At 40.8% G+C, this 144,064-nt stretch overlaps 1 protein-coding gene across 1 annotated transcript; it reads right to left on the bottom strand.

Annotated features, from left to right (window-relative positions):
* Window positions 1-43,456: 43,456 nt before the first annotated feature.
* Window positions 43,457-131,239, bottom strand: PTCHD4 (patched domain containing 4). The gene is made up of 3 exons (XM_013955614.2): window positions 130,640-131,239; window positions 105,492-105,972; window positions 43,457-45,090 (listed from the first exon to the last, which is right to left on the bottom strand). Exons 1-3 carry the CDS (start codon window positions 131,237-131,239, stop codon window positions 43,457-43,459), a joined length of 2,715 nt encoding a protein of 904 aa, XP_013811068.2.
* Window positions 131,240-144,064: the final 12,825 nt, after the last annotated feature.

Below are 144,064 nucleotides of genomic sequence, written 5' to 3'. Positions count from 1 at the left end.
CAGGAGAGCCCAAAACCACGCCTGGACTCTGTCCTCCTGCAGCTGGGTTGTCTTGACTCTTTGCAGTGTCCCTGTACCCTGCAGAGCCTGGCTAAGTGGGGACTGCCTCCATGTGGAGGGACAGTATGAGGAGGGATGGGGAGAGTCTGTGCCACGGGCTAATCAGCCAAAGCTCAGAAACTGCAAGAGCGTACACCGGTGCAAAGCTGGATGCAGGGCGGTATTGGCTGGATATGGCAGGGTTTCAATCTCGTTTTGCTCTGCCTCTGCCACAGGCAAAAACACAGCGTGAGGAACTACAACTGAAGGAACTGAGCTAGAAAACGGTGTTATGCTGCTGCCTGCCCCCCACAGTCCATGTGCGGGTCTAGGCACACGGAGGAAATAGTGGAAAAGGAGAAGATCAGATGAAAGGCCCCCCCCCAAAAAAGAACTGTTACGAGGCCTGGAACAGCTTCCATATAATGAGAGCTTAAGTAGATTTGACTTGGAAAAGGGAGAACTGATGGGATGTGGTACAGATCACGTATGGCAAGGAAAGGGTGAAAGGAACTAATTTACAATTTTTCACAGCACAGCAGTTGCAAGGCACCAACTAAAAAGTTCTGGCATAAAACAGCAGGCTTAAAGCAAATGAAAGGAAGCACTTTGTCCACGCAGCACATCATTAAATCGCAGCGGGCTCTCATCCCGCAGCAGAACCGGGGCCACCGGCCGATTGCGCATATTCGTTCAGGGATAATACAAAGGGCAAGGCACAAAGTGACTTTTCTGCAGCAGCCACAGGTGCTCTGCCTGGCGAGCCTGGTCCCGCAGAGGTGACGTGAAGCGTTTGTGCCCAGCAAAGCCTTCAAGGCTGCTTGAGCGGACTTGTGCTAACGGCCTAGGGAGGGTGCTCCTCCCCGCGTCGCACGGGTTCGCCAAAACTGAGAGCGCCGTGTTTCCGTTTCATTGATATGGGTTTAGACCCAGAGACAGGTATTTCAAGGCACTGAAGAAGGTGTTTTGTCTTTCTTTGAAGGCCATGCTTAAAAATGGCCTAAAAATATTTCTCTGAGTGAATCAGGGGCTGTTTCCATTAGATCTCTTTAAAGCCAGAATAAAAGAACAGGATTTTTCTTCCCCCTTTAATTCATAGCTGTTACTCTGATATACTGAAATAGAAACAATGTGCTTTGTAGAAAAAGTTATGAGTAAAAAGACCAAAAACTGTAAGATCAGTAAGAAAGCTACAAGATCAGAGAGAGCACCATAGCAGATGCACTCCCCATGGAGATTTGGAGATTATTGAGGAGCTTTCTGCTTATGGTAAGCTTTTTCTTTAGTAGAAGATGAAAATAGAAGAAGAATTAAATCAGGATTTAAAAGAAAAAGAAGAAGTTCTGATGCATGTAGGAGTGATGTGTGGATGTTAAAACAACCAGGGTTTGCAGCAAACTAAATTAAATAAGGATTTGAATCTCAGTATAAAATATTGGTTTCACTGGTGTTTTTAAAACAAGGCCCTTTCTTTAACTGAGTTGGATTTTTCAGGAATAAAATAATGATGTGAACCACGAGTGCTTCTGCAAGGTAAATGTAAAGCCATTGGGTAACAGGAAAACAAGTTCACATAAACACATCAGTAGTTTTGCTGGCATGTTCCCAAGAGTTTGCTAGATAGAAAGCAATGTGGGGTGTTAAAAGCAAGGCAGCTTTTAGGTGCCTAATGTTCAAAAAAGATGGACATTCATCTCCTGGAAGGCAGTCCCCTTTTAAGATATTTCAGGTTCGTCAGGACAATTTTAGTTTTGCTTTTTAATGTTTTTCCTCATTTTTTTTCTTTGCTTTTGACCTTTAAGCAGAACAACAATGACAACAACAAATATCAGAGAGGGAGATGATTCAACAGGACAAAATGTGAAGTGGGTCACTCACTGATTTAGTTATTCTGGAATATTATTTTTTAATTTGACCCTTTTCTAAATTTGATTTTGTACTGATGGATGGGAAAAACTACAGCTTTTGATTCTAGTTATCCTGGCTATAAATATTTTATCAGAATTCTTTTCTTCTTAATATATTGGAAGATAGGCTGCTGTGTTTCCATTTATCTTGATATTTTGTGGAAAATGGCATGCATAATTTTTCCACTCAGAATGTTGCATGCTTGATTTGCAAAAGAGTATCTTAAAACCGTGTAAAGCAAATGGCATATATTTGCCTATTTGAAGGAAAGCAGTAATGGAGTCAAAGGCTACATATATCCAGTGGGTGTTAAAAGATAGGTTTTAGCAAAATTTGGCTCTTTGCCGAAATTCTTCTCCTATATAAAACTGTAATAATGATATTTTTCCCATTTTCTGTTAAGACCTTTGAAAGATTTTCCTCAGACCCAGAAGAACAAGCAGAGCATAGGGTGTGCACAGAGTATGTGGAAGATGAAGGCTGGAGTGTCTCTTCCCTTTCATTAGGAATAGGGACTTTAGTCAGGGTCTGCTCTATTTCAAAGGCTCTTGACAACATGCCTGTACAGTTGGTTTCTCTCTTTTCTCACAAATTTTCGTGCTTTTTTTGAACGACTTTTCCAGCTGACTCCTTCTTTTCTCAAAAGTGTCTCAGTAATCCTCTGGCTACTGTTGAATCTAGCTGATGGTGGTTTTAAGCAAACTTCATCACTGATAGTTTCCCTGTAGTGTTATCAGTTTGGGCAAACGTTGTCTCAGAACAGTTTTGGTTATTCTGTTCACATGCATGCTTTAGACTCACATTCCTGTCATATCATCTGCTGTTTCCAGGTCATCTTACCAAGAGGAGGCTGTGCAGACTTCCCTGCAGACCTCCTCTGCAGGCAACGGAGAGGAAAAGGCATTTCTGGAGTGAAAAATCATCTCATCTTAGGTAAATTTCTAAAACCATATGACTTGTGCTGTAGAAGCCAGTGGTCCATACATCCATCATAGTCAGCAGAACTCAAGTGAGCTGAATCCTACCTCTTACTCCTTTGAAATTAGAAATAAATAGGATCATCTCTATGTAAAAGTGGGTAGTGCAAACCTTTTAATACCTTTGCTTTTAATTCACTGGATGTATTGGACAGTGGTAGCAAGACTCCAGAAATATGTGTAAAATTCTAAACTCTGTTTTACAGAAATTTTTTGTTCCACTGATTTCACTCTTGGTGACCAGTATCTTAAACTAAGAAATCAGTTCTTGCTAAAAATAATTCCCAGGATAATGGCTTCATTACCATGGTAATAGAAAAGCCTTATAGCAAGGGATTCATTCATTTATATGGAAATACATCTTACATGACTTTTAGAATTTATCCTGGCATAAACCTGTGGGTTTTGACATCACCTAGTGGAAAGTCTGGAAAGGTGTTTAGGGTTTTGAATGAACGAATAGCCACAGGATTTTGGTTTTGTGCTTATCTCAGGAAACAACATGGATTAATCTCTTAGGAAGAACAAAATGAGTTTCCTACTCTAGCTGCATGCAGTGTGATGCTCTGTGCCACAGTTGCTGTAGGGTAGATCTGGGGATAATGGAAAACAAAAGTTTTCTTTTTGAAGCTTCAATGTTGTTTATGTAAAGGAATTGTGATAAAAGATAAAGGCATCAGGAATGACAGAGATAAAACTGATGGCATTAAATAAAATAGGATTTGAAGTTGAAGCTTTGAAGTTTTATACTCCTGTTCCTTTCTTATCTGATGTACAGTCTTCCAGAAGGTATGAAACATGCACTGGATTTCAGTCATATGGAGTCATATGAAAATAGGTCAACATTAATGCTCTAATGCATCACTGTATTCTTTAGCAGACAGTGGGACATGTAGCATCTTGGAAAGAGGATGAGAAAATTATGATCGTCAGCTTCTGTGGTGTAGTGGCCTGAATTTCATGGTGCAAGGAGTGAAACACAGTTGCTTATCCACTGTTCACGCCAAGCTTTTCCCCTTAATAGCCAATACCAGGGCATCTGCAGGCCCTGAGTACTCACTGCTCACCTCCTTTCCTTCCATGTACCACTTTGGTGGCACCATGTGAACAGAGAAGGTCTCAAAGTACAGAACATATGATTAAAGATATTGGATATTAGATATTGGATGTCATCTGAACTTTGCTGAGCAGAAACAAAGGTCCACCCAGACAGCTATACCTCTCTTTTGTGTTTTTCTTGTGCCCAACTTGCAAGGTGGAGCAGCATCACGACTTCGCTAACTCTTCCAGGGTCACCATGGCTCTCCAAGGCAGCTCAGACAAACAAAAACACCTGCAGAACAGTCATATTCTGGCCACACTCCAACACACTCTTTTTTTGTTGGCTGCTATTGTCTCCATCTCATGAGGGAACACTATTATTCCAGGTTTTTCTCAGTCTCAGTGTCAGTTTGGCTCCTTTTTACTGCTAGTATGGGCAATAGCCCATTTTAGAACTCTGACGTCCAACACATCGGGCAACTGTGAAGCTTCTTATAGCTCATTCCTCCTCCATCTGTACCAAGGGATTGGGTTACAGAAGACTAACTTTCCTGGGATGCCATGGGGATTAATCCTGGCAAGGACTGTATGGTGCTAAGGCAAGGTACAGCATAACAAAAGTCTTGTTGAATATCATAAACCTCACCTGCTTTTGGGGCTGTAAGGGGAGCCTGCTGTTCCCAGAGCATTTGCTTCAGGAGCTGAAGGAGCAGAAGCAAGAAATCATCCTGCATCCTGTTATTCACAGGAAAGCTGTACCTCACCAAGGAGCGAGAGCAAGAGAAATGTTTCACCTGAACAGCTGAACAGAAAGAGACATAGTGAAGTAACAGATTTGTTCCGTACGGATGGGCATATAGGGACTTATTTTAAGCAATGTCAAAGTCCTGCTGGGAATATATCATCAGCCTGCCATGTTTATTACTGCTAACCTCAGTGACAGGGTTGCATTCAGGGGTGAGTTAAGATCTACTATTTGAAACAGGGATCCGTCATTCTGTGGAAATAAAGCAGGCATGTAACCGGGGTTAAGCCTTGTGGAGAAAGTGGACTTAGTGGACAGCTGACAAACCATTCAATTTTGGAACAGGGAGTGCCTTTACAGAGAGTCCATTGACATACAAAGAGAAGCCATAAATCCACATAGTTAAACATGGCTTTTTCATAAGGTTTTGATTTCTTCCTGTCCAGCTGCACCTTTGGTTTTCCTTTGTCTGGAAAATTCTTCCCAGTCCTCATTTGTCACAATGTTTCATTAATTTTTTTATTCTCTGTGCAGAAACAAGCCTGGCTATTATTTTTGTTACATTATAGTCTCATTTTGGAAATGTTGCTGTCAACCTGGGTTTTGGAGAATAGCTTGTATGTTTTGCTTAAATATTGGCTATCTGTTTATATCAGTAAGCAGCAGGTTTTTTTGGCTTGGGTAACTGCTGAAAGATATAACAATAGAAAAAAATGCTTCAGGCAAATAAAAAGAGACAGAGTATATCTTATGAAGAGCTGTTTATTAGGATTTCAGTCTTGAAGGCTTCCAAAAACAAAACACTGCTGTAATTTGTTTTCAGATATATCAGTTCATTATATTTGTTTACTTCCATGTAAAGCTCCTTGCCTTATTAAGGGATGGCAGCTGGCTGAGAATATAGTAGGGGGCAAGCTGTGGTGTTTTTTCATTTCCATATACCAAACAAGTCTAGTGCTCTTCCAAGGTCAAGTTCAGCAGAAGGTAGAAGAATGTAATACCTCCAATAGATTTGTACTAATAAAAGGGCGTACTTGGCAGATCAGCGTTGTCAGAAAAGAAAAATACAGAATCTCAAGCCTGCGAAAACTCTTAAGAAAATTATCATCCAGAGAAAAAACTCCCTGCTTATCACAAATAGATTTCTTTCTTCCCCTGCTGTTAAAAGGGACCATGTGCATGCCAGAAGCAAAGCAAGCATCAGTAAACTTGAAAGCATACCTCAGCAAGAAATGCATTTGTTTAAACAGATTGATGTTCAAGGTACTGCTATCTAGATGGCATCAAAAGCTGACTTGATATGCACATTTCCTGTGCATATATTTATTTACGTTACCCCCTGTAGGGTGCTTGCACTGTTATTGCCAGAAATCTGGTATAAAATCCAAATGAAGTGAAATCAGCTCCCAGTAGATATTTGCAAGGATCCACTGAACAGGCAACGTTTTCTCAGGAACGATTTTCTTATTCAAGCACCATTGTTCTGAGCTGCTGTTAGCCTTTTCATTTTATTTTGATCAGTTAACAGTGTCACAGCAGTAGTGGGTAAATGAAACCCTTTGGTTTATCATGTCTTTTACTCATGCAATACCTGGGCAAGCAAAATTGTATGTTTTTCTGCTAGCGGTAGGAACAAGTGAGAATACAGCTCTGTTGCATAACGGAGATCATAACTGATGTGATCTGAGGAGGTGACAGGGCACTACCTGGGTACAAACATGCTGCTCCTGTCCAAAAGCATGTTGACAAGGTATTGCATCTGGGGGAACAAGATTACTCTGTACTTTGTTCTCAGCCTTTAAAATTCCAGGGGTAACTTGAAAATGTCCTACAAATTTGCATTTTTACATATGGAAAACCTGTTCTTGCTACAGGGGGTCAAGAGGAGAAACAGAGTTTTTAAATGCTTTTTGCTAGAAGAGGAGTAGTAATGAGAAAGCACAATAGTTTCAGAAATTGGGCATTATGATGAGGAAACACAGGAAGTCTGCTGCCTTCTCCCATAGCTGAGTATTTCAGGAAGACAAAAAGCCTGGAAATTAGTTAGGTAGGAAAAGCCTCTTAGAAACAGCAACAATAAAACTAATGATACAAATAGAGCAAAGTAATTAGCTAGAAAATCTAAATGCATACAGATTAGCCCAACTGAATGGAATATAACCTCGAATACCAGAAGAATTAGCTGAAGAGTTCCTGAGGCCACAGACATTATCTTAGAGAGATGGGGAAGCAGAGAACGTACTACAAAGCTTGAAAGAAGACAGTGCAACACTGTTTTTCCGAGTGGCCTGATGATTTCAATAGGGTAACCTCGCTTCTGCCTATAGCAATGTAACAATCCGGAAGGAAAATATCCAAGTGCAAGCACTTGGATCCCATTTTTCATGATGTGTAGTACCTTCTTCCTCAAATAGAAGTGTTGATGAATGGAGGCTGTTCAAAAATATATTTTCAATTGTTTGCTGCAGCTGAGTTTTCATAAATCATTGCTCATCACCACTTTGTGTAAATGGCAGATCCTTGAAATTAACTTGTTGCTGTGACTATTCAATGACTAGTATGTTCATATAGCCTTCAGCTTCAGTTTTACCTAATGTGGCAATTGCAAATGTACAGTTTTGTCTAAGATGTCAAATTGCTGTAGACATTTATTTTTAGCAATTCCCATTCACACAAAGGATTTAAGCTGAATTTCAAAACAAGAGCTTGGGGAGTATTTTCCTTTGAGGTAGCATCCCCAGGATACAATCTGTTGATGAGCCGTAAGTTCATGCAACTATGTTGGAACTTTTTCTGGATGGAGTTCATCCAGCCCTGGCCTTGCTTAGGAGAAGGGACCTTGGGTTTTCATTTTGTATTAATGTCATGCTAAGACATAGATAGTCTTCACTATCTAGCAGCCTGAACTATCCTGGGGCATCTAGACGCAGTGTGACTCCTGAGGCCATAAAGGCCTGGGCAAGACCCTGAGCCCACGAAGTTCACCAGACTTTGGCAGGAAACCTGCTCTGCTTCATACCCAGAGGGGTTTCCCTTGCTGTGGTCTACTCAGCCAGCTGTTCAAGCTCTCTTGAATCCTTCTGTCAGGATAACTACTGTCCTCTGCTGCCAAAAACAATGTAAGGGAATGGTAGTTTGTTCCCTGATAGATGGTCAAAAAGACAAGTCAATGGGTGACAGTTTTTAAAGCCCTTTTAGAGGCCATATCTAGACAATATGACATAGGTACCAAATGCAGATGCGGGCAACTCACTTGATTTCCTATCTGAGGCTACCAGAATCTGGAAAGCAACAACTGATCAAGGTGTGCAAGCCTGCCTAAACCGGGACCTGTGTTGACGTCTTGTCACCTTGATGGAAGCCTGGATCTAGTAGACAGGAATAGTAGGAATCATTTGTTGCTTTCTTGGATTTATATCCAATAATAATCATGATGACCTCTAGCAGGCAGTTTGAATATGAACACTTTACCTAATACCAATTCATAATTATATTAAGAGGGATATTTATCTTACCAGTATAATCGTATGATGTTGCACCTGGCAGAATTGTTTGACTGGCTTGCATGGAATTTGGAGGAAAGAGGTTTGCCAGAACTGAGATGGAAGTAGATAATATCTGGAATACAGCAATAGTAGTTTGGATGATAATTTAGGCTCCAAAAACCTTTGGTTTTAGCAGGTTTGCACAGACAGTTTGTAAAATCTGCAGAAGTCAGCACAATTTCTAATGCCAGCCACTGATTGCATTGTCAGAGGAAAGTGGATGGTTTTCCTCTGTAACCCTGAATTCCAGACAATATGTACTTTCTAGCCTACACGTTTAACATTAAAAAGGAAGAGAGTCTCTGACTAAATTATGCTTTTAGTAAGAATCTGGAAAGACCAACTAAAAAGAAAAAGGAACAAAAAGAAAAGAAATGAACTTCTAATTCTTTCAAGTCATCGAACATACTTTACTTTGTTTCATTTTCTTTTGTGTTTGTAGTATTCCCTTTATAAATTCCCAAAGGGCATGTGATTTGAAGACACACACTCTGCCTTTTCATTGCAACCTAATACATGGGATACACCTGGACTGACCCAGCAATGGGATAAATGGGAATTTTCTATTCCATTACCCTTAATCCTGGCTCTTTGAAAGGTAGTACAGTTGACAATGTGCCAAACGTAGCACAGAATGAACCTTATGAATCACAGTCATTGTTCCTCTGGGGTAAAGGCACGGTACAAAGGTTATTGTATATATTAACTACTTCAATGATTCAGGTCTTAATTATGAAGAAAAAGACTTAAATAATCATTTGGATGTGTGTGTCTTTTTTATATATATTAGAAAGAGCTTGCTTCAAGGCCTGCTATAAAAATGGTAGATCCAGCCCTCTTCCTAGTAAAGCCAATGAGAGTTTAGCACTAAGCTCAATAAAAGCGGAGAGAAGTGTAGGGGAAGGACTTGAACATGGCCACCACCAAAGCTGATTCAGGTGAGAAGGAAGTACTAGCTGCATCTGGTTTGTGCATTTATCTACACTGGTGGTTTATTAGATTTCTCTTCTTAGTTCATTATGCCATGAAGGATGTGTCTTCTCTGGTATGGTTGTCTGATCTGTGTTTTCCCTATGGCATGGGTCTCTATGCCATGGGTCACCAGTGACAGATCTTGGAGCACTCCTGTTCTGAAAAGCACTTTATATATCACATCAGAAAGCAGAGTAGAAAAGATTTATTGTAATAGGAAATCAAATGCTATCGTTGTTATCATTGGATATTACTTGTTAGATACGTCATATTTTGTTGTTATAGATGAACTGACCTTGATGTAACTACAACTGAAAGATCAGAGATAACTCTAGACAAAGAACTGGCCATATACATTTAATTTTCAAGAAAACTGTAATAAGAGATTTTATTCTTTTCCTTCTTTCTCTCCTTTCCTAAAATGTGAACCAACACTTACGAATCACACTTTGGTTTCTTTCTTTCCTTGTTATAGCTCTACAAAATTTTCCATGGGAAATAAAAAATAGAAAAAAAAGTGCTTAATAATTTAAAAATCTTTTCCAGTTCCCCACAAATGCTTCTTGATGCACATATATATATACGTATATATATTCATGACTGATTAATCACAGAAGACAAGGGAAGAAAATGAGAGACTTCTGGAACACAGTGGCCAATCTTTGGAGCAGAAAAGCTCCATCTATACTAGAAATAAATAGTGCCAGTCCATTCTCTGGTTCAGAAGCCAGCTGGCACAATCTGAACATGTCTATATTATTAAAATAAATTACTAAAATGTAAAATCATGGGATCATAGAATAATTTAGCTTAGAAGTGGAGGATGACCTTCAGAGGCTATGTAATCCAAACTCCTCAAACAGGGATAGTTTCAAAGCTACTCAGGTTGCTCAGGGTTGTGTCCAGCTAAGTTATGAGTATCTCCAAAGTATGGCAATTCCACGACCTCTTTAAGCAACCTGTGCCAGCATATGACTACCATTATTGTGAAACATTCATTATTTGTATCTAATCAAAGTTTCCCTTGTAGTTAGCTATTCATGTCTATTGCCTCTTGTCCTTTCATTGTGCACTTCTGAGAAAAGTCTGGCTCTTATCTTTTTTCTTTAACACCTGTCAGATAGTGGAAACCTTTGATTAGATCTGCCCCTTAGCTTTCTTTTTTCCAGGCTGAAAACCCCCCACTACCTCAACATCTTCTTTTATGTCACATACAACTCCAGCCCCCAACTGTCTTAGTGACCACTTAATGTTCACTTAGCTTAGTGACCTCTGGCCTACCCCCCGTTTGTCTATGTCCTTCTTGTGCTGGGGGACCCAAATCCAAAACCAGGGCCAAAACCATGCCAGGGACTATTTCAAGACAACGACGTTCCAATGGCTGGGCCTGGCCCCGACGCTAGTTTGGATAATACAGGATAGCTGAAATCAAAGATGCGATGAGTAAAGCAGAGTCATTAGATAAAGAGTCTCTCAATGAGAAGTGTTCTGTGCTGGATGGGACGGCCATTTGTCAGAGAGCTACTATAACACAATGTTCATATTATATTATTTGCAGTTTTATCCATAGGTTTTCAAGTGGTGCTTCTTGAGATGATTGCTGAGCACTGATGAGGGTTTGAAGTACCGCAAGAGTTCCCTTTTTGCAGGGATGTGGTGTTTCCAACAGAGAGGGAGAGGGGCTTCCAAATCCTGGTGGCTAGAAACTAAAACAACCACCACAGAGGACAGGAACAGGGCAAGCAACCACTTAACTAGTTACTTGCTGTTAGGAGTAGGGAAGAGTTCATCTCTGCAGGGCAAAGATGCTTGGTGCTCCGCTCCCCACAAAAGGGTTCCAAAGCCAGTATTCTAAAATTCTTCCTAACAATGAGAAGGCCCGAAAAAAATGAGATGGAAGGTATATCCTCTTGGCTTGCTGACCATGGCTGAATCCAGAGCTCCCTTAGATGTTTCTATGTGAGGTGTTTGCGGTGTCAGTTCCCACAGGACTAAGGTGCTGGCCGCAGAAAAGCAAGGAGCTCAGAGTCAGAGCAGATCAAGCATCAGCTCTCCTGCCCCATCAGAAACAGCAGTAATTGAAACAACTTTGTAATGTGGTGTCAAAGTTTTGAACTATTTTAAGGATGGAAAGTTCAGAAAAGAATAACTTTTGAAAAATTTGTACTGAAGGGTAGTTCAGGTTCTTCATGGTTTTATTCTTCACTGTGGCTAGAAGTCCTGGCCTGTTTTACACACCCCACAGGGCACAGCCATGCAATTCCCATGACATAAGTGGCTCAGGCAATAGGCTCTGTTACTAGGGAGGGAAAGATTAAAATAATTTTCAGTCAGAGTTTGGCTCACTGCAGAACATCAGCAAGTTTGAACCAAGTTTAGGTATGTGCAGATTTTTCAGCTGAATGAAAAACTGGTGAAATTTGTTTTGGGGATGGTTGATATGAAAAACAGTAGATAATAATAACCAAATTGCTCTAGTTTATCATCAGTGCAGCTCTGCAATTTGTGCCACAAGGAAAATGTGTCAGTGAATTAAAAAAAATAAAAATAAAAAAATCACTAATCGAAAAAGACGATTTGTCTGCAGAAGAAAAAAAAAAAAGAAGGAAAGGAGAAAAATTAGGCACATAAATAAACAACAAAAGCAGAGAAATGAAGGTACAAAGTCAAATTTCTTGTTTTTGATACGAAGCCCTTTTCAAGGCAGAATCCTGGGTAAGAAAATTCCCCAGGTGCAAATGGTGTTGTCTGTCCTAAATTCTGTTTTTTGTAAACACTTAACATAAAAGATTGTTGCCTGATTTATCAGTCACCTTCACACTTCAGTACAGAAGATGCTTTGTTTGTGCTTAACAAACGCAAAGAGCTCTCTGCTGTTTGGGCTGCCTGTTTTAAATGTAAATATGAAGACATATGTTTGCTTTTGTTTTTGACCTTTCTTGGTAGCTTCTGCAGCTGATGAATCTAAAATGACAAGAGGCTTTCTTCCCAGTTGATATTTCTGCTAACACTTTGGTTAATTGTAAAACATGAGGGAAAACAGAGGAGCTGGCTGTAAAATTACTGCACTCAATAACCTCGGTACTGGCCATTGACGTCAAAACAAGATGATCAATTCTTGGAACAAAGATTTAAAGACCCACTAGAGAAGAATCTGAATATTTAAAAGAGTAGAAAGCTATTTCCTACTAACTCATAGCATATACACCAGAAGGAGAGTGCCTATCTTGATTAGAAATTCATAATTCTACATAATATACAGAAGGAAAATCTGGATTTTAGGATAATTAGGAGATCGCAGAGAGTTTAGTTATCACTAGAAAGCTGTGTTGACACCATCTCATTGAAGTAATTTTTCATACTGAAGACAGTGATCCAATTTACTCAAAATAAGTGATTGATATCTATTTATCTCTGCATTCACTCATACTGGCATTAATAAACACAGGCGACTATATAAGGAGCATATCCCATCTTTGAAGACCTTACTTTTCAAGAAGTGTCTCAGCTGGCAGGGGATCTGAGCAGTAGCTGTGTTCCTGCAGTTGGCAACTTGGCTCTATGCCCATCCCAAAAAACTAAAGTTGAAGCTAGACTGTAAACACAGGGAAAAGCCTTCCTCACTTAGCCTCGTGCAAAGTGACTGACTTCAAAGACTGCAAGTGATTAAAGTCTGACCTTGTTTGGATGCTTTTTCCTCAGTTAAATAGACCAGATGGGAATCAATTCACATAACTTGAGTGACCTAATTAGGGGTTTCATCTCACCTAATTTTGCAGGTGAGACTCACCTCCATATCCAGACTCCTACGTTAAGTGTCTACGTGTATGCACCTACATTCTTTGAGAGCTTCCCCTATTTCCCTGCAGACAAAATTCTTCTGGTTACAATCACTATAGAGATTTCAGTAACAATTATCAACTTTATTCTCAATCTCTAGACAGGAAACAATCAAAGAAAATAGGCAAGTCTTTAGCAAAACACTCTGTGATCTGTTTGTGGGAAGGTGAAGGCAAGATCATGAAATAGGCAAAGTATGAAATATTGAAACTTAAATAAAATGCAGACAGTTTAAATAATGCTGACTTTCTAACCTTATATAACATTTTAGGACTTCTGTAATTACCTTGCAGGTATCGCTTTGGAGAGGAAGCCAGGAAATTGATTTGCAACATTTGCACTGTTACAAACTATTGCCCACAAAATATGTCAGGATCACTGCTCAGTTATACTCAGATCTTCTAGAGAAAATAGATACTGGGCTTTCTAAAGTGGAGTTAATAAACTGCCTGTAGTCTAGAGGGAGTTAGCTTTCACGTGATGGTAATTTTGCTTGTATCAAAGTTGAAGCAAACAACTGATCACAGAGAAAGGGAAAGGGAAACAAAACAGTAGACAACGTGATTAACGTTTCTGGTGTGGCCATGAGAATAGTCTATACCAGAGAGTGAGAAGGAAGGAATGGGAAAGACTTTTTTTAATCAAGATGATCCCCTAAAATAGCCTGAATTTCTAACATGGGTTTTTAATAGCAGAGCATTATGTCTGCTCATAAAAGGAGACATGATAAAAGTATGCATACTAATGAATGATTTAGGGGTAGCAAAAGGGAAATTTATAGCACAAGAATAAGGGGATAGTCAATGAAATCAAGTACTGGCAAATTTTACACTAAGCGTTAGGACTTTTTTTTAGATGATTTATAGTCAATGGATTTCATGCTCTCAGCTGTACTATGCAGGCCACAGTGACCTTCAAAGAGGGGCTGAATGATCGTAAAAATAACAAGAACAGCATGAGAAATTATAATAAATACGAACTAAAAAGGCTTTTATTAGGGGTTTTGAACCTTGTGTTTCAGACATTTAACTTCTCTCTAAATATTGGGAAGCCAGAAGAGATTTTATTGTGGGGACAGATTTTTGTACCTCTGTCTACTCTGTTTTGGGGGACTTATTTTTTCTTTGTTGCCTGCTTCTCAGCAAGGCACAATAAGTTGAAGTGAGCTGCCTTGTGCCATTGCTGGATGGCTCTGGAACCGGACTTAATCTGTTTAGCACAAGTCTGGATACCTCCAAAGTCTTTCTTTGCTGGTGTTTAGGTCATTTAGACCCTCAGCAGGCATCCGATGTATTTTCTTGACCTTTGTTTCTCCTCTCTAAAGTTTCCAAATCCTCTCTAAAAGAACAACTTGCCCTTGAGGCCTAATCTAAAGATGTATATCCCCAAGTGCTGGCTGGCCTGTAGCACTTGTTATACGACAATAGCGGGTGCTGCAGTAGTAATTTATAGATTACTGACCTCATCAATTGCAGTGGTGAATCCAAAACTGTTACTGTCCCTTGTATCAACACATAACTAAGTCACTTTAAATATTCTTACTTACTGATGGTTTATACTTAAAATGGATATTATATTGGGTAAGCATATTAGTGAGCTGATGAAAAAGCAGACATAGAAGACCTTACTGTTGACAAAGAAACTTTGAGGACAACTATTGCTCCAACTGACAAAAACTTAAAAAGATTTCAGATAGATTTACAATGTTCTTCAACCTGTGGATTCATAGAGTCAGCTTTGATACATAACTCCCCTGTAATTGGTACTTCACCACATAGGATTCATGAGCCCATTGTGCTAAAGACTGTACAAATCCCCCCAAAAGCCTGCTCGAAGTACTTATGATCTAAGCACAGGACAAGGCATAAGCGGTGAATACAGGTAGACTGGGAATAGGAGACAGATGGGGACAAGTGGGCTCTAGGAAGTGGCTGTTCAGCACAAGCCACCTGTGTTTCAGCACAGCAGTGGTCCAGCTAATGCAAGATCTTTTTCATGGACACTACAGAAAGCGATGGTTTCCAAAGAAGAGACAGTGCTGTAGTCTTGCACATGTCTGGGGAGGGTTCTTCCAAGGGATGTGGCCAGCACAGGAGAAAACAGCTGATGGATAACAGCAGGTCAACACTGTCTCTCAAGGCCAAAAAGACATGTTGCAACCAGAAAGAGCCTGGATGGGATTTTGGTTGAGTGACTGAACAAAAAGTATTGTATCATGGAAACATGGATCTAGACAGCCTGGATGGAAGATGTATAGATGTCCAGGTGCGGGCCAAGGCTGCAGTTTCATGACACAAAGTGTTTAGCAGCATTGTCAATAACCGAAACATCTGTCTCTTCCTATCCCTGGGCCTCAGTCATTTATGCCCTGTACCATCATGCATACCCCAGAAGTTACACCCGCACAACTATATTTAAGGCAATTGGATGAGAGAGCTGATGAGAATTAAAATAGCCCATCTAGGAAAACACACAAGCAAGCTCAAGTAGGCTAACAAGACTGCCCTGGAAGCACTCGCATCAGTGCGATGGAGGGGATAAATTGCTGCTGTGTGAATGGGAAGCAGAAGGGAAGTGGGAGATGTTTAAAGAGGCCCTTCTGCTGAGGCTGCGTGCCTTGGGTCTGAACAGCAGGGAGGGGGTGGCACTGTGCTTTGCAGGGACCACAGGAGGCAGTGGGACAGGTGTCCTGATGGGGAAAATGAAGAACTTTTTGCTGAAATTGTGCCAGTGCCTAGATAACCCACGAGAAATGTCAGAGAGGGGCTGAGGTTTGAATGTGCAGAGAAAGAGATGAGTCTGGAGCCTAAAGAGATACCTGTCAGATGCCATGTAGGGATGGCGGCTGAATTTGTGTTCATGAAGAAGTGGGTCAGGAGAGTGGAGATACTACTTTATGCGTAGAAACCTTCCTTTTCTAGAAACTGGGAGGGGGTACATAAGAAAGGCTCCCTGTATGTGGATCCATTTTCTTATATTCTTTCCATAAATATCTGCCTCTGGCCTCTTTTTTAGACAGGGTATGTGATTAAATGCATCTTTGTTGTAGGCCAGTGCAGCCTACACCGTTCTCATGGTCTTGGCAGACTGTGCACAACAATCAGGAAGTTGCTTCTGTGTTAGACCAGACCCCTCATGTAACGTGTGCTGAACTTTATTGATTTCCACCACATTTGAGAGGAGAACATAATGCATTGGTCTAGGCCTGGTTTAATACAATTTCCTGTAAGGGGTTGACTTCATTCAGTACACGGACACAGAGACATGGATTACCTAGTTCACTGGCACAGAGGGAGTCCCTGAAGAGGAGCCAGAAACAGAACCCATGAGTTCAAATATTAAAAAAAAAACAACAGGAAAGTCTGTTCAGTTTAGTGGATCATTAACTTTCTGAGCTATAACATCTACACTGTGAATGTGTATTTTAGAACTGTGAGTACTAATTTATACTATGCCCCAAAGAACAAAAGATGAAAGAATGTTTACTATATTTTATTATGTTTAGAAGGATTTGTTATGACAGTGTACTTTCATTTGTATTTCTCCTCATGTACATTGGTATAAAAAAAACTATCAACAAGGCTTTGAAGTTAATTTAAAGACAGAGAAGAAAAATATTTTATTTATTGATTTTGTTGGTTATTTGCATCTTAGCAAGGTAGTGCACAGTGAATGACCTTACTTCCATTCAGTGGAGGCAGATGATATTTGCTTATAAACATTGACCAATGTGATGGAAGAAATATAATGTTTCTTACCTTATGGGTGCAATCTCTTTGAGCAGGAATGGCAAGAACATTTAAAAAAAAAAAAAAAAGCAAGATCATTTTTCATGTTCAAATGGATAGAAAATCTGAGCCCAGAATTTTTGAGAGTTGAGGGAAAAGGAGAGATTAAAAATACCACTAGCCTTCTGTGTGGGTTTGTTACCTCAGCAAATGAAAAATCTACCATTTAATTCAGTTTAGCACAGTGAGTGTAGCTGAAATGGCCAAGAAAATGTGGAAAGAAAATCACTGGATGCTAATTCTGTATTTCTAACTAATCATGTTTGCTAAATTCTAGGTCCAGAGGAGTTTTTGCTATGGATCTTAACAGAAAAACACAATCATTATTCGTATTTTTTATTTTGTTAAGATGTTATCTTTTCCCTTTTCCTGTGGATCTAACAGACTTCTGCTTATCAGGACCAGTAAACTCAAGACTCCAAAGTCCTAAGGCCACAACTTATTCACCAATTCACTTTATATGCTTGAATCCAGGAGGATTTCATTATTACCGGACACCTTATTTCCATCTTGCAACTGGTAGGCATTCGCTCTATCCTGCTATAGTTTACAATTCCTTCCCATATGATTTAAGCTTATGTGGCATAAATATATTGTGGGCAGGACTTGATAAGGAATTTGCCCTCCCCAATGGAAAAATGGAGCCTGGATTCATCTCAACTCGTGCAGAGCATAAATTAAAGCACCTAGGTTGAAAGCCTTGTCTATCTGTTCTCTTGGCAGTCAGCGGACAGAGTGAGAGACAGAGACACCTGCAGAAGAAGATCGATCTTATAAAAAACCTTGGACAGCTATGCTGCTTTTTAGAACCTTGAATATATGCATCTAAAATTAGCTAGGCTAGTTTTGAAATTAATTCCAGGTGAAGCATCCGGGGGGGGGGGTCACTCTCTGCTATGGTTTAGACACACGCCTCTGAAAACAACTTTCAGTCCCTGGAGGCTGGAATGGGTCCAGACAGAGCAATCAGATGCATTGACACTGGATTTCGCAAACGCAGCTCGACCATTTTATTTCACATAACTGTCCCCCAAGGAGAGAAAATACATGCACACTTATTTTCTTTATTTGACAAATCTTTAATTAGAAAAACAGTCTTTATTATAAAATTTCACAAGCTGATAAATCTTGGTAAGTTTTAGAGAGAATATTCTTTTCTATGAACCTAATATAAAAGTTAAAATAAATAACAGCATTCATCAGATGATTATTTTTTCCCCATACTATATTACTTAATACAAAAAAGCCTATAGTCATCAACCTTTATTTAAAACTCATAGACATCTGTGACAGCCTTTTATGACTTGAAGGGATGATACTAATATTTAGGTGATTTGTTAATTATTTTCAATGACTCTGACTGGCAGGAAGCTGAAATGCAGCAGGCTTAGATCTAAACCCATAAAGGGAATTTTAATGTTCTGAACTCAACAATTACCTGCAGGGGAGCATATAGTCAAAATTAATTATTATCATATTGTCCCTTTTTTAAAGAAAAACCCAATAATTAATTAACACTAAAACACTAAAATCGACTACTCAATAAAGCTTGCAATTTGACATACAGATTTTTGTACCGGAGTGCTGCTAACATTGTGCTGGTATGTTGTGCTATCTATGAGGTGTGGGCATGCCTATGAACCAAGACTTTCCAGCTGAACGCCGTAGGGCTTTCCTTTCACATAAGACTGGCATGAAGAGACTTTGATTAAAGGTGCAACACTGTAACCTGGCTATTTTTATAGAACTGTATTAAATGACATGATCACTATTCAACTCAACCATGCACCTACATGCGAGGACACTGGAAAAAAGCCCAGAGTTTGTCTACTGGATGTTTACAAAGCAGCTCCTTCCCTGGAAAGAACTGTCCAAGCGATGAAATGAAATCTCACATGAAAAACGAATATACAGTATCTACATTAGCTTATGCTCTTCATTAAAATTATGAACAGTTTATCAGTCATATCTAATTAATTGAACAGAACCTAAAGTCAGGGATTTTGTATTTATTTTGCATAGTGCATTTAATACCCGGCATTTTCTTGCTTGTATGATTAGTTTCTAAGAGAAATAGTTAAATGAATACACTGTCATTTACATAATGTCACAGTTTATTTAAAGCCTTTGGAAGCAGATATGATGAAAAGAGGACTGGGTAGATTACCGGGCAAACTGCACATAATGTATCACTATACTGAGTAAGTATATTGCACTAAAACAGTCACTACTACATCACCATCTTTTAGACACTGGCTAGATAATTTTCTGTGCTTCTCCCCCCCCCCCCCAGCTGCAACAATATATGGTTTTAATTCTGGATTTTATTGAAATCCCTACTGAAAATAAGGAATTTTCTTACCCCAGGGACAGGATCAACAATGAATAAAGCAATAGTTAATACCAATAAAGCAACAATGCTGCTTTTCTTATCAGATGCTTCATCGCTGATTCCTCTGCAGACATCTGTGCCTGAACTAGACACCCCCCCCCCCCAAACTCCCTTCCTAGTTAGCAGAAAGAAATAGGTACTTTTAGGGCAGAATCCATTTGTCCTGTTTTTTCACCCATGTTATGATAAGGTGGATTGTATCTGGGAAATGGCCACCGCTCTCTCTTGACCATAAACAGAGTCTAGGAAGATGGGTTCACGTATATAATTCCTAATTTCAGTCAGAAGAATCCTGTGCTTTCATGTTGGAGTCTTGGTTCATATTTATATTCTTGGGTTGGAAGTTTCAAAAGCATTCGTGACTTGTCAGCTCCCATCAAAGTCAGAAAAGTTTAACTGCAAATGCCAGTGAGGGTGTTTAGCTCAAACAGAATTATACTGAAAAGTCTGTTCTTAACTCTTTCCCTTCAGAAAGCGGTCACCTTGAAATTGCATATAGGTTCCTAACAGCATGATTTGCTTTTAAAAAATGGAGGACTTTGTTTAGCCGAGAAAAGACTAATGAACATGAGATCCCACCAAGAAAACAGAATGAACAGGGGAACTGTTTGTGCTAACTAGTTATCACCAAAAGAATAAAAAATGTGATGAGCAGGTGGTTTGATAAACATATGGATGCATTTCAAGCTGTTCCATATGTTTCAAAATGCTGGAAGTTTTATAACTAAAACCACGGCAAACTTAAAAAAGTAAGGCCAGTCTTACCTATTGGAACTTCTGACATTAATGAGATGATTGAAGTATGGGTTTCAAACATTAAACTGAAGAGTTCTGAGTTCAGAATGTAACATCATTTAATAAATGCACTTCCCTTCCTAACATATTCTGATATACAAAAAGAAAAAGGGAAATTCAAAATATAATAGATCAGAAAGCATGATGCTATTTTCTCTTTGTCCTGAAAATATCATTAATAACTAACTGAATGGATACCAGGAAAGATGTGGACTCCAAGTCTAAGACTGATGGAAGTGATACTGCCCTGGGGATTATGCTAGCATTTCTCCTTGATGTATTGCTGTTCTGTCTACCTCTGTATTACAGGCTGTGGTCGCTTATATTTCAGTCAAGGAACACCAATAATTTTGGAAACAGTACCAGCCCAATCTTTTCCCCCTTGTAGCTGATAACAGAATCTGATCCAAAACCAGCTGAAGTCCAAGGGATCATTTCCAACAGTTTCAGCAGGCTGTGGAGCACTCCTCAACGCAAGCAACTGGAATACAAATCACAACAGAAAAAGCAATAGTGCCAGCCTCTATCTAAAAGGACTCAAATCCTAAAAGCTATCAAGTATAAGGACTGATCCTGTTGCTGGCTTTTGCAAGAGTCAAACGGTTTGATGTTTGTATACTCTAGTGATGGTCATGGCACAAAAGCATGCACAGAGCCTCACAGAATGCTATTCAGCAAGCACTAGACACGCTACCCTTATGAGAGTATAATATAAATAATTTTACCAAAACCCTGGTCATATTGGAAGACAGTGGAGCAGAGACACAGAAAGTTGGGAGTTCCTCCTCTGTGACATGCGTTGCATGGATCTCAGTTTGGATGACGCATGAGATGTCACACTACAATGCATCTGCTGAGAGAGCGGAACCATTTGCTGATTCATACTGTAAATTTTCATTCTCACACAGCATGAACGAAGCTCTAGGTCATGAGCTAGTAGAACCTATCATCTGATTAAAAACAGCCCATATATATATGTGTATGTATGTATGTATGTATGTATATACACACACACACACACACACACACATATAAAGTAAATGAATCATTTATTTACACTTGGCAAGAAAACATGAGGCTGCTTATCCATTATTTATCCCTGCAGTGGAAATCAAGACTAGAAATGCAAAATTTCACTGAAACTTTTCCTGCTTGTGCTGTATATCATTACGTTCTGAGATAAAATCCCTGGTGTTCTTCCTTCCTTAAATTTTGATCCAGAGGAAATCAATGGTCTTTCTGCCCAGATAGGAAAACACATGGTACTTGTCTCCAGTGCTTTCAGGCATAGAAGAAATGGGCTTCTGTTCCTTTACTTCTGCTATTATTTTTTAGTCTTTCTGTTGAACATAGTTTAATTCCACAAATCATGTGGCAAAAAGACATTTTCAGTACCCTAGGTAAAACCTGAGACAATTATAAAAGTATGAGGGAAATGTGAGGGCTGAATCTCTGCTCATTTTTTGCCAAAATAAATCCATTGTATATCTGTTGATTTAAATTCTACCAGTGCTGGAGAGATATGACATAAATCAGGTGGTTTAGTATGGGAGATTGAATCGGCAGCTATTACCAGCACTGTCTCATTATTTCCTCTAACTCACCCTAAATGTCTTTATTCATCTGCCCTCCCTGGGGCTGTAGCTACCTTGGTGCAATTTTTTTTTTGGTTTCAGGAGAGCCTAGACAGCAGAGCCCTATGAGCTATGCTCTACAACTAATAGCAATACTAGTTATAGATCAGCACAAACCAGTTGTTAGTCCTCAGAAAATGCTGTTTTATCAGCATTTGCTTTTCTTACAGATCAGGATGAAAAGTTGATATTTTACTATTACTATTATTATTTATGTAGCAATTGTTACTGTTTTTTTGTTTTTGTTTTTGTTTTTATTAAATCCTGGAAGAGAGAGATTTAGAAATATTTCAGTCTGGCATTTTTCAAGTGGGATGGAGCATTTTAATATTTCAGCCTCAGAATGTTTTGTTTCGGTTTGTTTAACTTAAATTGTTTATTTTCCTGTCTTTGGGACATTAAACTACAAGTTATAGTTTGAGCCTGCTGGCTGGCTTGGTGCTGGACCCCATCGCTCACAACACTAGCACATGTCCACTGGGATCCAAGACTCCTGTGACCCCTCTTAAAGAGGGGACTCACAGTTAAACCACATTGGTACCCCATGAGATATGCCATCTGGCTGCAGAGCCTGACCCATACGTGGTGAGGAGATAGACCTTTGCATAATAACTCTCACAAGGCACTAAAAAACATCAGCAAATGTGGCTTAATGTTGAGCTGATGTCAAAGAGGAAGGTTACGGCATTTGATGGGAAATCCTACCAGGTCTGCCAGGAGCTATCAGGTCACGAGCCTCAGTGCAAAACTCCACCGCTGCCTTCAGAATTTCACAGCAGCTCAGCCAAGGAGTCTTCCAACGTGTGATTTTTACTGATGACCATTGTATTTAGCATTACATCTTTGTTCGGACCTCACACAGAGAAAATTTCACAGGTTAGGTTGCTGAGTGCAATGCAGTAAAAGACAACCCTATAATCATATCAGTTAATAAGTGAAAAATTTACTGAGCTCTCAGTGCTTCTTCAAAAAAAAGCTAAAACTGGTCTTCCATGTGTGCACATACACAGGCAGTCACATACACGCCCTTCTCAGCACAAGTAGCATTTGTTCTGCCAACACCTAAATAATCACATCCTTCAGCGTAGAAAAAAGTTTTCAACAGCTACCACAGCAAAGCTGCTTTATCCAGGAGAACCTTATTCCAAAGCTGTGCATAGTATTTGTACCTTACAGTCACCCAAAAGCGTTCATGCAAATGCACCACCACAGGCAATACACAAAAGCAGAGAGATGTTCACATTGAGGAGCACATGAATATCTTTCAAACAGGCGTAATCTCTCACAGGACAAAATAATTCAGTGTACCCACTAGCATGACTCCTTACAGTTCCTTCAAGAAGCAGCTCATGCAGATTAAGTTTAACAATGTCCTCCTATTCTGTTGCTATCTATCCCCTTATTCTTTCGCTATCATCTACTCTATCTTCCTTCACCTTCTTAATGCACTCTCCACTCTCTTATCTGGCATTTCACGCTGTATCTCCCCTCTGGCTACATCAAGGAATTATGTTTCTAGGACTGTCAATCCATCAATTTTCACAGCTACTAAGCTCACATAAAAAGAAATACATTTCTAATAGGATCATCTCCAAAGTCTCAAATGCAGCTCTTCACACACTCCAGAAATTTTGAATTCTTTTGATCTTATTGATCTTGCAGAAATTAATGTTATCTGGACATAATAACCCACAGAAGCAATACACTATGTCTTAAGATTTCTCTCTGCCACTTCTGATTACACTGTGGATGTAAATATTGTGTAGTCAAGCTTGTCAGTTCCCTGTGGTCTGCACAGTCCCCTCATTCTTCAAAGGTTTTGCTTTATGATGCTAATTATGCCAGAGAAACCAGTAAAATATATTCTTGATAGTGGCTGCTGGTGTAGAGCTAGTTTTCTCTTTTTTCCTCTGTCTGCTTAATGTAATTAGAAAGTAGGTTCCTATTTTGCTTTGCTCTGTTTCGAGCTTCATTGATTTTCAGACCATAGTGAAAAATTCCTTTTGTTGCCTTGGCTTACTCAAACAAAAGGCATTCAGTGAACTGATGTGCTTTGTTCTGGTTTTGTGTGATTTTCAGCTTCTGACATCAGACATTCAGATCCAACTGTTCCCAAACCTTAAAACAGGAGGAGAAGTCACGAGCTCAAATTGTACGAAGGGCAGAATTTTACATCTAATCCCTAACTTTGCAGTGAGTGAAACCAAATCCCTGAGTCCAAATGATCTCATCTTGGGAATGACCTAAATGACAGTTGGGATGAGTTTGTTTCTCCGATAAGCAACTTCTTATTTTTAAAGTGAAAGCCAAAGACTACTTCTGCATGCTCAGTGCTATTAAATCATCAGAGAGGTCTCCGAAACAATTACTGCGAGCTGAGATGGATCGGTGCAGTGCAGTGCACCTGCAGAACCGAGGGGAGGAGGGCAACATGCTATCCAAATATCCAAACCCACTCTTTTATAGGGCTTCTCCACTTTGGCTCACACAGGAGGGGCTTTGGTAAAGACAATTTAATTCCTTCTCAACTGTGTATGCCCCTTGCCCCTGCTCCACTTAGTTGCAACTTCCCTAAATGTTTTCATTCTGAGCACTTCAGCTGTGATATAAAAATCAGGATTGAATTTTGCTTGGACTTATTTTCCAGCATACATACTCAATGTCTTTGAGCAGCTGATCATGTAAGTGGGTCAGCTTGGGTAGGGCTCTACATAATGTAACCGATTTCACTGAGTCTCTCTCTGGATCTAAGAAACAGGGCTGAGCCTTTCCTTCCTGCTAAGTGAAGGCGGAGGACTGAGACATCAAAGGAATTCCAGCAAGATTGGGGGGGGGGGGAGGGAAAAAAAGCTTCTTCAGGTTGCCTTTACCTGCATCAGTAGTGGTAACTATACCTTATATTATTAAAAATGAACGAACCTTTAGAGGATTCATGCATTTTTAACTGGCTCTGCAGCCCATTTCCTTCTGCAATGCACTCTTCAAAAGCAGCGAAACTTACTTGGTCTATTTCAGTTTTATTTCTAGTCAATTTCATATTTTCGGGTTCTCCCGTTAACACTAGGATGGCCGAGATATCGGACCACGTCTAAGGACTTTCAAGTCCCTTATTAGATATCCCTTAAGGGGGTCCAAAAGTGGTGAAAGTACAGCCTCTGAAAAGCAGGCCCCTTTAAGCTCTCTCATTCTGGGGAACTCCACTAACAAGGTGAAAAATCTCGTATGGCAAGGCTTTTAAAAGGCTTTAGAAAGATAAAAGTAGGTTTCTACTAGGTTCTTAAAAGCTCCTAAGCAGTGAGCCTCAATGGGGGTTAAGCACCAGCTTTAGGTATCTCTTCAAAAATCTGCCTCATTTCCTGCCTTTTGTAGATCTCAGCCACTCTGGGTCATTAATACTTTATGGCGGTTGCTTATACTTTTGGCAGTGTTTCAGTGAGTTTTCTGTTACACTGGATCTTCTGTTTGGGCTCAGCCATATCTGTTTTAGCAAATCAATATACGAATCACATTTCCAGCAACCAGTTGTCAAGGGACTCTTGTTAGACTTCATGAGCAGGAGATCCCTTACACTTATGTGGACTTAAGAGACTTATTCCTCTGGGAACTCTTCAGAGGAATTAAAAATAGCAACCTGACTGATTAAGAATATAAATGCAAAGTCATACTGAGGAGAGGAACTTATGTTCAAATATCAGCAGGTGAATTAAATGAGTGAAAAATTAGAAGATTAAAACGTACTGGCTACAGAAAAGCATATGCTACCAGGCTGTCAGCAGTTACCAATTATATTCTATTTAAAAGAAGGCTTCTCCATTTTAAGGATCTCAGAGAAAAACTGTGACGAAGTTGCCCTTATTTGTATTCCATCCACGTACAAACTGATTTTGAGAAGAGTTTTGGTATTACAGTGCATTATACATGGAAATAGATACCTTTTCATTTAGAAAGTTGTCTGTCATCTCTGTGGCTAAATGTGAATGGGAAATGTTTGCAAGTGTAACTGCATTTCTGAGATCGCAGTTGTAAAACCTAATCTACAGAAATAGCTAAATAATTGCTGATAGAAGGGGAAAGGATTTTAATTAAAGACTAATTATTTTGCCTGGTGGGGGTAGCATAGTACACTGTTCATCCCAGATGCAACTCTGACCTGCATTTTCTGAAAAATGTCAAACTTTGAATTTACCTTCAGCCAGATCTCTCAGAGATCTAGGCCTGATATTCATTGACTTAATAGGCAAGGATAATGTTGTGGCTGGGCCTGGCCATTACTAATCATGTCCTGTATTGTAAGAGACACTCTTGGTGTTCCCTCTTTCTTACCCCCAACCTCATTTCATGACCCATCCCATAGAATATGCCTCGGGGAAAAGCAAAGAAAGCTGAGACAGTAAAATGAAGCATGTAGCTCACCTGCTGAACCAGGTAGCTGAAGATACATCTCCATTAATCACCAGCCCATGATACTATCCAGAGGGAGCAAAGCCTATGCGGAAGGGGTGACTTGGCTGGTTTGGGGTGTTTGAGGGTCTGTGTAGCAGGGACAGACAGGCAGGAAATCTAGAGGAGACACCAGGAAAGCAGAGACAGAAAAATAGCCAAGAATACAGAAGCATGGTCTGAAAAACACCTATGGGCAAATTCTTGGTGGGATCCTAAGAAAGGGGGGTTGTGCAGGGACCCTGTGAGCCAGAGAAGCTGCTTCCTCCTGCCTGATTCCCCCTGCCTTCAGGGAGATAGTCTTTCACATTCCTTGAAGATGAAAGAAGAGGACACTAAAGAAATATCTGAATTCATTATCGATTTCTCCTGCCAACTGAAATGACTGCAACTTCCAAAATTTGGATAATTGCCAGGAAAAAAAAAAGAAGTTAAAGTAGAAATTCTAAAAATAGGTCTGCTCCTCTCAGTTTCTATTATTCTTTTTGTTGGCTGGTCTTAGACATTATATATGTGGGAAGGGAGTGCATTTTCCCCTGCCTGATGCAGCTGTAGATTTACTAATATTCTGAGGCCACTGAACTCCTTCAGAAACATTCTTTTTTAAGATATACTCTGAGCAAATGGTTAGAACTGTTAACTCCCAGCCATTTGATGACAGATATTTGCAAGTATCTTTGAAATGAAATGCTGCATAATTCTGAAACGCTATTCTGAAAATGCCAGAGCCCAGAGAGATTTTCTAGAATATCAATTATGTATTGCCACTGTTACATATTATATTGAGTAGATCTAACCAAGCAGATACTTGGCAGTATTTTTCAGGGATTTGTTCAAACCTGTTTCTCCTGAGCTCTGCTGACACCATTACTTTCAAAAATAAATATTTATTCCTTAATTAACATGGCTTTGAGCTGACACAAGAAAGCATTTGCTTGCTTGTGTCATGGCCTGCTGACACAGAAGAAACTAAACAAGCCACATAAAATTTGTGTTGGTCTGTGCACACTTAAGGGATTATATTTTGTCAGCTACTTATAACAGACTGCCATCAGTATAGTGTGACATATCAGTGGTGGAGAGATATGAGCAATATTTACCCAATCTGAGGACAGAAGAAATTCAAGGCTGATATATATAGTCAGTCATAAGGGATACACATGCTTCAAATTTACAGTGGTTGTTACCCAGTCATTATGCTTGCCATCATTTCCTTGGCAAGAAAACTCCTTAGATACAAATTTTCAAGACTATCTGAAAATCAAGAAAACCAGGCTCCAGCATCATGCGAGCAGAAAAGAAGACTAATAAATTCTGATTTGCGCTGAGTTATTTCCTCAATTTTATCATTTATACCCAGAAACATTTACTCTCCTAACAAGAAGCCAAGAAGAAACAGCAGCGTTATGATATGACTGCTATTTTGCTTTGCTTAATTTCATTTTTAGTTTTATAGTTTTTTCCCCTCAACCATGAACAAAGGAAATCCCATTTGCAACTGGTCTTTATTGCTGCCTTAGCAGGAATTAAATATCCAGCTGCTTACAGCTCAATAAACTCCTCAAATCCTGCATGAACAAAGCTCATAAGCACAGGCTTCTCTTCCACAGACACCAGTGAGATGTGAGCCTGTGCTGGAAAGATATGAGTGAAAATGGCAATATTTATGCTTGTAAAGCCAAGCCAAGTTAGAGATACCAATGTAAGTTGTAGAGGATCTGGGTAAAGGTAATATATGGGTGCTGAAAGTAGCATAGTTGTGTTGGTGTGATGCTACTCCCAAGGCAATTTAGCCTAACAGGAGCAATTAGCTCTGGCACAGCACCATGCTGACACAGCTGTGGACCTGTCCTTGCAAGGCTATATCATCCAGAGCCAGTTCAGATACTTCTTGTCCACGCAGCACTGCACAGAGAGGCTAAGGGTTTGTGCAGACTTTGAATTCAGTCAGTATATTCCTGTGCTCACAGCAGGATGTATCCAAGTAAACTGTGTCTATCTGATTAGTCCATGATGGTTTTTCTATGTTTTACCCTGATTTGGCTATTCCCAGCTCTGTCAAATTTGGATCGAAAGCCCAGTGACTGCACCAGACCAGCTCAAGTGATGAGTTTCTAAGTGAAGTTCTAAGCCGTGCAGCACAGGGGACGTTTCAGGAGCTTGCCATCAAGTTCTCCCGGTTGGGAGCCCTGAGAATTATTTTGATATACTCTAGTGAAGCGTCGGTGCTGGGAAGTCCCTGAGCACTACTGCAGGAGTTTTCACGGAGTTTGGGGGAAATCTGTTATAAGCTGTTACACAATGCTGATTGTAAAAAGCAAAGACTGCATTGTGAGACTGAGCTCCTCTAATTGCCCCTCAGATCAAGGGGAGTGAAGACTTTCCATGCTGCATTAATGATTAAACTCTTGAAATGCTATGGATTTGGAACTGGGGGAGCAACACCATGACAAGCATGTACCCTTGGCATCTTCCTTCCAGCCCCTCAGTACCCTGGTATCCGGTTCTTCCAAATCACACAAAGAAAGAGCAGCTGTGGGATGAAAGTAAACAGCTTGTGCCCTGGATCTTGAACTAGATATTTTTGTGTTCCTCTATAAAAAATCAGCTGGATTTCTAATCCTTTCAGCCAAAGAGTAGAAGAGATTGTGATGGTGCTAAATGCACTTATTTGCAGAAATGCAGTAGATGCCTAATATCAGCACAAACCCAGCATAGAGATGACCTACTTCTATATCACTCATAGCTCAAGAAGCGTTATGGGATTCCAGTTTAATGTGATAAAATGTCATTGCAAACATAAAATTCTAAAGCTATCACTCAATGATTATAATTAGCCCATGGCAAACTGCTTTGAATACTAAAACAACCATAAAAGGTGAAAATTCTCTTAATTAGCAAGGATGCATAAAATGTGTGAGGCTGACTCATGGCTAGGAAGGTTCTAATTAACCTGTCCTAGACTGAGATGATTAGAAGGGCAGCTCCAGTAGTGCAAGGGATTTAAAAACTGTTAGTGTGGTATTAGGTCTTGTATTTTTCCATCACTGGACCTGTTCTTCAGAGCTACCTTCAGGCACATAGTCTGTTAACATCATCAGTTCCTGGATTAGCTATGGAAAACAAAACAAAATCCAACAAACCCTGATAATGCTCCACAAACCTTTTCAGATGTTAACTCTTTCAGTGAATATAGCTGTATAGAAAATTTCTGCCTGAATGTCATTGCAGTCTATTCAAACACTTGCTCAGCACTGCTGCAGGGAAGTCTAGACCAACAGAATTGCTAAAATTACCGCCCACTCCTAATAAAGAACAAGAAGCCATTTCATGCCATATGTTGGTATCTTGTTGACACAGCACCTCACACTGGTCTTCTGAGAGCGGACATCTGTTTAGTTTGGGATCACATTAGTTAAAAAGCTGCTTAGCCTGAACTGATCGTACACCTACCAAATTCAGTGGCCATTTCTCATTGACTTCCCCAAGGGAAGGTCAGGGCGCCTCTTTCAGATTTAGACCCTCGCAGTACTGACCTGTCCTGTCATGCCAAGCGCCATACAAAACCAAAGTGCTGCAATGCTTTCAGGAGCTGCAATTTAATTTAGTTTCAACAGCAATAACATAGCTACTATTGATAACCGGCACAGCAGGGATTTCAGCACAGCCAATCACTTAAGTACTTACCCAGCTTCTCAAGAGTGTTTTGTTTGCATCACATACTCTAAAACTAATTCAGATATGTCTGTATGAGCTGCAGCCATTTCTCTGTGATGCATCTTGGGAACGATGTGCCTATTCCAAGCACTGAGCAGTTACCCTACTTTAAAGGATAGATGAACACATAACCATAAGGAAATCTGTAACATTCCCAAGTAGAATGTAAATTATAGGTAGAAAGCCCAAAATGATCATGAATAAGACTGGCAGAAAAAAATATTCTGAAAGTTGTCCACTCTCTGATGCCCATGGTTGAATGCACTCACCTACAATCAGCCAGGATATAAGACAATTTATTGCAGATGATAGATTCTTATAGCAGCACCACAGATAATGCTTTTGACCCCTTTCATTGCTGTAAGAGATTCTACCAAGCCTGGGAGTTTCAGGACCTTACACACATTCTTGTTACGGGGTGTAACGCCTAGGCAAGGTGCTGTGAGCTCTTAGAAACATCAAATGATAAAAAACACTGCATCATTTTTCCATACACTGCCACGAAGATATCACCTGTCTTTCACACCACACAATTATCCCTGAGAATCAGTCCAAGTTCAAGATAAGGATCCTTAAATTCTATATACTCAGTATCTAGATACTTGCCTTCTTGCACAGTGGAGCTTTCTACTAGCAGAATAGAGTCTTTCTGCAGAGAAGACAGATCCACCCTTCTTGGGGACCTGCTCTGGTTGAATACCCCAGCAACTGAAAACTGTTGCAAAAATTAACTCCTTCTGTTTAAGGGCAATATACACTCATGCAACTTAATTTTGCCTACCACAGCGATCACTGTGACCTATGCAAATCTGCTTCTGAGATGGGTGTGAGACAACCAACAGCTTGGAACAGATCTAAAGCCCATCAGTCAGTATACCACCAAAATTTGAAAGGATCCAACACTGAAGGTACAATAAAGTTATTTTCAGTAAGAACAGCAACAAAAGCTACCTTTTTTTTTTTTGCCAGAACTAGAACTACAAAGGTAACCTATATAAAGGAAGAGAATGAACTGAAAATCTCACCAGTCAGCAACAGTTTAACTTTACTAGGTCCAAAATGATGTATTTATATATTTTTAATATTCGTGTCCATACTCCACCTTTTATTTTTCACAATAAGTTGATCAACATTTTCTTCCAGGTTTTCAAAAATAATAAATGAAGATAAGTGTAGAACTATTTTTTTTTTAGCCAAGAATTGGCTAAAATTTTAGAATGAGAACTGAAATTTTAGTTAAGAATTCCTTTCTCATTTTAAGAGCAAATATAGATGTAGAATCCCACCTCATGTTATGGTTACTGTGAAATTTGAAGGCAGTCCCAAGCCTTTGTGATCTCTCTTTTACAGCCAGGCATACATTATCCTTTTTCTTTGACCTCAGCATGGTCTGAGGTCTTGTTGGTTTAAGTGGGACTCTACATGTCTCATCTGCAACACGCACAGCAAACTTTGTCAAGCTTCTCTGTTTCCTTGGCAATGAAAAGGAGGAGTTCTTGCTACCACTTCCAAGATACCTTTCTTAGTCTTAGCAATTTATGAAGTTTCTAGGCTAGGTATTTATTCTGTAAGGTACCTCTGTCACTTTGGATCCAATTTTCATCCTCCTTCATAAAAGCGAAATTAGCATAGCATCAACACAACAGGCATGGTAGCACCTGGCTTAGGTCAAGAGAAATAGTGCTGACTTCTCCTTCTAGTCTTCTGGAAAGCCAGAGCCTCACGGGCAGGAACAGTAGCTCTCTGCCTCATTCACCTTGACTGGTGTGAACATCCTATTCTAATTAAGACCAAGTAAACATCAATGATATAAGCAAGGAAAATTTTTTTCATTTCATCTTCAAATAATGAATCCAACTGAAGAAGAAAAATTAAGTAATTAGTTTACACCAATCAGTTAAATAAAAGAACACAAAATGGAGAAAAAATGAAAGAAGCAGCTCTTATAGCAATGTTAGTGATTGGGCTGGTTAAACATTTGTGATATGACAGCCTTAAGTCAGACTTGGAAACTTGAGGACAAAATCCTCCATAGGTGAGAAAGTGCATTTGCAATTATGTGATTCATGCTGACTTACATCATCTGAGATTCTTGGCTGTATATGCAGGAATCATTCTGATAAGCTAAGTAGCTTGATTTCCAGAAGAGTGGAGCCCTCATGACATTGATTGACATCGGGGGACATCCGACATGGGGCCAGCACTGATATGTTGCTACTGCTGAGTGTTTGTTATAAAGGCTAACTGTGACCATAAGTTGAAATACTCGGTAGTCCTGAATTTCTAGCCAGAGACCTGGTAAATTGCTGTAGTATGACTAATGATTTGCAATATGCACTGTAAAATGCTAATGAGAAGTAATGTTTCTACTGAAGTCATTTCTTGACTTCTTGTGAGTCAACTGAATAACTTGAGTGTTATACTACTAACATACATTTCTTGCACTTAGTATTACCCGTGTCTGGCAATGGAAGTGTGTTGCAGCACAAAGACATCTACCACTTCACCATGCGAAATGACAACTAGCCGCTTTTCATTCACCGAGGGGAATTTCTCTAGCAGGACACAGGCACAGAGTGGACAAGCATGTGGAAGTCATGTTCCTCCTCCAGCACCAACTGGCAGAAGCATTTTTCCGTCAGTGCCTTTTTTTTTTTTTGTGCCTTCTAGTTGCTCTTTCAGTGCCTTTTGGGGCCGCTAGCTGGAAAACCCACCTAGATAATTGGTAATTGGTTTAGAAATGGAAAATAAATATGATTGTGGAAAATAGCATGACAAAGAGGGACAGGCCTATGCTGAGTCAGGTCCCCTCACTGATATGACTGACAAGCCTGTGTCCTCTGACCCTGCTCAGACAGGAATATGAATTATCCCCTCAGTCTCATTTGAAAGGAAAGCACTTTTGTAGGTAAGTAGAGAGCCTCAGTCCAGGCGGTTCCCCCTAGACCGAAGTCCTGAGGACCAGTTCTTCAGAATACACCCAGAGACTTCAAGGCAAAACCCAAAGATTACAGTTCGCATTTGATGGGAGAGGGCTTTTTGTGCATGAAGTACACACTTTAATGTGTCCTTGTAAGCTCAGTACTAGCTCAAGGACCTGAGAGATGTGTGTGCTGGTATCTTCATTATCAAGAGCAAGAGAAGGGATAGCACGGAGGCAGGAGCAGATCTTGTACCCATGGGGCAACTCTGCGCAGGATGGGGGCAGGTTCCTGCTGGCTTCCCAGAGCTGATCAGAGAAAGTCTGAGAAAACCATGCACAAGAGAAAATCTGTGCCTTTGTAATGAAACAGTTTGAACTCCCAGCCCCACCACAGAGGGAAGAGAAGCTGAGAGCTACCAGCGAAGCAGAGGAGAGGGGAGAAGCTGGAGCATGAAAGGAAGAGAGCAAGGAGCTATCGGTATGAGTGAGAGGTGAAGAAAGAAACTGGGTTATGTCCTATAGAGGCAATTATCTAGTCAGCTTTTTCTGGGAAAGTTAAACATTTGGTCACATTCAGGAGAGCTTCAGGGCAGCTGTAAATTGTTTATCAGGTGATAGTCTGGGAGGGACCGTACGCCAGCTCAAGGTTGCCAAGGCTCGTTCTTCACTGACTTGGACCAGCTCTTCCTGGTCTTCCCTGAGATGCCTGTTCCCTGCACACCTCATGAGGAAGGACATGCCAATTCCTCCTGCTGCCTAAGGTCTTAGCTCTACATTTGCTCTTAAAAAAAAAAAAAAAAGTTTATTTTCTTTAAAAATATATGTAAGGGACGAGATATCTGATAGAATAGTCCTGCAATACACATTAATGCTGAATATCTTTCTACTGAAGAAAGGGAAAAATCTAACAATAAAGAGTAATATATTTTATTGAAGATTTCAATCTTTCAAAGACATAAATATTTGGTATAGAATTTCACGCTCAATAAAAGGCTGTTATACAAATATGGTCATGGTATAATCTTGGAAAATATTAACAGTTTTCAGCAACAAGGGAGTTTTAGGAGGGAGAAAAAACAATATTGACCTGTTGTGTTTATTCATAGCATAGTAAAGTGTCCTACACCTGAGAAATTCCAGTAATTAAACACCTAATGTGAAATTCATACAAAGAAAGGTTAAACAAAATTTGCAACTTAAAGGGATATAGAAAAGCTAACCACCATGGGTTGAAAAAAAAGAACAAACATTATCTTTATTTAAGTTGTAAATGGACATAAATAACAGTTGGAAAAAATGACCTTCATCTTACCCTACAGCGCTTTGCTTAATTCAGTCCTTTTTATATTCCTTCTGTAGCAACTCTCAGCTGCTCACGATTATACTGTTTAAAGTGTTCCCATCACCAAGCTGCCACCCTGGAGCTCTAACAACCCATCTTAACCCCCTCTCCCCAAAGCAAACACTCAAACCGATTATTGCCCATCACTTGAAAACTATTTATCAACATTTTCATTGAAGTTACAATGAACATGGATGTCCTGGATGGATGAATATGACCGACTTCAGACACGCACTCAGGTATATGAGCTAGGTTTCCTAGTTATTAGCTCCCTTCTGCAGCACTTTCCTTTCTTTAGCTGTTTTGTAGCTGTTTTGGTAGCTACCTTAGGTTCTCATCCTAAAGTAGCTATGTGAGCTAGACGAATTGCAGTACCTGCTTCTCTTCTTTGATTATAGCCTTAGAGAGGAGGTCTTTGATATGTAATTTTACAAGTCTGAGTAAGGACAGATATATTCCATATTTTGCTTTCAATGCCGTCGTGTGTTTTGGTAACGTATTGGCTACAAATATCGTAGGGGAAGAGCCATTTCCTTCCAAGATACTACATGTCATTAGAACCTTAAATGCTTATAGTGCCTGTGCTGCTATTGAGCTCAATATTTTAGGGCAAAGTTTTTGAAAAGGCATTGTTCTTTTAAGGAACAGGGATCAGTTACGCTGAAGCCTTTTAAGGAAGCAGAAGAAATGTCTGATTTAAGACCCTCTGTCTCCTTTTAAGATTAGAGTATCTGCTTCTCTCACTCCTCAGACTGGCAAAGACTTATGTGCACATCTTCACAGACATCACGATGGCTCCACTGAAACCAATGAGACTATTGACAATGTGTATGGCTTGACAGTTGCATCTGTTTTTGCAGGAATGAAAACTTGATCTCTCTTTCTGGTACATATAAGCCTTTTGCATCAGAGGTAGCCAGGGATTCCCCACTTCTGTCCCTTTCATGTCACCATTCATATTTAATTTAATTATAAAGCAACAGATGATGCCATGGCAAGTTTTACACTGGGTACAAAGACAGTATGTTTTTGTGCAGCAAAGCTGGATTTAACTTCATGGAGCAATTCCTCTTATACCCATAACAGAGGAGCATCCAGCACTTCTCCAGGATATCACTTGAAAGAAATAATGAATGACCTTAAATTAAAATTTTCATTTTTTCTTTTAAAGTAAACCCCAAATTGAGCTTTAACTTGGTAAAATACGGTATTCTTATTTTAGGTCAAATATTTTCTTGTTATTTTTCCAGGAAAAGTGTTCATCAAGGCTTTGTTCTTGCCTGAGTATTGTATGACTGTAACAAATCACTAAAATGTCCCTGAGATGTCTCACATCAGGGAAATTGAAACCCTGAAAAATATATGTGCTTGGCACGGTGTTTCTACATATTGTGAAATTGCTGCTATAATGGTAGGATTTAGCACGTTATGGGAAATGGCCTTTTCTTTTAAGGCCCCATTCTCAGCAAAGCTCGTATTTAACTTGAAGCGCTGAGATAAACTGCATCCTTACTTAGCTCAGTACTTAAACACATGCTTAAATTTAAGGATGTTCTGGTCCATGAGACTGAAGCATTTGATTAAACTAAGTCATTTGCTTGCGTCCTTTGCCAGATTAAGATCTCCAGAAGTAAATACCAGTATGAGTACAGGCTGCATCAGTGTCTAAAGTTACAACTCTGCTAGTAAACTAAGCAATGTCAGGGGATGCTCTCTGGCCTTGAAGGCAGCTGGCATGGTCTGTCAATGTCCATAATACTAAACTCTCCTATATTCCAAAATAAGGGTAATTGCAACCAAACTCTCTGGTGGGAATGGTCCCTGGGCCATGCCGGCACTCAGACTGTGCCTGGGAATTGTTTGGGAAAGTGTTAGTTTTCTGTCCCAAAGCTGTGCCGGGGACTTCTCTAGCAATTTTATAGTGCTGAGGATTAATTCTAGTGGCTGGGTCATGCCATGGTGTTGGCTAATTTACTAGTACAGGCATAGCCAGGAATCACATCCAAAGGTAGCAGTCTTGGTCTTTAGAGGCTGCACCCTAAGTTCTGTGCTTCAACTAGCTGATATCAGGCTCAGCACTTGGATCAGTTTTTACTGTGCTGTTCAGTAGCAGTCTATATTTAAATACATGGCTCTCTGAGGTAGTAAGAAGAGAAAAAAATCTTGTTCCCACATAAGTACTGTTACTGTTTAGCTTTTTACAGTCAGAAGATGAGCAATAGATGAGCAATAACTTCAATGAGACTGACACCCTGGTAGCTCTTTGCTCATCATCTCACGGTGGAAAGTTGATCTGGCTGCAGAACTGAATTTTGAAACTACCTCTTTTTTTTTTCTTTTTTTTTCTGTAGAGACAAAACAAAATCATGCATCCCACAAATTCTATATATTTAGTGTTTAGATCTGCACATTAAGAATAAGGGCCTATCTCTGAATCAGTACGTGCTAACATTTTTACTGTGCCAAAAGCTACAAATTCTCCTTTGATATGGAGTAGAAAACAATGGGATTTTCTCCAAGAGAAGACTTTGATTCTGGCAAATAGGATATTTTCATAGTTCAGGAACTATCTTCACTGTGATAAGTCTCTTGAAGTCTAGGCCTTATTGATGAAAAGAAATAATAGCATAGAAGTATCATGCCAGAATTACAATAGAAATAGAAAATAATTTATTTTGGACCAAGATTTCTCTATTCATGGGGATGTTTACTATCTATTCAGCTCACATTTGTATTCAAATTCCCCTGTAAAAATTTGCTACCCAAAGATGAAGCTAAAATATTTTATGGCCTATTCTCAAGTGGCTCATTGAAGCAACAACGATGCTCTTTGCCCTTCGCAAAGGAGCTCAGTACAACTTTCAACATGCAGCTAGGAGGTGCCGAAGCCCAAAACGAACAGCAGTTTTGTCCAAGGTCACTCAGCAGGATGATGGCAGTCACAGTACAGGGCTACCATGCTGTCTTCTCCTGGAATATATCCCTTCTCCTGTAGAAGCTGTGCTAGTCTGTCCAGGACTTCAGTACACAACCAAGGTAGGTGCTGATGTGTGCTCAGGGGTACTACACAGCCGATACTGCTGAAATACTGTTTTTGCAAGTACTGGTGACATCTTCAGCAACCTGTGATAGAAATACTGCCTGGAGTATCCAGAGGGCTGATGCGGAGGGCTAAGTTAAGCAATATGCTGCTGAGGTGCCATTAATGTTTCTCATTATCAGCATTTCCATTAGAAATATTTGTTTCCAGAGGCTTGTATAATTTAGCCCCAAAACTATGCTCTGGACAAAAATCTTCATGCAAAATGTCCTGGCAGGTCTATATTCTCTTTTTGAGGGCATGAAGAAAAATCCATTTAGTTTTGTTTCTGAGATAGAAAAGCACAGAACAGAAGGAATTTCTAAGATAAAGGAGTGCTCAAAGAAAGAAAATGTCCACAGCAAAAAAACCACAAAAAGTAGAAGTTTATGAGATAAAAAGTGCAGAAAAATGGAAATTTAGGCTTAATTATTTTCTGAGCTTTCTTACAGACACTTCTCTGGTTGAAGAGCATTTTGTAGCTGTTTGGGTGCTATTATAAATTGGCTAGTTCTGTAAGAGACTCTGCACTCTTACATCCAAGCACCTTCCATTTATTTCAATAGGGTTATGCTCTCAAAGTTTTCAAAAATAAATAAGAAATTTTTGAAAAGATTGAGAGTGCACACAGAAGACTGAAGTACAAGATAAGTTGAGCTGCAAAGGAAAGACATCCTTAGGGAGCAGGAAGGGGAAACTTTCTTTTCTTTAACAAGGAAGCAGTAAGAAAATAAGAACAGTGTTGTGGGCACACTGGTGCATTAGAGGGGAAACACAGGAAACAAGGAGAGATGAGGTTCAGAACTTCTTCACAATTGTTTGATTTCAACAGGATTCTGACTGCACGTCTGAGCAAGAAGGCCAGATCCTTATGTTGGACCTGAAAACACACCAGTCTTGTGGGTAAACAACATGATGCACCACCATGGGCAGGCTGAGCATCTCACTTTCACGTTAGATCCTTTTCTTCTAAGCCCCAAAGGAGCTAGAAACACTTGGGAAAAATAAAGCCTTGAGGATTAAAAATGTTCCTGCTCATAGGAAGGCGGAGAGTAAACAAGGGGGCATGCAACATCTGTGCCTGCCGCATGGCATGTGCCTCCCGGTTCCCGTTATCAGCTTTCTCAGGTGAATTAGCAGCTCTGAATCTCCTTCCCAAGGGTATGTGAAACCCCAGATGGATCTGATCCTTGAGAAGCCCACGCTGGGGTGGGGAAATCTCCACTCACTTGGTCCATGATATCCCTTTATGCAAGCATATGGTGAAAGAAGCATTCTGCATGCTGGATGAACTTCCTTCCACATTCAAATCTAAATTTCCTTCCCTGTTCAAATGACTTCTTGCTTGAGTAAAATAGGATGGACCAAGATTCAGAGTTTTGACTGTCTATAATTTGATTACATGAATCTCCACACAAAATGCTTCACTCAGTTTCTACTTCACTTTAATATGAGCATTTCCATCAAAGTAACATGCCTCTGAGATTGTCTTAACATCATGTTTTGCTTAGAGCCTTGTTGGAGGGTACACCACCTCTTTGTGAAGTATCCCTTTTCTCCAACATTTCATGTGTCCTTTTCACTAAGTGCCTAACTTTACTTGCTTTCAGTGTTTCCTAGGACATCAAATGAGAGCTTGAGGTACTAAAAAACTTAGTGTTGCAATGAAAAAGAACTTATTAAAGTTTATAATTGCAGAAAAATTAATCAAAGAGACTAGCATGAGCCAAGTTCTTGTCATAGTGAAATACGGAATAACTCCAATGAAATAAATCTTAATTATGCTTGAGTCACTACACAGTGTGACTTAATTAAGAAGAGAGCAGTGACAGTCTTCTGGGAAAAAAAGAACACTGATTATACAACTATTTTACTTCATATTTCTTCCTTCCACACTCCTTCCTTTCCTTCCCACTGGAGAAAATTTAAAAACTAGAGTTGGACAAGTAAATTCAGATAGATCTTAACATGTGGTAGGTAACATCCTAAATAGGAGTTGTTTGAAATAAAAAGCTAAGAATGATAGCCCTGAAGATAATCTCTTTAGAATGAACATAGTTTTAAATTACACATGCAAGGTGCCATGCATCCATACCTATTGTGGCCATAAAAAGTATGTTGCTTTGTTAGATAATAGGTTTATGAAACATCAAGTGTTGGACTGCAGAGGTGATTAGTTAAAGTGAAAATAGCCAATATGAGAAAGTTGAATGGAGAAATTACAAAAGGAAAAGTATCTTCACTGCAGCCTCCTGAATGCAGCATGCAACAATGGCTATATATTATAGACAGACAGATATAATGTTCAACAGGCATATCAAAAATGTAAGAGGTTCATTTGTCATGATTTCATTTCTTATCAGAAAGAAAACATGCAAAGTCAGATATATCACGGCAATAAATCTGTTGACTTCAACAGAGTTATCTATCTCAGCTGTGAATTTGAACCAATATATTTTGAGTGAATGAAACCAAACCAAGTAGGAAAATGGACACGGGGTTCTTTCTGGTTTATGTAGACCACATATAAAAACAGACATTAAAGGAATATGTGCAGTATCCCAGATGACTCCTGGTAACTGGTTAAAAAAAATAACAAAAACAAAAATAGAAAAGTACATATGAAGATCCAATATGCACAATGTATGAAGGTATCAGATTGCTTTGTGTGGGCTGTGTTCTGTCTTCACAGGTGCTTATGTAGCTCCAGTTGAGCTGAACAGGTGTCATGTGGCTGCAGAAGAGGGCAGAATTGATTGAAAAGGACCAAAAGCAAAGCAAGTGAACAAAAGGAAAGAAAGTAAAAATATGGACTGCCCCAGCCACACTATCCAAATGATTCCAATGAGAATTGGATTATAGAAGAAAATAATCTTTTTTAGCTTCAGATGAAACATTTCATTAGTCCACAGAGACTGACATATCTGCAAATGTGACAGTTGCAACGGCCTTTCTCGGTGGATCTGGAAAACAGTTGATAAGTAAGATAACAAAATAATATCTTTGGAAGGTCTAGTTTGTTTTCTGCTCCGCATTACATGTTGACAAAGAAATTTAAAACTCCTGGTTCCAGCGTGTATTCAATTTATATTGTGTCTGGTATATGCAAGTGCTAGTGTGCATGTCTGATATCCATAGAGAAGCTGGTTTAACATCTCATCATACTCTAGCTCATTTCAATGTGCCATACCATCAGAATCACCTTGTGTGGACCCATCCTCAGTAGTGTCATCCTCTGATTTCTTAGCTCATCATTCCCTGCTAAGGGGATGACAGTGCCAATTTTTAAAAGATCTGTTCTGAATGAAAGCCAGGCAAAATTTGATCTGAGTTACACTGGGAAATTGTCCTTAAAATAGATGTTTGGGAGGTGAGTTGCTAAAGTTTCCTTCTTTTCTCTTTCACTTGATATTTGGACATTTTATGTGGGATTAAACTCACCAAATGTGGATAAGTCTGCACTGCAATGCCTATGTCTGAGTTAATTGCCCTGAGCTCCCTTTGTCATCAATGCACAGAAACAGGCACTTGTAAGGTATGATTCATTTAATCCTAATGCAAACTTGTAAAATGGGTCAGATGAATCTCATCACAGAAGTGCCTGTTCCTCTCCTATGGCCATAAAAGAAGCTCAGATATAAATATCTACATTGTCAGTGTCTAAAGTTAGATGAGAGGAATACCAGCTTTGATGACTTTGGAAAATGCTACTTTCTTCAATACAATGCGTGCCGGAGATCTCTGGGATACATCTGGGCAGTACAAGAGGACATGAGCAACTTTCACAGAGAGACACAGAGTGCGTGTGAAAAAGGGAACCTCCAGAAGTGACACCCCAGGATCACAGTTATGCTATAATAATTCAGTTTTTGTACAGACAATGGAGAAGGGAAATGTAAGACGAGGTATGGAAAGCTTGTTATTCATAACTGACTGTTCTAAAAAGGATGGATATTGCACAAAATCTTCAAGATGCAAATCCAGGTCAGTAACACTTTCCAATTAGAGACACATCTGAGCCATATTCCAACATTAAACATCCCTGCTTATAAATCTTACTAAACTATTTAGATCTTAGCTTTACAGCTGGCCCTGGGATATGTCGGGTCAAACTAGTAACCTTGATGTAGATACACCTGAAGTTTAGATCGGGATTTAAACTTTGGAAGCTTTGTCTATCTAGAAAGTTCTCCTTTCTCTAAATCCTGTTGCATCCAAAAGGTCCTTTGAACTATTAAGAGCTTTGACCACTCCTAGAACACAGAGGTCATTTTTGGCAAATGATAATGGCAAAGTACAGAAAGTACAGAGAAGAGGAAAAATTGCATTCCTTGAAAACAGAAGCAGCTAATGAACATTAGAACCAGTGTTCAAATGGCTTTTTTTGTGCGGCAAGTGAACTTACCCTGGCTCTCCCTAAATATGAAACAGTAGGAAGGGACAGGAGATGGCACAGAGCAAAGAATAAACTTCTTGCAGAGAGCTTTTTTTAGTGAAACATATGTACATGCCCTCATCAGCAAACTTCTCTGCAGATCTGAGACTGAGTTAACCAGCCACAAAAAAACAGGTATATACATTTTGGAAGGCAAACAGCTTCCAGACATCTTTTAAAGGAATCCACAAGTAATACAAAGTAGACAAACACTCCATATACTGATATCTTTACATAGTGTCCTCATGGATACTATATATTCAGGAAGACATTGCTCATATAGGTGATGCTATGCCATATTCCAGAGAGTAGAAAGCAAGCCCTTTTAAAACACCAAAAGGGGAGATGGACATGGCAAGCTCCAGCGTGGGACTGGGCCAAGAGCAAACTGAAATGGCTAGATCTCTTTTCATCCCTCCTCTTGCGCTACTAAGCTGTATAGTTTACAAAGCAGAGAGAGTCATTCATAATTCTTTACAGTACAGTTTCTAGTGTCATGTAGTAACTGCGAATTTACTGCACTTCTCTATGAAATTTCAACTGCCAGGACAAAGCTTTATGTTGCAGACAATCAACACTCAAATATTTAGGAATAATATAACAATAATAAAGACGTTCCTCCCTCACCTCCCCTTCCCACAGGGGACCTATCTGTCTTTTTACAGGTAGCGGTTTACTCAGCCCCATGAGAAACTTAACAAGTTCTTTTTTGTATGTGGCAAGTATTGGACTGATATTTTGCTTAAGGAAGGGGAAAATCCCACTTCCTGCAGCATATTGCAGGGACCAGCAAACATATTCCTTTGTCCGTTGGACCAAATATATAATGCTAATATGGTGCGGGTGCTCCAGGGCTGACTCAGCTATTCCACGATCACATTGTTATGTCTGTGATATGCCACCCAACATTACTTATAAAGCAACTGCTTGATTAATATTCAGTATTTAATGTTAACACTAAAAACGTAGGGGTTTGAAGTGTTACACTGCAGGAACTGCAAATACTGTTGCAGTGGTAATGGCCTGGGTTAGTTTCATGAGTTCTATTAGTTCAAGGGGACTTTCACAGTTCAAAAATACCAAAATGTAGGTAAGGTGATGACCAACAGTTGTGACCACTTGGGATAAAGGTCATAAGTCAGTGTTTAAGGAACTAAATATTAGGTTTCCAAATGGCCTATGATTACTTCTTCTCTTATATGAACAGCACTTCTATCACTTGGCAGTATAACTTTGCCATCTAAATTCACAATAACACTTTAATTGTGGTGTTATAGATACACATGGTACACTAGTACTGGGAAGTACTTTGGCTTAGATTGTTTTAAACACCTACTTCCCAAGTGCATAGGTTTTGTTTTAACCAACTTGCCCAAGAAAATAAGGAGAAAATACCATAGCATTTTTTAACTCTCTTGGTTTTGTTCCCTTTTCTCAGTTGAAATGTTTATGCTTTTCTGTGGACAATTTTATCAAACTGTTCTGCCTTTTTCCCTACTAATACCTTAATGGTAACTCTTTTTTCACTCCTGCTTCAGTCTTACATGTGACAGATCAAACAATTCCCATTAGGGCTACAGTCTGAGATTCAGGAACACTTAGTGGCCAACAGACTCTTCCTTAGTGGAGAATGAGGATTCAAAGGAAACATTTGATATTATTTTTACTTTCATTATTTTTGTTAAAAAAAGTTTGCACCTTGATGTGTCATGAATACCCCTTCTTGATCTTCCTTTTCCTTGTCAGACCTGGCCAGCACAAGCAGCTGAGATCTTTGCTCTATTTTCCCTGCATCTCTGTGCAACGCTTTTTAAAAAGAGAATATATATTTTTTTCTAAGCCTTTCAGACTGCTGTCACATGATCAGGATTCTCCTGAATCTCTATGCATTCAATCTCTTCTCGTTCCTTCCTTTTGGCCCGTTTCTTTTTCTTGTGGTGCTTTTTGGAAGGTGGGAAAAAGGTTAGAAAGACGGGCAAAATAACAAAACAGTGCAGAAGTGTGCAACTGCCGGCAAGCAGCAAGCATTTGAACAGTGTGAAGGTCAAGTTAGAAGGCACAAAGAGAAGGGGGACCAACCCAATAAGAAAAGAAGTAACATTTTGCAAAATGGCTGTCCCATGCTCTTGGAGGGAGTTCTTTATACACTGAGTTCGGGTGTGCTCCGTAGCTAGTACAAATGTATAAAGCAGGGGTGCACAGTGATCTATGGCAAAATTCAAAGCGTAGATAAGGCACAGTATAGAAATGCAATCCATGTCTACATTCCATAAGGTCATCAAGCCAAGGACACCCAGCTCTATTGAGGTGACACTGAGAATTAACCAGAAATTTCCCAGAGGATGGATAACCAGGAAAAAGGTCAGTATTAACACCAGCAGGATGCCAAAACCAGAAATCAGGACAGGCATAGTTACTGATAAACCATAGTGGTCCATGAAGACAAAGGTAGGATTGAACACAATGAACTTGATGCTCTGTATAAGAGAGAGGGGCCTTAACTTCTCCAACAATTGCACCGCCTCCCTCTGTGTGTTTTCACTAGTCCTGGCCACCAGGTACAAACGAGAAGCAATTATGTTGTTCTCATCTCCAGCCTTGGAGAAAATGATGTCATTTTTGAAGTGCTGGAATTCTGGCTTTTTTAAAAAGGAGCTCTGGAGGATGCTGATAAAGTCACTTTTGTTGGTTGCAGTAATATTACCCACTCGAAGGTACTGGTAATACTGTTCAATCCAGGATACTGTATTGAACCCCTGGCTAAGTGTTTTTAGGTCTTCTTGCACAGTGCCATTCCAGTACTCCAGAGGTTCATAAATGTAGAAGCCTATCACTGGGCTGTAGTTGCTGAAATACTTTTGCTGAATGAGGGCATAGGAGACGCTTGGAGACTCACTGGCTAGAAGGTTGATAATATTGGCTCCATCATTAATCTGTAAGCACCCCATAAAGGAGAAAGAGGCATAGATGAGATATAGTATTACCACAAATGGCTTGACATAGATGTTGGTAATCCACTCATTGTAATGCTCTCGGAGAAAATGCTGGATAAAGTGATGCTGGTACGGGTTGGTCTCATGATGAGAAGTATGATGATGGCCGTCATTCATCATAGTCTGGAACCACACAGGTTTCCGGTCCAGGTATTCTGCTGAAGGGATTTTACAGCAGAAGATGCTGTGATAACGGTTCTGCTCCAACTGGCCAGCAAAGACCAGGCAGGAACCAAAGAAAGAGAAGATATAGAAGTAATTCAACAGAATGGAGACACACATATTCTGGCAAAAGACTTTTACAGCTTCAATGTTGGTGAAAGGGCTGGCACCCATGCCAAAGGCTATGAAGTACAAGGAGCTTGTCATTGTATAGGAGACCATGACATCCGAGTAGGCATCTGCTACTCTATCCTTGAATGGCAGATTCTCTCTGGTTCGACGCCATCCTGAAAGAAGTTCAAACACTCCTTTGGTTCCATGACCTGAAACGATAAAACAAAAAATATATATGTGTATATATAACAGGGGGGCACATTTTTTCATCCTGCAGCAGTTAAAAAATTTGTCAACTAAGTTTTGTTATGATTTTCTTATCAGTTAAACAAAAGCAAAATGCTCACACAGGTCTGTCTAAAGCTAGATACCAGAATTCATATGCAGGTGCTTAAATAAATGGACTGATGTTCTGAGATTCTCCATGTTCGGCATCCCTGTCCTGAATGATGAAATACGCTTTGAAAAGATACTCATTGATTTTAATAGCCATTGAATTAATTCCCAAATGAACTGCCTATATAGGACTAAGCAGGATATCGTTTAGCTTAAGTTTAGGGTTCATTCTTGAAATTCCTTGTGGCAGCCTACTGCATCTTTCAAGGTTTAAGGGATTCATTTTGACACACTTACTAATGCAAGAAGCAACTTCCAGAATATAAATTAATAGTGTTACCTGAGAAGTGAGTAGGTGTGATCAAGAAATGAACACCTTGGTTCTTGGTAATGAACAAAGGAAAAAAAAATACTGTTATTAAATATACATAACCAGAACATCTTGTATAATGGTTCTCTACCTACTGCGTGAAATTGGAAAGCCTCAGTCGTTGTCTGCAAGTTTCCCTACTTGTCCCTACTTGACATGATGGTGACGTAGAATACAATATTTGCTACATCATTAGTCCACATTAATTGTCTGGAAAGCTTATGCTTTCTTCATGATCATGTCTCTCTGTCTCTGTCTCTGTCTCAGCTATCAAGAGCTCCTCCTGGTGAGGTGGAATTCCCTCGGAAGGAGGACATTCAGAAAAGAGTCAGAGGTGGTCAGTGCTCCAGGAAAGGTTCTTACTTTGTGTTCCATCCTGAAAAGTATTTTAGGGGTATGATCTTTTATTTTAAATTGAAGCTTAATATAGATTTACTCATCACAGTCAGAATCCAGGAATTCTACAGCTATTAAGTTTTGGGACAGAACTATAAAGTTAAAGCTAAACTTACTCGAAAAGGTTTAACTATTAAAATAATTATTCATTGTATATATATGTATATACATACATACATAGGTATAATTTATACTTAGAATATATATATTCTTTTATTTTCCTGTAGAGAATTTCAAATTTGGGGAAAAATAAAAATTAACACACACAGAAAAAAACATAGACAAAAGTATTTGCCTTTCTGTCCCTCCAGGACAGCATGGGTCTCTTGTGGGCCTTGTGTCATATCTGTCATCCCTGAGCTGATAACTTAGATGTCCTAGGATGTCTCAAATAGTACTAGATATGGAGGAGATCTGAATCACTCCCTGGATGTCTATGTGTTTACATGTGTGCTTCTGAAGCAGTCATCATAGGCTCCCCTCATCTTCAGTGAAAGGGGAAAAAAAAACAAAATAGCTTCTAGAGTTTTTGACCAAGTGTAGATCCCTGCTTTAGGAGAAGGTGAACTGTTAACTTCCTCCTTATTGACTATCAGGTGTGATTGTCTTGGTGTGGTGACTGTCACACTCGCACTCTGTGTCAACCTGAGCAGGACACAGGTTTCCTCTATGGAAAAGGAAATAGAGGAATGCAGGTAAGATGCTTCAGAAATGGAGGGAGAATCAGTCTGATATCATACAGACTGTTTTCACCATAAAGTCATATTTTGTCTTATGCTGAAGAATGATATGATGAAAAATTGATGATGACCTCAGGGGCTGGGTAGCTGCCAAAGTTCTCCCACCTTCTCTTACCGCAGCCTTAAGTTACAACATAGCTATTCTGTCTGGGGCTTCCTTAACATGAGCCAACATGCAAAGGTTGGCAGCCTTAACCTCAGCATGATCCCCCAGGAAGGATGAACCCTCTAACTCCCACTCCTACCAATTGAGAACCAATTGTCAGTTCTCAATCCTCTGCTTTTTAAGCTCTCATAACATCAATCTCATCCAAAACTCAGTGATATCAGTGGAAAGACCCCTATGCCGTTTTCTGCACTTTGGATCAAGCCCTGACAAAATTTTGGACAAGGTAAGGAGACACCCCACTGGGCAGAGGAAGCATTAGAAACAGCCCCTCCACCCCTCAGTACGCATTCAGTCTGTGTAAAAACAGCATTACATGCAGCAAAACAGGAGGTAATATTCTTGTAACTAAACCAAAAATATGACAGCAGGAGATTTGCAAATAATGAAGTGTGTAATAGTGAACAAAAAATTTGTTGAGTTTCTCTTTTCATTTAAATTGTTTAGATTTATACAGCTACTTATGTTGCCCAAAGCAGACTCCTGACAGCCATTCTAGATGAGGAAAATTACAGCATAAGCTGTCAAGTTCTGTGAATGCTACCTGTTTTACTGCAAATAGCATCCCTAGTGAAAGATAAACACACAATGTTACAGAAATCTTGCAGTTAGCAAAAAAATCTTTGTGGAAATGTTTCCGTCTTATGAATCAGCATCTTGCTTCGGGAGGGACCTTGGATTTCTTGGGAAGTTTAGGGTGAGTCAGTTCAAATTCCCAGGGCATGGCATTCTGGCGCACTGTCACATTTAGACTGTCTAGCAGAAAAACTGGCTCCTTAGTCTGAGTAGAGTTACAGAATCCAATGACTTGGTGCAAATTTATCTTATATTTAAAGCAAGCATGTAAATACCCTCCAGTGTGTGGACCATGCTCGCTGGTCATCAATAAAGACAATTCTGTTCCAGTGCCCATGTCCTGGTTCTGTTTAATTTAATGGTATAGACGCTGTGTTTAATTCTATTTTGGAAACACTAGGATACAATGCTTTTCCTCAGATATCTGTGCTCACCCCCTTTCCATATACCAATTGATTCTGGATCATTCTTTTTCAGATGTTTCTGCTGAAGATCCCTCTAGTATCTGATAGTACCTCTTGACACTTGTTAATATCCCATTTGTATGACTATAACACTTTTTCCTTTCCCACCCAGTTTCTGATATTCCTTGCCCCTTCTCTTCCAGCTTTAGGCACCCCCTCTTCTTTCTTTCTCTCTCTCTCTAGTTCTCTTTTCTTTTTCTCTTCTGTTATGAGGAAGTCCGAGGGAGATGGGCAGTAGCACCAGATTTGTGCTCCCACAGTGGGTGGCGTTCTTCCTGTCTTCACTTCTCAACCAACCTCTCTCACAGAGGGCAGAGTGATCATGCTGAGCTCCCCCCCAATTTCCAGGTGATTTCCTGCCATCTAGGACTAAGGGAAACTGTGGTCTGCAGATATCACATCGGGAACAATTATCTAGGGTCTGGATGAGATTTTGAAAATGTCTTTCTTCTCCAACCTCTCTTTTCCCTTCAACAACAAAACTGCAGGCACATTAGGTCAAACTAAGGGTTGCTCTACATGTGTCTAGCTGACCTGACAAAGAACAGGGATAGATTTTTAAGAAAAGGGTATTGGAAGCAGGGCGCCTGTAGAGTCATTCCTACCCAGTTTAGCCTCTGTGATTTTGGCAGTCAGGAGTGAAAGGCCTGCCAAAATCAGCGGCTGCATTTGCAACGTCATGTTTGGAGACACTGATGGACCTTCATGAGTTTATCTAATCCCTTTTTGAATCCACATGATTGTGGGAGCTTCTTGTTAGGAAACAGAGCTAAAAGTGAATCATAAAATCAAATAGAAAACGCCAAGAGTTTGGAAATGTTAAAATGGATAGAGTGGATCACTTTGATGTTTTTAAATCAGAAAATTGTCAGAGCAAGACTTTTCACACAAACAGTTTGAGTTATGATGAATGGGCACTTTCCAAAGAGGCCTTAGGTGAAGAAATGCTCTACCAGCTCTATCATCAACTTACAGTAGTATCGACTTTTTCTCTGCTTATTACATAATCTCACTCATCTGCCAACCTGTGAGGTTATGTTCACTCTTGCATCTATACAACAGTTTTATTCTTATTCAGTTTTAAACTGTAGTGTATCAAGTTCTCAGCAATTTGTGCCTGAGTGCATTTAATCTTAAGGTAGGTATATATTGACTAATAAAAAGGTTCTTCCTTCTGAAACGTGTATACAAAGACTACCCAAGAGTATACACTAATGTGTATGCACCAAGCTGTGTTAAAACTGAAGATTAAAATACTATTATAAAACTCTAGATTTTTTTTCTAGTGGAATGAGTAATATTTTAAGAAATAAAACATTGATATTTGCAATCCTCTTTGAGGATGAAACCTAGCACTGCTTTTCCTATTATTGCACAAATGTAAACTTTCTAATTATCCACCCTTTCCAGAAAACTTCCTCTGTATCACACAAAAATGGGAATTGGGGAATACTGTGCAGTATTTCCCTTGCTCCCACTAGAAGATCTGGTGATGACATTCAATATGGAGATTTCAGGGATTTGAGAATGCTTTTAAGAGGGAAGGGAACTCCTACCTTTTTATGCAAAGCAATGGAATTTTCATTTAAATTTCAAAACAAGGAACATTTTCAAGATTTAGTATTATGGCAAAAGTCATATGTTAGTAGAGCCCTGAAGATTTGCTCTCCCAGGCATTGCCTTCTCATTGCTCAGTGGGGACATCAGCTTTGTTTTGTAAGACAGATAAACGAAGCTCTGTTTCTCATCTTCAGATCACAAAGCACAGCTAGAAGGCACAACAGCAACAAAGGGGTCCAGATCCTGTGAAATCCAACATTCGGCTTGTGCATACATGTGCAAAACTTCTGTTTTTACCAGATACATATTTGATGGAACGACTACTTTATCACTAAAGATTCTATATGGACCCCAAAAATCTTTCCTTGACTGGTTTTACCACATCATCACTATGTTATCAAGTTTTTCAGTCAGTATCTGTTCTTTTCTCCAGATGAGCAGGTCCATTTCCCTTCCCCACAAAGGAAAAAAAAACAAACAACTTTTTTGTCTGCATTGGACAGAAGCTAATATTTTTCTGACCTTTCCAATGATTCAGACACCAGAGTCAGTCTGTGAAATTCTATTCCTTCAGCTTCATTGCTAATATCACTGGCAAAATTGACAGTAGAGTTAAGTTCACTGGGCAGTTCTAGGAAGTTCACAGGGGCCTTGGTTCTGGGTCAAAACTGTCAAGTTTCGCTAGTACTAACATGACATGAACAAAATACAGCAATTTTGTATTTGCCAGACAAGCAACAACCTATGACTACTAGAGAAGAGAGAAGATAGACAGTTTAAGTCCATTATTTTGGGGAGAATAAATAAGGGAAGCTGCAGAGAAGATGGAAATATTTAAAGCTTTTTCTGTTTCAATCTTCAAAACAAAAGATTAGTTATGAGCACATATTTAATATAAGTTTTAGGAGGATAGGTATAGAGACAGAAGAATCACAGAATCGAGGTACTGCAGAATTCTGTGAATTGTGATCGGAAGGGATCTCTGGAGAACATCTGGTCCAATTCCCCTGCTCAAGCAGGGTCAGCTAGAGCAGGCTGCCCAGGACCATGCCCAGCCGGGTTTTGAATATCTCCGAGGATGGAGATTCCATAACCTCTCTGAGTGAAATAACAGGTTAAAGACCACTTAATTCAATTAAATTTATTCCAGTTGGAAGAGCTTGGAGAAGTTAATCAAATAAAAAACTGAGTCAAAGCAATCTCCAAACTATTAGCAGTTACCTTAGAGAATGCGCATAGATGGGATGGTCCAAGAAGAATGGAGAGGGCAAGCATAATATTGATCTTCAAAAAGGAGGCAGTAAAAGACCTACAGAATTTAAGGACCATCAGCTTAATTTTTATCTCAAAAGGTAATAGAATAAGCAATAGTAAACTAATTTATAGTCACTGAGAGGATAAGAAAGTGATCAGAAAAAGCCAATATAGATTTATCAAAAACAAATTATATCAATTCAGCCTAATTTCTTTCTTTGAAAAGTAGCTGGCATAATGGGAAAAGGGAGGAAGATATCTCTCTTAATGAGGCTATTAATACCTTTTTGGCATTCTCACAAGCAAATTAAAAGAATACTGTCCAGAGGAAAAAAAATAGGAAATATGTATCCAATTAGTTGAAGGAATGCAAGAACAAAGTTGTTGGGAATGTTTTTTCAAATTGGGGAGGACATTTCAAGGGAGATCATGTCAGAGGTCCACGTGGGGCCTCGTTCTATTTAATATTTTCAACTAATGATTTGGACACTTACAGAATTTGTGTGTAAGGCTAAACTGGGGAGGAATGCAAACCCAGTGTAGAGCAAGATTAGAATGTAAACTTGGAGAAATCATCGGAAGTCAGTAAGATTAAATTTAATGCAGACAAATGCAAAGTGATAAACTTTGTTTTGGGAAATCAAATAAAAGAAATACCTAATAAGCAGTAACAGTCAAGACAGAAGCAAAACAGATTATTTAGGGGCTATGGTGAACTGCAAAGGGAATATGCCCCAAATATGCTTTTGTTGAAACATATACAAAGGTTATCTTAGCCTGAATTAACAGTAATAACATATAAGATTTTGGAGGTAGTAATTATGCTTATTCTGGTATTATGGAGGCATAAGCTGGAGTACCGTTTTGAGCTGGGGCATGATACTTTTTAAAAGATGTGGAAAAAATGGGGTGAATGCCTTGGGGAATAAAAATGACAAACAATATCTTTGTTGTGAAACATGAAAAATACAAAGAAAAGCTGAATGAATTGTTCTGTTCTGTTTTGTTTTGTTTTTTTTTCCCCTAGAGACCAGAATGCCGATGGGGACTCCCTAGCAGTCCTTCAACATGAAAAAGGTTGTTATGAAGAGGACAGCAATCAATTATTCCCCATGTCCACTGGGAGGAGGACAAGATGTCATTGGCTTCATTTGCAGAAAAAAAGATTTAGGTCAGATATGAGAAAAAGAAATCTTTCTTCCTCTAAGGATCATTAAACACTAGAACAGACTGTCGAAGGAGGTTGTAAAGTCTTCTTCATTGCAAGCTTAAAAAAACAGGTTAGACTAATAAAAGTCAATGGAGGTCTAGGTATGTCCTATCTTAGTGCTGTGAGACAGACCCTATTTTGATTCCTGAGGTTTCTCTCACCTGTGCATTTGTATAATCCTACCTAACTTTGACCAAAAACATTACTTAAGCCTGAAAACCAGCCTACCTTTGATACTGTCTAGAAAGAAGCACGTCTGTTCAGCATTTATCTGTTGCTTTTGCTGTAACCTTTAAACCCTTTGGGCTTGGAATTTCATCTGAATTTATCATTCAACTTTACATCAAGGCCCCAACTGCCGTCAGAAGCCACTAGGAACTTTTGGAGGAGGGGCTGGATATTGCCAGCCTCTGTAAACCTTCTAGGAAGGAGGACCAGCATGACAATATGTACTCTTTTGGGTCAAGGCATAAGGAAGAGGGTTTGCTTATATGGGTGATAACTGTATAAATCCATGTTGTCTCTACTATGTTTCAAACCAAAACTGAAATGGGCTGTAATAATGAACTGTAATAGGGCTTTCAATAACAGGAAAAAATCACAGGGCTTTTAATCATAGGAAAATGCCATTAAAGTTAAATGCCTAAACACAGTTTTACTCTACTGCCCCAGGAAACCCAAGAATTATGTTCAGTTTTCATTAACAATCACACATGTAATCTTGCCATATATAGGGAGGACAAAGACTGCTTTCTTTGAAATTGGGGCAGTGGGCACTAAGTACATTTTTAGTTTAAAATTCTCTGCTGCTAGTTTACAGGAAATGACCCTTCCATTATTTTATCTAGAATAACAACCTATGGCTTTCTGAGGAGGGGGTGGGAAGTCATGATTTCTTCCCTGGGAATAGACGAACAGGTCACATGAAAATTTTTTCTTCCTGAACACTAGCGAGCCCAATTCATCTCCTGGGACATCTGAGCATGTTTCAGCTAATCGATCCCTATAATAGCAGGGGCCATGGCCATTAGCAGCATATTGACATGACCTATTCGCTGTCTGACTAAATGTTTTGAGCCAGTATGGTCTATACGGGTGAAATTTAACAGCCCGTGGTATTCGGGAGGGGAGGCTAAGTGATCTAATATTCTCTTCTGGCCTTGAACTTTATGAAACTGTGAACTTATCCAAGCCTATTGATTTGAAAATACGTCATTTTAGATGGTTTAGGCTCACACAATCCCTTTTTTTTAAAGAGGAGAAACTTTCTGTTTCAGCAATGTAGAATTCATTTGCTCTTCTGCTTAATCACTGATGTTACTACTCCCACCTACATTCAGGAAACTAAAGCACAAAGAGATTAAGTAAATTGATCATAGTCACACAGACAGTGGTAATTGTTAATTAAGGTACTCAGCTGGGCGAGGAATAGACCTAATTTTATTTGCATCCATGTAAAATGCTATAATTTTACCAGAAAATCAAACTTATTTGAAGAAAGATTCCAGTAGAAGATGATGGAAAAACACTCACTAATAGTATAGTGAAATACCAACATTTTATAGTACCCCTTAAAGCCAAAGTCAAAAGCTGTGCTCTCTAGCCCATCATCATACCAAACTGGTTTCTTTCTGTCATGTCTATTCTCCATCAATCAACTTCTCACATCCATTGTATTAATTTTCAGGTGTAAAGTTTGGCAATGACATTGCAGATTTACCTGAAAAGTAAGTTTAAGTACACAAAAACCTCTTCACAAGCATTGACCCTCCCTCTGCCATGAAAGTTAATGATTTTTATATAGTTTAGACAAATACCAGAACACTTGCTAGAAGACTTTCTTGACTGCCTGGACAGGAGCTGATTGTGTCTTCCATGGCCAAGGACCATCCACTTTTCAGCAGGGAAGAAACAATAGAAAGTTTAAACTACTGCCATGTGAAAAGTCAATAAATCCTTGGAATCCTTGGTGCACAAGGAAAAGAAGATCTGAAGCTTAGTAGGACCTCAGGCAGCAAGATATACGAGGAAATGTGTACCTTAATCTGGATCTTCTTCCAGGGAGGCATATCTCAGGACAATGTATTCAGGCAAGAGGGGGACCTTGACCAGAAGGATGATTAAAGATAAGAAAAAGATGGAGTACTTCTGGTAACAAATCTAAAACATAGGTACTAAAAGCATGGCTTTCATCTTATTCCTCTCTATATACCTCTAAAATGATTGTAATTTGATTGTCCACCCAATTGGATTGCTGTACATATCTTCTTTATTTACTTTTATCTTAGCTGTTGTTCTGTGTTAGTGGTAACTTCTGTAATTAAGAGGGTCTGATCATGCAGGTGAGGGACTAAACCACTCTCACAGCGGTTAGTGGTTCAGTCTCTTCCCACAATCTTAATACAAGATGTGAAGCAGTCTCTCACCCTACCTTAAGATGCCTGGGATGGTTCAGATTTTAGGAGCAGAGGGTATAACTGTGGAAGCAATGTCTTCTGCTTGCTAGTGTTTTCCAAGAGGAAGAGATTCCTTGAACCATAGGGATTATCAATAATATTATAATATCTGCATCTTGTGACTATCACTTAGCTTACAGCAACAAATATGAGGAACAAACTTATAAAGGTCAACTGATGAATCTCCTGCAGAAATTTTGTTTTGACTGACCATATGATTCTGTATCACATTTGAGACGGGACATTTTGTGATTATTTCAAGGCTGTATACAAAGAACATCTAAACAGAGAAATGAAATCATTTTTAGATACATTCTCCTTGTGATGCTGTGGCAGGTGTGAGTTTTCCCATTTGAGCTAACTGGATTTATACAGACATGCTGACAGAAGAGTTTACACCCGTCTGTGCCTTTCCATCTTGAAAAGTATGCAGGGTAGAATTGTTCTTTTAAACCAGAAATCCGTATCATAATAAATTGGCTAATTTACAGAACTGGGCTCTATAGCAGGAGTGCTTAATGTAGTGCAATGAAACCCCAGCCTGCTGAACCGCACATCTTTAGCGACAAGGACCTCCAGGGAAATCTCCAGTGCCGTGCAAGGGTGTTGGCATTGCTAGATTTTAGCACTTTGGGCAAAAGGACTTGAAGCTATTGGTAATATCATAAATGAGGTTTGTTATGCCTAGTAGATATTCCTATTTCCTTAACAGTATTTCTGCCAGCCTGTGACCACATGGCAGGCCTGCACATATCAGTGTCTCCCAGGTCCTCAGCGGTAGTGTCTCCCTGGCGCAATGCGAACCCCGTTAAGAAAACAACAGCTGCAATCCTGAGGCGCATGATGGGGCACTTCTGATAAACATACAGACTATGACTGATGCCTTCATGCGTGCTCCAGCTGATTGCCTTTTTTTCTGTTTGCATGAGCACTTCCAAAAGCCTTTTAAATAATTCTGAGGATTGCTGATGAGACCAAAACATAAAAGAGTTAGTCTCCTCATGGGCATTTCAGTGGAGCCTGACTGATTGCAACCCTGTCAGTGTCTGAGGCTGAAAAGCAATGAGGAAAGAGGCAAACATTAGTTCTGTCTTGTGTTTGCTGTATATTGGCACTTCACAGCTCAGTATCAGCCTAATGCTGCTCCCATCAAATGATTGCAAACTCCTTAACCACAGCCAGAGCTGTAGATCTCCCTGCAGTCACTACAGCCGGAGACTGACTGCTTCAGCCTAACGTTATCTATTTACATGACTCTCCCACTGAAAATACCTCTCTCTTGCCATTGGTTAAAAAGGGAGCTGAAATAACTAGGCTAGTCCAGAGAGCCTGACTTTTAGACTGCTAAAATTACATGAGATTAATCCTATCCTCTGTCTCCATCCTGATTTCTTAAATCCTCCTACGGCAGAAGAAAGCCTATACAGAGACATATACTTGTAGAACAAGAAAATGATGTAATGAAATACCAATCATAGCAGAGTCCCTCTGTTAATTTGCTTTCCAAGATCCTGAAGAATGCCAGTCTGTAAGTTACATTAACACTGATCTTCTGCTATTTTGAGAACACAGATGAAAAATGATGGTTCACTTGCTCTTTTGGTCTTCTTTCTTTTAATGCTCCCTTCAGCTAACCAGCTGCACAGTCCTCGCCAGCCCCTTTCGCTATCTTTTCCTCCACACCTTGAAATAACAAAGAAACCCAGACGTGAGCATGCAACAGTGACAACTGGGCTAAAGCGCACGGTGATCATTTACTTACATGTCACATCCCTTCTCCCCATCCTCAGTCTTTCATCGGTTTCTGTTTCTCGTATCGCAAACCCTCCAAGACAAACACTGTTACCCTGTTTGCACAGAGACCAGCATAACGGGACCTTGATTTGATTTGAATTAAGAGTAATTAATGCTAACATGAATTTGACATCTTTGATTTTGAATCTTATTTTATTTATGGATCTTTCTTTTTAACAAGATCTTTCTAGAGCTACACCACCAGCAGCCCTGGGTAGAAACCCAGGATTTAGCATTGAAGGTGAGCCAAAGACCTGCCAGTCCAGAAGCGAACACGTTTCTAACTGAACGGTAGTGACACCACTTTTTATTCAAGGTTTGTTTCCCATAGTTCATTTTAAGGTCACATTTTACAGCCTTTCATGCCTAGAAGGTCATCTTTTTTTTGCTAGAAAGATCTGAAATATTTAATAGCAACTCCCCCCACCTCCACCCCATGCATTGAAACAGAACTAAACACAGAAAACATTTCAATGGATGTGATTAATCATTAAACTGCACAGCTTGTTATGTGTGATTTACGTTTGAGCTAATATATACTGTTTGCAAATTGTATATAAACTTGGAATCCCACTTAGCTTTCTGCTGTGCTTAGAAATGAATTAAAATGCTTTTTTCTTTTTCTCCTCTAAGTATTTTAATGAACAGTGTAAACAAGAGGAAATTGCTATCCGTTGACAGGGATCTAAGTGAGTTATAGAAGACAAGGGAACTAATTTAGATAAAGCTATTAATGAATTAATTATTTATTCATTTATGGTAAAAATACAGAATGGATTTGTGACACTGATCACAAGTTTTGTTTATGAACATGATATCTGACCAGTAACATTCAAAAGAAAATCAGATCAGTAAGATGCCAGTGAGTCTCAAAAAATGAAAGTATGCATTCTTCTACCCAGAAGAAATACTCTAAGCTTGGATCGTTATAGAAACGACGAGTTTGGCTTTTTGCTACTTTTTGGCATAGAGAGAGCAGCTGTGTGTTCTTCAGAGAAAAGCAACAAAATTATTAAAGAGCTGGAGCAGCAAATAAAGGGTGTGAATGAATAATTGTCTGAAAAATGACCAGTGCATTTGTATGTTTGAGAAAATGAAGATGGCACATGCGTTTAAAGTAATGGGATGAGTTTCTGTAGCTTCCCATGAGACTTGCATAACATTTTCCACAATGGGATACGATTGTGAAAGGGGAAAATTTTTACCTTTCGGTGATGAGATGCATTTGGGCAGTCTGAAGTTTCTGAACTGCAGGATGCCCGAAGGGAAGAAGAATAACCAGAAAAAAGATCACCCTTTCTTTCCCTAGCGAACCGGGCACTATCAGGGTACAACTGTCCCTTTGCTTGAACAGTCGGAAGCTGGCCTGGACAGAGCTTTATAGGGATTTATCTCCCTTTGCAGGGGATATAGGCAGACTGATAGAGGATATGTGTCCTATATCCTTGAAGGCTAATGGAGCACTCTCTGTTCACACTGGCTGAAGAGCTATCTGGTTCTGTGGTTAGCTTGGTTTGTTGGTTTTGTAATATATTAAAGAGCGTGAGTACTGCATCTTGGCCGCGATCGCTCATCTGAGATTGGTACATCAGGGTCAGCTTCTGGCTGAGAAAAGTGGGAATAATTTTTATCACAATAGTTAATGCAGACAAATTCAGAAATTATTCCAGCTGGGGACACTGCGGTGCAGAATGCCTGCTCTTCTCTCAGCCACTGAGGTTTCCACCAAAAACTAGTAAAAACACAGCTTTTCTGCAATGGAGAGAGAGCTCCACGCTGAAGTGAAAGAGCCCATCTGCTGACAGGGTGCTAATTTTAACAACGCTGTTAGTGCAGGATTTGCTGACATTTGTTTACTTCGGAGAAGGGATGAAAAGGCAGCGCGAGGAGGCAATGTTTGCCTTTTGCTTCTGTTTGCTGGGTGTGAAGAAAACAGAGCACTGACTCAGCAGCTCTTAAACGAGGAAGTAAATTTCCCTTTCCCCTTCCCAAAAAACCACGTCCGAGTTCTGCATTGCACAAGAATATGGAGGGAGCCTGATCTGCTGCTGTTGCCAAGTCCAAGACAGCGTTCAAAACCCCGGCGAGAGGTGCACTGCAGAGCCGGTCTTCGCGCTCCCCGCCGGAGCACTGCAGCTCTGGCTCAGGTAGACCCGTCAGCAGGGTTATTCGCATGGGGAAGCCTCCTCCACTGCGAGCCATGTTCAGCTGCAGGACGGAGGCAGCTGCCAAGCAGATGATGCAGCGACGGGGCTGCTGCCCTAGATTGCGATACTAGATTGCTATTCATTGCAATAGCTCTGCAGAGGCACAACAGCCCTCTCAGATGTTCCCAGCTTGTCCCTATAAATCTACCTTACGGATCATGGCTTACAGATCCAGGATCTGTAGATTACACAAATGCCATCAAACCATCAGCTATGCAGGGAGTGGTGGATGGAGGAAGGCTGCTAGGCTGTTATACTGGTCCTCAGCATGCCTTCGCATGGGCAAGAGACCACTTCTGGACATAAAAGTTTACTCTCTACACTGCTAAACAAAGAGTGAAAAGCAATGAGAGAAGAAGTGACTCATCCAAATGACTGGAATAAAATCCTACCGATTACGTCTCACTATGCAGCTATATTGGAAAATTATAACCACAACATATGGATGCTACAGTGGCTGCTCTGTGACTCTCAGCTAGGCACATATCCAGATTGTTTAAAAAGCTCTAACGCTATGTCATATGGGTGGTTCAGGAAGTTAAGAATACTCGCATAAATTCATGGAGGAAAACTGCATGGAGGGGTCATTAAATTCAAAGACAACAGGTCTGGCCCTGGAAGCCAGTGAGCCAGGAAGCACTGGAGTCTGGGGACTATTCTGGGAAAGTGTGACTTTATGCTTGCTCTGCTGTTATACCCATTTTTAAGCATTCGCTATGGGCTACCATCAGAGATAGGCTGCTGAGCTAGATAAAACCCTTTGGCCTGAATCAGTATGAATGCATTTATGTCCCTATGTATATTCATGGGACTGACCGCATTAAAATCCATATGCACATGAAGAATGGATTAAAGCTTTGCAACTCTTCCTACCCTTAATTCTGGCATATTCTCTCCTCTGAGTTTTTTGACATTACTAACTTTAGTCTTAACACCACTTAGAAGCCTGTCTTTGAATTTATATGAATACTTGCCTCGTTCAGTGCGTAGTTTCAGGTCCTATTTACCTTCAACATTTGAATACTGCACTGAATATGAATAGATTCAGTTGCTGTGGGGTGATATGGTGGTGTCTGCATCCATTCCCACATGCACTGCATACATTAATGAATATCATGACCTCTGTGAGATTGTTATGGGTACTACCCCAATTTTGCAAGTGAAATTGAGGCAAAATAGAAACTTAAGCTTAAAAATATCACCGGGATCTGTTAATGTTCACTTAGAGCTGAACAGGCCTTGATGTTCTCGTGTAACACAGAACTTTTATGGCACTTAATATGCTCAAAGCCTGGTGTCAGTCAATATACGCATATGTCATACTTCTGGGATTCATATTTTGGGTGTTAAACCAACACACAGAAAAAGCGAAACACTTAACAAGTAGGTATCTGTTAAAATATTTTGCTTTCACAGTTTTGAAAAGGCAGGGTCCTGCTTTTTCTGCAAGCCCTAGACCCCTTCCCTTGCCACTTTTCAGCCTTTTCAAGAGGCAAGGCTCCCACCAGCAAAAGCCTCCTTCGCCTCACGGCTCTGATTCATCCCTCAAGTCCCCGGCCAGACGTCCCTGTGAAGAGCTGAAATCAGGCTGACAAATTCTTTCCCAGTTTTGTGGTGCATGGCCTCATCTTCAAGTTGCTTCTCATAAAACCCAGTGAGCCTTCTTCTCATGGCAAAACTCCCACAGACATCTGATATGCCCAATGTTGGCATTAAAAATATGAGTGTGCTAGCTTCTGCAAGCCTTAAAAAAAAAATCCTTTCCCAGTTAGGAGTACTTAGCGGCTCCTTAATATATCTGAAACCTGGCTTCTAGCAGTGTGCCCAGCAGAGTATAATTAAGCTTTTTGCTTAATCATTATTCCAGCAACACTCAGTGTAGCCTTGAAACAATATATTAGACATGGCTCCATTTTGGGGGGTCCTTTTTGCTAGGGATACCAGAAGCACTGGGTCAGTCAGTTTAACAGTCCACCCTTTTCAGATTATTATTTTGAATATTTGTAATTTCAGATGTGAATAATTTTGAACGTGAATTAGTTTGAATGTGTGCTTTCCTAATAACTTAAGGAAGACAATGGTTGGAAAAGGACTGGAGAGGGAATGATTTCTCCGATTAATTTATTGCTGTGCATAGGTCTCTACAGGGTTTGTTCAAGATTCCTAAACCACATCCACACTAATGAATTAAATTGTTCTAGGGTTCGTCCTCTGTCAGTAAATCCAGCTTGTTCAGCCTAATCCATCACTAAGCTATTATACATCCTTAACCTCCAGAACAGAATGGCAACATCCAAACCCTAATTTGTGCCTGGAAATTATTTGGGAAAGTGCCAGGGACAGGCCAAAAACATGCCAGGGAGCATGCTAACATTTTAACAGTATAGGCAGTCACATGCTTGGCCCTGTTCAGCTTTTTGATAAAGGCTTTAGCCAAAGGGTGACGCTGTTCTGCCACTACACCTGCACAAGAACTACATCCGTGCTGAAGCTCCTTGGCGCTGTTGAGGCACCTAACTTTAATATTTATACCCATAAATATGCGTGAGTGTCTTAATCCCTTTGTGGAACTGGGAGAAAGCATAATATACTAATTCGGTTTATCTTTCTTTTATAGGGATAGCTACACTTGTTGAAAGTATTTACAACCACGCTGGTGGGATGGAGATGGATTGCCTTATTTTATAGTGCAGCTGGCACATCGCCAGCGCAGGCTTTAGGACTTGAACCCTCAGATACTCTAAGTCTGTGACTCCCACCTTGCTTCATGCTTGTATTCATTTATTTCTCTGACCATTAAGAAAAGGCAGAGTTTTGCACAGTAAAAGAAATAGGGGACCTGACACGCTGATTCAGCTGCTCTCTTCTCTAAAGAGACTGATAAGCAGGAGATTAAGCCTTATAGCAAGCCCAGTGTTGTGAAATAAAAGGAGGAATGAGAAAAATGCTAGATCCGACTGCTTCAATCTCTCTGCTTTTAGTGCTCTTTAAAAATTGTGGCAGTGCCAGTCATTGCAATGGAAGTAAAACAGAGATAACCCGAGGCCAGTCTACAGACCACATTTAATTGCTTGATAGCTGTAAATGAGAGACTTAAAAAAAGCTGGAAAGAAGTTTTTTCGTGTGTTAGCCAAAGAGCTTGCTAAGATCAGAAGAAGGAAAATGATAATCTGTACAAGAAGCAAGGTAGTAACTATTCTCTATGAATCACTGATCTCATAACGTGCTTCTCTTTATATTACTTTTATGCCAGCAAAGCTTTATGAATAGCACTTAGCAATGTGCTTTCAGTGCATTGAATTTACTCAGAAAGGCAAATAACAATAAATATAAAATGAACAAACTATATATATAAATCACTGCAATTTAAATGTGGGACAGAATGCAAAGTTATGTTTTGTTTTAAAAAGAGATTTTAAGATTGTTTGCCTCCTACAGGAAACTATGTATCAGTTTATTTTAGACAATTGATTCTGAGAATGTTGCTCATTCATCCAAACTATGACATTGCAAATTACTGTTTCCTTTCAGTTTTAAAGAACTAAAAGTGATTTCAGATGTTGTCGTGAGTTATCATTATAAGACTGAGCCAGAAATTTGTACAGATTCATTCTACCTCTCAAGCTGGTAACTGAGTGTTATAATGGTGTTTTCATTCATAAGGCTTCAGCAGTGCTGTCAAAACTTATAGGATTGCTAAATGTAAACCAGAACACTAGGCCAAAAGTTAAAAACATAGCAGCGAGGAATATTAAAATTCATTTTGTTGTAACAATATTAGCTGTAGCCTGTAAGATGTGCATTGTGTCTTCCAAAGTGTATTTTTCAAGAGAAGGAGTAAGTTCCTAAAACAAATGTTTACCCATAAAAATAATGCTAGATAAGCTACATCTTGCAACCTCTTTTTAGATATAATCTTATTCCTACATATGTAGTATTAGTATTAAATATGTTTTTTACCTTTCAGTGGGAAGGTGTAAGCTTCATGTAGCCTTGCTCTTATCATAAATGGAGTTGTGCTCGTAGAGTACCAGATTATTGCTACCTCTTACAGTTTTCTCAGGATTTGCTGTGGCGCTAGGGATTCTTCTAACAGCTCCAGTTTGTGGTGTCCTGTGACTGTGCCAGAATCCTGGCTCTCAGCTGAGCAAAATGAACTTTTCAGCACTGATAGTTTGCAAGGAAAGCCCCCAAAGTCTGACCCCAGAGTATTAGGAGAGCAGAAGAAGGTTACAAATATTACCCTTTTTCCCTCTTCTCTTCCCCTTTCCCAGTCTTAGAAATTTAAAGCCAATTTCATGATGAATTCTGTTACAAAAACTCTCACTGTATCGAACCTTTTTCTGGGCACAGCTTATTTGGAAGCACTTCTCTTGCATCTGGATAAATTCCAGTAAACTGGAATTACGCATTCCCTAAAGGATCTTTTTTCTAAGTAGAGACTCTATATTGTCTTAAAATTTGTCTATGAAATGAAAGAGGTCTCCCTCCTTTAATGAATCTGTTTTCTCTCTTGAATGTTGGTTAAGTAGCAGACCAAACAACTTCACCTCAGCTGCTATGATTTCAGTCGGTAATGGCTCACAGAACCCATATAAAGTGTTTATCCGCTTTATTCAGTACTATTCTCAATGATAGAGACTTACTTCACTTTTCATCTTTTCTTCCCCACAGCTATCTTCCATGATTACCTCGGCAGACTCAATTCTTGCTTTCAAGCTGGAGTTTTTGCCTGGTAACTTTGGAAACCTACTCTTTTGCCTGTCAGTGCTCCAGCTAATAGCTTGAGCCTGTTGGCCAATTTCAGTCAAATTTAGCTCCAGTGAGAGCCACCAGAGACAAAAGTTTTCTGTGAGTCTCACAAGAATCAGGCGCTGATTCGAGGCTGTGGGTTTCCTCAGTGCCTCCTGTCAGGACAAGGCAGGGAGGGAGCTTTCCTCTTATTTACTCTGCCCAGTAATGCCTCCTGGCCAGCCAGCATGCCCATACTAGCCAGGTATTTCTCTAAATCAACCACAACATCTGCTGTAGATGATTCACTACATCACAGGAGGAGAGGGGGAGATGTCTGGACTAAAGATGGGTGTGACATCAAAACATTTGTGAGATATTCTGTGGATGAATGATTGAAAGGAGGTCACACTCGGCCTGCTGGAGTCCAACACCGGGCTAATTTTGCCGCTGCAGCCACTCCTGCCATTGCCAGCATGAGGAAGTACATGGGCACCAGCTATTGCTGGAGGTGACCTCCTCGGCTGCCTTTGCAGGAGACCTGGAGAATGAATGAAAATATGATGTTTCTGGGAACACTGTGTTTATGAGAAACAAGAAAATGGCTGAGCTGTGGTATGGAGAGAAATGTAAGGTAAATGGGAAGGAACTGGGGCTATTTTAGTAGCAGGGCATAAGGGAACAGAGAAGACTTTGGAGTACTGTTGAAATAGATGGAGAGTAGAAAGTATTGGGCAAGGTGGGATGTGAGGAGGGTTAGGAGCATAGTGGGAGGGTGTGGAGCTGTCCTGAAAATTTGGAGGTAGAAAGAAGGGAGCTTGAGAAGACAGAGTTTCAAATGTGAACAACTCAGTTACATCAGCTGGGATGAGTCCAAGCCTGTGTAAGTAAAGGTCCAGATTGTCTCTTAGGAGTTGGTGCATTTGGTGAGGTAATGATTTGTCGCCAAGCCAAGGAGGAGCCTGGCAAAGCTGGATTTCCACTCCATGAAGTGGTCAGGCAGATTGTCAGATTTTGGCTGTTATGTGCTGAAATTGTTTCTGGGGAGTATTCTGAGACCTTATAAAATATGTATTGATATGAACAGAAAGTTGCTGTGCACTAGAGTTATTCCTGTTCGGAGGTCTGCCATTTCCCTGCCAACAATAGCTAGAAGAGATGCCTTTACATAGTAAAGAGAGCAATATCCCATTATCAGGGAATAAAACTATAGCATCAGCACATCATACAAATGTTATGGTTGCAAGCTGCCAAGAAGCCTGTCATTAATTAGTTTTTCTGTAACCCATTCTGTACAAAACTTTTTTGCCTTTGGCACTAGCAGGGTGATGATGGAAGATTTTATTACTTCTGGAACAGTGGAACAGGAGGCAGTATGTCCATGCAGACTTGCCAGCAGCCCAGATTAAGGCAGGATGTGCCCATTTATCTCTTCTTTGTCTGTTTCCTGGGTTCTCATGCATGAACTGAGTGACACAGAAAAGAAAATGCACCACCATTCTCACTTTTGGCCCTTTTATATCTTTTTCTTTTCTCCTTCCCTATCCCAAATACATCTTAAGTATTTATATGCACGAAGAAGAACTTTAGCATAGGTGGTTGAGAGACCTTTCTCAATTGTCTTTGACAAACAGATTTGTTCTTGCACATGTAAGCTGCTTCTCCAGCATCTACTCACTGGCAGAAGGGCATTCAGTGACATCTGCCCATTTCTCTGGGCACTTGGTGATTCCCACTGCAGTGATGCTCACAGCACAGCCAAAAACAAACCCAGCCTCGCTGTAGGTGACAGCGCTTGCTCTGCGACCCCCATTTTTGGCTGCAAAAGCATAATGCTTAGAGCTGGTCCATTCATCCTGAGCTTTCCTTAAAAGAAGACAAACTTCAGATGGAAATCACATGTTTTCTTCAAAGGAAGGAGAAGTTTTAAGTTCTTGGGCTACAAAGGTGAAGCACACAAACTATAAAACACAGGTTTGGGGAGTTACTTAAGGTAAGTGTCTTGTTTTGGCTATTGCTTCAGATGTGCTAGCTGAGGAACTTGTTCACACAGTACTTTTTACCCCATGAATGTTGTCCACTGAAGAAGACCTTAGAGTGTTCTAAACTGCACAAGCACAGTTCAGCTTGAATGTCTCCTTGAGGATGCAGCTATTCAAAATGGAGCTAGCAGCTAAACATTTTTATCATAGTCATACTTATCAATTTTATTGCTCTTAAGTATCACATCATTTCTGAGTAATCCTTCCTACCCACCTCTTATTTTCTGCTAATTAAAGGGAAGTTCTTGAAGTTCTTTGTACTGTAGCCTTGTTTGTAAGTATTCAGTATCCATAAGAGTGCTAAAAGAACTGCTTTAGGCTTATTTGAGAATAGATTTGGAACAGAGAGGAATCTTAGTGTGAATTTTTTTCTACCCTTATTTTTTCAGGTAGGTGACTGAATTGTACTCATAATATTTCACTCTGAGTTTGCTGTCTTGTACCATAAAGATTTTTTTTTGATTTGCCAGAACTATGTACAGTACAGATGTATGCTACCAATGTTTTCTGCAGAAAAGCATAGTTCTTTCTTCCCCTGTTTTTAGAAGTTGTCTTTAAAAATGTGAGTAGTAAATGGAGTATCTCTCTCTAAAACTTCCCTGAACTTACAGTATTGTTTTTTCCTTTTCTCAGAGCATTTACACTAGTTTAAATGACTTTTCTGCTGCCCCCAGTTTAAAAGGCTGGAGAAAACTTTGCAACTCCTGTACCCAAGGAGAATTCGCTAAAGATACCTCTTGAATACTTACTTACAAATTGAGTTTTGTATCAATGCCACACATGATATGTTATCCAAAACTTTGTTTCTCAGTTTCTACCTTTTGCCTACTCAGAGTTTCTAGGCATCACAGTGCCTCGTACTCGGGGGATTTCGGCTCTCGCTAAGAGACAGGAGACGTTAGTTGACTTCACAGTTCAAAATCATGGTCAGGAGAAACAATGTTCTCCACGCTCCTAGGGGTGTTTTTCTTACTGGGTATGCTATGTCGCCATGCAGCCCTGAAATATGGGATTGCCATTGCTAGTAACAAGCCATAAGCTTTGTACTGAGTTTGCAAGGCCTCAGGACTGAAGCTTCTCAGGCTTCCTCTGCCTGAACTTTGCTTGAGCTGCCTGCAGCTTTGTTTTACTTGGTTTCACTGTGAAACCATCTTCTCTAATGGCCCAGGTGTCTATGGCTAATCTGTTTTACTTTCATTTAGCTCTGCGTAGTACAGCCATAGTTTTACATAAATAGCCGTAACAAGCAGTTATTCTATGTAGAACGAGATATTTATGCCTGTAACATAATGATGCAGAATGGGGAAACAGAGGCCCAGTATGACAGCAGAGGACTTTAGAAGTGGAGACAGAGGATGCAGCACAGAGGAGTACAGGCACAGGGTGATAAGAGATGGGACACAGCCTGGCCCCAAGGGTATATACAGCTCATCCATGGTCAGTTAAAGCAATGCAGAGCTGGAGCTGGACCAACCCAATTTCAGGGGTAACAAAAAGAGCAAAGAAATGTATCTAACATATGTAAAAGCCACCATATAGAGTAAATGTAGATGCAACATGGAGCTGCAGACCAAGAGAGAAAAAGCAAGGAGTAAAAGCGCAATAGCAAACATATAAAAATGACTTCAAGTGGGTCTTAGAGAGGGAAGAAGAAACCAGCAACATAAACATCATCTTTCTCCCGGCATCATCTCCTGGCATCATCTGGTCTCCAGATGCTGACCACTGGCCATATCACCTTCTCACTGTTACCACCAGAATGAAAACACCAACCTTAGGACTCAGAGAAGCAGGGGAAGGGTGAGCAGAAGATGAGGAAAAGGCTAGAAACCAGGAAGTGTGTTTATAACAATATTCACTGCAGTACTGTTATTATTGAAACATTTTCTGCATAGACATATTCTTTCTGTAATAATTACATCTGGACTAATAATGATTCTTGTGTTAGACTGTTCAGATTTCCACTATGCTAACAATAAATTCTTGTCTTTATACATAAGGCATGTTTCCTCTTTCCCCATAAACAAGATTTTGAGCATAACAGCTGCAATGTACTTCTTTAAGCTCTTCACTTCTATCACGTGCTTTATGAGTGGCTAAGGGAGTGATTTGCTCTTTCATCAACTGTTATCTAGAAGTTAGGTGCTGCTCAGCATCTTTCTCTAAGGAAACCATCTGAGCCAGGTTTCATGAGCTGTCTCCTGGAGAAGTCTGTCCTTCCTTTGGCTGCAGGCACAGCTTAGGGTAGGTGCTGACCTTTTAGATGAATAAATTAAGTGAGATAAGACAAAGTGAGAAAACGGAGAATTATTGTTTTCTTGGTGATTATGTTACTCAGCTGGAATTGAATCCAGTGACAATTCAATTACTGATTCAACAAATATTATCAGGGCAGATAAGCGTGCCTAGACAGGTACTGTCTCACCCTCAGTACTCTTATTGCATTGCTATTCAGAGATCATGCTGGATTGTGAAAGAAGCAGGTATTGATGCTCTTGGACAGACAAGGGAATTAACCCTGGATCTTGCAGAGCAAGTACTGGTGCTCTCTCCATCGAACTGCTCACAGAAAGGGGATACTTTTTATCATTTGTTAATACAGCTTTTTCCTTTCCTTTTTTTCTTTTTTCTTTTTTTTTTTCCCAAGAGTCTGAAGAAGTGCTTTGATTCCAGCAGAATTGAATATTTTATGTCAAATAATACTTTTTTTCAGCTTCTTGGCAAGGAAAAGATGGAGAGATAGATCCAGGTCTTTCAAACTTACACTCCCTCCTTTGAATCTTTTTTTTTTTCCTTTTTTCAAATCCGTGAAGCAGACATCCCATAGAAAGTTCATAGGCACTTAAATTTAAGTTGATAGATTCTCTTTCTGGAGAACTTCAAAGACACTCACCTATTTACAGGACTGTCACAAGAACCTGGACGTTTCTCTGCTGGAGAATTACTTCGCCGGATACTGACTTTCACCTAAATTTTAGATGCCTTAATACACGTGGGCCCACCCTGACATCTTGTGTGCCTAGTTTGTTCACACTCATTTTTCAGTCCATAATAAAGTAAACTGGGAGAGACAGCCAGATGTTTCCTCAGTTCCCACCTCCAGCAGTTTTCTCTGCAAGACTGTACATGGTGGACCCTGATATTTCTCAACTTGCTTTTCAAAGTCTTTAAGTCCAAGTTAGGCACCTGAGCTTCCTCTTTAGATAAAGACTGATTCATCACATCTTAAGACAGGTGGGACGGATTGTCTTCTGTGGACACCTGCCTCACATTGAAGGACTGTTGAGGGAGTCTAGGAATCTAATTTTCAGACCGCTATGTTTGGGTGAGATAACACGGAGATTGTAGCATAACATTCATAGCATTAAAAAGGCAACTAAAAATGCATGCAGACATCCAAAGTGACTGATGGACATCTAAGCCCTTTTGCCATCTACCTCAAAGGCATTTTTGAAAATCCCATTAGGAGCCTGTCTGCATGTATAGGCACCTAAAAATTTGTCAGTCTTCCCTTAGACGCTTATGAAATTTGACTTACACTCCACTTCACAAATGTTACCTTACTGATTTTTCTGAGAACCATTTTAAACTAAAAGCTGAGAAGGTCTTGAGAATCTAAAGACCGAGGAAGACGAACACACCAAACTGCAGCCCATTATTTAGTATTTATACATCTTTTTAACTGCTGAATTCTCTACTAGAAGCCTACTTATAATTCAGTGCAGGTTTCCTGTAAGGAAATATTACGATTAACCGACCATACTGAAAATTCCACCATGATAGTCCTGGGGCAAAAAATAGTTAAACACTGTAGACATTTACCTTATAACATCTTTAGCAGAAAAGCATTAAGATTGAAGCCTTGGGCTTTCCAAAATATTAGTCAATACTTTTCATATTAAATCCTGAGGAGTTTCTTTGGACCTTCATAAATCATTTTACTACTGAAGACTGAAGGCCCTTCTTTTTGCTCTAAAAGGACTTTTGAATTTAGTATGGTTTCTGTCATTCAGAGAGCCTGATCCATCTCTCTTTCACATCAGTGCAGTTTAAAAATTATTGCATTTAAGCAAAGCACATTTTGAGTACCAGTGTAAGTGCTGGAAGAATCAGGCTGAGAGCATCAATACAGTCTGTGATTAACTGACAAATATTGACCGTGGTAGAAACAAATGCAGAATGGTGATTTGGGAAGGGGGAATCCCTCAAGGATGAGAGCAATTTCTCAGGATGACAATACTTTAATCATAAATTCTAGCACTAAGTGCCTCGTATCAATTTTGCCAAGGTATGAAAATTACTGTACAGTGTCAATTAGCACTGTTATGTTTCCCAGGAAATGTACCACACATTAAGCAGAGGCATTTGCCACATGCAAGACATAAAAGCACATGAAGGGAAACTAATGATCTGGCATACATTATTTATGGGAAAATGAAAATAAATGCAAGAACCACTAAAAGAAAACACTTTACATGCCTTTTTCACATTAAACTTTGTGTTTCTTCCACTGGATGAAATCCATCTCTGTGTAATGGCCTGAAACTAGGATTAGTCCCAAATTGTTTCTCACATAAACTGTATTTCACCATCATAACTTTAAGAGGCTCCTGACTGGTTAGGAATCCAAACTACTTGCTACTCTACCTAATCTGCCATCCACCGAGTGTATATGAGCACTCTCTGGTCAATGTGGCAAATCATTAAAATATTGACCACAGCAAAACCCGTCCAGGACTCTCACCTGATGTTTCCTCTTGATGTGATGACAAATTACTGATAGTTGTTATTTGAGTATCATTTTCTTTTTTTCAACGAGTTGTTTGCCCACCCTACATACCAATGTGACAGGTTAATCTAGGTCAAATCTCTCCTGTTTACCTATGTGAATGTCATTTGGGGAAGTGTGGAGAAGCTTTAAAAAGTCAAGGCAAATTGCTTTTACTGCTTCCTGTTTCTCCCTGGAATAGCTATTGTCAGGGAAGGATATCAGGTTGTTTGGATGTGACCTGTTCTTGACAAATACGTTAGCTGTTTCTTATCGCCTCATTATCTTACAAGTGTTGGCAAAGTGATTGTTTAACAATCTTTTCCCCTAGCTTTTGTGACTTTCACAGTTAGGTTGCCTGTTCTATAAGTTTCTGGATTTTCTAGTTTTGCTGCTGTTTAAAGATAAGTATTATGCTTGCCCTTTTCCAGTCCTCTGGGTCCTGCCCTGTCCTCCACAAGTTCTAAGGAAATAATTGCTATAGCTTACAAGATTATTTCAGCTAGTTCTTTGAACATTTGAGAGTAAATTTCATTAGGATCTGCTGGCTTGGGGACATTTATCTTACCTGACAACATTTGGTTGCCAAAAATCACTGGAGACTTGATTCTGCGATTCTGTGATACTGTGATTCAGTGTCCTAAACATAGGTGTCTAATGCCTAGGGTATTCGAGATAGCCACACATGATTGACAGGACTCATAAGCTCAGAAAATTGAACTGAGTCCTAAAAGTGGAATTTATTTGTTGATTCAGAAATCTGTTGATTCAAACACCCATAGAAAGGGAGGGATTCATATCCAGATTCAGATACTTAATTTAGGTATCTACTTTGTATATGTGTACCTGTGAGTTAAATATTAAAGGTCTTGTCATGGTCAGTGAAACCATGGGTAGTGAATAGGTAGTGAAATCTAGAAAAATATTCAGCACAACCTGAAGTAGACATCCAGATCTGATCAGATGAAAAGCTCTCCAGATTCTACTGTATTCACTAGTGATGAAATCCAGTTGCCTAAACATAGGCATTTATTGACATTTGAGATGCATCCTACACATCCACTAAGGTAGGGCAGAGTGACACAGGGACTCTTCATGTGCTTTTGGTTTAGCAACTGGAGGCCAGACAGCATCTTAAATGCACAAGCATCTTAAATAGCACAAAAGGCCTATGTTTAACCAGCTAAATCCCATATTTGACCTCCATTGATATAATGGGAGCCAAGAAAGCCTGGGCTTGGTTCAGGTGCCCCTGCATAGACGTCCCATGTCATTAAAGATGCCGTAGGACAGATAGCCTGGCAGGCCTCTACCGATGATTCAAGAAAAGCATGGTTTCACCACAGCTCCTCTAAAAAAATGTCCCTTAACATGTCTCAAGCAGCAGTAGACGTCTGTGTTCAGTCAACTAAATCAACTCCTACTGCACAAGACATGTAAAAATCTATTATTCTCTATATAATCTTGTTTCTCTTCTAGGAATTTTCGTTTTAAAATATCATTTTTACTGAAACACCATTCTTCCATAAGCGAAGCTTGCTTTGTGCTGTAGTCCTTCTGTACCTCTAAAACTTATGGTGATATTAGGGAAAGCCTGGTAGTAACCATCCAGGTCTTGTTTGTTTTTCCTCAGGAGCCCATGCTGGCTTTTAACCACCTTGGCACTCTCTCTGAAGCCAGTGTTTTCAGAAAGGTTCTCTCATCTAGATATTTTGTTAGTGTTGTAGCTGTTGTTATTCTACCTGTTCTCACTGACACCGGTATGAGTGTTGCTATATGTCATTATATAAAGTGCTTAAAAAGAAATGCTGCATTTGTTTTCTCTTCTGGTATCCTCTGCTTTCACTTATCTTCTAGAGTGATCACTTTAATGCTCTTTCCTGTTGATCATATCTCATAAATTCATATAGTCTTAGGTCACCCAGCATATATTCCACTTTCTCATCACTTGCTGTCATTCATTTTCACTATGCTATCACCTTCTTTCCTAGCTTCTAGATCTCTTTTTGTATTTTATGGAAAATGGAGACAAGATAACTAGGAACTGGATCCAGCATGCACTGAAGAATGTATTTTGCCACCGTCTCTACTGCACCGTGGTCCAGGTGCTGAAGCCCAAATTCTTAAAGCTGTGTTGTAACCTAATTTTCAATGGATACCTCTACATTAGTACATTAACCGGGGCCCTGGAATAAGCAGTGGAAGTCTATTTGCTCTGTTGCTAATTGTTAGAGAGGTTTGTGGCGCAGGTTTGGCCTGGGCCAAGTAGCATTTTCACAAATAGTTCCCAGACACAGTTCAGGACTTACCATGAGCCAGGAACCAATCCCAACAGGTAACTGGGATATGACTGCTCAATTTTGAAGACTAAAAGAATTTAAACATATGTATATTGTCAGATAATGCCAGCTGGCCTCAGGGCCAAAGAACAAACAGTAGCACTGCCTTGATAACTGGTATGGATACAGTCATCACTTCCAAAAGATACTAGGAGCATAAATGCTTATGAAAATGCCAGTCTAAGCAATGAATGGTTGTTTTTCTTCCTTACTATATCAATTCAACTCAGAATCAAACAGACCTTATTTTTTGCCTTAGAATGTTATGCATTTACAAAACATTTAGAGTGGGGTTCGTCTGAACAGCTCTGAGCTAACTCATTATAGTCAATGAAAGAATAATGTTTTTAGGCCGCAATTCATTTCAGTCTAAGGAGGCTTTGAAAATAAGACAAATGAATCATGGCCTGAAAGTGCATGTTTCATACCACTGACTACAGAGGCAGCCTACAGTGATTAGCTCAGGAACTAGCTCAGACAGCTACACTGTGGATGGCTAAAGTTACGAGAGATGAATCTCACCTTTTATTTCCTTTGGCTTGGTAAATTTGTGAATTTCAGGATTTTAATTCCACTTTCTAATTTGGTCTTTACAAAGCTTTCACGGCTCAGCAAGAGTTAGTTTGTATCATAGGACTGAAAGTAAAGGAGTTAAACCAATTAAAACATGCTGAAATCAGTCTGTTGTCTTTCTGGCTTTCTGTGATAACAAATATCTTATCCTGTGTAATTCAGTTTTGGTTTTCATTTTTTTAAAATAGTTCTTCATCTAGTTACCTTATTTCTTTCTTGTTCCTCTAGTTTATATTTTGCTTAGGAATGATAATCATTGTACATTTTATCTGTTTTCCTTTAGGATTTTCCCTTTAGCTTTTTACTGTCTTAATAATTTTATGTTTCAGTCTGTCTACCAATTCTAAAGTCTTTCCAAATTGTCATTTTTGGTAGATAAAGACCAGAGAGCAATAAAATACTGATAAACATCTAGGTGTAGTAAAATCAATCATGTATTAATAAACATTCACTCTCAGCTCACTCCTTGCCTCTAAGCTCTTGATTATTTCTCCCCTATTAGTCAACAGAAACTCCCAAACTGTCTCAGCTCAATTGCTTGTTCAAATTGTCAGAACAATGAACTGTTAGCACAGTTCAGTAATTCTGTGCTACTTTTTCTCCCCATAACTGAATTCTAGCAAAGTCCTACAAATAAAAAATCTTCTGACCTTTCCTAAATCCTCAGGGGTGCTTAGGAACTTAACCCTCACTGATGTCAATGGGATGAGACATCAAAGTAATTTTGAGGAGCTGATCCCACCCATGCACGTTGCTGTGTCGGTATGGGCTTTGCATGTTTGTGTGCACAAGTACAGATTAAGCTGGAGGGGCAGAGAGCTGATTTTCCAGCCTCTCTGCCACAGCTCCTGCATTCTTCACCCAGCTGGTGCTGGACATCCCCACAACCCTCTCTAGTTCTCCACCAGCAGGTTCTTCGCTATAGCAGAAGCCACATATAAAGTCCTCTTCCTGCCAGGTGAAACTTTCTGTTTTACATGTCATACATTCCAGCACTAATCAGTTTAGCATTAAAAGTACTGGAACATTTTCAGTCCCAAACCTGAAACTAAACTGAACTGTTTCAACTCTCTGGACCTGGAGCAAGGGCAAGGGGTGGGATTGCTTAGCCATCAGGAAACGTTCACTGAGGTAAGAGTCTTCTTTCTAGAGGACCATGACAGACCTGATGTTGAAGGGGGACTTACGTAACCTCCATGCCTCAATCTAATACTCAGGAAGAAGAGAATAATCAAGATGAATATATGACTATGACTACAGAAAGTGCCAAGGGCAGAAGTAGATAAAAAGAGAAGAAAATTATATAGATGACAATGATTGTCAGGTAGGAAATGCAAGTAAGTGGGTTTGATTGGTTTTTATCTTCTCCTGCTCAGTTGTATGCCATATTGAACAAGAGGGAAGGCAAGAGCTAGATCTTTTGTTTCCAAAAAAATGGAAAGACCCAAAGGCTCACTGCTCTATGAGGACTGGCTGAATGCTATTTGCAAGCCACTCTCACTGGCTTTAGCAGGTATCAGGTTCCATGAGTGACCTTTTTTTGGCCCCTTCACTCATTTTTCAATGGTCCCCTGTGCAACTTGCTTTTTTCTGCTGGTGCAGCTCTTCAGCAGTCAGACGGATCACAGGGAAAATTAATTCATTAGGCCTATCTTTTTCCTCAAAAGCCAAAAAAGAATTTCCTCCTTCTTCTGCTCCTCCTTTTTCCTGGATCTTTCCCTTCAGCTTGCATAATGAAGTTTCTTACCGCAATATGTTCTGAGAAAGAATAGAAAAAGGTGCAAGAATAAGTTCTTGGTGCAATATGACAATTTCCCAAGGTGATTTTTTATAAGCTTTGTATACCTTATAATAAAAATTGCATCCATCCTAATTAAAATGTCTGTAAGCCAAGTTTTTCAATCAATATTCAGCAAGCAGTTTCTATGAGGTCAGCAAACATTGACAGAGTCCTGCACACAACAGGAAGAACGAAACGAGTAAAAATAAATGGAAGAGTTTAGTTCAGCAAACTTGGGCTTAGCTTGATTTGTAACCACAGGAAAAATGATCAAAGAATGTTTTTATTTTCTCCTTCTTATCTTTACAAAGATGAGATAAGAGCTATGATAGAATGTTGTTTTTCATATCTTCTGCAAGTGCTTGCTTTGATCTAATCCCGTAGCTCAGCATAAAGACAAGTGTACAGCATCTCCTCGTGTTTGTGTGCTTTAACATGAGTTCAAATCACAAAAGGTCACAAATTTACAGAAGAGGTTGGAGTCTGAGAAAGGGAGAGATGAAATAAGATGTCCTACCAATGCCACGTTACAGCATGCCGTATGTGTGCTGTCATGTGAGGTAGGCAAAGCTCTGTCGTGTTTTTCCCTTTTCCCACTGTAGTTGGATCTGATTTCCAAAATATTCATAAAAGAGGGGTTATGTAATCCCCAAAGTATTTCTCTTTTAGATATTGGGTTAGCCAAATATACTGCAAACTTTAATAATGTCTTTTTCTTTTATTGTGTGTTTCTCCAGCAAAACAAATCAAGTTGTATGGGACAAGAATGTGCAATTTGAATGAGAAAAGAAGGTGTAATTTTGAAACTACCACTTCAACATACCACTTCAATTCCCTTTTCTTTCTGATAAGGTTCACTGTTGTACAGTGAAGTGTCCTAAATTGAGAAAGAGCTCAAATTACCATAAGATAACATTTTTAACAATGGACAGTTATGTTTGAAAAGTCATTTGGCAAAAAATATATTTCACTAAAATATTGTCCAGAGACATCTATCAGGATTAAAAATGCATTAGCATAGGTCCTTTATAATCTATAAAGAGCATGAAGAGTTTCAAATGCCAGGAAAGGAAGGAATTATCTTCCATAGCATTAATCTAAACAAAAATAGCAAAGAGTATTCAGCTGCAGAGCTGTGGTAGTGGTACCAGTAATGGTATCAGTTCAGAATTATGAAGGCGTAGAGAACACAAAAAGCCTGAAGCATGAAGAAATGTCAGCCCACTTTCTTTTCTTATTTAAGATAGCTAAACAGATGTAGGTGAACAGAGTAGAAGCATTTCCAAAAAATCATCAGCAAATCTCATTCAGATAAAGATTGTTGAGTGTTTCAAGAAGCTATGGCTAAAAGAAGAAAAAAAAACAATTCAGAATTTCAAACAGTCAGTGAGAAAAACAAGTTATTTTCTGTAAGAGTTCCATTTTGTTGTTTTTCAATTGATGTCTTTTTGTTTTTGCACTGTCTCCGGTTTCAGGTAGCTGGAACTTGTGACCGCTTTTAGATACCTGGAAACCAACAGATGTGTAGAAATCAAGATGAGTTGCTTTTTGCTTAAAAATGAGTGTTTGCTGAAAAGCAGAATCAATTTTTTTTTTTTTGTCAAACAAGCATTTCCCTGGGAATAAAGCATGTGCTTTTCATACAGAAATTCTTTAGCTGAGAACAGTTTTAACAAATGATTTTCTGATCAACTGTGTTCTAGAAAGAAAAGGCGAGGAAACAAATGCAAATCCCCAAAACATCCTTGTATAAATGTCATAATGTCTACAAGAGTGTAAATGGAGATAACTCTACTGCAGTAATGGACCAGTCCACAGCCAAGACAACATTACGGAGGCCAAGGGTGGGTTGAAGTCATCTTCCCTATCACAGAATCACAGAATGGTTGAGGCTGGAAGGGACCTCTGGAGATCTTCTAGTCCAACCCCCCCGCTCAAGCAGGGTCACCTACAGCACGTTGCCCAGGATTGCGTGCAGATGGCTTTTGAATATCTTCCAGGATGGAGACTCCACAACCTCTCTGGGCAACCTGTTCCAGTGCTCAGTCACCCTCACAGTGAAGAAGTTTTTTCTTATGTTCAGACGGAACTTCCTGTGTTTCAGCTTGTGCCCGTTGCCTCTTGTCCTGTTGCTGGGCACCACTGAAAAAAGTCTGGCCTCATCCTCTATACACCCTCCCTTCAGATATTTATACATGTTGATAAGATCCCTCATCAGTCTTCTCCAGGCTGAACAGTCCCAGCTCAATGGGAAAGAAGGAATCTAATCCAAAGTGATCACCTCTATGGTCACTGGAGAGAGAAAGGAGACACTCTAGGTATCTAAGATAAGTGCCTCTTTCTCTCCACTGAGGAATATTAAAAAACAATTTGACAGTAATAACTTTGTCATATTTATTTTAAAATGATATCCAAAGACTTCACTGTGTTACATAACATGCAGGAAATAGAGAGTTTTCTATCAAAATCCCTACCCTCTCCTCTGTAATGGCTGATCTCTTTAAAGAAATTAACTTGTCAAAATAGTCTTTATGAAGAGCGATGTGTAGGTGAGGTCTGAATTTTTAAATATCGTAAATCGTACATTTCAGAATCTGAGAAAAAAGAAATAGGTAACATATGCTTTCCAAGAGAGTGCTTTTAAAATTTTTGGATGGGGAACAAAAGTGACTAATTCAGTAGTTAACATTTTTGACTTGACAAGGTATTCCAGTAGAAATGTAGTACAGCTTTGAAATTCCACACACATTGATTGTCATATAGCAGATATCATCTGATTTTCCTTGCCACAATCCATGGGGCTGTGAGTATTAAAAGTTCAAAACATAATGATGAAGTAACTAAACTTCTGGAAAAAAATAAGGAATATGAATTCTTTTTCTGAGTAAAAAAACAAGTCAATATAGCCTTAACTACAGAGCCACAAGTAATGTTTGCATGATAAGCACTGAGGTTGTTCTAAAGCATCACTGCCACTTTAACTTTCCCATTTCAATTGCCTGTGAAGTGTGACATTAACTAAATATACCGCACATCATAAAATGTGAGCATCATTTTAGACTCTAGGCTGTGATTCAGGAAACCATCCCCATTCAAGAAAACACTTAAGCATGTGCTTAAGTGATTGGATTTAAACACATGTCCAGAGTTAAACATGAGCAGAGATGGAGTTACGTCTGTGCTTAAATGCTTTTCTAAATTGTCATCTTAATTATACTTCTTTAAACCTAAGCACATCTGATGAAATCACTTAAATTACTTCGGATTTACTGTTGTATAAATGACGACAGGATCTAGCTCCACTGGTTCAGCTTCATTTTTTTTTAAAGTAGATGTCTAGTCATCAGAGAAGTTGCACCAGAGATAAAGCTAGGTCACAGCTGAATTTGCTGTCCTGAAGGAAACTAGGGGAGAGGTTTTCTGTTTTTTTTTTTTTTTTGGGGGGGGGGATCTTTTTTTTGGTCATAGCCCTTAAGAAATATAAATATACTACCACTTTTCGTAAGTCTCTACAAAATTCTTCAAGCACGTTTATGGTGTAAACGAGAGGTAAAACATTTATGAGAAACATCCTAGAGGAGACCAAAACTGATTTTCAGGCACATTTAAAATGTTTGGGGTTTGTTTTATTTTAAAGACCCCTGAGAATAAAATCATTCAGTATATAGGTTGGCTACTGGAAGAATTTCTTCTTTTTGTTGTTTTAGTATATTGGATTTAGCTTGCTTATGAAATGTTTATTTTGCTCCATGTTCTCCTTTTGAGCCCATAGGGATTTTTCAGCCTCGTTAAAATGTGCCACCTGCCAGAGACATCCATTATAAAATTATAACGACATAAATTTATGTGTCTGTGTTTTTCTTAGGAGGCACACCAATACCTTGAAGTTTAAAGAAAGTATTACATAAGTTTTTACTTTTACAGAACAGCTTTCTTAACCTTTTCTCAATTACTAATATATACAAATAAGATGAGTTGTCACTTGTACTAAAGGGATAGAAGATAATTTCCCTTGTGAGGCCAACTGAGATAATATGATTAGTAATGCAATACACTTCTCCCCTCCCACTTTCCAATCCAAAAAAGTGAATTTTTTGCCTGACCCACTCAAAGCATCCAGTGTGGTATAAATGCAAAAAAACAGGTATAGCAGAAAGCAGATATTCTCAACTGCCCAAAAGGTTGTCTTGTTACTAATATTGATATTGGATTGCATGATATTCAACGGCTTGTATTATTTCACATTAAGGAAAACATTTTGCTGGAAGCATGACTCTTGCAGGACCACAGGTGTGCATTATTCCGTAAATACATTATTTCATTGCATTTATTTATTCTTCCACTAGCGATAAATAGCACTGTATTCACCACAGGGTCTTAGAAAACATGATCCTACAGATTTAAATGGAGACATTCCTGTTCACATCAGCCAAATATCTGATTCATAGACCTTTTCCTTTTGGCACAAACTAGCAACAAAGAAATAGATTAAAGTGGTAAATCATGGAATATTCCCTAGTGGTGGTGAATGATGCTGGATGCCACTATCACAAAAAAGTCTACTGTAAAGCTATTTTTTTGCTCTCATACTTTAGTCTTTCTGGTACCAGCTTCATTGACCACAGTTGTACACATGATTCAGTATTTCAAAAACTGAGCAAATAGAGTTTTGGAGACACCGAGAAATCAGAGTTCTTGATTTTAGCAAGAGTGGTGAGGGCTCTGCCTCTTTACAAAGGAGTTCATCTCTCTATTTTCAACCTCTTTTCTCCTAGCCTGCTTTGACTGTCTCAAAAACTCCATCAACAAAACTCCGCAGAACTATTTTGAGGGACAGCAGAAATCAAGAGAAATATTTTGGATGAAAATGGTAATCTGATAACAAACAGGAAAAAAGAATCAAATACACATAGTACAGAAATACGTAAAAAAAAAGAACCAAATACATACAGAAAAAAACAAATATGCGTGGCGAAACCCAAGCCATGACAATGCTGAAAAAGATCGGAGTGAGTAGGTGGTTTTGGTATTGCACAGTTCCAGAAAAGGCCCATCCAGTTCAGGTTACTGGTAGCCTAAGGAATGGGGAAGGTACAGTGTTCCTCCATATACCTTCCACATGTAATGTGATATTCATTTTTGGATGCTGAAGCCTGGCTTCATCCCACCTAATTTTAGGCAACTAAGAGGTGCCTGCACTAGCTGTTGTTTACCCTAGGCTTTCTTATAATTCCTGAAGAGACACAGGTTCTTAAGATCAAAAACACGTGTTGGAGATGTCTCTTTCCCTTTGGCTATGGAGGGAGCCCTAGGTAAGTAGATAAGGTGAGAGGAGCATGAGCCTCAGGGTGTCTCAGAGGAAGGTGTCAAAAAGATGACATGACTGGTTTCCAGGAATTAACTGTGGGCTGAAGAAAGGGGTCTATTTTAGAGGCAGTTTGTGGCAACTCTCTGTCTTTAAAAAGCAAGGTTTTGTAGTATGCTTTGAAAATAATAAAGTATGAGGCAAAGAGAATAGAACGGTAAGTATCTGAAAAGTATGTTCACCACGGAAAGAGTAGCACCTGGTCATATCAACTTTACCTTGGTGAATTAACCCCCTGTGCTATAACGGAGTATTTGTTTTAAGAGGTACTTTTCTGTGTGGATAAGGACTGTCTAATCATTAATGGAGCCAGGTGCAATGCAGTTTAAGAAGGAATGAATGAGAAATGAACTTATGACAGAAAGGAGAAACACACTTCTTGGCAAAGTCTATGATGTTATTATACTGCTGTGGTGCTTTTAGCCAGCCAGAGCCATGCGCGTCACTGTTATCAGGTCTTGAAGCACTTTCCAGCCATAGCCGTTCCCCCACGGCCCAAGATCCGCAGGACAGATGCTTGTAGCCACAGGCAATGGAAGTGGGCAGATATCCAGAAACGGTGATGACAGTGGTGCTTTTTTTTAAGCAAGGGGGTACTTGTTATTAAGGCTATGAGCTGGTTGAGGAGCTTGGAGTGTTTATTCCCTGCTGTCATCCCCTTCATCTCTCTAGCAGATGTTTCCATCTCTGTCTGTTCAAGCATCATGGTCAGTCTTTAACAACTTCCCTTCTCCTTTCTTATGGCCTCATTCTCTTCTTCTTTATGCAAGTTCCTTCTGCATTTTTTTTTCCTTGCAAGAACAAGGTTTCCTTATTAGTGACAGCCCCTTGGGAACTGTACCCACTCTCAGGGGCTTCTCTCCTCTCCTACGCCCTCCTCATGAGTGTTTTTATTCCCTATGGTTATCTTCCTTCCCAGCTACTCCCTCACTATTGCCTGTTGTCCTTCTGCCTGACCCAATACAACGGGCTTGGAGAATAAGATGATTACAACCTACCTTTTCAGAAGTTTTCACTCACTTTTAGCTACCCACCTTGAAAAACCTCTACATGTGATTTTCTCAAGATGTCAAGAATCTAGGGCCCATCCTGGATTCCGTGGAGTTAAGGTAATTAATACCACGATGAGGATGAGAGCAACATGTCTTTCATTCTTTTCTTGCTTTATTCAGTTGTTCAAGAAATGCAAGCGTTCCTATTGTCTGTCCTGTGAAGGAGGTCACACCACACAATCACAATAGTCTCTTTTGTCATTCTGTCCTAAAAAGAATTTTGCTTGGAAGCTGCCAAAGTGTCAGCCACTTTTTCTTCTCATGAAGAAAGGATTGTTACAGTATCTCTTCCTAACACAGACACCAAGGCAATGTGACAATAGAACCCTTACAAAAACCCACATTCTCAGCAAACCTAAAATAATCCTCTCCCACCCCTTTGGTGTGGAGTGTGCACCGTTCCTGTATCAGGAGACCTACAACACTAATCTGCTGAGGTTGTGGAATCCACTTGGTCTTATCAGCCCAGAGAGCGTGTTCCCACTTTGTCAGATCTGAGATTCAGCTGCTGAAAAAATTGCAAGGCTTTCACAAATGATATAGCATATTTCATTCTATCATCACCACAAATACAAACATATATTTATATGCTTACTGCTGTTTCAGGATCATTTGCCCATCTCATTGGATAGAGTAACTATATGCCAACCTGATTTGGGAGTTTAATTTTTTCACATCTAGCTGCACTAAGTGTGTTAAGTTTATGGCAATTAGAGAGGAATCACATCATTTTGCTCTCAAGCAGAGTTTAAGCTCAGGGATGCCTGGACTATTATTCCCAGTGGTGACTTTTACAGTGAATTTAAAATGCCAGTGAAAGATGCTAAAGGAAGAGGGGAGAGGGGAGAAGAGATTTAATGGATGAACTTCTCTTTATATTTGTTCCTATGCATCTATTTATTGACAAAAATTGCCTTCAGGCACAAGCATATTGCTCATTCAATTTTAGAGCTGAAGTTTTTTCTTCTACCTGTTTTTTTCTGGGTAACTTTCCAGCATTGTGGTACAAAACTGAACCCACCAATACTTGGTAGCGCTGCTGCCCTGGATCAGGTGTGGAACAGTGCTGATACATGTACTTGTGTCTGTGAGCCTGTGCTGTATGAAGCAATGGGCTCCATCAGGAATTCATCCAGGACTGAAGGTAAAGGCCAGGGAAAAATGGTTGGGCAAAACATCAGAGCTCAGTTCATCCTAAACTTCATCAGAATGTGTCTGATTTATGCTAGCTCTGCCACACACTTGTGTGCTACTTTAAGCTGGAAATTTTAGCATAATCAGGCTGGAAATTTTTATGTCATTCATCAAGAGCATCAGAATTTAAAATGGGAAGGAGAGTATGCAAATATTGCTGCAGAATTTTGGATTCCAGTTCTGTATTATGATAATACTGAAATCTTTTACTGAGTTTTATTTTTCTTTTCTTCATGATCTAACCCTATTTCATTATTTTTCTGGCTGCTAAGCAATTCAGATCAAAATCTGAAAAGTACCCACAGACAATTATCAGACGGAGCTCAAGGAAGCATTTAGAAAACAAGAAAAGGTGGTGATTACCCTCAGAACCGTGTTGTGAGCTTTATCATCCTGCTTTCTTTTTATGTTATCAGATGGTATTTGTCCTCCCTTGCACAATGTTAGGCAAACCAAAGCTGCTGACCCATTTTTCAATGAGGCTCCTGTGAATTATGTGCCATCAGGTATATGGCACATGGCATGAAAGGATTATCTCACAAGCATGAAAGCTACAGAAATCTCACATTACTCTTAAAGAAGTCACGGGTGAACAATGGCCTGGTACGTACCAGGCTGTCCAGCCCACACTCCTTGCAGTCATTACTAGAGTAGAAAGCCAGAAAAGAAGCACAGGTTAAAATATCGAGGGAGGATGATGTCTTCATCCAAAGAAAGCGTGATTACCCAGCTGGAGCATGAATACCATCACAAGCACTGGGCCCTGGAAGTGAAACTCCTCTGCCCTCACTGCTCCCTCCAGGAGAGATGTTGGAACACAGGGAACACAGTTCCTCCACAGCAGGTGAGTAGCAGATTCCCTGTGTCCTCCTGAGACATTGGCGTGGGATGACTGTCCTTTGGAGCTGTCTGCTTCTCCCCACCGACCATAGAAACAAGTTAGTGTGAGGAGTTCAGGCATATCGCTAGCATGCTATAACTGCTTTTCATGGGAAAGACCGTTTCATGGTTCTCCTGTCCTCCGGTGTCACCCTAAAGGCCCTAATTCATCACAGCAATTAAGTATGTGCTGAACACTTTCTTCTTTAGGAGTTTTTTGCTTATGTCATATTTAACATCAGTATTAAATATTTTCGTAAACAGAGCTGTTTCCTTGAATTATTGATGTATTGATGCAAAAGCCTGCTGAAGTTAATAGAATTTCTACCAGCTTCCATCGGTACTGAAGTTTTTAAAAACTGAAAACACAGACTTCACCAATTTTGTTTTATAGCAGAAACTTTTGCTCGACGCCATTGGTGACTCAGCCCTCAAATTACCATATTTCAATATATGACCCAGTGTAATTAGAACGATATTTTTTTAGCTGGTTGTTACTTTTATGTTGTAGCTGAGTCTCCAGAACTACTAATTTATCTCCGCTGATGAGAATCTGCCGTCTTTTCAGTATTAAATGGATCGTATATTGTAGCTGTTACTTGAAGCAGCACAGATCGGAAGACTGCGGACTGTTCTTTAGAGAGCTCTTTCCTGCCAATTCCTTGCATTTCTGCAATTGCAGATGTTTGTATTTTAAGACCTAGTTTGTTTCATGAGCTTTTGCATTTAATGGTGCTTTCTTTGTGCTTGCAGAGAGCATATGGGAGTTTTTCAAAAGACCCAAAGGATGAAATTAATCTTTCCTAAATTTCGCCATGTAGAGTTTCGTGTCTAATCTGTCCTCTTTCTTGGCTCCCTCTCTTGTCAACAGAGAGGGAGAAGAACATTGAAGAGGGGATTCAAAGCTTTTTCAGTTCCTACCTCAGGATGGGAAGAAACATTCCCTGGAGGCAGGGCTCTGTCTGTTGGCTGCAGGTCCAGCCTGGGCAACTATCTTAGGCTGGATACCTAAATTGTAAATGGCTAATGTTAGAGAATATTATTTTACAAGTCATCTTTACACAGCAAATCATACCCTCTGCTGCACAGGCCTTGGGAAAACCTTAGGGAAAACTGTATAAGTTTTCTTTCTGGAGGGAATTATGTCTTGGCTCACCCCGACAGACACATGAGGTGCAGAGATGTCAAGTATGCATGGAGGGGAGGAGAGGTGGGTGGAGAAAAACCCCCCCAACACGAGGGGATAGAGAAGCGTCAGAGAAAGACAGTGGGAAGCAACACCATGGAGCTGGGCACAGAAGATGCCATGTAAGAGACGACAGAGGTGGGAGGCCAGCTACAGACCCACCACTTTCTGCCCTGGTGTTGCTGAACCAGCTCCAGCTGGCTGCTGTGGGGAGGTCAGATCCTGTTGCAGAGCAGTAGTGCACTGGAGCTGGGGGGCAAAAATAAAATAAAAGGAGGCGAGAGATAGGAAGCTACAATATCCTCTTCACTGCCTGCACACAAGGCCACAGGAAAATAATTTGGGACCACAAGTAGGTTACCAATTTTCAGCTCCAATACAGTAGCAGGACTTTGGTAGTAGAGGGGTAAAGTTCCTGCCTTCCCTGGATCACAAGTTTATTCGATTTATGCCTTGATTTACAAATTTTCAATGCAATAGGAGAGAAGCTCCCAATGGCTTCATCTGCAGAGTCAGCCCAGTCGATTTGATTACCTTATTAAAAATATATTGATGCAAAACTTCTCCCCAACACTCCTACCAGCATCTGTGTGGATGCAAAATATCATGCAAATTAGGTAATTAACTAGGTTTTGCTTCATTAATAGATAAATCAGAGCAATGAGTCTCCTACATAGTAGCTACGCATTTCTCCAAAAATAGGACATCGAATGCAAGTATTTTTATTAGGTCTTTTGTATGTGATCACAGAGCATAAAAAGGAATTAGAGTTCCTTGTTTGTTATTATTAAAGAATCCCCCTAGCCTCTTTATTTCATTTGGCTCAAAATAGACAGCAATGCTGCTATTGTAATTCATTAATTATTAGACTCACAATTTGATTCATAAGTCAAAGATTCTCACCTTTAGTTTGTTCCTAGTGACACTGGATTTAAGAGTATGTTCAAAGAACAGAAAGTTAAAGTTGAGACTATATTTAAATACTCAGGTGAGCAGAGAGGTCATAAACTGTAGATTAATCTGTAGTTATGAATGTTCTGTTTAAAACAAATAAGGATGAATGAAGTGCAGCTTTTGAGAGTATGCCCTTGTGTGGAACCAATACGCCAAAGGAAAACTCATTAATATTTTTTAAATATCTGTCTTCCTTCTCCTGCCAGGTTCACCACTATAGTATCTGATCACTTCAAAAGTTACCAGTTATACATTCGTGGTTGTACAACAACTGCTTTTAGAAGGTAACAGCATTTCAATTACGCTGCAGTTGTGAAATTGTTTCTGTATAATTATATCTTAGACTAAAACACTTTTGTTACTAGTTCTGTGCCACAAGCTGTGCTTATTAAGTAGGAAATAAACAGAAAAGGAAATCAATAACTCCATCAAGTAGATGAACTGTCAGTTCTGTGAAAAATGGGTATGAAAAGTATCTCAAAGTTGACTGCAATATATCTATGTTATCACCTCATCATAACTACAGTGTAATTATAGTAGTTGTTCCTGAGAATAAAAAACTTATGCCTCTTTTTCCTTCAGAGTAGAAATTAATTGTATAGGAAGGCAAAAAAAATATTTTAACTAACTCAAAGAAGAAACTTTAGCCATTTAAACTTCACCAGAGTCGGCAAAAGATTAAGAATGTGTGGTTGTTTCTTTTGGGGTGTTTTTTTCCTTTCTTCTTTTTTTTTTTTTTCCTCACCTGAACCTCAGCCTGAGTCTCTTTGCCAGCAGACCTTTCCCATTCAAGGACACCCTTTCATCTAAATTATTTCTCCCCACATTATCTCCATACTGGATGAATGTTCCATTTTCATGCAAGAAGGTGGTATTGGAAGAGGAGCATAAAGCTGCTTACGGTTGCTTGTTCTGTTCCAAGCTTGGTTCTGAGACCAAAAAAATGTGTGGTCAGTAATTTTCCAAGGTTTAACCTTCTTAGCTATTAAATCAAACATTTTTAAAGAAGAAAATCTGGTTTTAATTAATCTGTATTTAAGTGGGAAGTTCAGAGCTTTTGCTTACCTAAATACATTGCAATGCATGAGGAAGCAGGATAAAGCCTTATCACAAGCCTTGCAAGCAGGGTGCTGCAGCCACTTAGAGAAAAGGAGTGGGGCTCCTGCTGAAATAACTGCACAGCCAAGCAACAGCTGTGTCAAGCTGCCTGCTGGTGTTTTCTGGGGAGGTAGTGTCTTCTTTTCTTGTGTGAAAGCTCTGTGCATTAAAGAGGAATACACCAAATCAATAGGATTCCGGTAACCATGAAAGTATGTAGCTGAGCCTCATCCTGCTTGTGACTCTGGATGCGCTTACTTCAGAGATGTAAAAAAGTCATGTACCAGTTCTCTTGCAAACAGATTGATGCTCAGGCCATACCTCTCACTTTTAATATATCTCGTTCCTGTAAACTCTCACATTTGGCTGTGAAATGTGAAATGTGAAAATTACTAATAAGAATTTTATACAATTTCCCTACTCACACGTGTGATTATATATTCTTTCAGTGCTGTCTCCTCAGGACATTGCTGACCATATATCCCAATCAAGGTTAATTATGCTGTGACTTTAACTAGATACTTGAACAGACTGGTGCTTATATCAGCTAGAGATTATTATTATTATTTTCTACTGCTGCTGCTACTTTGCTGGTGAAGCTGATGCCTGTAGCAATTCTGCTGGCACCATGGCTGATACTCTTGTTCATTTATCTTTTCACTGAGCAATAGAGCTTTCCTCTTTCATCCTTATCAGCCAACTTCTAGTATGTCAGAGGTATTTCCAGTAAATCTCTGACCTTCCCCAATATCATTACGGCTCTTCTAAGAGGCCATGGTTATTCTTACTTGCTTGTAACTCTTTGGATGGGCATGTTTGGGTGCACATCAGTAGGTGAGCATGCCACCTCCTTCTCCCACCTTCTTTAAATGCTAATTTGCATTTGAATGGAGGTCCCAGAGTGTATAGCATATATGTATATAGCATTAGCGCGATTGTGAGGCCTCTTGACAGGGTTTTGGTGGCTGCTTGTGGCAAAAACATGAAGCGAGCAGCTATACCCCAGCAATGCACTTCCACCTCTGCAGGAAGACCCTTCTTAGTCAAAGCACTGGTGGCCTAGCTCCAACTGAGTTCGGTTGCACCTATCACAAATAAATACTCGGTAGCGAGCTAAAGTATTTTAATCACAGGCATCAAATCAGAAAATATTATAGTGGGTTGTTCTTTTCTCTTTTCGCATGTCTGGGAAGCCCTTGCCACATTCCCAGGCACACATCTGGCCTCCTCCATGGCCACCCCCCACTCTTCTTTTATAGCAGATGGATGGTGTGGTCCAATAAATAGACCATGCACATAAGACACACAAGAGCTGCATTAAATTTTGAAACCCAGGTTGTCTCTATGACATTGGTCAAATCCTTCTCTTTTCCCATCCCTCTGTCTCCCCAGTGTATTTGTTTTGTAGGGTCTTCAGGGCCTGTGTTGGAATGGGTCTCACACAACTGGGCCCTTTCCACCCTGGTACCTCACCATGCGACTAGCACAGACATAATAAAAGAAGAAGCCAACAACACATCTGTTGCAAGAAATCCCAGCCAAATTAATTTCTGAGGCAATTCTACTGACTTTGATAGACTGTACTGTGAATTCAGTCATGACAGGCAGGGAGGGAGAGAAGGGTTTGATTTCTGTCATTTCCACATTGATTTATTGAGGAGGGTTTTGGAAAGAGAAGAAGATTCATGGACAGTCAAGTAGCAAAGACCCTTCTCTGACAAATAACACACATTATGTCTCAGTACAAAACCAATAATATCTTTTTTCTCGCAGAAAAATACAAATACCTCTTAGGCAAACACCCAAAAGTAACTGGTTCAAGAAGCTCTGCTTTTTCTTGATGTACTTCTCTGCTCACATCAGGACCAAACCAGCAAGTCCTTCCTGACCCAGGCATTACAGGGAAGAAAGGGCAGGGACATTGTCCTCCTGTGGAGGAGAGCTGCAGAACCTGCAGCTCCTCAGAGCTCACTCCTTTCCATGGATGTCCCTGCCACAGGCATTTGGCTACCTGTCATGGGAGAAGAGGGGGGCTGGGAGGCAAGTAAAATCTAGGGACCAGACTCTGCCTGAAGGAGCATGGGTAGACACCACTTAGGCAATTAGCAACACTGCTTCTGTAGCCCATGGCAAAATTTCACCCATCAAAATCCAAGTAAAGCACAGATAAACAACGTAGTCAAGGTCATTTTACCAACTGTAGTCCTCTAAAGGACAAAGAGATAATTTAAGGTGATGTAGGAACAGTTGTAAGCTGAGTCCCCTCTCACCAGCCAGGCCCTTCAGTGGTCCGTTGCAGTGTCCCACTGCCAGCCCCACAGCAGCACTGTGCTTCTCCAGGTCCTGGGGACTGGAGCAGGGAGCTGCTATACGCAGTGCCCGGGCGAGCAGGCAGCACATATCTCAGAGTGACTGAGATGGGGGGAAGCGAATTTCCCCTTCTAGTTATACCTGCTGCTTGGATCCCCCTGCTGCTCCATGCAGAGAAGCTGCAGCCTTAGTTGTTGTTTGGAAGATTATTCTGTTGGACTGTTTAAAGAACAGAACTAGCAAATATGAAGAGGCGCAAGGAGACTATGGATTATGATTCAACAATGTCACCTCCTCTGGGGATTATCGGCACATGCTGCATTTCTGTACGAGAGTGCTGGCACAAAGGGATTTGCAGGGATGCCACCTATAAGAACAAGGGGTAGTGGGGAAGCTTTGTTATCCTGAACTCTTTAGCAACCAAAGCAGAGTCTTGCAAAGTGGTTAGAGGAAGCTCATGGTCATATAGCATATGCTTGCTGTAAGAACAGAAATCAAACACTAAAACTAGAAACAGAGAAACCATAAAGACTATGGTCTGATGCTACAGACACAAGGGCATATAAGGTTATGGAAAGAAAGGATAAAGGAAGAACATTTGATGATGCACATGGACTGCAAGAAGCCAAGTGTATAGGAGGCAAAAACAGAGTGGAAGAGAAGTATATAATAAGATGAATCCAAGGAAGCAGGGAAATGGTATGGCCAGATGTTTAGGTATGGTCAGTAGTAAGCAAAATGTCCATAATGGGGACAAAAATGAAAAAGCAGTACAATTATTTTATTTATAATTCTATTCAAAATTGATGCCTTCTGCTACTAATTCTAAAAGCAACCCTGATCTCCATAAAATGCTAGGTTCCCAAGTGATTTGGATATAGTTTTAATATATTGTTTTGTTATACTGGAAATGAAGTGTCCAGAGGTGATTTGAGGAGTGCAAGTTACCAGAAGAAAGCCATAAAGGGATAGCTATGAGCAGAGAAAACTTAAAGTGGTCTATTTCTGCTCTGTGCTACAGTCTGAGTTGGTGGATATGGACTTTACACTGTTGTGAAATCCGGATCCTGGTTATCACAAAACCAGGGAGTGTATTAAGAAGCAAGTGCTACAGCTCAGATAAAGAAGAGCTTGCATTTTAGCTCTTACCATGACTTCTTCCCTGCATTTCATACAGCTAAAATACTATACCAATCTGAAGGGAATTATGGTTGCGACAAGCAGCACTGAATTTCTGCCGGTTCCTATTGGAAAGACATGAAAAAAGGGATGTCAAAGGACCAAGGAGGTGAAGAACTAATCATGATGCTGATCTTAAGAGTTAGAGTACAGCAATTATTAACCACTGAAACTACCTTCATGTCTAGACAAAAGGCAAGATAAATATTAAAGGGGAATATCCTTGAAAAGTACCAGATAAGGGAACTAGGTGAAATTAATCTCTGTGCTAGGAGACAACACATAGTTTAATTGACATATGAGCATTTCACTGGCTCTCTGTTGGGACTCCATGCTAGCCACAAGGTAGTAAACTGCACATGGGTGTATGAAAGAGAAATGCTGTTAAGACCAATGTGTCATTGGGAGTAATTAGAAAACAAAAACTAATATAACAGATGTGGTATGTCTTGATTTGAGAAAATCTCTATGATGTAACATCTTACACAGACCTACCACTGTATGAGTTCAAGCAAAATAGATGACCAAAATCCAGTAAGCCATATGAACAATGATAGTTTTCCAGGTTTTTTTAACACCCATTAGACCTATATGAGTAAAAAGACGTGTAGGTCTAGAAAACTTTGCCAGATGCTCTGAAGGGTCTGCAAACTAGAAATGTCCTAGAAAATATGAAACAAAACTATTAAAAAACCTCTGTGGATATCAGACAGGTCAGTGGATCTGGGGCACTTATCAAAATGGCTGTATTAAGAAGAAAGCTTCTAGAAATGAGCAATGGACTTTTGGTGTGTTGGTTGTAAGGTAACAGGCTTAAATAACAATGCTTTTTATTAAGAACGTCTTTCAAAATGAAAGACATCCCATATAAACAAAAACATAAGAATAGTCTATAAGAATAGTTATAGGAGCTTGGTGTATAAAGACAATTATCCTAAGTTCCCTAAAGAGGGGCATAAAATAGCAATAGTGGGATAAAGTTAAGAGGAAAATTTAGATGAGCATAAACAAAGGTATTTGCCTGATTTATCATACAGATGAAAGACAGAATTTCTGTTCCTCCGTAACAGAAACTTCATAGATTTTAATACTAGAGGAAACTATTATAACAGGCCAAGTCAATGTAGCCCATAATCACTGCATCAAAAGCATCACTCCTTTTTGAGCTATAGCCTGTGGTCTAAAAAATCCAGTCTTGGTTTGAAAGCTTCTGGTCATACAGGTTGCATCAAGCCCTGATAAATTGTCCCAGTGCTTAATTGCTTTCACTGCAAAAGAATTGCAACTTAATTCTGGTACAAACTAGTTCAACTGCAGCTTCTGACCGCTGGATCATGTTGTCACCTTCACCTAGATTAGGCTGCTGCTTGCTATCAGAAGTGTCTTTCCCAGGCAGCCTTATAGCCCTTTAGTATGGCATTTCCGTTGCTAGTAACAGGCTATAAGCTTTGTATTGAGTTTGCAAGGCCTCAGGACTGAGCCTTGTCAGACTTCTTCTGCCTGAACTTTTCTTGACCTGACTGAGGCTTTGTTTTACTTGGTTTAGCTGTGACACCAAATTCTCTAACCAACCGTTAGGCTAACAATAAATTCTCGGCTTTATACATAAGATGTGTTTCCTCTTTGCTCATAAACAAGATTTTGAGTGTAACACCTGTATAGGACTCTTGTCACCTGCTGCAATCAACTCAATTTCTGATTTTCTCTTAAATAAAAGGAATTCTTCAGTTTAGTGGGGGGGGGGGGGCGGGGTGGCAAAAGCATTTTTCCAGTCTATTTTTTATATCTATTCTAGAAAAAGCTCATCAATGCTATAGAAATTTCAGCTTCTCACCATTGACTGTAAAGTAGTCTGTGGAGACCAGCTCAGATAGATACCACACTACTGACATCTACATTTGGTAGGGTAAATCCCACTCCAAATGTCAATTATTTATTATCTTGTTCTCGCTCATGCTGTTCACAGAGCTAACGTCACCTTCCTATTCTTTCTTTACGATGCATTTGCAATACCCCATGTTAACAAGAGTAGCACGTTGGGAACTCATATTCAATGCATTATCTACTGTGATCTCATTATTCTTGCTCTTGGGGATACAATTTCTCATCTCACAAATGTGAATACGTTCTTTGTTTCTAGGTGCATAATCTAGCACTTAACTGTGATAAAGCGCATGTTGATCAAATGAACCTGCCTGATGATGTGCTTGGACTGCATTCTCATTATTTTTATCTGCCAAATTTTGCATTATCTGAGAATTTTAATGGTATTGATTTTTTTTCCCTCCAGAATATGAGGAAAGATGTTGAATACCATAGAAGAAACTCCTTTTGCCCTGATTAATAACATCTTCCTGGTAGGAAGAGTCCACAGTTACAAATTAATATTTCATGGTTACATTTAATATAAGCTATAGTGATTTAATATAATACAATGCATGCATATATCAAAATGTTGTGCAGGAGTAAATCAAATTATCATTAGCTGAATATACTAAAACAGTATAGTTTCTTTCCTTGTGTAAACTTGTGGATTCACTAAAAAAATGAACAGGTTTATCTGATAATGCCTATTTCCCATGCTACCATGGAAATAACTATTGTACCATTTTAAGTACTGTCTTATGGCATCATATTTACTGAGCGTTTCCCAGATAAACCTTTGACTTTGGGTGTTAAAACATCTGTTGGCATCATTTTAAAGTTAGTATTTTAAGACCTAAAATTGTTTGATTTATTTTACTTAAAACTTTTACCTACTAAAGCAACTTTTTTCCCCCTCTAAGTTTACCATTTTAAAGGAAATGGAACTTCTAGAAGTTTTCCATTCTTCATCTCCTCATACCCTGACTTTTTTTCTTCCATTTTGTCTTTCTTCCCCTTTTCCCAGTGGAAAAAAAGGAGGAAAAAGGTATTAGAGTTCGAAGTAAAAAATCTGAAAACTGAAAACTGGAAATAGTTATCACTTCTTTTTTTTTTCCAGGAAAGGAAAAGGTTTCACACATTTGGACCAAACACACTTTTGAAAATCTCTATTCAAAGGAATTTATGAGAAATAACTATCTAGCTTTGCTGACTCTTGATGAAACCTAGGTCCTCAGTTCTCTGAAGACTCTCTGAAATATAAAACCATAAATACTTCAGAAGAGTCTCAATATGATTAAGAAATAATCTTAACTCTTAGTTGTCCCTCGGCAATCTAGATGTGTAGATAAAGCTTGTATACCTCTCGATAACTTTATACTAATCCAGATACTGACAACAAGGGTCAGTTTAGATTTACTGACTATAGAGGTTCATCAGGGGCTACAAAATCTAACCAGGGCCTTGGAAAGACTTCAGCAATTAGCTGATGCTGATGCTTCATGATGCTTTTGGCTGCCTAGCTACCGGTGCCTAAGTTTTAGGTTGATTATAACTGTTTAGGTTCCAACCGCATTTCTAGATTACAGTGCCAGTTTGTCTATTGTTCCAGGAACCGTGTATTTGCTTTCTTTTGAGGAACTCAAGGAGAGAAGTAGATATTTCTCTGTACATTGCTGGAAACAAAGACTTGCACATGAGCTGGGTGCTATGCCTCTGAGCAGCTTTATTCTTCCCTAAACTGTAAAGTCTGCATGCTAGCACTTTTCCATTATGATCTTGGGACTCCTCCAAATATATGGGCTTGGATTTTCAAAGAGTTTTTAGAGAATCTGGGTTCCAGATTTCATTAAAAATTAGTAGAGCTAAGGAATCTAGTATGATCAAAGCCATATGGAATGGCTTCATATGAGAGATGTTTAAACAGACACGACCTCACAAGCCTGATGGAGGAAAGGACTGTAAAATCATGAATGATATGGAGAAGCTCTACAGGGAAGAACTCTTCACTATCTCTTCCAACACAAGAGCCAAGGTCATCAGTGAAACTAACAAGCAATGGAGCCCAAGGAGGTAACTCTTCACGCAACATGGAGTTAAGCTGTGGAACTTCTAGGAGTGTTGGGGGTGCTACAAGTTTACATGGCAAAAAAACATCTGGACAAAATCCTAAAAGAAAAATCTATTGAGAGCTGCTAACTACAGAGATATCATCTTTGGTTTCCTGAGTCACTGTACACTTGCCCTTCCCTGCTCTTCTTTCCAAGGCATCTGTTATTGACCATTGCTAGAGATAGGATATTCAATTTGATGAAGCCTTGACCTGACTCGTAGAGTCATTCTTAGCTTCTTTACACTTATGACAGGAGAAATCACCCTCAAGTTTAGAATAGATGCCCAAATTTTAGAAGATGAAATTTAGCTGAGACAATACTCCCTCATTCAGGTTCAGGTTTAAGAAATCTTAAAATTCTGACTTTGCAGTCACAAGAAGCTGGATTCAGTGATCTAGAACTTCCTTTCAATTCTGTTATTGAATTTCACCCATTAGTCCACATACTGAACTCAGTACAGGGGTCTTGGGCTAAAACTTATTATCCTGAAACATGTCATCTTTATTTTGTCACATAAAGTTAAATCAAGTCTTCTCTATGTGAAAAAAAAAAGAAAAAAAAGAGAGAAAAAAAAGACCGTTCCTAATGACTTCAGCTTAACTTTGCTAATAAGGGAACTCCAGCATGAACTATGATGTTCTCCACTTGCCTATTCAAGTGATCAGTGGATCAGTGATCCCATTACACACATTATTAAGGGAAAAGTCATGGAAGAACCTGATATGCAGATAAAAAGACTCTCTATTTTTCAACAGTTTTTTATAATGTTTTTGCTTTTCCATGCCAATGCCAGGTCAAACAACCCTTTCTAAGGGTAAAAAAAAAAGCCTTGCAACCTGTTCACGTAAAAGACTAAAAATATCACTGACTAAGGAAACTAAAGATACCTCTATCTTCTCAAAGAAACATTAATAAACTCCAGGGAAAGATTATCAATAGCTAACAGATAAAGTTTCATAAGGAATGCACTGTTGGTGTGTGTTTTGCAATACGGTGTCAGTCCCCAGGGAAATGGTATGCAGTCATGAGAGGGTTGGGTAGAAGAGGTCGTAAAAGACAAGCCAAGGTCTCCTGAAGCACTGAAAATACCTCTGCAATTTAATGCTGACAAAATATTTTTTTCCAGATTTAACTTGTGAACAAAACTCTCAAGTGGCTGTGGTTTAATGATTTCACTGTTGTGAAAGATGAATCATGACTGTTTACCACATATATGGTTTTTACTTTTTCTTTTTTCCTAAATATAAGAAACAGGAATTAACACTTCTGTGTTGTTTTACACCATGTTCTATGTTTGTGCATGCATCTGTGTTTGTCTGTCTGTCCTTGGCCACCAATAACATGTATCTCCTGATCAGTTTCAAAAATTGTGAACAGAGCAGAAGAGATTTCAGTCACAATTTCTTCCCACATTTTTTGGGAATTAGACCGTAAATAGATTCTATTACTTTCCCTTAAGGGAAAAAGTAAGTATATTAGAGGTCAAAATCCACGTAAGAGCTCTTCTGGAATGTGCTTCATTAGCTGCAGTGTTCAGAATTTGACTTCAAATGATCTAAGAAAGAGGTAGAACATTTCTACCTGTGATTTGTAAAGCTCCCTCAATATCCAGCCAAGGTTATTGGTTTAAAAGCTGCATGACAAAACTCTCACTGTTTCTTAGCGCTGATGGGAGAGATGTTGAAAGCTCACAGAACCAATTACCTTCACAAAAGGCACTGAGCTGTACCCTTGCAGAGAGCCAAGGACTAGAGCAGTCCAGCAGCTCCTTCTCCTGCAAGTGGTGCTTTGAAGTTCATTGGCAGTGTGAGCTGAGGAATTTTTGCACTGTTTTTTGCCTAATATACTCAGCCCTTGTACAGCCCCAGTGTAACACTCTTTGGTAATGCTTTCAGCAGTGGGTTAGCATCTCTTGTGTGAGGTCTTTTTTCTTTCAGCTGCTCCCAGGAGAAGAATGAGCGTTCAGAAGAGGTTTGGCTTCGTTGTGCACATAGTTTCCTTTCACTGTGTTATCTACTCTGAGCACAAACAGCTTTTTTATTCCCAGGGCTCTCAGTCTAGTTTCAGAAGCTTTAAATTGCGTTAACGAGAAACTTTGTGCTAGACTGTCTTAAAAGTTATTGCAGAAGGACAAGAGGTTCCAGTGCTCTGTACTCAGTATGCACAACACCTCTTTGCCTTCTGCTTCTGCAGCTCTGTACCCTCCCTTGAGAATAGTAATTTCTCAACAGTAATAGTAAAAATATCAACTAAAAACTAAAAGAAACACAAGATTTCACTTGTTAGGGTCTCATCTGGTGTGCAGTAATCTCCCACTCTATTTCTTTATAAACCAATGCAAGTGCTCCCTCTAGTTAATTATACCTGCAGTTTCTGGATTCATGTAAAATTTGCAAAATTATCATTTTGTATTAATAGTACTAATTGGTTTAATGGCTAAGCTAGCAAAGTAGCTCTCTCCATAGGCATATAGATTGCAGTTGCATCCATAACACCAGAAAAAGCTACAGCATTTAACATCTCTGTTGCTGATTTGCATTTGAATATGAGTTACAATGTCTAGGTTAGGCAGGTCTAAGTGTCATATCAGACTGTTAGAAAATGCTTGGATTTCAAAAATCCAAAATCCAAAAATCTTCCTTCAATTTCGAAAGTAGAGTGTGATCATAGCATTCTCTACTGCTGGAATAACACAGATCACAGCAGGAAAATGCAATGACCACATGCCAGGACATGGTTGTATTCTCAGGGTACACAGAACGATTTAGAGATTGTCTAACTACGTAATGTGGCCATTTCATTCACCAGTGAAATACAGCCATCTCTGGGTAAAAACCAGTAGCTGCTTAACCAAGCACTGCCTACACAGTATTTTGAGCCAGGCAGTGCTTATGAATACTATATCTAACCTGCACAGCAGGGGGAATTTGAAAAAGATAGCAGTGCAATTTTCCACGCTGGAATTCAGCCATGACTCTGAGGACTGTATGTCCAACCATGCAGAACAAAAATTAAAGAGTATCTTTAGTGACCCGAAACTGCAAAGGCCTGAGGTTTTCAACTCATTCAGTTGGTGGTGTTACTGGCAGCCCCATGCCTACACCTTTCACTGGTACAACTCTCACCACCTCTTTGAGCATCCAGAATAGCACGTCCTTCCTCAACTTACAATTAGCTAAGTGTGGATGAATCATCAAATGCTTGGTTCACCACATCCAGCACGATTACTGTGTAGAAAGTCACAGCTGCAATATCTGAGTATACCTCTGTCTGAAAGCCAGTAACATAGAGTTATGCCAGTGATATGGAAGATACCTGCTGAATAACACAAGTTGCTGCTATTATTTGCAACCACTCATGGATGATGAGCAATGAGGCTGGAGCCAGTGTGGCTTCAGCATGCAGTAAGTTGCTGTGGGCAGTCATCCCACCAGAGACTAGAAGTTACTTCATGGAAAAGAAATGGAGAGAAAGAAAGGACTGGAAATGGAAGAATAAAATTGTATTATTAAAACTACGACTGATTAGTGGTTGTACAAAGGAGACCATATATAAGATAGGACATCCCATAAAGTCTTTTTAGTTGGTTTTGTATTTACAATAGACTTTTTAAGCTTTTAATACTGTGCACAGTTTTTGCTATTGCAGTTGAATATAGTAGATAAATATTGATTTATAGCATTTGGCAAATGGTTCACTGAGTTCTGTATCCTTTTCCTGGTTCTTTAGGGGTAAATTATCAAACTGAAAGAGGGCAGCAACGGGAAAACTCCACAAGTGAAGTTTCTTTGTGTCCATTTTTGAACAGGGCTTGCGAACATGGTCATTAAGTTTTATACTTCTTCCTTACTGTTAGGTTTTAGTGTTGCAATTGGATTCAAAATAATTCAAAAAGCTCCAACCTTTTCTGAATTATGTTTAATCTATGGCCACAAACATATCTTTCACGCATGAGTTTCATGGGCTAGTTGTACATAAAATATATTCCAAGAGAAAGTAAATGCATTTGCTGCCTTTTGTTTTCACTGAAAAAACAGAGGCACAACTTTGGATTTCCCTGTGAAGGAACAAAGCAGCTAAGAAGAGCAGACTGTGTGGTTGTCAGAGTGCAGGATCATTCATTCTTTGCTTCCTCAGGTAGCAGATCCCACCTCTCCTTCCCAGCAGGAGAAAAAGGACAGTGCAAGACAGCAACTTTCCTCCACACACCAAAGAGCAGAGGACATACCCTTCCAAGGCTCAGCCCATCCCACATCTGTTCTTAGCTGCAGATCTGCAGTGCTCCAGCTGAGAACAGAAGTTACGAGCTACCATCCATCTACCTGTCTGAGTGGAGTTAACAAGAAAGTATGAACTAGAGTAAAAGATCTGCGGAAACGATATCCAAGATGAGGTATGCACAGCCCTACGTATAAAATATCCTAAAAGTATGTGCAAATACATAAAGAGATACTGTAAAAAATTACACTCCAAAGTCAGGCCAGACAGACTCTGAAGTTATAGGCATAAGCTGCAGCAAGGAAAATATTAAGAAATATCTTTATAAATGTACGGCCATTTAAGCACTGGAACAAGCTGTCAAGGCAGGTTATGGAATTGCCAGCAATGGTGCTATTCAAGGCTGGATTTGACGTTGCCCTATTAGGGATGATATACGTAGAGCTAAATCATTTCTGCCATGATGCAGCTCCTTTCCAGCCCAAATGAGCCAAATGCAAATGTGATGTGCATTGATACATGCTAAGTACAAGGAACGAAACTCCTGCTAAATGAGATCAACACACAGAAATGGTGTATCCGATAAAGAGCCTTAAATAACCCAGTCATAGGAATGAGCATTGCCATGAAAGGGTAGAAAAATGAAAGTGAGAGGAGTTCAGACAATTGTGTAAGATATTTGAAGAGGAAGTATCCTTTACTTTCTGCAAAGAATGTGTTTATTGATTAAGAGTATTAAACATATTTTCAAGTGTAAAAGAAAACTGTGTCTTTTAGCCTTTGACTTTTTAACTGGAAACATTCATTCTTCCTTAATCAGACCCACTTTTTCAAAGGACTTGCAGAAATGCTCATAGTAAATTGGAAGCAGCTCAAATGACAGCTACCAATCCGTTAGTTGCAGATGGAGAGCTGAGAAAGCTGTTTTAATTAAAAAAAAAAAAATCTGCATTTGGAGACCTCACCTTGGACAAAGGGGTTAATTCAATTCTCACTGGAGTCAGTAGGAAGAAAAGTTTAGCTGACCACTGTCAAAGAACAAACCCAGCCAATATCTTTTGTATTTCCTCTGTTGTTGTGGGGGACCTCAGAGCACGCTGCAAACTGGTATTGGTGCTGTATACTTGGGCGACGGTCCAAGGACAAATGCTTCAACCTGAGCTGGGCCTCCGAATCACTGAGCAAGAGACCTGCAGATCTGCCTCCTGGGGTGGAGTAACTGTGTTGAGGACCTCTGAGTTGATAAGAGGAAAAAGGACTTTCCCCTTAGGCTCCAGAGGAAAAGAGCTAGTCTGCAATCTGTAGGTCTTTTTTTTTTTATTTTTACATCTTTTCAGGTTTTTTTTCCTGTTTCCCCCCTTTTTGTTGTTATTCCCATTTCCTACTGTAAGAGTCAAGAATGAACATTTTCTAATTTAGGACAAGGTATTTCCAATTCCTTAATGACCTGCTAAATGGATGGGGACTTGAATTACTACAATATACAAAATGATAGATTCACTGTATTCCTAAGGCATGGAGTTGCAGGGTTTTTATGTCAACAGGTCTCTTCATTCTAAGGAGTCATTCCACTGCAGCTCAAACAGCTAGGAGATGATCATATAACATGAAATTCATACGGGATTTGCTTTACTGCTGCATCAAAAGAACAAAAACAAAGTCACAGTTTCCTCTTGAAACATCATTTCTAAGTTGCAGCTGTAATCTGAAAGTCCATTGCTTGAAGCAAAGGTTAGGAATGCTGTGATACTTTGAGTACATCTGAACTGGAGCTAGCATGCACTTTAGCCCTCAAATTTGTCTTCTGAGATTAAAAAAGAATACTTTCGTCATCTGTATTAGGACATTTTTTCCCCGTAATTTCCCCTGACATTACTACTAATGATAATAACAGGATATCTCAAATTTACTTAGAGGTGATCACCTGCCATTATTTCAACGACTGCTAGAGTTGTCGTCTGAAAGAAGTTAGATGACTGAAATATAGTCTGAAATAATGACAACTGCCTTGTCTGCCTTTGTCCTGCCTCCTCCTCCCATCCGAAAAACTGAGTCAGTGGAAGGAATAACTGAAAATCTTAACAAAAAAACCCTGCACCACAGGTAAAATCTTTGCCATCCGTTTCGCACTCTCACATCAGGCATGGGGTTGCTACTGAAAACAGCTAGTCTATTGCTTCCTAAAGATTTTGCACCTCTTTATAGCACTGTTACTAACAGTATTATTATTGGTGATAGTAGTAGTCATAATATTACAGTGTGTTCTGGGGTATCCATGGAGCTTAATGTTATCGAAATGCTGAATGAGAAATAACCTCTCCCATGAAGATCTTACAGTCTTCATAGACCGGACTTACAAAGAGCAGGATATATTTCTTACATCCAGTTACTGTTAATCCAGCCTTCTAAGAAATAAACATACTTTATAATACAAAAAGCATAACTACAGTCTAATTACATTGTAGTTACATTTTTAACCTAAGATTTCCACTAATCTCTATAAAGAGATACTTCATTGACTGGTCAAGAATAATTATGGCATAAAATTACTTAATTGATATACCTGCATTTTAAAAATATACAGTCAGATCCTCAGCTGAGTTAAATCACCACCTCTCTGATGATATCGGTCTGGTTCCTGAGCATTAAAAAGCAAATCATGGGAGCAATAATATCTCAATTATGTAGTTAACCTTCTGGTTATATTAATTAGTGATGATTAGACATGGGAAATCATAATTATGTCATGTACATAACATCCCTTTGAAATTGCATTGCGAATCCAAACACAAAAGGCAGATGTGAACACCTAACCAGGTACATTTCTCAGGTCCAGAACAAATCAGAAACCCAGTGATTTGACTCTCTATCTCTTATCTAAAACTCTTTTAGTTGGGATAGCTTCCCGGAAGAGGAATCATCATTAGATACAAGATAAAACTTTCCCAAATTCTGATTTCACACAGCAATTAATATAACATGACTTTAAAAAGAAGAAAAAACAGATCCTATTGTAACTCCATGCATTAAACTGCATTTTTCATTAGAGCCCTTTTAGCGGAAGGGTACTGATGCTAATGCATATATTTAAATTGCATATCACTTCCCATCACAAGAAGTATTATAACATTACTTCAAGAAGCTCAAACCCCTCCATTATTTCCAGAAGGACTTTGAGTTCCAGAAGGAGGAAGCCATGAAACTAAGGAAGCACCTTTCCTTTAGCTCAGCACAGTTCATTTAGCCATTTGACTACGATATAAACAGCTAAAAGTCCGCACCTCCTCCTGTTCGCTGGAGATCCTGGCAGCCAGCCAGGGAACTTTCTAGGAGCTGGTCCTCACTGATTCCAAAAAGGCAGTGGTGGACACTGTGCTGAGGAAACTGGGTTTCCAGAGGCAGCTGTTTTAGAGGAGAGAGTATGAGGGAGTCTGGCCAAGGAGGATTTTCCACCACTGTCCTTGTGCCTAACTTGAGGCTAAAGTTTCTCCCCTCCAAGAATAAAGAAGAGAAAGAGCCAGTCAGAGCCAAAGCTCTTCCCCCAGAATTCCCGAGTGCCAGCACTTTATCCCAGCATACCATTCCCTCACTGCAGGACTACCGTAAATAATTAAAGTGTTGTTCATTCAGTCCAAATTTGCGAAAATATTAAACATTTCATTTCTAGATGGGCATCTAACACCTATTGAAACCCACAGGAGCTCTTCACCAAACAGGAATTATGTACCTAATATGTAATTTGTACAAGTGTTCCTGTCATTCCAATGGCAATATTCTCCTGTGCAGGAAAAAGGACAAGTGCAGATGAACATCACGGAATTTCTTTTTTCTCCTTCCATTAAAAAAAGAAATTCAGAAGAAACTGCATATTTTTATATATATATATATATTTTTTTTTTTTAATGGACATTTTGCAAATGTCAGACTGTGATGGTCCAAAGTTAGGAGCTGCCAGAATTAAGATTGCCTGTGCATCCTGGGTGGCACTGCACTTGCATGTACTTTGAGGCTATTACTCTTGTGGTTGTCTGCTTTGTTTTTTATTGAAGCTTTATCATTCGTCTTTGGAAAGCTGATTTGTAAATCTATCATCTGTAATTCTGGGAAACTCTACTTCGCAGACTTTTTCATTTATATCTACATAACTATTGTTTGACTTTATTATTTGCTTGTGAGGGTCTGCTAGCAGCAAAGGGCTCGGATGCAACATGGACCACAGGGTGCATAGAGCTCCCCAGAGTTAACAGCCTTGTGGGCCTTCAGTGGATCCAACTCCGTGGAAGCCCAGGGGAATCTTTCCTAGACTGTGCCTGCTTAAAGGTAATTAATAGGCAGTACAGGAGGAACAGGTTGGGATAGAAAGATGACAGTAACATCTGATATGAGAATATTAATATCTAGAAGAAGCAAAAAAGCTGGCAGGCCCTGTTCTCTGGTATTGCCCATCAGCTCCAGGCAATCTCTGCTTGGGACAGTGCTGAGATTTCATAGGATTACATCTAAGCTGTTGGATCCACTGCACCGTAAACCAGGTTCTATAGAAAACTGCCAGGCAAGGACCAATTTTGTGAAGTCCTGGGCATATCGCAGGCAGTCCAATGCACCATTAGCTGGCACTATTATTTAAGGAACTAAAAGCACATGGCACTTTGTAGTGTGTAATCCAACATGACTTTGATAACTCATGCTTCCTGTCTTTTAGTTTATCAAGTTGTAAAGCTGTTGTGCTGTTATTTACCAACAGCAGTTCCTAGGCATAGTAAGCTGTCATCTAATGATATTTCCAGATCAATCTGAGATTCTTGGATGAAATTTCTGTAAAGGGCTACTTAAATGTTTTCTTTTTTCATGTGAAGCGAGCTCAATATGATGTTATGGAAGCAATCCTTGCAAATATCTTACTTGAAGAGAGTTTTTTTTCTTTTACTGTTGGCAGTGGCCATGACAAGAGTGACAGCACAAAACACCACAGGAAGTTAAAAACATTACTTTTCCTAGTGAGCTCACCCAGAAAACCAGCTCCTAAATTTCCACCACCCTAAATGGGAAACTGAGTCACTTTGCTTTCAGAAATTCATAGTCTTGCCTACTTCTTGTGGCAGCAGTCTATAAACAAATTGAAGGAAATGCAAATACCGTTTCAGTTGATGCACTCAGGACCTATGAATATGATGTTTTATGGTCTGCCCAAAGACAAACTTCTTGTACAGGCTCTATTTGGGGCTCTCTGGGAGAGATGGATCTGGGATCTGTAAAGCAAAATGTGTGGGCCACCAGTCTCTACAGCCATCTGAAAAGGGACATCAGCAGAGGAACAAGCAATGGAGGGAAGGTGCTATTCGCCACTTCAGCATTTTTTGCTTTTACTTCAACTTGCTGCACAAGCAAGGCAGTGCCACGTGGGCCTGCTCTTGGACACAAGCTTCCTGAAACCCAGCACCAAAGGTTGCCAGAATCTGGCAGCAAGCGTGAGTTTGCTTCACCTTCCTCCTTTTCTCTACCCTGCCATGCAGAACTCTTTTTCCTGTGCCTACACCCCTCGCTCGGCTGGGAACTAACCTTGTCACAGCGCTGCATGTTCTCTGCCCATCCTGCTGAGGTCCTTCGCTTGCCCTTCCCAGCACCTTCCTGTGAGCAAACAGCCTGGGAAAGGTCCTCCACTTCACTGTGGAGCTGTGCACGATGCCTGAAGAGCAAGACACACTTGCCTTCCCTTCAAACGGTTCCTCTCTCTGACAAAAGCAGTATAGAGACCTAGCCAGGGCCTCAGGCGCTCAGTCTGCACTAATAAACAAAGCAGTGTCAGGGACCATTCTCTGGACCTGAAGCTAACAGGTGTGGTCTGGCCATATTCATACAGCTAAACTCCATTTTTTCCCCAAACAAATGCTGCATCCAAACCACATCATCTCAGCTAAACCCCAGTGTGTGCCTGGGATAGGTGTGGAAGACTAAGAGTTGGCAGAAACCAAACCATGCAGGGGACCATTGTCACAATTTAAGAGTGCAGATGACTGAATAAGAGGCTCTGGCATTAGTATGAATGAGGCTGAACCAGCCATTCAATTCCTTGGGGGTCTTCTGCCTCACTCTTCCCTCTCCCTTCTGGAATTTGGCCCATCAACTCCTTCCCACCAAGGTATCTCTGCCAGCTGCTCCAGACATCCTGGGTGCAGGACCTACGAGATGGATATACAGACAGAGGACAGAGAAAATAGAAGGCAGAGGGCTGGGGGATGTGCAGTCTTGCAGGACTTTTCTGGAGATGAGGAATGAGCAGATGTGTTATTTTGTGTTTTTTTTTTTTTTTTTTTTAAGAAAAATGTGGGATCCTCCTCCAAACCTTGACTCTAGTTTGTGGCTTTGCATATTTAGCTATCTCTCACTGTAGCACAGGACTGGGCATGAATATAACAAAAATGAGTGGAGATTAAGAAATTATCTGCAAAGAGGTGGAGACCTGGGTGCAGAGATAAGATTTCCAGACACCAAAAAGCCAGCACGAAGGCTTTTGAATCTGGGCTGCCTTGAAGAGATTTTGCATAGAGGGTCATCACTGCTGTTCAGACTCATGACATGGTGAAATTATGACCAACATGGACATGATTGCACAGAACAATGCTGTCTCAGCAAGCCTTTTGGGGCGCATTTTCCTCTTCCTTTTCAATATACCTTCCTAGCAAGCTAATTAACCACACAAACATGTTAAATGTGCTGGAACAGCAACAAGAACAGAAAGAGTGAAAACAATTCTCCTGCTAAAGGAATCGGATTTAATGTTTGTTCTTCAGCTGCACCTTCTCCTGCCCTGGTGTAACACAAAGGAAATCTCTGCAGCTGATCTCAGGCTTCACAAACCGAGGGATTAGGCGCTACGGATACTGACAGGCTCCTTTGCTTACAGCCTTGCAAACACCACCACTATAATCTCCTCTCCGATATAAAGTCCATCAATCTTATTCTTACACCAAACCATTCCCCTCTGCCCCCTCATGCGGAACTGGAAGAGAAACCTTCATCAGGAAAGAAGCTAAAACCTTTCCTCTCCTTCCTCTTCTCCCTCCTGTTTTAACTTACTCTTTCAGCTGGCCTCCCATCAAAGTCAGTTAACACATATCCATTTTCTATGCTGAGCTGACTAGTTTTCAATAACAATTTCTCCTTCATTTTGTAACAGAAATCAATAAAACTGCCCCTCTCTAACATTGGCCGAGCTTCCAGCAACGTCATTCTCTCTTCATTGTTGCTACTGCTTTATTTTGCTTTCTTTTTCCTTTTTTTTTTTTTTTTTTTGGCAAGGCACAGATCAATTTAACAAGATGAAAACGACTTAGACTTTCACTCAAGGTAAAATCTGCACTTTATAACCCAGGATGTAATTTACAATCCTGTCATTAAGCTCGGTTAATCCTATTATTATGAAGATAAATAATTACCCATAGCGAAGAAAGGGATTCCCAACAGAGTAGAATTATATTTTCCATCAGTTATGAAAAATATCCCTGCCGCAGTGACACTGGAAATACAGATAGTGAGTACTCCCAAGAGTCCCAGGAAAGGTTTGCTACGCAGGCAGTCCTTCATGGAGCTCGAGAGGGTAGCAGTCAGGAGAATCAGCATCAGGCTCACCAAAATCTTGCCCCTGGCCAAGAGACTGGTCTTGTGGAAGTCCTTCCAGAGGCTAAAGGACGCTAGGGAGTAGAGCTGCAGATCTTGGTGATCCAGCTGCATCTTGTGCATCAGTTTACAGAATTCACTCTCCCATTTCTCCCCAATGAGGTCCTGGGTGACAGAGCCATACGTTTGGAGGTAGTAAGTGATTTGGATGGCTCTGGCTGATTTGACTCTCTGGTCCTTGCTGTTTGGCACTTCCATGACCCCTCCGAGCTGGTGGCCAATAAAACTGCTCCTTCCATCCTGGGAGGGAAAGTAAAAATATGAGCATGTGGTTATCCTGCATAAGATGTTACAGTGATACTGTTTGACTCTACTTTTCTTTCCGACACATGCCAAGAGCATGATTCAAAGGCCACTGCAGTCAATAGGAGTCTTGCCATTCACTTCAGTGGACTTTGGGTGGCATCCCTGTTCCCTCTCTCTCTCTGCTTCTTACTCATTATAGACTCATCTGCAATTCTGTGCTGCAGTTCAGGGATTGCCCAGATACTCACTGCAGCCCCAGATGTTCAGAGTCTGAAATGTTGCATGCAAGCTCCTCACCCGTGGGAGAGGTTCACTTTTCCACATTTTTACTGTGACAGAAAACAACAAATCTCCAATACTGAAGTATGAAACATTTGAGAAGAAGATCAATTTATGGAACATTTGTGATTTCCTGGCACTCTGCAACTGCTTGTTAAAAAGCAGGGATTTTACAGAAAATAAGGCACCAGTTCCAACCTCAGTACACAGATGTATGTATAGATGGATCCACAATGTTTAATATAGCTACTCTGGCTCTAGAACAATACAGTTAAAATAAGACTTTATGAACTGTTTACTTGAACTTTCATGGATTTCTATCACAGGAAAGAGATAAGAATCTACTCTGGTCCTCAATTTAGCTCAGATTTTTCTGTATATTTCAAGAACATAAACCTTACTCTGGTCTCACTTATTTCAGCATATGCTAGGACAGAGTGGTAAACTCCATGAAAATCAGTAGAGAAAATGAAAATCAGATGCATTCAGGATCTGCACCAATGTATTTACAGGACCTGACCACTTTCTGTAGAAATATCTGGTCCTGTTTAAATGCCTTCTTTCTTGTTTTGTAAAAATGTTTGATATGATTTTTTTAGCAACTGGTTATTCTAGTGCTCTAGAATAACTGCAATCTGCCCCTATGAAGTTAGGAGATCAAACCCCAGATGCAAAGTGAGTAAGAAGACTCATTAGATTGGATAAAAATGTCCTAGCACAAGTAATTTCTTTGATCAAAAAACTCTAAAAATGTCTGCTTTAAGCCAAATAACAGACCTTCACTTCTTTTTCTGTAAATGGGATTAAAAGTTTTCAGATTTCTTTCCTTTTGTATTTAAGAAAAGCATAACATTCTCAAGTCAGTTAATATATAAAACATCTTGCAGGTGTGAGTCACATGAGATATAACTCTTTGTCTGGAGGTATTATGGGAATGAGCTGACTGACAGCTTGAATTTGGGAGACACTCTGTCCTACACACGCACGGAAGCACTCATCTGCAAAAGGCTAGAAACATTTGAAGGAGACACTTTTAACTTCTTTCATGTCCAACATTAACCATTTCTAGAAACACTTGTGTGGCATGCAGGTCACCACCTGAAATTCCCAGGCCTGTGCTATGCCAGAGGTCAGACCTTATGTTCATAATGATTCCTATTCTTAGGAAAAATCAATGAAGCAAGGTACCAGACTGTATGAAACACAGATGTCTTCTGGGATGCCTGCTCTTTGAGCAAATAAATATCAGAAACTGAGAGACAGTGCTGAAGATGTTTTATATACTCACCTCGTCTTGTCTCTGGTATGTAAAGGAGGTAATCCTCCCACAGAGAAATTTCTAACTATGCTTGCTTTCATGGCAAGAACTCGCACTGTTTTCAGCACTAGCCTGCCACAATCCAGGGAATGTGATGAAGCGATTTTCAGAAGCTCATTTTTTCCCTGTTCCCAGTTGTTATTTCCCATTGAAATAATGGCTTCTGGCGAGGTATCCTGGCACAAGCTGACGTAAAAGGTGACTTGCAGTCTAATGCCAGCTTCTCAAATCACCTGAAGCCTCATTACAGATGTCATATAAGCAGAGACAGCTTGCACATAGGGGCAGCTGGTGCTGTTTGGAGTCCAAAAATCCTCATCTCTAGCATATCAGGTTAGAATCCTATTTTGACTCGTTTTTTCTAGGTTTTCTAAGGAGGGTCACACCAAACACAAACACTCACAAGAAGTAAGTTTCAAAGCTGGTAATTAAGGCTTCAGCAGTGCAGCCCCAGTTTGTATCAGAGGCAAATTCACAGTTAAAAATCGCGTTTGGCACTGCTTCGAAATTTTAGGGAGCAATGTCATGTTTCCCCAGTATATATGCAGTGTTGACATTCAAATGTTTTTAGCCACTGCAGGACACTTTAGCAGCACAGCTCCCATCTGAGACAACGGACTGCAATTTAGACTCCATTGATTCACTATGCAGCATGCACTGCAAGGTTACTGGAAATTTTGTGATGGCCATCTGCCTTCCTCTGCGAACGGTGCACCAAACAACAGCAACATTTCAAAAGAGGCAACAGAACAGTCACGAATAAATCATATTCTGCTGTATCTTCCACGAAACAGAAGATAACAGCTATTTATTACACTGATGTACAGTAGGGCACCCTGCTCATATGTCAACAAAATAGAGAGCTTTCAGGTGGAATCAAGAAAATCATAGATGCTGAATTGCTCTGAGGGCATTTTGTCCATTCCCTTCCTTCCAAAGGAAGATTGTATCCTACATATGCAAGAGTTTTGCCTGTTTTGCTTTTAAAGGATGCAAACAAGAACCTGCCACCACGGCATCTGGGAAAATGGGGACAGTTTCTAGTACAACTCACATGCTGGCTTTGCCTAGATGCTCCACTAGACATTAAGGTCCTCTTGTGATAGGCAGGGCTTGATCAATGATCAATATTTCCAACCTCAGCGAGCAAGACAGGGGAAAAATGTGAAAAAATATTTCTATTTATCCCACTTGTAGATGGGGACTGCAGTGTGGGAAAATGAAGGCCCAGCATAGCCAGCTTAACTTTCAGCATTTTACAGAGACTTCTGAGTTTGGAGCCCAGCTGCTTCTCCATGACTAACAGTGATGGGCACTGTAGGGGAATTATTCAGCCAACCCAAGTGCTCAGCTGTCCTGCAGGACTGCCGCGGTAAAAGAAGGGGACGTGAATAGCTGGGCTACCAGGATAGGCCTAAGATTTGGGGAACAAATGAGGCCACAGTGACCTGTAAAAACAAGGCCTGAAGACAAGATAGGTATTGAACAGGATCCTCTCATTCTGCCTGCTTCCCCCAAAGAAAAAAGCACTTTCTGAGGTCAATTAGCACCTCATTCCTGGTATGCCTCCACATGATGCTGCTTATAACAGATCCCTTACATGTTTTGCCTGCATACATTCCTACTCCCTGATCTTTTTCACAGGAAAGCAAAACCAAAATTAATGTAATAATAACACTTAGTGGGTATACACCATTTTCCATCCTTGTATCTCCAGGGAATCTACAATAGAAGATAATGACTGTCTTTCCCAAGGTCACTAGCATGGCTGGAGCCTGAACTTCAACTCCCAGACTGCATCTATGCAATCTTTCTTTCTCTTTCCATCTTTCTCTGTCTGACTGTCCGTCTGTCTAATCAGCACTTCACTGTCTCCGTTCTCCCAGAGGACAAAAAGGCCCATCATCCATTCTGATGGCAGCTATTCTGATCCTAACCTGACCATCTTTAAAAATGACATGAAATATAAATGACTTGATGGGACATGTGATATCTGATCTTAAACAGGGGCCAAGCAAAAACCTTTGCTTTGATGGAGAGTATTAAATTGTTTTATACGTACTCCCTTCTCTTTTTCTAGATGCCCAAAGCTGTTTGGTAAATTCAGACTCTGAAATCAGGGTGCAGGAGAGCTAAGGACTCTCAGAGAGGTGAGAGGCGACAGACATCAAAAGCATTGTCCTCCTTTTCCTCCAGAATGATGGATTTTTCCATTTGCATTTATGCAGACCTTGCCTTGCACGTGTTTGAAAATCAGGGCTCCTTGTCCATTCAGAGTAAAAATCACTCATGTTGAGAGGATGGATGTGAAGAAAACCCCTGAACCATCATCTGCAGTATTTCATGCTAGAAATATTTCTGTTAAGGACACTTGAATATCCTAAGGATCCTTAACATCCTAAAAAGCTATAAAAATTTGGCTTACTCCAAAGCTGAGCACAGGATCTCACGAGCTAAACAAAAACAGCTGCTACTACTGAGCTAAATAGCCTTTACTTGCATGATAGTAGGCATAGGTCCTCTGTAAATACAGCCCAGAGGGATACTAGTAATACTTCCTTATCATTAAATTACCCTGGGACCTTTTCTATTTGCCTAACGATTACAGCACCACCGCTGAAATCACGACTGAATGCACTACCTGGTCCTGGTTGGTGCCAGCTCTCTCGCACCCCTCCTCTGCTCCTGCATGACCGCTGCGTGCCATGGCAGCAAGCTGTGGGCAGGGCTCCTTCTCCTTCCTGCTCCGACTGACACCAACCTCCACCGACTTCCCTCTCACAGGCATGCCGGAGGACTTAACATGTTTTTGGGAGAGGTAAAAGCAGTGTCGTTTCCTGCTGTCCCACCACCCCATGCAGTGGAAGCCAGGGCTCATGAAGGGGTTGACATCTATTTTAGGTCCCTGACAATGAGCAGTGGAGCCCTGATACCCAACATCCAGATCATTCTTATCCCAAGTATATTCTCAGGATCTTCGTTAGCAAGTTTATTTTTATTTTGTTTTTAACTGCTACCTGGAGTGATGGATAATTATTAAGCTACATTATAGAAATGTTAGAATAAAGCGTGCAGTGCTGGTTAAACTCTGTTTTATCTCAATAGCTTAAAAATTTTCTACGGAGGGCAACCAGGAATGTCTGTTGAAATATATTGTGTGATAAACCTTCTAATGAGACCAATGCCGTTGCTTGTCCCCATCCCTACTCTACCAAATGCAGCTCAGAGTGAGTACTACACAAAAATCCACGGAGGTTAAGATGAAGTGAGTTGCTTTAGTTCACCTAAAGTTTTCAAGGTTAAAAAAACCCACAACTTTCTTTGAAACATCATTTAAGGTATTGAGTTGCTCCATCCTCCCTTTAGCCTCACTGTAAAGCTTTGGAGGGAGATTTTCTTTTTTTTTTTTTTCTTCCCCTCCCAGCTGAACTCATCTCTGTGTCCCTAGTACAATTACCTGTGGACACCTCGTATCAGTTGATCCATTTTATGCAGCCACCAATTACCAACAATTCCTGAAGCATCCATTTTAAATGGTCGCGAGCAACACTGATTTGTGTCAGTGTAGCAGTTTTCCTGCCCGCAGAGCTATGTAGATGCTCTCATACACCTACCACACTGCTTGCTGTGTTTGTCCTAGGACACTCTGGGAAAATCTGCGCCTATTCTGTATGGCTCAGCTATGGGTAGAGAGTTCAGAGCAAGTGAGCACAAAGGGCAATTCTAGGTAAATCTGCAACTCCGATGACGGGGGATAGAGACACAGCAATGGCTATGTGGTCCGGTCCACTCAGCAACTGGTCATCAGAAGCTATCCAGGAAATAACCCTCTAGGCCTTTGCTACAGCAGCACAATAATGTGCAATTCATTTATCTCATTAGTCAATGGCGAGATTCAGCTCACCAGCTAGTCAACTAAATTGCTTTAACAGTCACAGGAGGGAGGGAGGCACATCCAGAGGGTGATCCATCCCATCCTAAGGTGTCGAAAACAGACTTGCCCTCTGCCGGTGACTTTCTCTCTCCCTTTACCAAATAGGTACAAGAGTGCTCAGACTTGATCCGTAGCTTTCACCAGGCTGAGAAGTTAGGAGAGATTAACCTGCCCTCAGTGGCAAGATGCAAACACAAAACTAGCTGACCTGTATTGTAATCCCCAGTTCATGCTGGCCCCATCACAGGCATGTCCTAAAGGTGAACAAACGCAAAGATCCTGAGCCTCCTCCCAGGGAAATTATGGGTTGGTAGTGTGACTTTTAAATGTTTTTAAATGATGTGTACCCAGAACAATTAAAAAGCAAAGAGAACTGGCTGGCATGTCCTTCTAATGAGTCTGGGTTCGTGTTTTTTTCTCTTACAGCTTTGGGTTTCTAATTTTCAGTCAGATAATTTGAAAAGAAATAAGAATAAGAGACGTGTATTTCGAGAGATTTATATACTCTAGGACTAATAACACAGAATAACAGAAATGTTCCTAACGCCGATCCATTCCTTCCAAGTAAGTCAAATTATGAAGGTATTCATAAGGGTGCAATAGCAAAGTGTGATTGCTATTAGAGGACTGTTCTCTGTGGAGAAGCTTTAATACACCTGGTGCTGTTTGTGCCGTACTCCTGATTGAACCACCCTGCTTTGCTCCATCAGTATTTTCCCTTAGGGTTTTTAAGCTGGTCACCTCTGTCCAGAGAAGGCTTTCAAGAGGGGAAGGCCAGGGGAAAATGGAAAAGGCCAGCCCTCCTTCTTCCTGTCCCTCTGCGCATCCCTTTTGGAGTGAAAATCCAAGGTAAGCCTCCTCACTCCAGGACCTGCTCACACCACACCGTGGCTTCCCTGCTTAATTATATTTCACCTTTATATCCTTTCTGAGTCTCCTGCATTCTTTGTCCTTCAAGCTCTTCATTGCTTGACTGACTCCTTCACTTCCAAGGTCAAACACCTCTTTGATCCATCTCAGATCCCAGCCCAGGTTTTCTGAGAAAAGAGCGATGGATTTACTGCCTGGTTCAGTCCCCAGCACAGTTTTGTCTCTGGTTGTCCTAAACTGCGCCCATGCACCCAAGGACACAGTGGTGTCCTTGAAGATACTGAGCAATATCTGCGCTGGCTGTGGTTACACACATATCCTCTGTGGGGAAGGGTTTTGGAAGATGGGGGATTGCAGATGGTACAGTCAGGACTCCTAGCACCGAGAGATAATTCCTGGGAACTGTTGGCCTGTCTGCCTTTTTTCTTCCTGTGCCCTCAACTGGGAGCAGGATCCCAACCACAGCAGTGAAATAACTGTGTTGCTGATAGTTCACACAGTGGCAGGAGAATGGGTGGCTGCACCCTGGCCTTGAGCGATGGATCCAAGGGTGAAGGACAAGGCTGGTTTCAGGTGCCCAGCAGATGAGGGATTGACCCAGAAGGTTTGCAAGGCAGGAGAGGGAGCCCTGTGGTGCGTGGCTTAGCACCGTTGCTCTTGGTGACACCAGGTCACCTTCCACAGGAGGTTTGTGTCAGCAGAACCCCTCAAACCCTGGGTGAGTTTCTGTGTGTAAATCTACCAGGTCAGGTCTTAAAATTTGCTGTCCTCTTGTCTCCAGCAGGCACAGAGCCACGGCTCCCTCCCCACCAGTATATTGTCCTTCAAGTTTGCGTTCTGCCTCGTCCAGGATCGCAAACCCTCGAGGCAGTCACCTTGGCCTCAGCCCTCTGCTTCTGACAGCCTTCCTCCGTGAGCGTGGCTTCACTGGTATCACAGAGCAAAAGGTCGTGTTGCTTCCCAGCACCATAGCCCCTAAATCCCCTGGGAGGAAGGATGGCGGTAAAAATAATCACTGCAAACCAGCACAGAGTTCCCCCTGCCCGTTCGCAAATGAATCAATGTCTGAGGCATTGCTATGGACAAATTAAGCAGATGAGGAGTGTGCTCTGAGGAAGGATTTATGTAGCAAGAAAGTGGCCAGCGGTGCAAAAGAAGTGGGGGTGGCCGTGGTAGTAAAAGAGAAGTGGGGTTAAGGAGCCTGGAGGTGGGAACAGAGAGGGAGCCAGCAAGGGAGAAGACATGGGCTGAGGGGTAATGAAAGCAGCAGTCCTCACCGCAGCCGGCTGTGGAAACCGGAGCACCTGGGGAGAGGGCGAGAGAAGGGGCTGTAGAGGTGGGAGCGGGTTGCTTTGCTGTCCCCCTGCACGAGGCAGAGCCGGCTCTCTTGCGCGGTGCTCCGTGCCGCCGTGCCGGGCGGGAGCAGCCGGGCACAGCCCTGCTCCGGAGCGCACTGCACTGCAGTCTCCTCTCCAGCTCTGCCGCCTTCCCATCCCCCTCCAGCCTCGCTCCTTCCCACCTCCCAGCGCTGCCCCGGGCAGTGCAGCAGCACCCGCCGAAGCTCATCATTCGGAGCCAGGCTTCGCCATCCTCGGCTGACCCCCACCCTCCAGCAGAACGGGGGCGATTTCAAGCATTGCAGCCCCAGAAGCTGTGCTTCACACTGCGAGTAGCCCACGTGCTGTTTCTTCCCGCCAGCACGCATCTGCTCCCAGACTTCTAGCTCGTGTCCCCTGCACCGCTGCACCCCGTGGCCTGTTGCAGGACCCGTGTTTGGAGGGACCGAAAGAGCATGGGAGGGTCCAAACCCCATCCCAGCTCCGGAGGGCTCCCCGATGGCCTGTGATAGCTGATGTGCAAAGGGGTTAGCAGGCTGGGGAGAGGGAAGGGGTGGCACCAGTAGCTCAAGCTCTGCCTCAGGTCCAGGACGATGCAGGGATACAGGTCAGTGGCTCCCTCTGGCCGTGCACAGGAGCCGTGGGCTCATCACTGGAGATTTGCATAAGTGGCCCTGCGCTATTTGCAGCCTCCGGATAGCAGTGATTTGGTGCTTTGCACTGAAGCAGAGATAATGGAGCAGAGTAGCTGCAGGGATTACTAGCAGTAACTGCTTTCCTTACTCTGTCGGAGCAACGCTTCTCCTCTTTTCTTTTCCACCACCAGCTGAGGTGTGGGGATTTCCCCAAGAGCTGCTTTCCTATCCTTCGTACTTCTCCACATTACCAAGCAGAACAGCATTCATATTTTTTATATATTCATCTCCTGCTTTGCTACAGACTTTTGCAGGAAAGTGCCGCGTGATGTCCTAATCTTAAAGCTTTCCTGAAGTCCATAGTGTTATAAGCTAAACAAGACCCTAATTCCTAACACAAAAAAATCTGCTGAAAACATTAAAAATAAATAAAACCTCCTTTCCTGCCTTCTTTCCATATCAAAAAAGCAAAAAGGCACAAAACTGTCTGTAAAAATTTACCATGCACTGAAACTAAAGGGTGTCTGGGGGACAAGAATGGGAGACAGTAGTTGTCCAAAGGAGATCCTAAAAAAGGATCACGTATTTTCACTGACAGGTCTGTAGACCCTCTCTCTTTGCGTGTATCCCCCTGTGCCCCTCTTTTAATCATTTTCCCTACACTGTCTGAAGTCTGATATACACAAAAAATAGGAAGAAAAACAGAAACAAAAGGAAGCGGACCTGCCTGGTTTTATTACTTCATCTGAAGAAAATTTTAAAAAATAAACAACAGAGAACAAAAAGTGAGTAGTAAAGCTAAAGTTTCGATAATGACTCAGAAAATGATTTTTTCTTTCCTTTTAAATTATGTTTTATGTTGGCAAACATCTCTAATTTTTTTCTCGTCTCTGCTCTTCCTGATTTCTCTGGGGACCAGCAGCCAAAGTACTGAAACGCTGTGATAATGTTTTATCAAAGGTAAGAAAAGAGGAAACACTGAGAATCAGACAGAGCCAAGTGTGATATGGTAAGATTTCTGGGCTAGCATGGTTTTGAGGTTAACTTCCAGCCAAGCATCATGCAGTTTGCAAGCTTAACAAAGCCCTGGCTTTGAATGCTGGTTGCTGCTGTATCTGTTACCCCAAGTCCTACTTAGACGTTGTCACTTTTATGGTACTCAATAAGAGTGTAACAAGGTACTGCGCAAAGCAGCTAATATTAAGGACACTTAACACTTCTAACTGAAAATACCTCCTTTTTAGGGGATAATTAATCAGTCTTCCCTGTTTTTGTTTTTTTTTTTTTTAATCTCGAACTTGGCGTTGTGAAGCAGTTTCTCTACCCTGAAGCATTCCCCCTCCCTTCTAGCACACACTGGATTTTAATGAACTTGGCCGTTGGTTAGCCAGAGAAAGCCAAAAAAATGTCTAGTATCAGATGCTTTTCAAATTTTTTTTCTGAACATTGGACCAGAATCTGGAAAGGAGGAGTGAGAATGAGGCATTTAAGTTGGCCTGTATTTATGTGCTAAAATATAACTTATGCTGTGATTCTGGATCTGCATATGAGGTAGCTCACTCCCACCCAAGGTACTTTTGAATACAGCAAGTTCAAAGAGATTTTTCAGCCTAAATGTGAATATCAGCAAGCTATTTTTATTTTTACAAAACCTGTCCCAAGATCACCTTGTAAAGCACGCCCCTTGTTATAAAATCTTTTGTTCACACTAGGCCATAGAGCTGAATGTGGTGTCACGTGTGCTTCCCTAATATGTTATCGTTAATTATTAGCCTGATTTGAAAACAATAAAGCTTGTGTCATTATCTCCACTCTGGGCTCCTCATTGTCTCCCACCACAGAGAGGTCCCCCACTGGAAGTTTGCTGACATTATGAGGGCCAGCATTTCTTTGTTCTTTCAGCCATAATCCATGGGAGAGGGCATCTTTCATGCCGAGTCTCAGATGGCACAATCAGCAATGATAAGCGAGTGTTGAACAACAGCACGCAACAACCTGAAAGTTTTGCATCAGCTCAAAACCTTTGTCAAGAGGTTGCTAGAGCTGCTAACAATTTTCACTTATCACGCTCTGCGTGCTGGGAGCAATTCATCTCAATGCCGCTTTTGTGCTGCAGAGGGCTGGGAGGACCCACGTTAGACACAGACGAGGCTGAGGGCCCAGCTAAGACTGATCACCACCGAGGTCTGGCATGGTCTGGGGCTCTGCTGCGCAAGGTGCTGTGCAAACACCCAACTGGAGGAGCTGCCCATGCTCCGGAGATCTTCCCATCTGATGCCGGAGTCCCCTTAATTGCTATATTTGACAGCAAAAGCTGCTGATGCTGCCAAAAGAGGGTCCCTTCCCTCTCGTTCCTGAGCAGCAGGTTGTGTGGCATGTGGCGAATTGGACTGGCAAACCGATCTGGGCGAACACAGACTCAGCGGGAAGGAAGACAAGATTGCGTCTCCTCCGCACTGCCAGCTGGCTCAGGGATTCTTCATTTCTCGTCCTCAGATCCAGTAGTCTGGGGGTAGTGGTGTCTGCTTTGCAACACGTGAATAATTTCATCCTCAAGGTGGCTGTATTTCACAGCTGAGTATTTGTCCTTTAGTGCAAGCGCACAGTTGCTATTAACTTCAAACAGAGTTTCTGATTGGGATGTGTCTCTCCAACCAGAACTAGACTTTAAACACGAAAAGCCAGGATTTAGACTCGGAGGCCCTGAATCACCCTCCCTAATTAAGCCTTCCAAGTTAGAAACGCTGGCACTATTGGGCCCCCCGTTAGGCAGAACAGAAAAACGGGGCACCTCCAGAGGGCAATTTTCATCTTATATGGGCTGAATCTCACATTTAGGGTGCTTAGTCCCCCTAAGCCTTGGATGACTCAAACCCTAATTTAAGTACCTTCATTAAATGCTTAATTTTAGGTTATATATGTTCGTACATTTATGTTAATGTAGTGCTATTGTTAAGAATGAGTTCAAGATATCAAGAAGGATGAATATTTAGTTACCGTGTATAAGCACTTCTGAAGAAATGTTGTATTTTCATTGTATATAGTAGTAATAATAAAAAAGCCTTTTGAACTTATCTGGGACAATTCCCTGTAAGACTTCAAAACATTTTTCCCAAATAGACATTTTAAAGTTAGTTTCATGCAATATATGTTAAAAAAAGAATGCTTTTCAAAGTCCCCTGGACTGCAAAGTGATTTTGCAGTTTATATTAGCATAATCTATTTGGAAAGGTTTTGGTTCTGGCAAAACAGGAAGAATTGGCCTATTAATATAAAAAAAAGCTTGCAGATGGTGGGACTTTGTGGTAAACTAGCCACCTTTGGATGTCAAAGAAATAAATATTTAGGAAAAATACTGATGAAATAAGCCAAAGAGTAATCAGATAGTAAAATATTGCCAGATAGAATCTCAGCATTTTATCTGCATAATCTCAGTCTCCCCACTGCAATAAACTGCCAATATCTGGCAATCTATTTTGCAGGAGGATGGCGTTTAATTTTAGTTCCTCCTGTGGAAGCTAATTCCTTATTCAAATGAATGTATTTTAGATCTTTTGCAACTGTCTCATGATAATTTCCAAAAGAGTCTTCTAAAGCCCTGTCAGAGATCTGGTGAGAGACAACGGTGCAGTGGGGTAGAGAGGCAGAGCAAAAGCCTGGAATTTCCCTATGAAATAGCACTGAGAAGTGTTCTCTCAACTTGGTGCAAATACAGACTATTCCCTAGGTCATTCAGAGACATTTTATCCAACATAAGTCTTCTATAAAGATCACCAGATTTAGCATATTCCTCTGCTTTGGGAAATTTGGTGGATTTTTTTTTCCTCAGTGATTTGAAATGAATGTAGCGTAGGATTCATCTCACCTAATTTTAACTGGCTGAAAGTTAAATGCACAAGCTAAGCATTCCCTCTGTGGTCTGTGATGTCTCCAAAGACATCCAAAGCAAGTCCATCCCCTCCTGCTGTAGGTGCTTAGAATAGGGGGAATGTGTTGCTTTGGGGCTGCACCCTTCTCTCTCCCCTGACTATACATTAGGCCAAATTTATAGCAGATGACTAACATAAAAGGGTTTCAATCAGGAGAAAAGTATCCCATCTTTGGTATCTGAGATGAGTTGTCCCTTGCTGACTTTCCGTATGAGCCTCCACAACCCGCTTGGTGGCAGGGCAGGGTTGTGTTCTGACTCCACGGACCAGACCAGGCACCATCCGCTGCGGCAAATGTGCCGATGTCGTGCACATTCTCCAAGAAGAGGAGAAGCAGCAGAAGCATCGCAGCTGAATCTTTTCAACTACTCTGCTCAACTGAGTTTTAAGATTCTGCCTATGAGAATTCTTCTCTGACACAACCACAATCTCAGAAATGAATGAAAAAATTCAACAGGGACAAAATGAAGCTAATTTCTGACCTTAAGGGTGTGAGGGTGTTTGAATTTGAAGTCCTGGTAAACAGTCCTTTACAGTCCATCCAATGAACAAGGCTGGAAAAATTACCATGATACAGAGTGGTCTTTTCCTACAGAACGTGGGCTCTGAAAAGAGGAAGGACGAAGGGCAGCACCGACTAGTGACATGTCCATACTCGCAAGGCAGCGTCAGTGTCGGAAATAGGATCAGGTGCCCTATCCGTAGGGCCTGCAAGATCCCAACTCCAACATCAACTTAATCTCTGACCTTGGTCAAACCATTCAAATATTGTATCTTGAATTTAGCATCTGAAAAACTCGGTTAATAGGAATCTGTTTCTAAAGGGTGTATGGGAACGGCCTTAGATTGCCCTGTGGAGAGCAGAAGCTAAAGAAAACTCTTCAGAATATTGTTTTACTTTCTGCTCAGGTTTCTAACTGCGCCGGTTCTCACTGTGTAAATTCTCTGACTCAGCTGGTGCTGACAACTCCTCCCTGTTTAATATTATCTGTGAATTTCATTCCTGGGCAATTCAATTCCACTTCCCGATAATTAATAGAGATGTTAGATGAGACCAGACCTAACACAAATTCTCTAGATACCCTGCGAGATACCTCCCATAAACTTGTTACATTATCATTTATCATGATTCTTTGTTTATAGTCTTCCAGCCAGTTTCCAACCCACATGACTAATTTCCCATCCAAGCCAATCTGAATTAATTTTTCGATTAGGATTTCCTCATAATCCTACACTGGCCAAGGAATGAGCTAGACTGACCTCATAAACCTTTTAGATTTCTGACTTCTCCGTGTTATGATGAAGAGATGTGTGATTGCCCTCTTTGACTGAATTTCTCCAGCTGTGCCATAGCATGCCTTTACAAGGAAAAAACAACATAAGGGAGAGGAGCATCTGAGTCATGGCAGAATATGAATATTTGAATGCTTAGTCCCACGTCAAAATCACCATCCCACTCTCTAGACCATCCCTTCACAAAACGGCATATGAAGTGCTGTCCTTTCTGTCCACTAGTTTCTCCTTGAAGTAGGACAGACCCAGTTTGAACTGGTCTTACAGACCAAGCAGTCTAAGGGTGCTCTTGATTCCTTGAGTTTCTTTCTGGGCTGTTCATTATTCTCATTACCTTTTATTTAGCTGCTCTAAAGTAAGGAAAAATATTTTCTATTCTGCCCTTTTTCTTTCCCTGTAATTTTTGCTCCTTCAAAGAGTGGTTGGTTTTCCGCAAAAAAAGTATCATCAGAATCATTCCTAAAGGAATATTGTTCAGATCTGTTAAGTAGTGACAAATGACCTGTTTTAACTTTCCCTTTGAGGTGAGTATTCTGATGAAAAGACCATTGAACATATGCAAATACAGTTGATATTTATATAACATATTTTATCTTCAAGGATGTCATACTTCTCCTCCTCACACCTCCAAAATGTTACACTAGAGGCAAGAGGATGGTAAAAGCTGTAACAATACAAATCTCAATCTCTTAGGAGAAAAAAATACCTTTTCTTTAAAATTAAATTCACCTCAAAAATAAAACATCATGGAATACTTCAGGAGAACAGGGGAGCTCTTAAGCTCATCAGACCTGTGAATTTTATTTATAGCGATGTACCGAAAACCTAATACTTTTGCTATTCTTGAAGCTTGAGAAAGAATGTATTGGAAAGACATTTGTAAATATTCAAAATGCTCATGTTTCTTTGCTGGTGTCCCGGCTTTCTATGTAATTTGCAATGATCAATCTGTTGTGCATCAGCTGGTTGACCAGTGGTTTTTATGCAACAAATGGAAAATAAGTTAGGCACAGGAAAATTAATACTAGTTAAGAAAGAAACACCACAGGTGGAGCTTTAATACCACACCACACAAATACTCCCGAAGAGAAGCAGCTTTGCCATATGGATCGCAAAGGGTATATGGTGTAGTCTCTTCTGGAGGATATTTTGTACTCATCTGTGAATCAAATCTCACTCGGTGGAATGTGAGTCAAAAATACAAGTCAAGTCAAATGTGGGTTTTATGGAGAAAAACACGGATGAATATTTCTGTGATGTGTTTGCTCAGCATTGAATTTGATAATGTATTTAGATAATGGGTCAAAGCTAATCATGCAAAATGGTTAGGAAAAAGGAGATTTGTATTTAAGTCTCAGGCCCCTTCAAACAAGAGATCAGGTTACATAATGAAGTACTGCTAACAAAATCTTTCTTTCTAATGAACTGCAGTGTTTTACAAACTAAATATGCTCGTAAATCTGAATGCAGGGATCACTTGGCCTGTCAGGCCAGGACAGAGATGTCTCTTGCTGTACACCGGAGCAGCATACAGCAAACACAACCTCTAGATATTGGTTACGAGGCCTGGGTAGTGGATGGAAAATCTATTTCAGAAAGGATTTAAAGCTTTCCAAGTTTGTTTTCATCTTAAATCAGAGTGAACTCCCTTTCCCCAGATTCTGAAATTTTGCACAGGGAAAAGTTCTGAAAATAATTTCATTTCAGAGCAAGTGAAAACATTTTATTTTAAAGCAACATTTTGTTTTGATTTTGTTTCCTTTGTATTCTAATCTACAGTACAACGTGAGAGCCAAATATTTTTGAAAGAAGATGCTGTTTCAAAACAAAAAATACACACTTTTTTTTTTGTGGGCACGTCAAAATGAAACATTATCAGAACCTGCCGTTTTCTTTTCTCCCTGCAAGACAAAATTAAGGGCAAGATAGAAGGTTTTACAGGAGGTTTTGATTTCAAGACTACTGTAACTTCCAAAAGAAAATGATCCAGCTGAAGTTTTGTGGGCCCACCCTGCATGCAACACAGACAAGTGATTTAGCATGAAAGCAGAAAAACAGCCTGTGGCCACTTCCAAATCAGTAGTGCACTTTACGTAGTTGTTCACACCCGTGCCAAAACATGCTAAGTGTGTGGTAAATATAGCACTTCCCCATCAGCATAACAACACTTGTCTTAAACTGGTGGAAACAACTACACAAGGTGCAAGAAAAGTGAGACTCTGTCTCATCCAAGGGCAACTTTTCCGTCTTCCTTAGGCACCTGGTGCCTACTGAGCCAGTGCTATAGGCGATGCTTATGTTCCCTGTGTCGCTGGAGGACATTGGTTAGGCATTTGGGCTCGGCTTCCCTGTGGAGGTGTTCAGTGGCACCTCCCAGATCTCTCACTAACTGCGCAAGGAATTTAATAGTGGCAGACTGACTCATTAGGAGCTTAATCTTTAATCCCAAATTAGGTACCTTAATTTGATGGTTTGGATTACACTTAAATCCCTGCTATGTGGCATTGTCTTCAGAGCCACCAGACAGACAGGCAGGAGTGCCCCATGTCTTCTCAGATGTCCTCAGTGCAGGCAAGCACTCCAGGCTTGGCACCTGAGCAATGGATATTTTTAAAGAAGAACTATTCTGGGAGATGCCTACGCTTTTGCCCTCATGTATATTTATGAAACATGACAAAATTATGGGGCTGACTGTCTTTTTCCATCTTAGTCCATTATCAGACCAAAACCCTTCTGTACTGTAAGTCAGGTAGCAATGTGCAGGTCTCACAACCTGTGGTCTCCACATCAGCTCCCTCAGGGCTGTGCCACTTTGCCAGCAGAGTGTACTGGGTGAGGTCCTATTTTGGGTCAGAAAGCAATACCAGTGTGAAAGGCTGATCCAGCCATTTCAAGGCTGTGAAAGGTCCGGCTGCCATCTCGCAGAGCTGCTGCCGGCCGTGCAGACCTGGGACCATTTAGGAATTAGCCATCGAGGTGTGAGCAGGGCTAAGGAGAGAGAAAGCTGCAGCAAAATCTCTGTGGCCTTCCAGAGTTGCCCACCAACAAATAATTCTCAGTTTGTCCTTGAGCTGGCTCCGTAATAATTCCTTATAGCTGGGAATCTTCCTGTTGCCACCCAGATCACACTTGCTTCGTGTCATCAATGTCTTCCAGGCACTTCACCCGAAGCTCCTGATCTTGCTCATGAATATATAAGTGTGAGGCTAATAAAAAACTAATGAATCCTGGGCATCAGGGCAATGATATCCTACATGTGACTGTCTCAGAAACATCCTGTCCCCCAGAGCTCTGCAGCACTGAGGAGCTCTTTCGCTGCTCGCTCCCGTCTCAGTTTGCTTCACGGCCCCTCTACCAACCTACCCAGCACTTCCCTTTTCCACCTATTCCCTACCTGAGCATCTTGCACCACAGGAGGTAAGAACACAGAGACGAGGACTAACACAGTGAGCAACAGAGGTATAAAGGTTTTATACCTAGCCCTTTCCCCCTCCTGTTGTTGTCCCCTCTCTTGTCCATCGCACATAGCGCCTGCTTTCCTAAGCTGCTAAATACTTTGTTTTTACCTATTGTTTAAAACTGCTTTTCAGCCCCAGAGTCTCAGCCACACACAGCGTATCTCACTGTTTGCACCATAAGCGTGCATGGGATCTGCAAAAAACGAAAGGCTTTTTGTAGAAATGCAAGATCAGGGTCTTAAAAATTCAGTTCGCTCCTCTCATAAAACCAGGCAGTGGGTTTCTTCACCATGACTTCTGTAATAATCATGCAGAGCTCTGCATAGGGCTCTATTATCTCTTAATAGCTGATAAGGTTTAATATGGTTTTTATTCTAAGATTAGTATTTTCAAAACGTCCAGCACACACCTTATCTACATCATTTTCTTGTTTACCAGTTAAGAAGGAGATGCCTGAAACACATGCATACACATGTACACATAAAGAACATTAAAGAATATACAAACTTTTTCAGGGGATGCATTTATTTTTCCAATATTCTCTTTGCAAAGTTCCTCCCACTTTTACCACACACTACATATTTGATCATCAGCTAATGTCAGCTAATGTTGTTTTAAGGATCTCTTCTCCTCTCCGCTCCTCTCTGCTCCACTCTTTCCTGATCTTCAAAACACCTTTCCTCTAGCTAGGAAGATTACATATGTCTTCTCTACTAAGGCTCATCAGTTGTCTTCTCTTGCTTTGATAGCATGTTGGGATCTGAAATTATCAGACAGCAAGAATAGCAATCCATTGTGAATCCAACCTTCACCAGTCCAGAAGAAGGAATTCAGAGCCCTCCAATAGTCCAGACAGCCAGTACAGTAAGGGGCTTTGAGGAGATTTTAGAAAGAAAGGAATGGGGTGGGGTGAGCTCAGAAGGGGGTGTTATGTTAGAGAAGAAGTGCAGGTTGAACACACCAAGAGTAAAGTAGGCATTTTTAGCATCCTGAGCATTATAGGACCAAGTCAAGAGTTTAACTCTGAATATTTAGTAAAGGAGATTAAAAAGATTTTTCTGTCTACAGAGGAGTAGCTATTGTTGGAAGTTAGAAAAGTGTTACTGAACTTTCCACTTTTGACAACTGTTTGACATCTAGCCCAAATTCACAGTGATGAGCAGTTGTTACAGCTGATGGAACTTGCACTTAAATATTCTTTTTCTCTCTACCCAAACAACCTTGCAATTGTTTCTTTATTATTATTATTCACATCATGGCAAGGTCTCCAGAAGGCCTGGCACTGCATAAAAGGCCATCGCTCCCAGGAAGAGCTGACAAAAGAGTGGAATAGCTGGGACAGGAAAGCAAGAAGCACCTGACTAAGGTCATCTGAAAGGCCAAGGGCAAAAACAAAGCTAAAATCAATGTCTGCTGCATTAGATGGGACCGTGACCTCCATATCCTACCCTGTCTGCATTACAGTATGTCTCATGGCTGCCTAATTCTCAGACTTTGTCTCTTTACACATCTGCGTAGTGTGTACTATGTTTGAACAGTAATAATAAGGCTGAGAGATCATCATATAATTGGCACCTATTAGTAGTCCCTAGTTAAAAGGACTGAAGGAGTTTGAAAGCTTTCGTCCCTATCTGCAGTCAGCCCTTCACGTAAGAGACTGAAGTATCACACAAGGTTTGCATTGCTGAATCCCTGAATAAATGGAGAATTTTCGTCTTCACAGACATCAACATGGCCACTAAACTTAACTGTGAAAGGGAAAGGAATGAGCCACGCACCCAGCGAACATGCTATCTACAGCCCTGGTGGGATGAAGACGGAATTTACCCCAGAGTGGCAAGGAAAGTTAAGTTTGTAACGGGTTTCCCTGAGGAACAGCAGGGAACAGCAGAGCAAAAAGCCCCCTAAAATCCAAATTCCACTGTTGCTTTGATAGGGCTCTGCTGTCTTTGCGAGGTTTCTTTAGTTTGTGACAGCTTGTCCCGATACAGGTTAATCCAGTTTCGTGTCCGTGGCTCAGTCAGAGCTGGTAGTCTGGCCTTCCTTTTAGGCAAGGAGGATGTTTTAACAGCTGGTCTAGCAGAGATAAGAAAGAAGAGGAGAATTTTCCTAACCATGCCAGGAAGCGCTTCATTTCTTGCCCACACCGAGCAGGCAGGCTGTCTGACCATGCCCTCAAGAGCCATTAGCTGCAATAACATCTCCCAGCAAGGTCAGAGCTAACCTGCTGCAGGCACCAACTCTGCCAGCCCCAAGGCGAGGCGAGCTCGGGGATGCTCCTGCCCGGAGGGGAGGCACACCGAGCGCCCATTTTTCATATCACACACCAGAGGACACCACACCAGTGCTGTTGTGTGGAAACACGGTTTGAAGAGCAAGAGGGTCTTGTGAGCCAGAAGAAGCTACTTGCCGTCAAACATTTTCCACCTTGCTTTCACGCTCTGTGCTCAGCCTGCCCGATCCTGTCTTGATCCGAGAGACTGAGATTAAAACTATCTATCTGCTGCCTCCAGCCTTCCTCTCCTGATCCTCTCCCTGCTCACAGTTCATAAGTATGATTTGACTTTGCGGCTTTTGCCAGCCGCAGAGCATTTCACAGGACCCTGAGCTAGAGGTTTGGCTTGGGACGGGTGGTATCACAGCCGGTGCAGAACCTCATTGTCTCAGAGGAAGTGTCTGGAGGACATTTGCCCAGCAGAAGCTGGTCTCTGGAGTGAGCGTAATCTCACACGTTGAACCAGCTTCACAGAGGGAGTAATCAGTTCGTGGATATTACTGATATGTGCATGCCTACTCTGGTCCAAGAGGTCTTATGTACCCTCTGCCCCATGCTGGTGGCTGGTGCCTCAGAGTCGTCTAAGGAGGGACTAATTTTAGACTAGCAGGAAAGACTCTTCAAATGCAAATGGAGCAAGACTCATTTAAAAGTACAGCTGTTAGCATGAGAACAATTGAGAATCTGGCCAGCAGTGAATCTGCAATTGTAGGTTTCGAGATGCTAACTGAACGCAAGTAACTTTTCTACTTAAGCAATAAAGGATTCAATATTCAGCTGATGTGCTTATCACAACTGTGGTAATAGAGATGTCTGTTTTATTGGCTGCCGTTTAGCCTAGTGCTCATAAATGACTGGTATTTAATTAATAGGAGGCAGTATTACAAAACCCAATCTGCTTACAAAGGCTCCTTTTAACCAGCAGTTGCCACATTCATTCTGATTTCAGATAGGTAAGAAATTCTAAGTTATCAGCTTTTCTCAGAAAAACTAGCTAATAAACATGAAAAGAAACAATAAAGGTGAAATACAAGAAACAAAATGCTTGTGAGCTTGTATTTTTCTTCAGGTTAGGACTGTGTTTTAGTGTTTTGCTTTATTGAAAAGGACAGCAAATTTGATGGGGTTACTGACAAATCAGGATCAAAAAACAATCTCCTTCCTCGTATGTGACAGCACACATGAAATAATCCCACTGTAATCAATAATTCTGTCTATACTAATAAATAAAATGTACCACAGACCATACTCTGGCCCTAAGGGCAAGGGCACAACATATCCATGCAGACGCACTCTTTTATCCCCAGAACAGAGTCGATGTACTGGGATCGGACCCTGATGTATGCTAGCTCCCAAGCCAAGCCAATATCCTGGAAGACTGCCCGTTGACAAAACTTCTGCCAGGGACCACGCTTGCAATTTAACAATTTGATGATTGAGGGTCAGTGCCTAGTGTAGACTTACCCCATCTTTGGGATTAGGGCACAATCCAGACCTCAAGTACAAGAATATTGCTGTGTTACCCGGGCTGGGGAACGCACAAGCAATTTTGTTCTGGAACTTAAGGGAAAGGCTCCATCCAAGACTCCACACACCCAGCTCTGGTTTCCTGCTCTGCCACAGTCTATCGGTGTGACCTTGGGCAAGTCACTCCTCTGGCTGGGCTGCAGACTGCAGCGTAGCATAGCAATAACCATAAACAAGCTCGCCTGGATCCTGAAAGCAATGGGAGCAGGCATGTCCACACAGCTTGGTTTACCTGGCCTCTCAGAAGAATAAGCTAGCCTGCAGTGACCCCTCCATTGCCACAGCAAAAATAAACCCTTCTCAGGTATTTGAAACTACGCTGCAGTCTGCACTGTGGAGGTACCTTGCTCCTCCGCTGTCAAATGGAGAGAACAGGACTTCCCTACTGACAGAGGGCTTGTGAAGACAGATATATGCAAGACTGTAAGCTGTTCCGATACTACAGCAAGGAACAATTAAATGATCATTACCCTTCCCAGACAGATTTTCTCAGGAAAACCCAAGCAATTTCATTAGATTTTGCAGCCCCCAAAACAGCTGTTTCACAACCAGAGCAGTCTGCTGAAACCTGCTCGAACTGCTCGCACAAAGCTCCCATGAAAGATCTGGCAAGAGCTCACTTATAGTCAGCCTTCAGCTGGCCTCACCTACCTGAGCTAATCTAATAAATTTGGGCTCCAGCAGGAGGCAAGAAGAGGGACAAAGTGTGAGCGGCTCACAGCGCTTGAGGGGGAAAAAAAAAAAACCAAAAAACTAAAGAAGCTTTTACAACTCTCAGAGGGAGCAGAAGAGGGGTTGGAATGGTTTGAGATTGTCATTTTGGGTCTCAGACAAGTACAGGTGGACACTCACCACATGTCAATTGCAGACTAAGCGCGTCTGGGACACTTTCCCAGTTTATAAACCCACTGTATTGTTCTTAGAAGAACTTTATTCAATCTGAGGCCATTATTAGAAAACAAGACATGGCAAAATCTATGAGTATTAACTAGGCAACGTGGCCTTTGAGAATGTGAGTGAACCTGGAAGACCCTGGTGGGTCCTTATGGCTGCAGGGAAGTTTAGCTGAGCAAGATATCAAGAACACGGACTAATAAGTGTGATGAGCCCTGTTCCATACTGAGTAAAAGTAGCCAGATTTAGCCCTGTTTTGCATTCCCATTAGGTCCAACTGTAGCTGTTTTTTCCTTTCATGATTCAAGTAAAAAGAAATAAAAGAACCTCTCGTAACTACTGCCAGAGAGATTGCTCCCCTGCCAGTGCAGCATCCAAGTTATTTCTCTCTAAACACATCCTGACAACACGGGGGCAAGCAGCAGAGGCCTGGGTTTCCACAGCCCCCGCTCGGAGGTGCAGAGAGAGGGGAGGCAGCAAACACACCTGGAAGCCCACCTCAAACCGGGACCCTGGCCACAGCTTGAAGGAGATCAAGAGATGTTCGCCCACAGCTTCCTAACACTGCCACTTTGGTAGACAGGGCGCAGAGATGGCGGAGAAGGGGACTCACCAAGCAAATTAATCCATGTGAAGGAGCAAAAGCAATTTACTCGCAGCGGCTGCAGCCAGAGAGACCGGAGAAGGTGGCTTTCAGGACGCTTGGTCGCTGAAGGCCAGCCCAGGTCCGGGGCTGACCACAGCACCGCAGACAAGTCCTTACCGAATGGGAAGGAAAAAGCCCTGCCAAAGTGTGTTTCTGGGGTGGCTCATGCTTTTCCACTCCAGCTTCCTCAGCAACACCAAAAACTCTCCCTTTCCACAGAAACTGGTTGTAATCATTAGCTTTTCTCTAAAGTGCAGTCGCGGATTTTGGCTGCATTACCTCCCTTTAATGAGAAGTGGGGAGAAAGCTCCCAGCTCTGTCCAACTTTAAAAGCAGATACTTAAAGGCATATATTCCTTCACTTGGAAAATGATACGCAATAACTACATGGGGGTTTAGAAGTGCCAGGCTGATATTCAGCATCTCTCAGAGTCAGACCTTTATGATTTGGGAAAATCTTCCTCTGTGTTAATTACCTACCTACCACTTTTATTTCATTAAATCGCTAATCCGGGACATGTTCCTTTCTACCTTTCTTTTTGCTTTTCAAACCAGGGAAGCTATAGGCATGGACCTGATTAAAAAAAGAAAAAACAAAAAACAAAAAGCAAATAGCAGATGACCCCATCTAGTTTTCACAGGCTCAGTCAGGTTTCTCTAGACAAGGAAATTAATCTGGATTAGGAGAGGTAGAATGACTATTTCTTTATAAGGTCAGTTGCTGACAAAATTTGTCCAGATTATCGGAGTCTCCACTGAATTGGCTTAATCCTGACTTTAAAAGTAATCAAAATGGAAAGCAGGCACTTTTATTATGTTATTATTATGTTATTTATTATGTTATGTTATGCAGGATTGTCTTCACAGTGAACTAAAAGACACAATGTATTCAGGGATATTTAATTCAGGATAACTCTCTGCGTTTCGTAGTGCTCCTTGCACTCAGGGCTTTCGGGCAGCAGCAAGGACACCTTTGCAGTTCCACACACTCAACTCAAACAGTCACAACTCTGCACAAAGTAATTACTGCAACATCTAGTGCAATAGGACCAAGTGTCTCACCCCACCCTTTTTCTGAACCAAAAAGACCAATAAAAACACTCTATTTCTCAGTTTCTGTTTTGGGGGCAAGGAATGGCTTTTCTTTTTTTGCCTGGTAAGTGAGTAGTAGGAAACAAATGATAACTTCAGGATCTGGCCAGGACTTGCAATGACACTGCCTCCCTCGTCTCCGAGGATCTCTCTGACAAAAGAGGGGACAGGTATCCACTAGGAGCCTCTCTGGCTTAGAAGAAGGACAATATCCTCTTCCCTAGGACCTGATCCATGCCTAACTGTGTGCTACGGGATTTTGTTAAACTCAGCTAAATAAAATCTGCTTCTGGTGCAATGCTTGGAGGAGGCTGGAGATTTGCTATAATTTGTGGAAACTTCTTCCACCAGCCGCCTGCAAACTTTGCACCTAATTTGCTCATGGCAGGTTAGTCCTGGTGAATCGGTTTGGTCCCGATGAGAGGGAAAGCTGCTGTGGGCTTGCGTGCCGGGGAAGCATCCCCAAGATCATTTGTACTGAACTGTTTTTTCTTGCAACTGGAAAGACTGAAACTTCTTTCACCTTTTACCTTGTTTTGCCTTTGCTGGAAGCCTGATGGGATCCATCCCAAAACTCCAGCCCATCCATCAGTGGCAGAGCTAATTATTTTCACACTGAGAGAAAAAATTCCACCTCCCTTCCCCTTCTTTGCATGCAGGTAAAGAAAAAGAAAAAGACAGCAGGACACCTGAAATCGCTCCTGGCCAAGCCTCCTGCTGCTTCTACGGCACTCACAGAGGCAAAGAGACACAGGAGCTCGCTGTGCATTTGAGGAAAGCCTTTTCTGGCCATGTTAAAGACAAATTACCCTACCACGACAGGGGGGTCAGAATAGGTGTTAGTGAAACCCCAGCTTTCAGTCCTCTACCGGGTTACAGACCTCCTGCCCCTTTTCCGTGATGCATTAACCCTTCAAGGCATTGCAATGTCTCACAGTCCCAAAGCTGTTCTCCACTTACTGCTTCTCCGGGTTTGTTAGCGTCCACTCCCCCCACCCTCCCTCCTCGTACCGAACAAAAGCAAGGCACCAGTTTCAGCTGCTTCCTGAGGAAAGCTCACATCGCACACATCTATATAGAGAGAGATAGATATGATTATATTTCTCTTTGCTGTTTAGGACAAGAAATGAAGTGCTGCCTCTTTAATTGGCAAAAGCATGCAGTAAGAGCATACCTTTAATTTAGTGTTGGGATAGCTCACTTGCACCCTGGCTGTTGTCTTATTGGAGAGGGCAGCCTGCCTCAGATCCTCTAGCACTGAAATAATATCATCCAGCACGCATTTCTTATCCTGATTTCTCAACACACACAGATGGGAAAAAGTATAATTATAGCCTTTGTAGTTCACCTTCATTTCCAGCACAGCTCGGTGGATCTGCAGGATCACATCAGCCTGATGCAAAATATTGCCTCCGGGTTTGGAGAGGAGAATCACCCTGCCATACCTCCCCGGGGTGTGCAAGTCCGAATATAGCTGGCTTTTGGATTGATCGAGGGAGAAAAGGCTGCTGGCTAAGCTCCTCTCGATCTTGGCCAGGCTGTGGCTGGGGGCTACCAGGCTCTCCAGGTCAGTGTCAGGCTGGAAGCGGTTGAGCAGGCTGAAGCCGAAGATGATGGTCAGGACTGCGGGCACAGTGAGGAAAAACACCGGATGCCTGCTCACGAATAAGCCCAGCTTGTAGAAAAACGACTGGAGCCCTCTGTGTATCACCTGCCGCAGCATCCTCCACCAGATCCAGCCTGCAGATGCTCCTGGCCGTCTTAGAAAGCACATGTGACATGTGTAGCTCCTTACCCCTTCCTGTCAGTTCCCCTTTCTCTCTCCCTCTCTCCCTCTACTACTCCTTTAAAAGACTGCAGCAAGTTGCAGCAAGACAGCCAAATATTGATCAATGGGGTGTGTGTGTGTGTGTGTGTGTGTGCGCGTGTGTGTCGGGGGTGGAAGGAACGGGGGGGGTGGGTGTCCTTGCTTCTTTTTCTTTTCCGCTCTTTTTTTCTTTTTTTTTCCTCCCCCACCCCCAGCCGAACGGCATCGCCCCCCCGCCCGGGTGCCCCCCTCTCGGCGGCGAGGCTCCGGCGTTGCGCCGGCAGCGCCGCCGGCTCTGCAGTGCCCGCGGCCGCCCCGCTCCGCGCCCGGGGCCGCGCCCGCTGCGCGCCCGCTCCGCCCAGCCCCGCGGGAGGCCACGGCCACCGCCACGGCCACGGCCACGGCCACCGCCGCGCCGGGGTGTCGCCGCGGGCCACCCCCTGCCCCGCTGCAAAGCGCCGCCGCTTCCCTTCCTCCCCCCTCGCCCGACCCCCGCGCGGGGGGAATTGCCGCGGGGGCCGGAGGATGATGCTGCATTTTAGCATCTCCCCACCCCCCCCCCGGCCCCCCCCCCGGCACCTCTCCCCCCGCCCCGCCTCGGCCGCGGTGCGGGGCCCGGGCCGCAGCGAGCTGCCGCCGCCCGGCGCCGCCGCTCGCTCCCGGCACCGGGCTTCGCCCCGCTACTTTCTTCGGCGCTTCGCCCCGCTCCGCTCCCCGCGCCTCCGCCCGCCCGCGCGGTCCCGCTGCTGCACCCCCCCCCCCCCCCGCACGCATGCAGCCCTGCTGTGCCTGGGGGGGCTGCACCTCTCCGCGCAGAGCGCCCACGCAGCCGGAGGAGAGGCATATCCCCCCCCTCTCCCCCATCTGCAGCCTGAGGTCGCCCGGCCGGAGCTGCCCCATGCTCCTAAGAAGGGCAGAGCCGCTCGGGGAAGGGCTGGGGGCAAGGGGGACGAGAGGGAGTTCTTCGCCCAACTCCTCTCTTCTGCTGTGGGAAAGACTAACAGCTCTTGCTCCCCGGTCTGTCTGCAGCTTCGTGAACAGTGATCCAAGAAGGGTAGGACCAGGCTCCTATCACCCTCCAGCTGGAAAAGAGGTTTTCCAAGGAAAGCCACCGGCAGCCCATTACATAAGAGCAGAGAAATTCTGCAGCTCCCAGGACCGGAGGAAAGCAGCAGAGAAATGCATGCGTTTGCAGCAGGACAGCTGCACACCAACTCAGAGCACGAAGCTCTGCTTTTCCAGGAGCTTCAGCCAGGAGTGCATGGGACAGCAGGTCCAGCCCTAGCAGTCCTGACAGCCCCTTGCAGGAGAGGTGAGAGAAGAGGCAGGATTGCTTTGCAGGAGCTTCGTACTTAGCTCATAAGTCTAAGTCACAGCAATATATTTAAATAAAAAAAAAAAACTTAGATCTCTGCTCGATGCCTCCCCCTCTACCAAATTCCTGCTATATTTTAGCTAATTTTGTCAAGCAAAATTTGATTTAATTCGGGACTGGTCCAAGGACACTGTGCAAAGCCTGAGAGAGCAAGGTTCTTCTGTAACAAACCTTTACTGAAGCAGAAGGAAGGAGACTGGAAACTGGGGAGCTCGAGACTGTCAGTTAGCAGACTCTGCCTGCTCCAAGGCTGGACCAGCAGTGGCTGTGCTCAGCTTGAAGTAATTATCAGTGTAGAAAAACAGTTTATTCAGCAATCCCTTTCACTCTGACTGCCTTCCACCCTCCCTTTTGTTTGGATGGGCAGGACATACACAAAAGGAGCTCATCTTTGAGAGCTTTGAAGGGCTTGTGTTTGGTCATAGAGCCAGTGATACAGATGGGGAGCCAGAGGCTGTCAAAGTCCTGCGGGAAGCAGGGAAACTTGAACTTCCTCTAGGTGATGCAATAGGGAGGCTGGAAGCACTGGTTTAGAAACCTGCCTGACTAAAAAGTCAGTGGCCAAGATTCACAACCGCCGTGGTAAAATTGACTTAATTTTTAGATATTTGAATGAATGCTGCAAGCACATCATGCCTTTCAAACTCAGGCTGTTTTTATTTAGTGGCCTAGATATCCAGATCTGGAGGCGCTGGCAAACGTGGGCTGAAATTCCTACAGAGAGTAAGAAGAAATGGTTGATGGTGGGAAATTCTGTACAAAAGACCCTGTCAGTCTCCCACTTGCTCAGCTTAAAGCATTGCCCGTGATGGAAATCTGCCTCAACAACCTCAAAAAATGCTAAGCTCCACTGGTACAAATTACAGCTCTTTGTCTATTTTATGATGCACTTATGCCAATGGTTGAGTGCTCCCAGTGAATAAAGTCTAAATGTAAAGGCTTTAGGGAGCCTTTGTACTTACACACATGAGCGAGACCTTGAGTGAGAAATCAGAACCTGATTCCTCATTACTACACAAGCAGGCTTCTGATAGCCTCTGACACCATATGCCACCGTATCTAAGCTATGGGTGTTACCTTCAGTGAAATCTTAGCATTGTGGTCTTCAGCATAAGAAGCTCTGCCCAGAGCCATGGGGTGCTTGTTATTCATTGCCTCTGTGGCTTATACAGTGTTGGTACCCAGTCTGGGAGGGAGAAAGCTGCAGTCGCACCTCTTGGTTGCCACGGCCTTGCCCAGTAAGCTCTCCACAGAGCTGATCACTGCTCAGCACATTGGCCAGATCTTCCTGTTGGCCACATGAAGAGTTTTGGAGCTCAGCACAAGGAATCTGGATTACCCTGGGAGTAGGTCCCTTTAAACAAGGTACCCCAAAGTAGCAAGGCTGACTTTTGTCTTGAGCTTCTCTGAGTCTTGGACAATTTCTAGCCATCAGGATAGAGGGGTGAAGCATTCAGATATGGCACTGTTTAAGCATGGACTAAAGATAGAAAATAATCTGAGATGCCTGCTTCCAAAAAGGGGACAAAGTTGGGAAAAAGGGGATCCGAGTGTTAGCGTGTCCATGAGATGCAGGAAATCTGCAGATAGTGTAAATAAAAATTATCAAGGGGCTGGAGGGATCAGCATAGGCGCACTGACTAGGTACTGAAGAAGGTAGAGTCCGATGCCTGAGAGCCAGATTGCCATACATTTATTCACAACAAGTAAGTAAAGCTACAAATAGTCCTATTGACATAGTGATTTTAAGTTATTGTGGTTTAATAGCTGGGTGGATATTATAACAATTAAGGATACTAAAAGACTTTAAACAGTGAAGAACCAGAGGAATGATTTAGAATAGCCACAGAGGCTATGGACATTAGAGTAAATAAAACAGCCTTGAAACCAATTGGCATGTTACAGTTTGTGTCCATATGCTTAAATGCTTTTCTCCTTCAAAACAGAGTGGGGAAAAACTCTAGTTTGGCTGTGAATTTAACGTTAGAAATGTGTATTTTAAGAGAAAATCAGTTCTTAGCAATTCACCATTAAGTTCCAAACTCCCTCAAACTGCAGGGCCTGCAGTACACGGGAGCTGGGCAGGGAGGGCAGAAGTGGGAAGAGAGAGTCAAAGGTGGCCCATGCACGATACGAGAGGACAAGGGCACTGAAGAAAGGACATAAAAGTTTGGACAATGCTCCAGGAAAAAAAGCTGTGGTTACAGTGGTTGAGTTTGCTCTTTTGGTCTTGTGGTACGTGGTAGTTTTGAAAATAGTGGCGAAAACCCTGTCTTTTGCAGAAACAGAGGGTATGAAACATTAAGGTGCCTCATGTCTTTTTGAGGGTTTATCAGCTCCAGCAGTACAGAGAAAATATGACCCAAAAACTTTGGAGATCTTATACAGAAACACCTGAGGTTAAGGAAAAGCATGGAGAGTCAGGCATGTAAGTAAAGACATAGAAGGGAGTAGTGGAAATCCAGGAATAGGTACTTAATAGTCTTTGAAACTCTTGTATAGGAGGAAGTGAGTGTCAGATCCTTTACATATATTGATATTTTTTCAAATGCTCATCCTTATTATAAAAGTTTTATTCCTCCAGCTGCGTCTTATTTCCTTAAGTAGCTACACAGCAGTTGGCGAAGCTGCTAAAATGAGTAACAGCCTACTCACATAAGTAAAGACTTCCAAGCCAGGGCTTTAAAATAGTGAATGTTTATTGAATAAAACTAGACAATATGTTCACATATGAAAAACAAGTATTGAAGAAAGTTCTGCATAAAACTATTATTTCATTCTACGTTCACTGGATTGTTTGTCTCTCTTACAAAAAACAGTGTTTTAGTTTTGAAAAGCAAAAACTATTAATTCAAAAACCAAGCTTTTGGGAGAGGGTTTAAGATATGTTTTTTCTCATTATTTAAAGTTCATTTTTTCACCAAAAATGGAAGATTTCTTGGATTTTTTTTAGGAAGAAATAAATAGCTTTTGCTCTTGTTGAGCTTTTTTTACTTGCAAAAATATGTTTGCTGTTTTCTAAGCAGCTGTAGCTAATTCACACTGCTACCTGATAAAAGTCTCCAGTGTTAACGAGGAGCTGTTAGATCTGTGACAAATAAGAGCATCATAAGATGCATAATGTTAATATATTATATTTCTTGAGAGAACTGAGGAATTAAATGCTAAAAGAACACAGCTTGCAAAGATAGCTGGGAGCAGCAGGCAGTAAAAACTGCTAAGTAATATGTTTTGTGTGGGTGGGGAGGTTAAGTTGCGGTTTTGTTTTCTTTTGTAAGAGAGAAAATATTGATTCAGCTGGAGAAAATGGAAATGACTGAGGAAGCCACCTCCAATGAGAGAAAAAAAATCGAACAAATATGCTCCCACGTGTGGTTCTCCTTATCACTTCTGCAAAAATTAGTACACATCTTTTCAACTCTTGTTACTGTGCTTCCTATTATCATAAAAGGCTAACAATGAATATTCATTTCTTCAGTCACCGTATGTCTTTATTTTCATGTCCCTGTCTATTTGGAAAAGTACTTATCACTTTGAAAACAAAGGCTTCTGCTACAACCCATCTCTAGATTGAGATCTGTGGAGCTGTAAAGTCTACCCGCTCTGTTGTTCTTCTTAAGGGCTCCATACACAGCCTATATCTGTCCTGCGGGCTTTCAAGCCGACCCTGTGATGCTACTGTAATGTATTTTCAGTGCTACAGATGCAAAGAAAGCTGGAAAAGAGAGTCCTAAGTACCGGAGTTCCAGTAAGAAAGTAAAAGGTATTGATCCTGGTTCTGACTTTCCTTGAATTATTTGACTTCTCCATTGTAAATTGAGGGTAGTGTTGTTATTAGCCCAATTCAGAGGAAGTGTTATTTTATATTTACAAAAGTGGGTTCAAAATGAAAATGCAATGCTACAGGTCTTGTAGAAGAGATCACCTTTATAAAACATTCTCTTAAGGCACTTTGTACTTCTCCTATATTGGAGGCTACCTCTGCTAATTTTGTCAGCCCTGACCCTTTTTTTCAGAGATGGCCTTACATGGTCTTTGCTGCGAGTCCTGTGAAGGCAGGGCTGAACGCAGCAAGAGAAGAAACTCTGTGCTCTGGTGCAGAAACTATAGAGAAGTAGTAAGGTACCATTTGATCATGTTCTATGTGAGCATATTGGTCAACATCAGAACTTTATTTCTTTACACTGACATAAAATCAGAAGACATGCAATAAAACTCTTCTAGTGATGTTGCTGGCTGTTTAGTGACATGAAGAGTACAGTATTTTCAACAATGGGGAAAAAGGAGCATGAAGACTAATGAATTCATTACCTAGGGAAACAGTCTCAAGACCTTTATTGTTCCCAAAGGCTGCATTGCCTTAAGATATCATAGCAGGGGACCAGCAGGAGATGTTTCATAAAGAACAAACCTATGTGGTCAGGAATTCAGCCAAAATGTCTAAGTCAACTTCTTTCTTTCTGCCTTTTATAGAATGACACAGAATTCCCCCCAAAATGGGAATGAGGGAGGCTGCAGCAATGCAAAGCAACTGAATCCTGCTTGGAGGGAACCTGGTTCTGGTCCTGCCTCTACCAGAGGTCCTATGTAAGCATACTGAAATGGCTTAAATCCAGCGGGGCTTTAAATGTCCTAACAACTTGGGAACATCAGGTCTGTTTTGTTGAAGTGCTGAACACCCCCAGCCACAGTTAAAACTGAAGCTGTGCTATGGATATGACTATACTAGTAAACTAAGCAGTGCCAGAGCCCATTTTCTAGCCTTGGGGCCAGCTGGCACAGCCTGACTGTGTCTATAGTGTTAAATGATCTTAGTCTCCAGAATAGGGTAGCTGCATCCAAACTGACAATTCAGAATGGTCCCTGGCTGGTGCTGAATCCTGAACCATGCTCAGGATTTGTTTGGGAAAGTACTAGATGGTCTGGGCCAAAATTACTCCAAGGACCATTCTGAAAATTGAAGGATATAGACAAGTGCATTCCAGTGCTTGGGAATGTTCCCTGGCACTATTCAGTTTACTAACAGAGGTGATTATAGGATGGGATTTGCCTAATCAAATATAGCTGCCTATATCCGAGACAGTTGTCTGGGTCTACCTTACAGTCAATGGAGAGAAACACCTGGGGCATAATTTATCTCATCATATGAGATCTATTTATTCTGCAGCAGATGTCTAATAAAGCTCACATGAATTGCACCATAAAAACTGCATCAGATACATTGACTATAAAAGGAACCCAGAAAGATGAGGTACTACATTATGAACTTCTAAAATAAGGTGAATTACATCCACCTCCCGCCTCCAACATGTTATATTGTGGTATAACAGCCTTACAGAAAGTGTGACATAGGAGCTAAGACAAGGGATGAACTAAGGCTCTTCATATGACCAGCTGCCCCTGTTGCCCCTTCATCTCCCCATATTTGTATCCTCACTCCACCCTCCTGGCTCCAAGGGCTCAGTGCAGACATGCTGTATGCATACAAATACTTTCTGTACTTTTGCTGCAAACTCAGGCGAGCTACAGGGATGCTACCGTTAGCGGATGTTTTAGACATTTCCTTACATGTGTTGGTTTCCCTGTAAAGTGGAGACGACCTCATCTCTAACCTCAGAGGACCTTCTGAAACTACGTTCTTATTATTCACAATATCATTGTCTCCTTTGGACATTAATACCATAGCAAAACCCCTGGGAAAGTTAATCGCTCTGGCCCTTAAAAAGCATTTGAATAGTATGCAGTATGAGAGGCTTAGCAACATTTAATGAGCAGTAAGAAATAATAAAAAAAAAAGCTTGGGCAGTTGTTCATTAGTTGGGCACTGCCTTTTTTTTTTTTTTTTTTTAAAGCACTGGGTGATGCAGAAGTTCTCTGAAAACATTTTGACTGAAATTTTCTGAGAAGATTCTGCCTGGAACAAATATCTGTCATGGAAAATTTCAGCCCAAATGAATATAGTACAGCAAAGCTTGGAGCAGCTGAAGACAGACTCTTACTATAAGAATTGTCAAAGAACTTTACCAAGAGATGATATACTAACACCATTATAAATACTGTAAGCCTTTCAGCATACACACAAGAAATCCTGCAATATCTAAGAACCACATAAAAATATATCTTCATTACCACCCTTACTAGCTGAGAAGGTCTTATTTATTTCCATTATACAAATAAATAAGGTTCAGATTCATGCCCCCAATTTTATTTGCTTAACTGAATCATCTAAAGGTAAGTGTAGGCCCACCAGATGGATGGGGTCATTAAACTATCCTTTGAAGATCTCTCTCTTCATTGACCACAGATAAACCTAGGGTGACCAGGAAACTAGGATTCAAGGTAACTGCCTTGAATTAAATCAGATGAAAATATCTTTACTTTAAATTCAGAGCATACAAACACCACACAGCTAGGTCTTCAGGGCCCAAACTCCTCACAAAACCTGAATTTAATTCACGGCATTTGTTGATCTTAACAGGAAATTTCTGAATTCTCATAACTTTTGATACAGTATATGCACTGTATATAGTAAAGATGATTTTCATGTGTGGGATCTAGATTTTGTTTCATAGGACTCATTTAGTGGTTTTAATAATAACAAAGGCTGCTTAGCCAATGCCTATGAATGAACAATGCAGATTCCCCTATCAGTAGAGAAAATATATCTTCTATAGGTCAAGTGACTCCACATGGAGTGCAGTCCAGTTTGCCTGACTCAGTGTCAGGATCCTGACAGTACTCCTCCCCATCCCTCCTCATTGTTAGCTGTATAACATGTAGGATAAAAACCTTTTTCAGGTTTGTGAATTATCTTGTTCTTAATCTCCTTAACATGTGCCTTACTGATATTGTGTGAAGCTAATTTTTTAATCAAAATGTTATGCAGCAAAAAGTCAAACACCATACGGAAGTCTAAATATATTACATCTGTGGTGTCACCTTAATTAACCAGTCTTGGAATATCATCAAAGATTTAAATTGAATTCATTTTATGAGATGTATTTTCTGTAAAATTTTGTTGACTAGTATTAATTAATTATAGTCCCTATTAATTCTTTATTCTTTATTAATCTTGTACTAATTTTGCCTTTTTTTTCCCTTTATCAAGTCTATTATTGATGTTATGCTCACTTTTCCAGGACATCTCCTTCATCTTTTTTTATTACTGACACACATAAGCAGTTTTCCCACCATTTGGAATATCTCCTGGATTGTTTTGGAAGATGCGTGTCTAGAGACTCTTGGGCATGAAAATTGTCTCATTCTGTGAATTTTCCTGATAAAACTAGAGTAAGGTGGGTGAAAAACTAGCTAGAAAATGACCCCCTGAGAGTAAATATGATTGACTGGTTCATTTTCCAAATGGATTACTGCAACAGATTTCTCAAGACCCTTTCTTTTGTCAGGTGTTACTGAATGTTTTCAGTTACGCCTTGGTTGATGAAATAATGAATATGAGCAAATATAATTTGTAAATGGCACCAAACTTTGGTGGGGACTGAAAGGACTGGAGAATGGACTAGAAATCAAAACAGGCTAGAAGAAATGCATGCAATTTACCTAAGATAAACACACATGTATACTCAGATAAAGATAATAACTAACTAAAAACAGAATAGAGGACATCTGGATTAATAAGTATCTTTGAAGATGGGTGGTGTACTGCATCACAATCTGGACATGTTTTAACGTGAATTCAGGCAGTTCTCAAAATGGACAACCATCATATGGGATGTGTCACTAAGACGTGTCATGTATTCCTTCTACTTACATGATGACTTAAAGCCTGATATGGATTAATTCCAGTGCTGTTTAAGACACACAGAGATGAACCAGAAATACTTTTGACTTGGCCAGCATAGAAGGCAGTCCAGACTTGGGGTTTTAATTTTGAGGACACAACTCAAGGCCAAGACGCTGCATGAAAGATCCTCAGTGCTGTTTCATGACAGCTGGTCTTCTCTGAGCTTTAATTTCTACCTGTCGGCCAAAAAAGGGTTCCACCTCTGAGTCATTTGTTGAAGGACAGTTTCCATTGCTCATACAGAAGAAACCATGAGGGGACTGCTAAGTTGGGTGTCTATCTTTAGGCAATGTGACTATCTCCCTTTTTGAATCCCAAAGAGGACACAAAGCATCACTGTGTCCTTACTGTCCTGAAGTTGCAGAAACCTCTAGCATTGCAACAGCACCTTCTTCCTCTCCCCTTGCAAATCAAGTCTGTATAAAAGGAAGTTTCAGGAATCAGCACCCACTTCTGTCACAGCGATTACCCAAGATATGCATTGGATTGACTTCACTACAAGCAGATTCCACTGCAGTGCGTGAGATATTGTAGTTCCTGAAAAAAAATGAATCGATGCTTCAGTCAAATATTTTTCCTCTGATGTTCTTTGCTGAATTTAATTATTGGGTTTGACTTCAAGATTCTGTCATCATCAGCATGAAAATGATCGCCTGAGTAACCACCAGAGCAGAAACCTCATCATTTGGTATCAATGGCTTTTAATTAAATTGCAATTAAAGATAAATAAAAATTTTCAAAAGCAAATTTATCTCTGTTTAAATATATCTGATTCTGCTTCCTGTGAAGTCAAGTTGCCCCGCTGAAATGTCAGTAGCTATGAAACCCTTTAGTTGCCTCTTTAACCTTTGCTGAGCTGATTCCAGTTACTTACTGTCCTGTGGCTAGGGAGTCTGAAGCAGAATTTGAGTAAGCAAATTGCACAGCAGCTCTGCTGTAAGCTGACCTGGTTGCCCTCTCTGTGCTGTGAACTGTTCCATCTCGCTAGAAGAAGAAAATTATGTTGTCTTTTAGGAATGCCACGCTGAGATTCTGAAGTGCATTGCACATGAGGACCAACATCTCAAATATGATGTGATACTCTGAGAATATCACTTCCCTTCCCTTCCCCTCCATTTCCGTTCCTCCCCCTTTCTTTCCCCCAATACTTATGAGATTTCTCCCTAACTCTAAATCTTCTTCCTGCTACAAGCTTCTCAATTCTTCATGCTCTGCATGTTTACTTCCCTCCTGAGAAAGTATTACTCCCTCTAGTCAAATATTCCTTGCAATATGCATATGCAAAGAATGAAGGAGACATGATAATGGTTTTCAAATATATGTAAGTTATCTATAAAAGAAGGAAGAACAAACATGTTCTGCATGTCCTTGGTGAAAGTGATTCTATGTAATAAACTTCCACAAGAAGATTGTGGTTAGATACTGCACCAAAGTTTTTTTAACATGAACAGCACTAGAACTGACTGCCTGAAGAAGTGGTACAATCTCCATCTCTGAAGGGTTTTATGAACCTGCTGTGAGTTTCCCAGCAGTACCTCTCCTGAGGTTCCTCTTAATGGAGGAGTATGGGTGCAAAACTCACCAGTCATCAGGCAGAACATATTTCTTCTCTCTCGCTCGCCTCAGGAAAACACAAAATACAGCATACAAAAATGAAAACTTAGATGGTAGTCCTCCCCCAAAGGAGGAAAAGAAAGAAAACCCCATTTATAATATACATGTTCTTATGATCGTCTTCAGTGTCTGATAAAATCTGGGATATACTTTTGCAGATATGGGGTATTCTCTATCTATATGCATTTATTTAAGCAAATACACAGAATAACCCAGAATAACCTACATTTAGATTTTTTTTTCAGTTCTGTTTTGTCCAAAAAGTGTGAATGACAAATTTTGTATTTACTAAAGTTTATTAAATTTTACCCCCTTATAATATGTGCCAAATCTTTCACATGGATCCTAGAATTCAATCAGAGCACAGAAACCAAGCATTTTAAAAATAACTTTTTATTAGTTAAACAAAATTATCTTAAATGTACTAGAACGAGCTAGTGAGCCAGAGTAGCTTTTAATAACATTTTGCATTCAGGATGAACTTAAACTATTATCTGTACAAACAAATTGAACTGATGGCTTCTGAACCTCACACCCTCCAAGATTTTAACATAGTAGATCTCATCCTTTCAAACTGGAATAAAGAATTTTCCCATTTCTTTGATTCCCAGTTGATTTCTTACCTTTGGACAAACTAGACAGAGCACCTAAACAAGCTGGCTATACCAGTGGAATAAGCAGGAAATACTCTGCACTGAGAGTTTGCTGGCATCAGAATCAATTTAGCTCTTTAACAAATCCTATTTCCTGTTGCTTGTTTAGTGCTTTTCACGGGTTAAATGGCTTCACATTTTTATAACTCTGGCAAGAACTCTGCGCTGTTTAAAACTGTGTATCAGTTCTTGGCTATTCAGAGTAGCTTAACAGAGGTTTTCGTAATTTCATATTAAATATTAAGGACATTTATTGAAATAAAAACATAATTTAAAATCAATTTATCTAAAATAATTGATTTTTATCATTTAATCATCTATTCATTCTACCTATGATTTCAATATACAGTGTACTTTATATTGCAACATTGAAATAATATGTAGTATGAAATCATTAAATTCATTTAACATGGAATACCACTCACCTCACATTAGCTATTTAAAAGTTATGTGTTTAGTCTCATCCATCTTTTCACTGGTTATTAAGGTCCCTTAATAATCGATGAAAAGGAATTTTCATGAGGAGATCCGTCTTAGACTTTTTATAGACCTTTTGTTAACGTGGGATGGAATAGCCCTTGGACATGTCTGTCTGTGTGTAGGGGCTATTGGTGGAGCTTGGACAGCTAGTTCAGACCAGACTCCTGACCTTCAGATGGCTGAAGTCAGGCAAGATGAACTCACTCTTAGGGAATACAGGCATCACCTGTGTTGTCAGCACTCACCATTAACCCAGGTGCTCTACCAGATAAATCACTCACTGCAATAAGGATGAAAACCCCAGCCAGGATGGGCATGAAAGTTGCTTTTTGACCAGAATATGGGGAATGTTTCAGCAAGTCTGTCCCCCTTCTGTGCTGATGTAACAGCTCTGTGAACAGATACTATTACAGTTTGCAGCAAACACAATGGCCTACGTGTATCTACCAGGAAATAATCCTGGCAAAGCTTCATCACAACAAGCTGACACTTTCCCTTGGTCCCCACATCAATCTTTCCCCAGGAGCACATTTTTCACATGTTGACCATTGGATATCCAGGCATTCCTAGGCAGTACATGACTTAAAGCCTAGTCTGCTGTCCACAGAAGATCAGGGCTCATCTCCAGATGAGTGCTCCTCTGTGCATGTTTTTTTATGTTGGGTGTTTTTCTTTCAGTCATAAAGAAAGAAGGACAGTAAAAACGTTAGTGCAATGCCACTTCCCTGAGAGAAAGTGGAGCAGCCTCGAGAAAGCAGGCAACGGAGGAGGAAGGGACCAGCAGGAAGTCTGAAGGGTAATACCATGCCCTTGGCATTCTCTGCACAGAAAAGCTGCCAAAAGTTTCTTTTATCATGCTGTTTTTT

The sequence above is a fragment of the Apteryx mantelli genome, chromosome 3 (assembly GCF_036417845.1).
Source record: "Apteryx mantelli isolate bAptMan1 chromosome 3, bAptMan1.hap1, whole genome shotgun sequence".
Taxonomy (NCBI): domain Eukaryota; kingdom Metazoa; phylum Chordata; class Aves; order Apterygiformes; family Apterygidae; genus Apteryx; species Apteryx mantelli.
Note: the sequence above shows the minus strand (reverse complement) of the source record. Positions and strands in the feature narration are given on the sequence as shown.

What these genes read in the sequence shown, in the direction of transcription:
- PTCHD4 (XM_013955614.2), bottom strand. Translation starts at nt 131,239, where the DNA reads ATGTGCTTTCTAAGACGGCCAGGAGCATCTGCAGGCTGGATCTGGTGG. An exon ending in ATCCCAACACTAAATTAAAG is followed by an intron (nt 105,973 to 130,639) that starts GTATGCTCTTAC and finishes TTTCCCTCCCAG; the next exon opens with GATGGAAGGAGCAGTTTTAT. An exon ending in AATCCCTTTCTTCGCTATGG is followed by an intron (nt 45,091 to 105,491) that starts GTAATTATTTAT and finishes TTATCGTTTCAG; the next exon opens with GTCATGGAACCAAAGGAGTG.